This window comes from Cyanistes caeruleus, chromosome 2 (genome assembly GCF_971803275.1).
Source record: "Cyanistes caeruleus chromosome 2, bCyaCae1.hap1.1, whole genome shotgun sequence".
Classification (NCBI taxonomy): domain Eukaryota; kingdom Metazoa; phylum Chordata; class Aves; order Passeriformes; family Paridae; genus Cyanistes; species Cyanistes caeruleus.
In genome coordinates, this window is record NC_141702.1 from 108,696,194 (window position 1) to 108,821,375 (window position 125,182).

Consider the following 125,182-nt stretch of genomic DNA (forward strand, 5'->3'; position numbering starts at 1 on the left):
CACGTCTGGCGTTTGCCAGAGTCCACAGCAACTCACAAGGGAACAGTTGCCCAATTTTTGGAGAAAGAAAGAACATATTGAAGCCAACCCCTGTGTGAGCACATTGCCCTGACAAAAGAAACTGCCACAGGAATCCAGCAGCTCAAAACGGGTGCCAAGGCACCTTTTGCCCACCAAGGGAAAAAACCAAATGCATTTTCTCACCTCTAGGAAAGCACTACTCACTGCAGCTGGAGGAGCAAACACGACCTGTCATCTGCTTTACACGATTGTTTCCCTCAGTCACAGGCACTGCTGCTGGCTCAGGTGACACCGAGTCTGGAGGGTAATTCCAAGCTGCCACTAAAAATGATCAGAAATTGCCACTTCCCTCTTTAACAGCAGAGGTTCGTCCCTCGCAATTTGACTGTCAAAGCAGCACGTGCAGGGATGTATCCACCCCTGTCCCACTCTGTGCAAATAAAAAGACACACATGCATAAAAGAAGTGCTGCAAGGTGCTCCCCTGGGTACAGGAACAGTGCAGGAGCTTGGCAGGAACAGAGAGAGGAAAGGCAACAGTCTGGGAAAGGCAGCTGCAGGGCTGGGAGAGGAACAGGAATATCTGAGAGACGACTGCTAGCAAGGCTTTTTCAGCAAACAGCATCAAGAGCCAAGTTATACCTGCAAGGGTTGCAGCCATCTCAGAAAGATGACAGCATCTCTCCCCTGTATTTTAAGGCTTCAGGCTCCTGAGGCTGCTTCTTATCCTTCTTCCCAGGTCAACAAGAGGCAAAGAATTCAATGCATGACCTCACACTACTTCAGATGCAGAGCAGCAACTGCTCTTCGGTGATTTTTCAAATAAATCTGCACCTCTGTAGAACAGCAAGACCAATTGTCTCCCTGCTTTGTAGCCAGAGAAATTGCTCAGTCTGTGTAGTGGCTGGGTGTTCAAAAACTCATTAAATTAATGCCATGAAAACCAGTTTGAACCATCATCGTAATCTCACACCAAACCGGATGAAACTGCTGACACAATCCCAGACCTCAGCAATGAGCTCTCCCCAGGCTTCCCTGCATCTGGAAAAGTCAGACCAAAAGTTAGCACTCCAGTCACTTCCAGGGTAGTTCTCAGCCCAGAACGTGCACTGAGAGCCAATGCAAATTGTTGTGCTCTGCAAAGCCAGGCCACAGTTGTCACCAGCAGGGATCTGAAGCTCTCCAAGGACTGAGGGTCTCCTCAAGGCAGTGTCAGTGCAGCTGCCAGTGGGCAAGAACTCACCTCAGTCCCATTCCTGCCATTTCTGATTCCAGAACCACCTCAGCTCCGGCAGAGGAAGGAGACACAGAGCCACTTGGTGACTGCATTATATTTGAGGTGAACAGGCTCCAGCTGCAAGCTGGAACATGCAGAGACTAGTCCAGATCTGGCAGGCAGCATTCCCTGGATTTGTGAGCTTGATCCCTGGAGTCACCCAACCCTAACTGGAGCCTTCGACCACAACCCAAGGGGTAAACCCACTTTCCCATCAGGCTGGCTACCAGGTGCTCCTGATCACTAAAAGGGCAGTGAAATCATCAAAGGAAAATTAATTCCTTCAGTGTTTGCTTATGTCCCCTCTTTTATCTAATGCAGTTTTCTTCATAAAGAGCCTTTTAGATGAACAGTAACAGCAGACACCAAAAAGACAGCATTCAGTGCCAAGCTTTCTGAGGTGAGTGACCAAAGAGAACCTTGCATCTTTATTCAAGGCTAACAGTACATGGCCTCACCCCTCCTCAACAGCCTCGTTAGTTCCTTTTGAAACTTTGATAATCTTTGAATCCCTGGCACAGCTCAGTAATAAGCAGACAAGTTGTGGAATTGCTCCTGCCCCATAGGTACATTTCTGAACAAAAAGCTAAATTTGAACTAGCAAAAATAGCCACCCCGCCTGCTCACATGAAATCACACTACCTGTAACCCACTTTGCAAGCAGCACTGACATATGGAGACTTAACCTTGCCTGGTCTTCTCTTGCCTATATCCAGCAGCAGAGGGAGGGGGAAGTGTAGTGTAAAAGAGAAAAACAGTTCAAAAGATTAGTTTTAAAATCTTGTTAACTTGCACCCTTCTTCCTAGCGTTGAAGTGCATGAGAAAAAACTGAATCTTCTTTGCTGCAGACACACAAGACCCTTTCTGATGCACACAGAAGGTGCTGCCCAAAGCTGATCCATCACTCCTGGGTAACACACAAGCACCTTTAACCCTCAGACAGGCAAATCTGGCCACAGAGAACACCTCTATCAGCCTCCACCTGCAATACAAAAATAAAAGCAGCCTGTCCTCAGCACACCACAGACACACAGAACTGATGTACTGCATCCAGGAAGGAAAGAGCGGACACAAAGAACATAATGGGCACTGAGGGAAGCAGAGAAGTGGTCCCTCTTGCTGGTGGCAGCTCAGTGAGGAACTCCTCGGCTAAACAGACACCTAAAGAGCATGCAGGGTCAAAGGGAAAATAGAGAAATTCCTGGAAGAGATGATCTCTGATGGTTTTATGCCTGTTCTCTTGGTTACATGGACATGACATTGAGCCAGCAGCATCTTTGCTCGGACCACAGGGATCTCAGCACACACAGGAAGAGGCTGTCGGTACCAGCCATTCCAGTCTCTCACAGGAACTGCAACACCTAAAGCAGTCTGATCCAACATTTTTGGATACTTTGGTGGTTAAAACAATCAAAATTTCAAAAACATACACTGTTACTTTACAACAGATTCTTTTAATTAACACGCTTTTCCAGACCATGTATCAACTGTGCTGTTTGTACATGCAAATCTGTTTATGTCTTTGTAACCAGAATGCATTTTAATTTCAAGGCCAGAAAGGTGTTATGCAGTACCCCAATATCTAACAAGCCTTTACTGTTTCTGTTAAGCAGATCTAGCATGTCCTAGTCCTAGTCCTGGTCTGTGTACAAGCATTATCCAATGGAAAACTGAACATCACATCTCTTTTGGACTATTTGACCACTACAACACATTAATCCCTGACACAGGGCGATAGCACAGCTTTCACAGCAGCACTGTTGTCCCCAGCACACACCCACTGATGCAATCTGAACACAGCAAGAGTTTGCCTAACATCTTCAGCATGATTTTATTTCTATCAGCACCTGCGACAAACACCTTTTCCCGTTAGTCTTTCAACGCTGACAGTTTTAAATATAGGTAGTATTCTTCAGTTACAATTTAAAATGTTAAATTTCAAGGAGAAAATAAAATTGTACCAGCATGCTTTCAAACTGTCTCAAGGAGAGAACATCAGATAAAAATCAATGTATTCTTACTTTGTAGACAGCCTTCACTAATTATGACCAGCTTAAATAACTTCACCCCAGCCTCTGCTTACATTACAAAAGCACAACTCAGGCAGGAAGAGCAGGCTTGTAGTATATTTGACTCAAGCATTTCCATTCACATAGCAAACAAAAAAAAACCCCTCATACCCACCCACCTCACCCCCTCCTGAGCCCTGTGCAGGTACACACACAAAAAAAATTTCTGACAAACCACAGAAACTGATTGGAAGGGACCAAAGGTTATGGAGTCCAACCCTTAACCCAGCACTGCCGAGGGTGTACTGTCAATTCCTCCAGGGTGGTGATTCTGACACTTCTCCAGGTGGCCTGTTCCATGGTTTGACAACCCTTTTGGTGAAGAAATTTTTCCCAATTATCCAATCCAAAACTCCACTGGTGCAATTAGAGGCTGTTTCTTCTTGTCCTATCACTTATTATTTGGGAGAAGAGGCTGACCCTTTCCTGGCTACACCTCCTTCCAGGGAGTTGTAGAGTGATACCTGAGCCTCCTTTGGTCCAGGCTGAGCCCCCCAGCTGCTCCCCATCAGGCTTGTGCTCCAGACCCTTCCCCAGCTCCACTGCCCTTCTCTGGAGTCTCTCCAGCCCCTCAGTGTTTGCTGTGGTGAGGGGCCCAGAACTGGACACAGCACTCAAGGTAACTCAAGCACTGCCCAGTACAGGGGGACAGTCACTGCCCCAGTCCTGCTGGCCACACTCCTGCTCATACAGCCCACGTGCCATTGGCCTTCTTGGCCAGCTGGGCACACATAGATGATTTTTTCTAATGGAGCACTAACTTAGCATTAGTAAATCTTCAGTGAATTAATGTAATTTCATCAGACAAAAAGGAATGGTCTAGGACAAAGATTTTGTGTATGCATTGCTGCTTTCCAAGGCTCTAGAAGTTGTTTGACACCTCCACTGTTAGACTTTCTAGCACAATTCTAGTATTACACATTTTGTTTGTGCAGTCAGCAACTCTCAATATGAAAAACCATTTTATTGCAAACTTCTAAAAGGACAAAATGATCCCAACTAAAGCAGGAATCTGGCACATAATGTGCTCAGAATTTTTTACAAAATAATTACAATCTAAGAAAAAATGCCTACATAAATCAGTACAAGTATCATAAAGTATAAAAGCTACAAGACAAGAAAATTATAGTTCTTTCAATACAAAACATGCTTCAAGAGCTGTATCCTGTTCTTGCACATTTCATGATGTAACTTTCGTTCGGGAAATTATTTCATTCACAAAACTGTTCTTCTTTGCCAGCACATCATTTCTCAGCTGCTTCAACTTGACTTTGATGTCTTCCTCTGACATATCTGTCAGGGGCAATGCTTTCACTTGACAAAGAAAATCCTGAATTATCTTTTCACCTTCCTGAAATGGAGAGAAGGAAAAAACCCAGAAAAGATGTTTAGACTGCAAGCAGGAATTTTCCAAATTCCCTACAAAGTATTGCTCATCAGCAGAAACTCAGTGCAGGCAAAATTCATGGTTATGTTTGTGCTTGCTATCAAGTTCTGAACACCAGAACAAACCACTTATGCTGGTACCAGAAGTTCTTTTTCAATGCATGAGCAAAAAGCACCAGTTGATCAGCATAAATAGAGTATTTAACATTGTGATCTTCTGTAAGTGTTCCACATTTAATTCCAGTGTGCAGCCACATGAGGTGAGGACTGCCAGCAATAATAGCACCAGAATGGTCATATTTACCCAAACTAGTTACTTTTAGAAGGGACTGTCAATCAAAAGCAATGCTTCAATATGCAAAAGGGAAGGACAAATTGTAACCAAGCAACTGCAGAGTGGCCGTCACCAAGGAGAACAGATGATAATTAAGCTTTATGCATATGCTTTTACACAAACAGGCAAAGTGGAACTTCTAAACAATCTGACTTGAATAGCAAGAACAAACATTGCAATGAACAGTATTCAGAATCCCTGTATTGGAAACAATTAGTCCAGAATGCAGAAATTTGTCTAGTCCTCCACACTGTATAATTCTACTGAAAAGTTTACTTAGTTTTCCTCTTATCACTTAAGACTGATGCAGTAGTCTGATGCAGTGCAGAAGTTTCCAAAATGTAATAGCACCCTTTTCCCTCTACACATGATGTTAACCAAGGCAGACAAATTCTCTGGATGAGACATCTAAAGCTCTGCCATTCTATTGCCTAGAGGGTTTATAGAATATAATGTATTACTGAAACACTCAAGAATAAAACATGATACGTATTTGTCACAAATGTTTGCTATGTCAATTCCATTTACACCAACTGAGGACCATGCAGCCAGGTCCAACTAAAAATTCCTTCACCATGATGCCTGACAGAGAAAAGGTAATAGTGGAGCAACTGAGGTTAAATGGAGGGAAAGCCCTCTGGTAGTAGAGAGCAGAACAAACCAGAGATTGCTCATTTAAAGCATCAGATCCACTTACTGAGCCAGGAACAACAAATGCAGTTGACCTCTGAAACTGAAAATAAAGTAACAGGTAACAGCCTCTGTCCAGAGGAAAGGCTTTTTAAATGTAGGAAGTGTTTTGGATGTGGACTAACACTTCAAGGCTTCCATACACTGGAGTAGTAGGGAGGTTGCCAGAAGGAGATAAATGTGGTACAAGGCTGTGGAGTTTCAGGCTGGGACACAGAACTGCTCTGGAAGCAGGTTTGTAGGCACACAGTAAGGAAGACCCAGACACTGACAACCAATGCAAGCCACAAAGCAGCAACACATGGATTTCCCAGGAGGCTGCCACAGATGCCACTGTCAGGACTCAATCCAGCAACAAACAAGATGACACAGGACACTCTGTAAAAGCTTCCTACAGCCTTTGTTTTCCTTTACACTACCTGCTAATGAAACTTCTTTAAAGAAACTTTGCTTTATGGCACCTGTTAATCAGACATTCCAGGCACTGACTGCCGTGTTCTTTGACATGATCAGCTTCTGAGATGTGACAGCTCTGATGGGACACGGAAGGGCACAAAGGAGAAGGCTGGGCATTCAGCTTTTCTCTGGTCTGAACAGATGTGTTCACACTGGGCTCAAAGAACTCGGCACCAATGAATGCTCAAGTAAGGGGAGCAAAACCAGGTGTGACCCAACTGCAGAGCCAAGAATATTCTACACAATGGTAACAAAAGCTGTATCCTAAATCTATGTTTTCAGACAAAATTCTTGCCTACATTAACTTGAAATTAATCTAAATCAAACCCACTACCCCTGAACATCTCTTCAGCTCCTAATGAACATCATAGCCAAGCCATTTTGTTATGGAAAAATACATTACAGGCAATTATCCTCGAGCTTTGGGGGAATCTGAATCCTTACAGGATTTTGTTTCAGCTATTCAAATTTTAAGAATTATTTCTGATAGCAAACCTCTCTTTCTCTGTATGATTTCTTGGCTGGTGGTTCTCCTTCAGATTCCTTGGACTTGCCAATATTTTGAAACTCCTCCAGCTCCAATGCCTTCTCTCTTGCACTTTCAATCACATGTTTTGGGAAAGCTGCCAACTCTGCTACATGTATTCCAAAACTCTGGTCACAAACACCTGGATGGAGAGAAAAAAACCCAACAGTTAAGAATTCTCAGAATATAATATGGTTACATAGAGTTTATATGGACATGCTTGTACAAGTTCTCTGTGCGTGACATTATTTTGTTCTCCTCAACACTTTCTGATTCACCTTTTCTACTAGAAATGCTAACACAGAATAAAGAATATGCTCTTATTTAATTAAGCTCTATTAGAGCAGTAATTGCAGAGCTCCAAAGTGCTTCAAGGAGAAATGGAAAACTCTTCAGGCAGAGAGAATTTCCCCCTAGTACTTGAATGAAATTGAACAACGATTTTTATTAAAGTGTTTCAGCACAGTCTGCAGAATATAATAATTTACATGTTTTTAATAGGTATCCCTGACATTTACTCAATACCTATATAAATACATATATGTGTATTTATACATAAATATTAAATATGTTGTTTTATCAATCATCCCTCTCCTCCTTTGCATCTGTACCACATAATTCCACAGTCTCCAGGAGACATCTTATTAATTAATATAAAATCTTTCAACTGTAACTTCACACTTACTTCAATTAATACAGTGTTTATAACATGTTTGAGAAAAGTCCTCATAATTGCTTGGAATACGTAAATTATACACAGTTACATAAAACAATTTTCACTGCAGTATCAAAAGCCCTCTGATAAAATCTATCAACTCTTATTTGTTTACATTATCATAATTCCATTTGTCTTCCCACAGATACTACTACATCCTTTTAATTCTGGTCTCCAGCAAGGAGTTAAGAATAAATTAATTACACTTGCAAAATGAGTTTGTTTTTTTAAACTAATCATCTATTAAATACTGGGTAACCAAAGAATAGGTGAAGGAAGACTTATCATTTCGACTTTTTCTGTTTAATTAACCCTGTAATCTCTCTGATTTCTTAAAGGAAATTAACACATTTAAGCAGAAATTAGTCTTCTTGATTTTGTATTAAAAAGACAGACCTCCCCAGACCCAGAGCTAACTCAGTTCTCAGCTCAGAGACTCCTGAGCAGAGGCCTGAAGAACAGCACTTCATGTGTCTTCTTTTCTGGTGACGTTGTCACTTTTGAACCACAAAGTCATGGTTGAAAACACTGTAGAAAAGCTCCATGTCATGCTTTTCATGTTTATTTATACATTTCAAATTACATCAAACCTGTTACTTGTTTCAAAACACAGCTGTATCTGAGCTGCCTATACACACATCCTTGATGGAGCAATGTAACTCCAATATCATTCCAAAAGGGAAAGAGCACAACACTAAATGCAAAAACTTAGGTGGAAGATGGATATCTGACTGGAGACCAGATATTTAAAGATGAAGATTTCATGGTGTTGTATTTCCTCTGACAGAGGTTTAAGCAAATACATAAAAAATATTGTGTCTCCATGCTCAATAACACTTCCAAGAAAATGGACGGAACAAAAAGACATTCCATGTACAAGGAAAAGATGTGTATGACTAAAAATGGCAAAATTAATTGAAGGAAAATACTAAACTGGGCTTCTACAGTTTTTATCATGGCCAGAATGGCTGAATTAATACAGATTTTAAAAACAAAAGGAACGGGTTGAAGAAAGAGAACTCACACAACTGTCTAAGGGATTTTAGGGGGTTTTGTTGTACAAACTGCTGTTCCAAAGGATGTAGAAGATAGGAGGTTTTAATATAGTGTATATTGATTCCCTCCTCAACCAACTTGCTGAAAACAAAGCACCTAAAGATGGCTTGTTTGCAGATCCTGTACATCACCATTTCTTGCTGCACCCTTGGTTTCCATGTACACTTCCAGCAGTTTATGACTATTTCTCTTCAGGTCCAATGCTACACTAAATCACCTTCAAAGCACCAATTTGAGCAATGCATTCAGAGGTCTATGAAGCTTCACTTTGCAGAAGGACCTCAACATGTGCTGGAGAAGATGGGAAACAGCAAACTAGGAAAGAACCACAGACACCACCTCTCCACTGGGACCGGCTGGGAACCAGGGCCACCACAATTCAGGGTAATATTCAAGCAAAAACTGGGCATTCCCTGGGAAAGTGCACCCACAGAACCCATTTCTAAGGAATAAAGGTCCCAAAAGACAAGGACAAAGAGTTTAAAGGTACAGGGCTGTGGCAGACAGAGCTAATCCACCCAGCTTTGAGCAGACTCTCAGCAAAGCCAGAGGAGAGCAGTACTTCTGCTCATGTGATTCCCCTTGCTCAGAGCAGTCTCCCAGGCTTTACGGGAAAGTACCCAAAACCTAACTGCAAGGTTATAGCAGAGGGCAACACAAAATTAGAAGTGGTCATACAAATAATCTAAGGGCAAGAAATGAAGTGATTTCATGGATTTAAAACCAGAAGAAATGAGTAAGAAATAGTCAGTTAGTAATGTCATAGCAGTAAAACCAGCAAGGTTATCAGATCCAGGAGAGCCAGAGTGTTCTACAGTAACCCTTTTCTACCCATTTGAGTGTTATCTAACTCATTCCTCCACTGTGGAACTCAGAAGAGAAAAATTAAGAAGTACACAGAGTAAGAAGGAGTGTTCTGCCCACATTTTAAATCAAAATCTCAGCCCAGAGGTTGCCAACCAGATTGAAATGCTCTACTGAGAACAATTCAAAATCTCTGTAGAGTTCACAACTAAATTAGAATGCCATAAATGGGCACACCTTGCAAGCCACAGTTACAGCTCTGCTTTATTTTGCAATAAATACAGGCTCTTGCTGAAGGGAGCAAAAACAAATGATGAGGGATATAGAGAAGGAGGAGGAATAGATGAAATTTATGCCTAATTAAAAATTGTTTAATACTGAAAGGAATAACTGGATCTACTAAAAGACTTTAATTAAATACATCTAACTGATCTTATACTAACAAAACAGGCTACTTGTTGTTTCATTACGATGCCATTTGCAAAAAATTACCCAAATGTTTTTTCCTTCATCAAACTACTGTATAAATTAGGCAACATAAGACTAAGTCTTATTACAATGAAATAGACATTAAAAACTGTCAGCGCCTAAAAGGTGCATTTGTTTCTTTTAAAAGAATAATTTAAGAAATAAAAGTCTCTTCTATCAGCACATTAAAGTGTCTGTTTTAGGAAAACAGAAAATAACCTTCTGCAACCCTTCTCTCTGTTTTTAAAAAAGAAAAAGGGAGCAACTCAAAAGCATCAACTTGAGTGGCAGAAATAACCTAGAAAGCTTAAGAAACAATTGTCAGTATCATGACCTACTGTGCTCACACATGGACAGAGCTCCTGTCACACACACTATGGACAGAGAACAGTATATATATATATATATTATAAACACCAAGCTTGGAGTATTGACACTGGGTGAGGGTTTTCTTCCATTAAGATTTTTATTTTCTCTCTCAGGGCAAAATGAAGTTGAGACACGGCCTTACCTTCCTTGACACGATAAAGCATTGTCAGTGTGTCATCACTGGTCAGAGCAGTGACATGGAGGTTATTTACTGTTGGTACTTGCTCAGCAAGAGCTGTGAGCTCATGGAAGTGTGTAGCAAACATGGCAAACCCACAGATTTTGCTGGCAATGTATTCTGAGATAGCCCATGCTAAGCCAAAGCCATCGTAGGTAGAAGTTCCTCTTCCCAGCTCATCAATGATTATCAGGGAGTTTTCAGTTGCTGTCCTAAAAATGCAAGAACATTTGTTAATTGTTTGATAGCAGCATGAACTCTGGATACTGGAGTATCACAAGTTATGCCGTGGATGCAGAGCATGGAAGAGGCAAAAGACCCTTCTTATTTACAAATATAGTGCAGACACAGCATTGCACAGATAATTCTAAATTAGGTTCTTTATCCCATTTAGACTTTGGCCTCCTGGTAGCAACTCTGTATTGACCACTGGAATAAACAGAAGGCTACTTCAAGAACTTATGTACCAGCTAAAAAGAACTTGAGATTCTCCACTAAGACTCCCCACAAAAAAAGAAAAATCTTAAATGCATCTCTCTCAGAGCACCTCCTTTCTCATCAACCCCAACCAACACAATCAAACAAAAGCACAAGACTTGCCTGAGGATTGAAGCAGTCTCCAGCATTTCAGCCATGAAAGTAGACACTCCTTTCAGCTGGCTGTCTCCTGCTCCCACCCGAGCCAGGATACAATCCACAATGGTTATTTCTGCAGACTCACACGGCACAAAACACCCAATTTGGGCCATAAGAACAATCACCCCTGTCTGTCGGATGTATGTGGATTTTCCCCCCATGTTAGGGCCTAAAGAAGAAATTTTCCAAAAATTACTTTTGAAAGCATCATCCTTTTACAATTCAACAGTTCTTTTAAAGGAGAACAGGCTCTAAATTAAAACAAAGAGGGTTTAAACTTATTACTCTCTTGCCAGAAAAGAGCAGCAAACTTGTCTAACGGGTGCAACAAGTGGCTCCAGGGCTAACAAGGCTTGCTTGTTTGTCTTACTGAATGCTCTGTTTTCAAAGGAAAGGTGATTAGAGAACATTAGGGGCCTTTTTAAGTTTTGGAACTTTTCAAAAGTATAAGCAGTCATCTAAAACACATGTTCATACCTAAAACTAATAAGCTTTAAATTAAAAATCATCAGTATTTATTTCAGCTTAAGAATTGTAATAATTTGGTTTCACCTCAAACAACTATTAAAATTTCTCTGCAAAAATGTAACCATACAAGCTAATATGTGACTCAGAATCAGAAAACCCAGATATTAAGTAGTTAATTGTAACTGAAGTACAAAAGAAATAAAAAGTATTATCCAGAAAACTGATCATGAAAACCAATCTTATGCTTCTGCCAACCAGAAAAAGAAGTATGTTACCATGCATTTATTCAGATTTTCAGTTTTTCTTTTTATGTTAGAAGTGCTCATTAATCATTCCCTAATTTCAGATCTTTGCTACTCAGAACGTATGTCAAGGACATCTGGATGGAAATTAAGATTCAATTAAATCTATAAACACTAAAAATGTTTTCGTGTGTAGTAAAATTATCTTAATTACACCAGAGAAAAGGGTAAAAAATGGTACAGTCATTGAAACATGTTTTGCATTTAAAATCAACTTTAATACTTCACAAAGAAAACACTAACAAAGAGGCTGCTTAAAATCTTGCCTACAGTACAAGTGATGCCTAGTAGAATTTTCTAGATCACTTTAGAAGAGCCAAGCTTTTCAGCTCCTGAGGTTGCCTGGCTTGTGGAGTTGCATTCACTGAGGCCTTACGTTAAGGAAGGACTAATTTATTTTCTTCTACTGTCCTAGCAGCCTCTCTTTTCTTCACAAATGACTCTGATTATTTTGAAAATTATTTGATTATTTGAAAGTAGTGATCACCTTCTCCAAACAGTGCACTACAACTAAAACCACAATAACCAAGTCCACTACTATTAAGTTTGGATGATGAGAAATATGCCTGTATGTACAGAAACATGTAGAATATCCACAGTCGAAGGTAACATTTCACATGAACATTGTGGACACTTTTTAAAAAAATATAACCAATAATAGCAATAAATAATGGTTTAGAAAGACCCTCCCTTCTTTTCCAGAGCTAAATCTTATTTCCCACGCAGAAAAATGTGTAACTCAGTAGCTGCTCAGTAGCTTGATGTAATTGTTTGGACAGAATTTTATTAGGTTGCTGATCTGTTTTGCTTGTTGTTGGTTTTCCTTTTTAAAAATACATCATTTCTTGAAATAGTCGAGGCATTTATAAATAACAAACGAAAAAGAGAACAGAAATATTTACCAGTAATAATGTGGAACATCTGCTTGCCCTTCTCAAATGTAATGTCATTGGGGATGAAGGCCACCTCGTCCTGCACTTCAATGCAGGGATGCCTGGCACCTTTCAGCACGATCCTGCCCTGTCCCTTCTCCAGGATGACGGGCCGGACGTAGGGCACCGGGGCTGCGTTCGACACGTGGGCAAAGCTGACAATGGCATCCAGCTGAGCTATCACATCATTCATCGTCTGCATGGGCTCTGCATAACCTGGTTTGCATTGAGGAGATACAAATTCAATACCATTAGCCATTCTGCTCTTGCTGAGAAGGTACCTTGAAGCCTATACTGAGTCCATCAAGTTAACTCATCTGCAGTAACAATTTCCTTCAAGATGCAAGGCACCTCCTGGGAGTGTCTAGGATGCAATCCTAAAGTTGTCATGCCTTGAATACCAAGGAGACTTCTTGAGACCAAGGAAAAGAGGAGGTTATTGGATATCTTCATGTTGAATATCTTCCCTCATCTGGAAATCCAGTAAGTTTCCTTCCTGAATAACACACTGCGTTCTGATGCTCATGCAAGCAAAGACACCAGAGACACAGCACAGACAGTTCAGACACAGCTGCCATCTATGTTTGTGTGAATGCTGGGTGGGAGAGGTCTGTCAGATATAGTGCCTGTGACACCAGGCTAGATGGCTCAGCATCCTCAGTACCAGCCTTTTAACTTTTGGTGTTTGGTTTTCTTCAGTGAAAGGGATGAGGGACTGGAGTCTATGGCCCGAATACCCCAGTGTCTCTTCTGCTTTTGGTGAAGGATAGTAAAAAATGACCTGGAAATAGGCATTCTTGGAGCAAAATACATGGAAATAACTTAGGAAACCAAGAATTTTTATTGCCATATAAAAGCAATGACTAACTTGATCTTATATCGCATACCAACGTTCTTAGACCTCAGGTCCCACTCCTTTGGTTGTCTGCTGTCCTTTACCTCTTCTGCTCTTTGGGTGAAGCCCAGAGTCAGGGAGGTAGGTGGAGGAGAGATGTGGCCTTTATTGTCTTATTTTTGTTCCTATTGTGGGATTAGCATTTGCACACACCTCATCACTGCACATCTGCAGCAATACCAGGAAAGGGTCTGGCAACAGAAGATAATTTATTTTTCAAACTTTCAACAGCTGTCTGAAAGCCACACTTCACTTTTCTACACTAATTCTTAGGACGATATTACAGATTGTCTCTGTAAAAGACCCTCAAAGAAACAGTAAGTCTGCCCAGCACTCCAGACTGTGACACACATCAACAGTGCCATATTCACCTGAAGCAATGTTAATGATCTCCTTAACAATTGCATCCTGAGCCTCTTCATACTCTTCCCTGTTCCTTATATATTCATCATTGATGGCGCTCAGTTTGCTGTGAACAAAACAAGAGTATTTAGAAGCTGTGATGTTCTGCCTTCACCAACAAGGCCAAACTTTTGGCCTCCTCATCTGAGTCAACAACAAGTGTCCCCACCTGTTTTACCAGCAAGGTTCAGCACAAAGACCACAAAACACCTGACCTACAATTCATCCACACCAAGACAGCCTCAAGATTAATTCCAAGTTTAAGATCACCCATAAGGGCCAAACCAAAAATTCTAGCATCAACACATGACTCTTAAAAACATCCATGTTTGTTATAGAGCTGCTATGTGGTAAGAACTAGCTCTTAAAACTGAATTTTAAGCAAATTTCTGGCTATTTTGCTACATTTTGCTGCTAAGCAACTGTGTAATTAGCCCAGAGTCCTACAACAGGCTTATCAGATCAGAAGGCATTGACTTCTTTCATTTAGCAAAAATCCAAGTTAATTACTGTCACTATGAACAGGTTCTGGTCTTCAAACTAAGGTAAGCTGAAATAAAGAGTTTAAACAAGTTTTTATTCTTCTCAAGCTTGTCTCCTAAACAAAGGACAAGTCTGCAAGACTGAATAAGAAACACACCCAAGTAGTGTGCCCACACTATAGGCAGAAGTCAGTCTTGTGCTTCTAGTACCACCTACAGAAGCAACTATAACTTAACGAAGCACAGAGAAGTCTTTTTTATTAGTGATGCATGGGCTGTTTCACTAAGGGAAAGTAACAGATGACACGGTACAGGTTCTAAGTACATCTTCTCAGTTACAGAAAAGCCTAACTTCATCATACATTTAGATTCACAACATATTTAGAACCAGAAAAAGCTGTTTTACATTTCAGGGATGTTTTTAAAAAATATCCCCTGAGTATATGTTAAAACAAAACGCAATTAAGGTTTACACTTTGTTCAATTAAGTAAATTGGTGAGAAATACACCAACATATTGGCTGGTGTGAACCAATATGTTTGCCCTCCTTTTCAAAGATAAGGACTTATATCTATGAAAGTGAGAGATTAACAGAAAGCAGTCACTACACCATCACACACAGTGGACAAGAAGCTGAACACAAGCTAGAAGTGTGCCCCTGAGGCAGAGAAGGCCAAGCCCAAGCTGGCTGCACTAGAGTGGACCCAGCATGTTGAAGGAAATCATTCTGCCCCTCTATTCAGCACTCCTGAGACAACATCTCTGGTTTTGGGTTCTGTCTTCCCAACACTGAACCTGGAGCAGATGGTCACCACAAAGGCACAGAGCTGGAGCACACAGCACACAAGGACAAGGCTGAGAGAGATGCCTGCCCAGGCTGAGAATCTGAGGTCAGCCTGGAGGCAACAGACTCTCCTTGGAGGTGCAGAGCAAAAGAAAGAGATCCGGAGATCCCAAGTTTCTGCCAGGAAAATTGTCATTAGATCTGATTAGAAGTGTCTTCATAAATAGTAATTAGGCACTGGAACTTGTGCCCCACGAGGCTCTGAAAGATACTTAAGAGTATGGGCACTAGGGAAAAGCCTTGGGCTACCCCACCTGAGCTTGAGATAAATCTAATTTCTAAGGTGCACCTGCTTCAAGTGAGGGATGAGAAGTAACCTTCAACCTAAGTTATTACCCAATTCTGCTCATGCAACTTTCTACTTCATTTACTCAGTGTAAAAACACTGAAGAAGAGAGAAACATCTGATGACTGATGCAGCCCTTGCTCCTGCTAAAATGCTCTAAGAGAGCTAAAATTCAACAAAAAAATACAGACTTTTCAGCTGATCTGTGTCAAAACTGCTGTCCAGACAAGTACACACTGAAACAGCCTCAATGCAATTAGTCTGAAGATTTCAATTTTTTAACAGCTCAATCAAAAGAGCCACAGAACTAAAGTTCAACACACAGGACTAACAGAAATTAGAGAGGATTTGGAACAAAGGGGGGAAAAAATGTAATCACCAACAAAATTCTGCATGTCATATTTGGTGATAAACATAAATAGCTTTTTCCCTACTGCAGCTTATGTCTGTATAAACACTCACAGTAAAAGCAATTATGATACTTGCTACAGCTAAAACAGAGAAATTAGCCCAAGTCAAAGGGCCAAATAGATAACAGTTGGCAACATAAATGGGGAATGCAGCTTTTAACATAAACTCTATGCCAGTCCTGCTCAATATTTCAATCTGTGAGCCAATTAAAAAGGTGACAATTTATAGGGAATCCAGATTATCAGCATAATTATAAAAGAATAATTCTATTACTTTCAGAACAGGCTTAAAAAACCTGACCATTATCATCTCATACCTGTTAGTAAATTTCACACCGTTCTTCTGTGTATCAATGATTCCATATTTTGAATTATTACGGAGAGCTTTTTCCTCCTTACAAGTTACTCTAAAGTGATGTCCAAACTGTGAATTTGTCTCAAGTTTGATACTTTTGCCAGCTTCCAAACCTTTCAGATAAAAAGAAAGAAAAAAGAAACCAGCTGTATTATCACAAATCCTGCTCACTAACCCTCAGCTCCCAAGATTTAGCCTCTCTTACATGACCTAATTGAGTAGACTTGCTTTGGTTCTGTACACGTATGAGAAATACCCAGACCAAACACAAATATATGGATTCATTCTCTGCTCTTAATTTAAAATGCTCTCAAACTGCATAGTCAAGTCAGGCTCACAATTATTGTATTGCTATGAATTCTCCAGCAAGGTGAAAAATGCAAGGACACTGCATTGCTGCTGTTAGCACAGCACCTGCACTCTTGTGATCCTTCTACTAACACATAGTTCTGCTACGAGATTTCTCATTCCATCCCTACACAATCTTGGTTTTCCTTCTCATCCAGGTATCATCTTTACACTAAAAAAAAATCAAGACAAAAAAAAAAAAAGTGACCTCTTGAAGGTATAACCCAAAGTAAGTTAAGTACAGCATTGCCAATTTTCTTTGTCATATTTACATTAAAATTTGGCGGCTTTTTCTTAAAGTTCTCTTTCAAAGCCCGATTCATCAACTGCACATGGAATTTTCTGCATAGGATAATCAACTCTTTAAATGTCTCGTTTTAAATGTCTCAGATTGCTAATTTGTGAATTACTTTTTGCAAGGAACATGAAAAGAAAACTGAATGGACACTCAGGATAAAGCACTGAGGGGGAAGAAAAAAGTCTCAGTGCAGGTCCTCAAAGAATGTAGAACAGAAGTAGACTTAACCACGAGTTTGATGAGCTATGGTTCTACAAAATGGATTCTGCAATATATATGATAATTTCTGAAATATTTTGGAATGCTGTTTTAAAAAATAAAAAAGGCTAAATTATAAACCAAAAATCCCTGTTTTCAACAGCTTGTACTGTGACAATCAAAGTCACCCCAACTCAATAATATAATAACACAAACATCTTTTGTATTATTATAAAAACTGAATTTAAAAAATATTAAAAAACCCCTCCTTTTTACCAGTTTTCATCACCTGATTGCAAAACATTTTACAAAGGAGACAAAAAGCAAAGGCAGTTCCAAACCCCACCTAGCTCTTTTGCTGCAGTCTTTAGTAAGGACTGCATTTTTTCTTCCAGCTCATTCATCTTCTCTCTTAATTCTGTTAAATTAGGATCAAAAGAAGCCTTGACAAGAAATTCATGATTTTCCACCTAGAGAAAAATAGCAAGAAAAAATTTTTATGAACATAGGCAATTAGAAAAAAAAAATCATCTCCCTGATCATACACAGCGAAATGAATTTACTTAATTCACTCAATTTTTTATATATATATATGTATATATATTATGTTGTCATGCTCTGTTGTTTGTGATAGTTGGGGTCTGGTTCAACTGCAAAACAAATATATCTCAAATACTTGTTTTCTCAGATAATATACTTCATACAAGCAAAATATACCAATTTAACAGACTCATTTCTGCTGAAATGGAGTTGTCTGCACATTTATTTGCAAACAAATAACCTAGCAGTAGGCAGGGCAAAAAAAGGAAGTCAGAGGGAATGAAATTGTCATGTACATAATCTGTCTGCTACCCTGGACTTCAGCAGCTAATCAAGACAGAGTGTAAAAGCATGGGGTGTTTCAAAATAGGAAGCCTTTGGAAACTGAAGTAATTTCTTTCCCAAAAGAGACTCTAGAGATTTAGAAAGAAATCCACATCGTATCACCAAAAATCCTACCAATTTCAACCCAGCTCTTGAGTTGAAGAGCAGATACAGTTCCTTCTAAGCTTAACATTCTCAGAGGCAAGGATGAAGCATGTTGTATTTCATCTTTTTTCTCCCTCTTCCCCGTGCTTCCACTGCCAGGTGGCTATGTACCAAAAGCACCACCAAACTTTGAAGTTGCCCTGACTTGAGGAGGAGGTTGGAGTAGATGGTTTTTCAAAGGCCCCTTATGATTCTGTGATAAATAGGAATGGAAGTGACAGTTTCTCAACTTTTATTACAGCTAGGTAAATGAATAACCATATCCCACGCTTTTTGAACTTAGATGTTTCTTTTTATATTAGAATGGATTATTGACATAATTTAGTTGCTATGACAACCTATCCTTCAATTGCACTCAGAATAGAACTGCGTATTTTATTTGAACTCACTCAGAATCCAAGAGGAATTTCAAGTCAAAGTTCAAATTCTAATATTCATAGGGACAAAATTTATTCTTCTGGTAAAACCAGTGCTGGTTTATCTACAGACATTTTCCAGTACCTTCAAGGAGGGGTGGAGAAAAACCAAACCCAACATGCCAGATTCTATGGGATTTGACTAAAAATAACTGACTTGTTATTCTCTTTAGAAGGACAACAAAACATTTTTAAAGTAGAACCTGAAAAAAAATTTGAAGAGCTGGACTATGAAGGGTGAAGGCTTAAACAGCTGTTAGTTTTAAAGAAAACAGAGTCCCAGGGCATACAAACTGCATCAACAGATGGTCTGTAACTGGTATAAAGCTATAAATTTCTTCATTACCATATATCACAAATTACAGCAACATGTCAATCAAACAAGTCTTTCCATAAACAGTAAAATGCAGTTGATGGATGCACAACACAATACAAAGAAAGACAACACAGCGCTCCTGCCTTTGGAGAAAAGTATGCATGTTCAAAATTTTAAAGCCATTGCAGTTTTCACAAGTTCAACAAATGGCCCTTACTGCCATGTCTGGCACATGTTTAGGTAGTTCTCTTATTTCTACAGTCAGCTGACACCTTCACTCAGGATAAGCCTAATCTCTGGTTAATCAAAAAAAAAAGAAAGAAAATCCTAGAAGACTCCCCAAGTAATAAACATAACATGCCTACAATCTAGATTTGAGACATACCACTGTAACTTTAAAAATAGAATGAAGTAGAGAAATGACAAAATTACTTCTCCACTTTTAATACAGATGAGATCTTTAAAAATAGTTTCAGGTCCACAGCATCATTGTACCCAAAGCATCTTTTCATTGGCTATATAATTTCAGATGGTGGGTGAATATGCTGTTGAGTACCCTGATACACTAATAACAGCTAAATTACCACTAGCTATTTAATATAGATGATCAATTAAATTTAGTGCATATAGAGCAGATTGCAAAGCTCAGTAAGAAACTTTAATTGCTGAGTAAACCCCGCCCACACAACATTTCATACCTTTTCCAAGTCCAATGTTGTTTCTATCATCTCCAGAAACTTTGAGAAGTCAGAGCAGGTATCAGTAAGAGGTGTTATAAATACAGCCAACAACAACATCTGGTGAGCTCCTGTTAAGAACAAACAAGTAAAATTGTCATTCACAAACCCCCACAGATTTACCAGATTTCTCTAATCTAATCTAACTGCTTAGCTGGTTAATTTTTACAAAGATAGGCTATGACTGTTTCACTGAAACACACGTACCTTTTTCTAAAATTGGCACTATCCCATCTACACTCTGACTGAGCTTGTACCTGTTCTGTCATCTTTGTTCATAACTAGGGGCATTAATTCCCTTCTACTATGAGTAAAAGTACAAACAACGGTAAAAAAGCAAACCTGCTTTGGTCTGAATATTACCAATTCTTGCACATAAGAAGTTGACATTCCTTCTGAAAAAAATGTAGGTCTTATCATCCACACTCAGAGTTTTTAATTCTTTTAAATAAAACATTACCTAATACCAAGAATATTTGGTAATTAAAATATGGACATAGCAACTGAAGTGTATGCTGTCTGCTTTTGTTTTCCACAAAAAAAGACCAGATCTTATCAGTCACTTCTTTCCACTAGATAGGAAGGCATCAAAATTAACAGAGATACTCTGTAGCAGCAAGTCAAACTGCATAGAACACATACTGGCTGAAAGTCCATGGAACACCAAAAGCATTGAATACAATAGCAGTTCATATTGCCAAATTTGTGAAAGAAGTATTTTCTTCAGGTACACAGAAGCTACAAATAAGCACCTATATCCAGCAGCCAGCTGTGGAAAATGCATGTTTACATCTTTGCAGCCACTTCAAGCTATGATTTAATGACAGAAAGATTAGCATTATTTACTATATAATTTACAAAAAATGCCTCAAAATGAATGCAATACTATGACCTTATGCTCACTGAATTATGTACAGAATTATGTTGCTCGCCTCTAATGTTTACAGGCAAGGCTTTGCACGTGAACAGAGAAACACAGAATTAAGCTCTGGCTATTCCAGAACCTCTCAGTTTCTTACCAGACTAAGAAAAAAGTCCTAGCCTTTCCCAAGAAAAACTGCCATAGAAATTTATAGAACAATTGCCACAGAAATTTATAGAAGTTATACAGTGAGGACACGATTACCCAAGTGAATCTCTCCTCTGTCAGTTGAAGTAGAAAGAAAATGTTTGGTTTGATTTCTTTTTCTACTGTGCCTTTTTGCTTCCCCAATCCCCCAACGCCTTTAAAGTGAAAGCTCTAAACTAATATCTATTAAAGGAGAAAAAAATTACATATTTTGAGTAATTACTGAACTTGCAAAAACGGAGTCTTCTGCTGACTAAAAATCTTCAAAACCAAGAGATATAAAGATTATTAAGAATTTAATAAATTTTTAATAATAAATTTAAATAATAATTTAAAATAAAAAATAAAATTTTATAAAGTTTGCTTTCAATTCCAAATTTCTTTCTTGCTCACTTAGTATCTTGCGTTTTTTCCCTCCTGTAAGAAGACACACCTAAACCAACCTGTAAAATAAAAGCTGTCAGTGAAGAAGGAAGAGACTGAAGAGAAGAAAAAGTTCATGTCCATTCTTCCGAATGGGCTTAGTGGTTTCCAGTGCTCCAGCTAACAGAATACATAATGAAATGATCCTCAGAATTCTTGAATCAATGAAAAATGATTGTGCTTGGACTGAAAGTAGCAATTTTTATTTATTTTTTTGAAAGGAGTAAGTTGGGAAGTACCATGATGCCATTCCATTATTTAAGCTTGAAGGGTACATCTCAGACACCGGAGGAAGACATCACATCCAAAAGTTAGAATCTATTCATTTATCAAGTAAATAAAATACAAATGTATTTACATACAGGTTAAACTGATACACTTGAAAATATATTTGCACTTTTAACCAAACTTTAAACTCTGTATGCAGAACTTGAAGGAAGTAAAACAGTGGAGTCAGCAAATAATATCGATTTACAAAAGTTATATGCATACGCTTTTCTTAAAACACCTGGCGTTATGAGAATATGAGCAAGAAACACCACTGAAAAATTCTAAATCAAACTCCAACGTGTCTTGCACCTGTGTTCATAAGCTCCTAGGAAAGATGCATAGCAAAAAAATCCTCTTTTGCACCTACTCAACATTATTAGGATGAAAACTAACCACTGAGAAAGAGACTAACAGAGCTATGCACCATCAAAAGCAGAAATGCATATTGATCACAAAGCCTATCTGGGCCCAGGTGCAGTTTTTAATTTAAACCATAATTTACTGACTGAAGCACAGACAAGTGTTTATTACACAAGTTAAAGACTTGACTATTAATATGGTTTTAAAATGTTGTCTGACAATTAAAATAAAACACTAATCTTCAGACTTGAAACACACAGTTCATTTGGCAGCAAAATGACACTACTCTATCCAGGAAAATACACAAATCCCGATGACTAAGTGCACCAGTCATTTTGATAGTGCAATGGAAAGCAGGATAAAAGGAAAAGAACAATGGAAATTGGGATAAAATATAGTATAGGTTTACTATGGGCAGATAATATCCATATAGTGTAACATCTGTCTGAGATACCAAATGCCTGAGAGACAAAGGGGACTCTGCAGACCTAATTTGGGCTGTTCTAAAAGCATTCAGCATGGTGTCACAGGAGGTACCAAGGTGCAAGATCTATGGTTTATGCCATGACCAGAGTGCAGATAAAGAGGACATCACTCACTTGCAAAAGATGAGCAAGCTGAAAGGACATCAGTTCCTCCAGGGCTCACAGAGACATTTATCTTATTAAGATGTGTGAATTGAAATTAATGCACAAAAGTAGGCTGATTATAAATGTCACTAAAATACACAATATGGAAGATATCACTAGATTATATTGGAATAAGATAAATCATAAATAGATCAACACCTTGAAAACTGGGCTAATAGAAATGAAGTAAAATGTAACACTGAGTAAGATGACACGTTGATGGATAAATGTGTTTCCACTATGAGTAAGGGAATAATCAGTTGGATATGACAAAGGATGGGAAACAGCCAAGTTTGATAATAACACTGCTGTAACACACCAGTGCAACAGTCTGGGAAAGAACAGGGCTGAAACAAAAAGTCACTGTATACACTGTGGTAAAAATACACCTTAAACCCAGCACACAACTCCTGTATCCTGCATATTTACAGACTTAAAGACTGTTTGTTTGAGATAGGAAGGAAGATGCTTGAGCAGCTTCTTGAAAACAGAAATCTTGTAAGGACCCAAATTTCATGCCCCAGCAATCTGAGTAATGAACAACTGTTCCCTTTTGCCAGCTAGAGCAAAATGATTTGATGACTCAGAGTCCTTTCCCATCTTATGCAGACTTCTTATGGCTAAACCAGAAAAAAGTCATCTTCACTCATCACCCCCCTTCACAGGTTTCACCATCCATAAAAAAAAGTATTTCAGCAAAACAGTGCTTCATGCTGAGGGAAAGGCAGTCACAGCTGATAACTTTGTGGTTGTTCTGTATGTCCAGAGTTGCTCTAAATCCCCATAGCCATTCATAGGCAAGGGAGTTCGAAAACTGGCACATACTCAGAATTGTCAAAAATCTTTCTGATTTTCTGTCCCTTGATGAGTTAAAACATTCTGTACAGTCAGAAACAGAAGAATCACCACATCCAGTCTGAATTACTCATGTACATTGAAAATTACCAGACCATTCATATACTTTGAACAGGTGGTACAAGTACAAAGAAAAATAAAAATAACACTACATCTATTTTAAACTATCTTTAATATACTGCTGGTGATTGCCCTACTAAGTCCAACTGATTCATGTGCAGAACAAGAAGAACCTTTTGCAGTCTATTAACTTTTCCATATGGTGAGCTTAGCAGTTTGCCTTACACAGCTTGCTCCTCAAAACTCTAAAAATGGAATTGCTTTCCCACCCCAACGTTATGACAGAGGAACTCTGTTGATCCAAATGGCAACTAATATAAAAAGAAGTAAAGACAGGAAGCCAGCATTCTGAACTAACACCTCAGTATAGGATGGGAATCCAAGAGGCTCCATGTCAAGGCTAAAACAGGAAGAGTCTGTTTGGAAAAGCCAAATGGACATGACTGAGGCAGCTAAAAAAGTGGCACGGCTCTTTAAGAACAAAAACAAATGAAAAAGTTACATCTGTCAGTTCCTTCAGAGTTTCAGATCTTAAGTGCTCTTGGAAATAACGTAGCCAGTAAGCAAAAATTGATTTATTTTAAGATTAATATTGTAGAAGTTTCATTATTTGAAGTTGTAAAACTCTAATACAGAAAAGTATAAGACACTGGGTAGCTTTATGTTCTACTCAAATAGAGGAAAGATATTTTTGCAACCATACCATTTCAAACAACATTTGTTTTTAAGGTTTTGGTGCTTGCTTTACACAAAGGGAATTTCTAACAAATTAATGGGCTTCTACAAAAATGAGCTCTCTGGTAGGTTAGAACTGCTATTACTAAATTGAATCACCCCCTTGTTATGCTGATCTTATTCTGCATTTTTGTGGTAACACAGAAAAGGGAAAAAAAATAGCAGCTTTTGTACTTTCTAGACTTGATTGTCACAGCATTGTGCTTCCCACTAATGAGGACTGGAAGAAATCCTGTCATGTTACTTGCATCAAATACAGGAGCATTATGATTTTTTTAAAATACCACTTAAGTTACACCACTAATACTTAAACTGGGGGGATTTTGTGTTTAATTACAACCCAAAGTGGATGACAACACTGTTGTATGAATGGTATCTTCTTTGTAAGATGACAATACTCTCAGGAATTCCTAGAGACAAGTTTGTGTCAAAGATTCCCACACCATCACCCAACAGTTTAAGCACCCCAGCTATACACTAATTGGAACACGTTCTCCTGCAAAGATTTGTCTATGAATATTTTTATGTACCTGATTGGCATTTCAGAATTTCAGCTCATTTAAGATTCAAATGTGTTTAAGCTTTATTCCGGCAACAAAAGCACACGGGGAAAAAAAGTAATCTTTGGAAATCTACGCTCTATTTCTTTGCATCATCAGTATACTACAAAACATTGAGAATTAGATGGGGGTAGCATTACCTTCATGTTTTTCTAGTGCTTCTACAACATTAGGCAGTTGATTGATAGCCTGGTACATTCGGTAACAGTCTTGTAAGTTTGCTGCTTGTCTCTGAAATTTCTTTGCCAGCCGGTTGAGGTCTGGAAAGCGACGTAACAGATCTTCTTGAAGGCACTGACGTAGTTCTGGATCCATCACGAAAGCTTCAACCAAATTCAATCTACATAAGAAAATCACAGCCATAATTAGCATGATCTGTAATTCTTTTATGTCGCCAGTTATCTGATAGTTTCTATCTGTACTTTCTCTATGGCTGTATCCACTGGACAGCTTCCCTGGTGAAAAAAACCCAAAAGAAAACAGGACAACACATGAGCTGTGAAAGCAAGGAGATTTCACCTATGTCAAGCCTCTGTCACTTTGAACAGTCAGGGTTTCTAATGAACAGCACTGGAGTGTAATTGTTCCAAATGTAAATACCAACATCTATCCTGTCAGCAAAGCTGACTCAGAATTGACTTTGAGATTCTCTATCAAAAAAGTCTTCCAGTAGTCTATGGAAGAAGATGTTTTAAGTAGGAATAAAAACCCCACTGTTGGCAGGCACCTCTGTGCACTGACTACTCCAACCTCTGCTCAAAGCAGGGTCACAGCTACAGCAAACTGCCCAGGATGGTGTCCAGGCACATTCTGGGCATTCCCAAGGATGATCCCAGTGTCAACCCCTGGAACACAGCCCCAGTGACTGACCTCCATGGGCACTTTATGCCCCTGAGAGCCTGGCAGCTGGAGTTTTCAGTCCACCACACTGTACTGATCCAGTCCTTGCTTTGTGAGATGTAACAAGAGACAGTGACAGCTCAAGTCACAATAAGCAACATTTCCTGCTCTTCCCTTATCCAGCCATCTAGTTATTTATTGCAGAAAGGTATTGGGTTAGCCAGCCATAATTTTCCCTCTGTAAATCCATGTCAACTTTCTCCAAACTACTATTTGTCTCATTACAGGCATTGTGGGACTGCATTCTTATCAAAGAGGGTACTGTCTGCCAGCCTTGTCACCACAGACTCTCAGCTTGCCTTCCCTTGCTGTTGCTCTCTGACATTTTGGTTTGGTATTTTGCTGGGGTTTTTTCTGGATTTTTTTTTTTTTTTAAATTTTAGGTATGGGGGTTTTTTAATAGTGAAATACATCTCAATAAGAAGTGATGGAGCATTAAACTATTTCTCCACTAAAATGCAAGCAAATTTTCATACATTTCTTTGGGGTTTTTGCATCAGTTAATATCACCATCTCTACACATTTTGCATTTGCAGTTAAAAAAAGAAGTTGGATATTGTTAATTTTGGAACACCGGGGAGGTCAGTGTTCTTTGATCACACTTTCAGAATACCAAGGAAGAGCTCTGCCTCCTTCAGAGACCTCAACATATTACATACTGTACAGATTTCTGGTTAATAATATCTATCAATATCTTTGCTTGAGCAGAGAAGTTAATTTTATCTAGAGACATGCAAGCAAAGAAAGGACAGCTTTCACCACATTATTCCTGCTGGTTTGCTTACTGGCAGAAACATGCATTTGTTTCAATTACAGTAACATCTGCATTTGCAAACTGCATTGGAAATGACAATTTTTTGTTGTTCTGACAGCAGTAATCTCCACATTACACACTGCAGTGCTCTGCAGAGTGCCAGACACTGGCAACAGTACACAGGGGTTAACACAGTCCACTGCCTCAAGTAATTAGCAAAGACAGCCCAGAACCAAAGGCTTTGGCTAAAGCAGCACAAGAGGTAGAGAGCCCTGGACAGGTAGTGGCACATTTCTGTATATAAAAAAAATTCCAAAGGAATGTCTTTCTGTTTCAAAAAGTACTCTACCCCCACGTTCCAATGAATCCTCTGTATTATAACAAAAAGCAATGAAAAAAGATGAGAGAAGGATCCTACCTCTATGTTTATCCAGTCAACTACAGCTTTAATACATAAATTTAGAGACTGACATTACTGACATGTAAGGCTGCTTTACTTCCAAAAGAAACATTGAAATTCCAGCATGTACACAGAGCTTGTCAGAAGCAGATAGGGATATACTGAAGATACCTACTGCAATAACACAGAACAAGACTTGTATGAGAAACATCACAAAAGCCAAACAATTTTCCATTCTGATCCTTGTTGGTGTTTCTGAGCACGATTTCTAGCTTTCAGACTTCTGTCAAATTGTTTGGAGGAATAACAAGAATTACATGATCTTGTCACAGCAGATACACTGCCATTTTTGTTACAAATCCCTTCAAAGTTACCGAGCAGACCTCACTCAGGACTCACATCACAAACTTCTCTCAGAAGAGCCAGTGGCAACCTGTGACCAAATACAGCTTTTCAAGACCAGATATTGTCTAAATATTAAGGGAAACAAAGCAATGAGAACTGAACCAAACTAAAGACACCTGAAACAACTGCTTAACAGCCTCAATACGAGCTCACTAACCAGATGTCCTCCTTCCCCCCTAAGGGATTAGAGAAGGAACCAACTTGCCAACATGAACCTCCTCACAGGAACCAAGCAGCTCAGTCATTTTTAGTCCTGTAATCTGGAAACAATTCCTTTGGCAAAAACTAAACTGGATTTTCTGTCAGTTTCTCTATTTAGCATACCCATATATTCCTACTGTTACCTTCCTTGGCCTTTAGCAGTTGTAATCATGTCAAACACACAAGAGGTTATACTACCCTGATATTAAGTCCTCTCATTTCCCAGGCATTATGCAAGATTTGTAAACTTATTTATTATTTCTCCAGTATCAAAATACCACTACACCATCAACCCATAATAAGGAAACAGTTGCAAATACCTTCAAGTTTTATTATGACGAAAATTGCAAGAATTTCCTGTTTAAAACAACCTTCCTTCACTTAAAAAAATCACCAGGAAGAAAGCAAGATACGTTTGGAATGTTTATCCATTACCACAGTGAATTTTAATCCAGAAAAATCCTATCCCTGCCTGCAGCAGGAAACAAGAGTTTTCTGGGTTTGTCCAACATCCTTAAACTACTGACTACTCCATGATTTCAACTTTACATTTCAAGTAGAAAAACGACTTTTTTTCTTATTTTGATGACAAATTTCACACACACAAGAATGTGCAAAACTCAAGCTCACCATCAATATCAGATCCTATCTTGCCCTCTCATGGCTTATGTTTAAAGTCAGAGAACTTAGATTCTCTTCCAAGAGGTCCTCAGAAAAGCAATAATCCCAGCATATGGATATAAGCACAGAATCACTACTGAAAACTTAATAAATTTTGCACAGCTGCTCTAAGTCATTCAAGAACATCTCAAGCACTGCTTCTATAGTCTTCAGCTTATCTTTACCACGATCTAGATTTATTTTTTTCCTGCTTGTGCCTTTTGCACAAACCCTTCACTTTCATCCCACGACTCCCTCAGCTTGTTCAACAGCCTCTTGGATAAGACCTGTCAAAGGCGTTTTGAAAGCTCTAATTTATCTTTTTCCCCTCCTCTTTTGTCCACAATGACAAGTTCAAAGAGTTCTCAAATCAGCATGAACAATTTTCCTCTGCCAAAACCATGATAATTAGACTAACATTTCATGACCTCCCTGGTACTGTTCTATCGTCCCCCCTACATTTGCCAGCCACAAAAATACATCTGACAGGTTTGTGTTCATGCCACACTTTGCATAACGATTTCCTGTTGGTAAGAATACATACAAGGTTGCTGAACAGAAAGGTAATGCAACCATAAGCCATGAAAAATGCTTACAAGCAATAATGAAATCAAATGACAAGTTGTTTTTAATATAAGAAATAAAGGAAATACAAAAATAAACAATTTTTTAAAATCCAAGAAAGTGTAACCAAACAACAGCTGACAACACTAGAAAACTCATTTCTGCCACACAGCCAAAAGGAAAGGAAAATAGGGCAAAACTTTCCACCACAGATCTGAGGCAGCACAGTCAAGATAACAGAAACAATAAGTAGTGAAACCACACTAGAACATAAAGGAAATCTCTGTTTCAAGACAGTTATTTAAATTTGTAAATAAAACCACAAAACCAGCAAACAAGACAGCAGCTAATGCAACTGAAAATCAACACAAGCACTTTTCTTGAATTTGTAAACATTAACCACCTTTTATTCCTGCTATGCATAACCACGGCTGTTTACCAGCTTTGAATTCTGTGCATTAACAAGCATCACTAGCCTCAGTGTGCCTTGGGAGACAGAGAGAGGAAAAAACCCACTCACCTCCAAGTTTCTGTAGGATATTCTGGAATCCAACTCAAACATTCCATCTTTTGCCCAGTTTTACTGTTAATACGAGACATCTCTTGAACTACTGACAAAAGGGCAACGTACCACGCACACACAGAGAAAAAGACAACAAAAATCTGTTTTCAATCTAATATATGTCACTTTCCCAAGCCTCAACACACAGTTTCCATTCCACTGATGTTTTATATCACATTTGACATCAGAAAAGATTGCTTCTTCCCTTGCTATACCTATGCAGCATTTTTCATCACCATTTTAAGGTGCCTCAACACAGACATTGTCAGGAGGGTTTAATTATACTTCTAGGTCTTTACACAAATAATCAAAGTTTAAGTGAACAGGAAAACATTACCCATGCTAGATTTGTATATAGATTTTATGAAGAAAGAAAATAATTCAGTGTGCAGAAATAATAACTAAACTAACAGACTAAAATTAAATACCACAGTTAGAAGGAATAGAGTTTTTATAATGCCTAAACAGGATAGGCCAGCACAAAAAAGACAACAAAAGAAAAAAGAAACAAACAAAAAACCCACAAAACAAAAACATAAACCAAAAAAACCCACAAAAAACACCCCAAAACCAAAACAACTTTCTAAAAAGCCAGTGTGCAATAAGATTAGTTATAAAGCACCTAAAATTTTAATCTCTCCTCCACCAACATCCCACAAAACCCTGGACAGCTCTGCACCTCTCTGTGCATGCAGGAAAGAAAACACTCCCCTCAAGCACCTGTTCTCAGAAAAAGGACTCTGAGGGGTTCTTTTATCATTTCATGAAACTGGGATCCATATGTAATCACTAGTACATACTTAATGAGTAATATATATTTAGTTATTACTTTAGGGTAGTGACTTTAAATCCCAATTACTCATAGGTGTTTTCAGAAAAAAACTGTATTAACTAAAAATTCCACATAACACAAAGAAAAAAGTGTTAACACTGAAATAAATCAAGAATGCACTCTCTTACAGGAGAAGCTGACTTACTTTAAGACTTTAAAATCTGTAACTCCCCTGACTATCTAACAGCTGAGTCTTCTGAAGAGCACACATTTGTATTCTCTACCTGCTAAAGGATTTCTTTGACTGCAGATTAAGACAAACTTTCCAGTCCAAGTGTTCTACTTGGATTATGCAGAATTTTAATCAAGAAATACCACTTATAAAAGCAGCATATTAAGGACTGCTTTAAAATACACTGAGACTTTCATATCACCACAAGTTTCAGAATATGCACAGCTGTATCAGTTTAATTTCATGTTTTCTTTATACAAAGGAAAGTGGAAAAACAACTCATGTACCATTATTTTGTTTCCCTCGGGTTTCTTTCAAACTCAGATCTCTTCTTAATCCAATGTAGCCAAAGCAAATCCTCCCTGGATGTAGTTAACCTAGACATGTAAAATGATACCCACCACCTTAGCTGTTCTAATTGGGTTTTCTTTTTCACACAAGGCACACAGTATTTTAACACCCTGGAGGAAGCCCAGACTACAGCAAGTTTCTGTAGTTGATAAATACTGAGGTTTTGTTTTTTTTTTTCCCACCAGTAATAAGCAAGGCACTGACCTAAGTTCCCTTTATGAACTTCTCCTGGTGATCAAGTCGTTCCCTAGACAATCATCTCTCTCCCAAAAATCAGCCATAATCCAGTTCGCTGCCTCAGGTAAGCAGTAGAGACCTTAAATTTACAAAGCTCTTTTCATGCCAAAGAAGTTCTGTATGCTTTACAGCCTTTGAAGTATTAAGGCAGACAGATACATATTGGCACATGGGAGCCTAGATCAGAAATCTGAATCCTAATACTGAAAATTACTTCAGTAATTCAGCACACAGCAGCATAAAAATCACACTGACCATCCCAGGTCATTTTGCCTCAGACAATCAGAGCTGTTGCATACATTAATAAAAATAACATCCAAAATTTCTCAGACAAGAACAAAGAAGTAACAATGCAAAATAGCTAGGCAACCCATGCATGCTTTTGGAAGTGCTCAGTTATGCACAAAAGACTTTTTTTTATGAGACTGGAGCAGTCTTTGCAAACAATTAGAAATAAATGTAACACAAACCCTTAGGAATAAAGAACCAGCAGCTTTAGAGAGACTAATACCATTAAAAGCCATTTTATTTTAGTCATACATCATAGGCTCAGGATCACTGATCTCAATCCCCACTCAGCTTATGCTGGAGCCTTTGCACAGAAGTTGCTCTGGTTTCTGGCAGCAAGTCTCCAGCTGATGGCAACATTACCCAAGCCACAGGAATAGCCTTGGAAGGGGCTCCTCACAGGCACTGGTTCTCCCAGTACTCTGAAGACACTAAATTTGAATCCAGGTTTTTTGATTTGACCAGAATGTTGCTTTCTGGATGAACTGCACACATACTTTCTCCAGCACTTTCACATATGAGACAGAATATCCCAAGCAAGGGGTCAAAATATTACTGCTGCTTTAGTGAAATTGTACCGATTTGGCTATACAATAAATAGCACTCAGGGTCCAAAATCTTGTGTCTGATTATCACAAGCTGTTCACCTGAGCAAGCTCTTCTCCAACTCACCCAAATTGGTATGGACACACAAGAGCCCGTAATCCAGAAGCAGACAACCTAGGCAATTCCAAGACACTCAGGTGAGAGGCTTGTGCCCAGGTAGTCAAGACTTCTTCCTACTGTCTGTCAAAACAAGAGCAGCCTGCACCTCCATAGGGATTTCCCTCCATACTAAATGGCTCAAGATCTCTTTCCCACCTGCCCCTGCCCAAACATTGCAGCCTTGTCATTGTTTCCTCTTGCCATGTGAGCACAAAGTTGGTTTTGTTTCCTCAGTTAGCATGCTATGAATGTTTCTGTATTATCAAATTACTTCACAGCTTCCCTCCCTGGAAACCACTGCCACAACCTAAACACCCCCAAAAAGCTAAACTAAAATACAGCTACTTATAAAAAAAAAACTTTGAAGACAACAGTGAGAAAGTACAACAGTGTATATTCTTCCTCAATTCAGAATTTGAAGTGCATTACTGTTTTATGTGAGAGATGTGAAATTACAGGCTTTTAACAAATGAGAAGATCTTGTATAATACAGTAGATCAACAGAAACAGCAAACCAGGAACAAAACCCCAGGGGGATGCATTTCACAGTTCACCTGAAATGTCTGTGTTCTTACAAAGACAATGCTGTCACACCAGTAAGATTACAGCATTCCTTGGACTCCGATGATCTCTCCAGCTTCTTAAAAGATTTTGTAATCATTCACAGTTCTAGGCTCAAACAGAGTTTCGGAACTTCCCTCTGCCAAAACAAAAAAGTCAAGAGAGACCAAACATGCCCTGGCTCAGTGGTACAGTTGAAAAGCTGTCCTGCTCTTTACACAGACAAGCCACCAAGAATGAAAGAACAAAACCTGGCAGTCTGGGAAAGGCAGCTGTGGGTACCTCAGCCTGACACTGAGGGTGATGCTCCCAGTTGCAGCCCCCTCCTAAAGCACACATCTTCATTTGCTGTGGCTGTGTTTGCTCTTCACCTCTGCCTCCCCTGAGCTGCCTCACCCTGGGGTGGCCCTGCCAGCTGTGGGCAAGCCCAGATGTCCTGATGTTGGCCTAAACTGGTTAGGAAATTATGCCCTCAGTGCCACCAACGCTGCCAAGCTGGCAGAAAGCAGCACTGCCACCTCAAGTGTGAGACAGGGCTGCTACCCACTGCTCTTCTACCTGCCACACTCTCTCCCTCCAGTTTTAAATGAACTAATCCAAGGGATCTGCAGGCACATATCTGAACCCCTCAGAATGTATTTAGCACTAACAACTGGCTTTCACTCCATTATAACAGTGCAGCTCTTTGGAACCCGCTGCTATTGCCTTTTAATCTTAAATTTAACTTGAAGAGACCATGAATATCCTATTTTTCATAGCCCTGTTGAAGCATAATCCCTTGTAATACGGAGTCCAAGGTTTGAAGAGTAGCTTTAGACCCTAGGAGAGCCACAGAAATCAAACTGCATACACTTTACAGAGCCCTGGGTACAGAATGTGCTACTAAAGCAGCTGGACAGATCAGGCTGCCTGCTGTTAAACCTGTAATATTAAGCAATATAAGAGAAAGCCACATTCAAATATCAGTCTGATGCCTTTTCTAGCTTTCTTAATTAGTCCCTAAACCATCCTACCATGATAACAATAATGGATATTTCTAACTTCATGACAGTCCATTAACAGATATATTTTGTAATTCAAATAAATGCAGTCTTCCAAATAAACACACTCTTCTATATCAGTTATATTTATGTAACATAATATTAATATGGATCAGGAAAGCAATGGATTCTTTACCCCCTTACATGAATTTATGAATAACACTATTGGAATATTAAGTCAAAGGTCAGAGTGCAAATTAAAGCCCAGGGATTCTAGCAGGGGTACCAGGCACAAAGTAACTATTTTTCATAAAAATCAAGCAAAGATTTGAAAGCTGTCTGTATTGACTATGAGGTAAGCTAAAATCAGAATAAAAAACGACACAGGATTACCAGGAAAAGTAGTCAAAATTCCATTGGGGTTTTTTTCCTCTCAAGATACTATTTTTGCACAAGGGCTTATGAACTTTCCAGCCTCAGCAGATCAAGCAAAGTAAAGAAGAAAGCAGCAGAAAAATAAAATATTTGGTCTTAATTCTTGTCAACAAAGTACCGCTTGATGCAATTTAGACTTTGCTGCTGAAGCACACTGCTGCAACAGCAGTGTTTTTAGCTCCTGAGGGAAGGGAGGGCATGGCATCATGCTGCAGAACATGCAAATAAAACAGCTCCACACCAGCAGAGCTCTGCTTGGCCTCCTCTAGCCAGAACTAACACTAGAGGAAGTGCAGGACTGTGAGGCAGGCACACAAACTCCCTACAATGAAAAGAGAAGAAAAGGAATCATCTTTCCTTCATTTCCAAGGCAAGGCTGGCAGCACTCCTCATGGAACCTCCCCCCTTCCCAAGAGCTGCAGGATGTGAGCTGTGTCCCAGAGGGTACAGAGGGGGTCTGCAGGAGCATTTCTGCAGGCAGGAGGGGAGCAGAGCTTGCCAGGGCTCCCACTGTTTCTCTCCAGGGAAGACCCAAAGTCACCTGTGCCCTGCAGCAGGGACACAGAGACACCTCCCTCTCACCACCTCCTGGTGAGGGCTCACCTCACAGCAGACACTACTCCACATTCCCATGGCACACCAGTCTACAAAACTCAGATCCTGATAACATCAGAACATTTAAAACAAGGTGCATTGCTCCTGACTAGATTCTAAAGAAACTTTCATACACCTGTTCATCCAAACTACACAATCACCCCAGTCACAGTTCAAACCAGAACCAGGTTTTATTTCCCATTCCTCAGCCTGGGTGTATTACATACAGTAACAGTCACTATCCAAGTGACAGATAAGGAAAATAAACCATTACTTCCCTTTCCCAAAAGCTGTATTTCCCAAGTAAGAACAAAGTACTTTTTAATTATTACCAAGAACTGCCACTCAGACTAAGTTTTATGTAACAGCACTGTTCAGATTCGATTCCCCTCTCCTCCTCTTTCACAGTTAAGGAGTAACGAAATTATTGCCCTTAATGAATTAAACAGCTCTACAGTAGAGGAACTGGCATAAAAGGGGGAAAATCTCACCTTATAGTAACATACTACTTCACAGAATGATAAATAGTTTTCCCAACTTTTAAACGTGCATGTTTATAGAAGAAAAAATAACAGTATCTACTAGCAAAGCTAAATTTTGAATATTTGACACAGCAAATCCTTTCCCATCTCAAACCCCATTGCAATCTTGCTGGACTAAGCAGTCTTTTACCCTCAGGGAACTGTACAGACAAAAGTCATATGAGGATAGCTCATAAAACAAGAAATACTTCCCAAAATCTTTATCAGAGACATATTTTTTTGTCTTCCCAATGTTTATTTCCATGCATATAGTCTTTTTCATAAAATTTTCATCGTCTGTTTTCTGTAGGAGCTAAAAATACTCAAATAGCATCTTCACATCAAATCTGTCAGGAAAGCAGCAGGTTTACTGAGCAATGGTAGTGCACAGCTCCATTTCACAGATTGACTATTCCAATCCAAGGATAGGCAGATATCCATTCTATCCTCCTGTAGCAAGTCTGGCAATCTAATTCACAACATAAATCAACTGGCATCATCTCTAAAACAGTCAAAGTACCAAAAGAAAGCAAACTCAAATCAGATTACTACATCTGAACAAATCTTGGCTTCTGGTATTTGTTGACCTGCACTTAGGGTATTTGTGATAATAGCAGCCCATGGACCAGCTACAGAGGAGCAAAAGGATTAATTTTTGATTACAACTTTCCTCACTTTTTCATGGACTAGTTTTCATCAGGTGAACAAGCCAAATCAAACTGACTGTTAGCTGTAAGAAAGAAAAAAAAAAAAAGGAAGTAGGAGGTATGGAGTGCCCCTTTTGGCAACTGCTGAGTTTTTCTGGATTATTTGCTATCCAACATGATGCCCTTGATTGTCTAACCGTGATACACTCCCCACCAAAAGATGAACAAGGCAGCTACAGGAGCACCAGTGCCAATCACAAGGGAGCAGGTGGCAGTCAGCAGTCAGGGCAGCATGACTGAACCTTTTGATTTAAAGTGGTTACAGACAGTGCGAGCCATCCATGAAACAACTCAGGGCCACAGGCTGCTACATGGTGCACAAGAGTCAAAAACAAATTAAAAACTTTCACAATAAATCCTGAAAACCAACGAAACTCTACATACAGAACAGTGTGAGCAAATGACAAGAACGTGAAGGCAAAGAGATCCTAATTTGAATAAAGACAAAAATAACATAGTATTTAGGCTTCAGGACAAAACAACAACTATCAATCTCTTAAGAATTCCTAATAAACTTTCACTTTTTATATGGTAACAAAGAACAATGAAGAGGATGGAGCAAGAACTCACACAGTCGTGGGCACCCTCATTAACCCCACATAGTGAAACTGCTCCACCCAAAACCTTCCAGAGAAACCCAAGATAGAAAGCAGCAGAGGCTGTTTCCCAGCTTAATGCCTTAAACCATGGAGGTTTTCTGCCAGTCTTGCTTTTTAATTAAATATGGCATTTTGGGATCCAGTGATAAAACTGTATTACTGCATGGTCTTCAAAGACTAGAGTCATCTGAGGAAAGGTATTTTCATTATTACTTTTTTGTGCCTTATTCCTTACAACTTTCCATACATTATTAAAATTAAGAGGCTACACTTATTACAATACTCCATCAACATTAATACCCTTTTAAATTGCTAACCTGCACATTTCTTTAATCTTGTGCAAACTAAGAGCATACTGAACAAGTTCTATTTCTTAGCCGTTGAAAAACAAATATTTCTTCATTTGCATTCATTCCATACAGAAGAAACTCAAAACTGTATGTCAACAAAACATTAAAAGACTCCTACAATCCTCATACATGATAAATTAAATTAAATTACAAGTCAAGACAAAATTTTCTTGCCAAGAGCTTCCATTGCAGTGTCCTAACATGCCACCTTTCTAAAGTTTTTTGGACATAAATTAAAACAAAGCAGAAACAATAATGTGGTCACTGTTCTTTCACAGAGAATACACTGTATTTCTGTATCCAGGGTTCAAAACAGAGACTACCAAGGACATTGTTACAAACCTGAGAGCTTTGCACCTCTGCACAGTAAGTTTCCATACAGTCCTGAATACTTAAACACAGATTCTAAGCAAAATTTAACTACAGCAGTAAGTGCCATCCACCTCATTTTGGCAGGATAAGAGCCAAAGAACAGTATGGCAGCTACAGATTCACATTTCCCTAAATAAATAACAGTTTCATTGTGTCTTACAAGTCTGAAAATCAATCTGACATTTGAATCAAATTTTAGTTTAATTTTCATTTCTATTGAGCCTCAAAATTCAGACACAAAAGAAATGACTAAAAGCTTAATCTTTCTATTTATTTTGTACCAAGTGAGGAGTTGTCAGGAAGAAGTGGGTGAGCTGGAAGTACCAACTAGGAGATACTATGACTACCTGCCCCAGTGCTGCACCACTCTATGCCACCTATGATTTACAGATTCTGTAAATCTGTAAATCAATCACCTATGATTTACAGATCTGCAACACTGATTGCTGATCCCTGACCCAGAAGACAATGAACATCTGGGAAACATGCAGAATACAAACACCAACAATGTCTTTCTCACACCTAAAGGTGTCATGAAAGGACTCTTTTTTTTGCAAGACAACAATCTAAGCCTTTGAATAGATTTTGAGTGCTTGGGATTCTGATGGCAATTCTTTCCTAGAGACATGGCCTGTGTGATGTATGCTTGACTAGTAGAGTTCTTGTTTAATGTCTCTAGACAGCACTCAATATCAACCTCAGTTTTACAAACCCAAATGAAAACAGAGGTAAATTAGTAGTTTGAAAACAGTAAACATAAGAGAAGATGGTTAAAGAAGAAGCTTTGAGAGCTTCAAGCTCCAAACGTTTCTTTAGGGAACTTAGTAATGGTAACTGTTAGAATGACAAAGGTGACATTTTTCTAGCATTTCTGGAGGCTTACTGGAAGCCAACACCATTTTCGTGTCACTGGAATGACAACTTCTTTCATGGGAAATATTTTTTGCATCATGATCTCCATGACAATAAGAAATCACATTTCTGTCTTCAAATCTGTTCAGATTCAATCTCTGTTTCAGAAGCTTCCCTACAGGCATTAGGAGCACTTCCAGTGCCTAAAATGCATTTTAAAGAGGTCATTTAGACAAATCTCCAAGCTGATCACATCTTCCCCTCCCTTAATGAGGACACAGGCCACCACACACCACTAATTCAGCTGCCTGGAATCAGACTGTAGCTGTGGAGAGGTCCTGACATGTACTCAGAAAAGCACTGAAGGTCTTTGCAGAGCTGCTAACCAGAATGACAAAAGCAACAAAGCCTATCTGCAATGCTTTGCATGGACAGCTGCAGGTTAGAAAAGAACACAAAAGTAGTGAAAACCTACTGCAGAACAATTGACACTGGAACTGCAGGCCTCTGTTTACAGCCCTTGCTCAAAACAAGGCTAACTTCAGTCAAAACCAGAGATCCCTCCAACTCTCTGAGCACACATTCCAGAGTTCAGCTATCCTCATACCTCACACAAGGTGATCCAAGAGAGCCAAAGCCTTTGATTATGTTTCTTCTTTTTGTCTCAAGGCAACAAGTTAGGGTTGAGTCTTCTTCATTTTTTAAACAAACTGCTACTTTAATAATCACGATGCATGAAAACATTCTACAAGCTTGGAAGTTTTATCCTTCTAGCAATTTATTCACCTCGAGCTTCCCAAATCTATTACTCCCTGACTCTGGCAGAGACAGGATTTGTTTCTACAGTGTGGCCTCCATGCAGCATGATATTTAGAAACACAGGAGGAAAGCTCAAAACAGGCTTGGATCAGAGCAAATGATGTTTGAGTACAGCTTTTAACTCCTCTGAGACCCCTGCATCTCTTCCACCATGGGACACTGGCACATAAGAGGTTCAACCACAGTATACATAAAAGACTAAAAAGGTGAGCTGGAATCTTTTATTTATGGTGTGTATAAATGTCAGATAGAGTTGGTACCAAATACAGAAAAAAAAAATTAAATATATTCAGCATGAACTCTCTTCTCAGGACATAACATAACAGAACAAACACTGTTTTACACTGTGCCACATTTCTCAGACTTTCCAGCACCTGAAGAATGAACATGACATACTGAAGCTGCCTGCTGTATTGCAGTCAATTTGGTTATGCAATTAATATTTGCACATGCTGGCTCTGTGACTACATTTTCATTTTAAATATGCTGACTATGAGACAAGGAGCAAGAACCTCATGTACTCGCCTTCTGAACATACCACATAGGAGAAGTAGGACTGTATTGTGCATAGTTATGACTGATAATTATTTTTTTAATCAAGGAAAACCAGCTGGATACTGGCAGAACCCCAAGTCTTACAAGACAGGCAGCTGTCAGGAGCCACTGCTTTCTCAGTTCTCATCAGGAGCCGCTCCTGACAGTAAACATCATTTTATCTAAAATATGTGTACCATGTACTTTAATCTGTGCTGTTACTGTATCAATAGTTAATATGGACTGCAGATGCAACTCTGTGTTCCACTTATCCATACATACAGGTTAGCAACACACAGCAGATTACAAACTACTGAAAGAAGCAGTAGATTAGAAGTAGTAGTAGTAGTAGTAGTAGTAGTAAAGACTAGTAGAAGATTCCTTTATCTCCAAAAGATGACTTGCACCACCTGCAGGTCTTAGCAGAGGACTACAAATGTCTAACTGGTGAAAAAAAAGGTAAAACTTTCAGACACCAATTTTATGCTACTGGGACAACAGTTAAGTCAAATACCTCCTGTATAAGCAAAACAAGAGGCTTCCTTCAAAAGAGCCGCTGAACATCAGTCCAGCTTGGGCAGTTCTGCTTGGTTTGAGGAGTTTTGCACTAGTTAGCGTTAAATGGGGTCCTTCAACATGGCACACTTCAAGCTAAGAAACAATCAGTAGCTCCCCTCAGCAACAAAGGAGTCATAAAGGAACAACAGTCCAGGCATTTCCTTCTCAAACCACCCTATGTTCTAAACTGTGGTTTTCAGTTCCTAAAACAGACACAATATTAAGTGGAAACTTTATAAACAGAAAATAACTTGGCAACTGCCTATCTTCCAAAAGACATTTGAATCTGTCAGTACATCTCACCAGCCCCACTAACAGCTTCTCTTACCATACTTCTTCCTTGGGATTAAAAAAAGAACAGTCCTACATCCTTTGAAAAACATGAAGTTTGTCAGGACAAAGCTTACAAGTAAATTACATTGCTTTTATCTCAGAGAATTGAATTCATCCAAGTAAGTACTTGAAAGCAAGATGCATTTAGACAATACAGCAGAATAAAGTGAAAGGGTGTCTCTATGGTATTTCAGTGCCCATTAGTAGAGGTTAAAGCAAAGTACTTTTAACAAATTACAGCCCCAAGGACTCTGCAGCTGGAAAAGATACAGGAGGTTATCAGTGGACTTCTTTCAAATTCATAACACTTGGATATACTGACCTTTACAAGCTTCATTAAGAGCTTAACTCCATTTAATTACTCCCCACCTCCTTTAAATATACCTTTTCCTACATGCAGCCAACATTAGCCACACAGAATCACAACCCAAGACACAGAGGTGATGGTAACTACAAAACAGGTCAAGTTAAATTTTCTGCCTACAACTCAATCCCAGTTTTATAAAGAAAACACTGTCTCTTCCAAACTTGGAAGATTTCTGATGTGCAGTAATAAGCAAATGTATCACACAAAAGTTAAAATTTCTAATGTTTACTTTGACATGAGAAAATTACAAGATCAGAGTTCTAACTTTCAAAATTTTAAAAACAACACAATCACAAAATTTGATTTGGCTCAAATCTTAGGATCCAAAACTGATAGACACAAATGATCTCAGGTACTCAGTCAAGATCTAGCAATTAAAGCTTTTGTAAGACATGCAAGAATAAGATACAGCATTCAATAAACCTGGGAACAAATATTTCAGTGTCACATGAACAACATTTCTAAGTGGGCTCTAAGTGATCAAGTTACTACACACTATTCTGCAAATGATTAGGAAAAGTAGAAAAACTTGTTGAAGAGAAGCAGAATAATTCAGTCTCTAGAAATCTGGAGAGAAAACTATCATCCTGGTTTTTGGCTGGGGTAGAGTTCATTTTTTCTCAGTAGTTGGTACAGTGCTCTGTTTCGGATTTTGTTTCTCCTCCCCATTCTACCAGGGAGGTGAAGAGGCAACTCTGCTTAGCTGCCAGCTGGACTTAAACCACAACAAGTGCTCTTTGCATAACTTATTTAAATATCAGTGTGTCCAAGCCAAGATTTCTTTTTTTGGTAGTAGGGATCTATCCCCAACAGCATATACAGACATATCTGCAATGCCTTATCTGAAATATGAGCCTTAGAGAATCTATCAAAGTTAAATTCAATTTTCCAGCCTCTTCTGCTTTGTCAAGATACACTTTAATATACATTTTGTAATGCATTAACCTGCTGACTACTAGAGTTGCATGGAATTTTGTTTTAGATCATAAGACTACAGCTATATTTGGAGTGTTTTAAAAAATGCATAACTTGTATTTGCACAGTGAACATACTCAAGACAACCAAACACAGGAGGAACACGGCCTTTGCAGTTTTCCTTTCTAAGGACGGAGAATTATCTGTGCATTCCCAGCAGAGACTTAAGAAGTCTGTAAGGCTTCTTATCAACTGATACTGTTATCTACTGGCAGAGCAGCCACACAGTGACGGAGGGCAGGATCAAAGAGCAAGAAAGAAAAAGCCCCCACAATATCTAGGCATGATTAGAGTGAACTACTGTAACCCAAAGTAGCTTTCTTCTAGAAACAGGAAGATGTCATTACTGCTTAATTGTCTGGTGTTCTTTTTTTTTAACTGGTAAACTTGAAGTGATATCAAAATATTATTAAACAGACTGAGCACCTGCATATGAACAACAGTCAGTAAGAGGCTGCTGCACTACCTAAGCCTGTAGCACGGCATCATTCAGATCATCTAAACATATTGTACCTCCTCTTTACAATGAATAATTGTAAAAAGCATTTAACAGTAACCTGTCAATTTGCACCTCAAGGAAAAATATATTCTGCTCTAACTGTACTGCATTACAGGGCAGCACACAAAAGACTCCAACCACTACTGTTTCTCAGTTGTAGCATTTTGTGCTTGAAAAGAATGAGACTGATATAAAATAGTTACTAATGTATTTAGTAACATCATATTGTTACCTTTCTTCAATTCTGGTCTTGTCCATAAGTGGTTGTTTGATCCACTGATTAACTAGTCTTTGTCCTTGAGGGGTTCTGCATTTATTCAGTAAACCAGCTAGAGACTGTGCAGTATTTGCATTTTCCACAGAACTCTGGAAAGAAAAAACCAAAACATATATAGGAACAAAAGGAGGGAAGAAAATAGTTAGTGAAGTTTACTGGCACACACTGAATGACACACAGCTATTTAGGAACAGGACATGCATTTTTTCCACTAAACTTGGCACCCACCAAACATGGTAAATGAAACAGTGCAGCATTAAAGTACTTACACTCGGGTCCTGGAACATGGCAAGCAAAGAACAGGTCTGTCTATTTTGGAACCAATTCTGACTGAACAGCAAAGTTAAAAGTGCACCTAATCATGGGGCAGTTTGCACTCAGAGTAGCAGAAGTGGAAATACATCTACAAAGTCTGCTAGTTTGTTCTTCTGAAGGTCAGTAATAGGGGTCCTGTCCACAAAAAAAGCAGCAAGAAACAGGACTTGAGCTCAAGGGGTTTAGTTCGAGAACTCTAGGGGCTGCTGGAGGGGAACGACACAACAGAATCAGGCAATGGGGTAGAAGAGTTACTTGAATTCTCTCAAGCTTCCCCAGATCGTCTCTACCGTGCTATAAACACCTCTAAACTTAGCTCTGTTCAAATTATAGTTTATTACCTGTAATTCAGGTTTAATATTAGCTGGACTCCAGACAGCTTTTTGGGCATTTTTGTTGCGGTTTGGTTTGGTTTTCGCACAAACAGCTATGAAGCAAAAACTTTGGCTAATACTGAACAAACAAGTTTGTTTCAACTCTTGACTTTGAAATTAAAATTTCAACCCTCTCTGCACAAGAAAAGCTGCAATTAAAACAGCATGCAAGCATTCAACCAGAAGCAGGTCTGGATGCTCCTGTAAGTAGAACTAGAATCACAACAACAGGAAATGAATCCTGTGAGAAGGAATACTGCCACATTCAGCCCCTGGAATATCTAATATCTAAAGTGTACGGGCCTATTTTCAGTGCCCAGGACAGTATTACACCCTAAAACTTCTTCATGTAAGAAAGTATCACTACTTCAGCACATCCAATGTTCAAGGCACAGTACATTCCATGTAACCAACTGCATCTGTTGCACTGTAAGAACTTTACCTACACACCTCACAGAGCAACTCAAATTACAAAATAGTTTCACTTTGCTTTACTGCTGTCCAAAAACCTCCACACACACATCCTACCACGCAGGCAGTTGCCTGCTACATAGAAAAGCCTTTGTTCCAAGCTCACAACAGCCCCTGAAGACAAAGCAGTGTATTTCCTATCACAAAACACCTAACACCTGCAAGGACTTGTAAAGAAATGTAAATGAAATAGAACTTCCTAGAACACCCTCCATTAAAGCTTGAGAAGAATTGTAATTTTTGCTTCATTCTCTAGAGAGGTGCTCAGTGGCAGGAAATTAAAAAAAAAATTTAAAAATTCAGAACTCTCTTCAGGGCTAACCAGCTCAGATGCTGAATATATGCTCTGTTTTCCTGCAGAAATTCCTCCAGAGTAAACAGAGGCCATAATCTGTGATTTCTTCCTATAAATCTGAAATGCAAGCAGATTAGGTCCAATCAAAGATCATTAAGCAAGCAGAAAAACACACTTGGTGGGACATATGAAGGAGTCTATCAACCTGTCTGGATTTGTAGAAAATGTGTGTAAAAAGGGTAAAAATGGTATCAAAATGTGACAGCTAGCACGACATGGTGCTTTCATAATGTACTCAAGTACTGTTCCCTGTACTGTACCCTGTTCGCTGCCAGCCCTCCCTTGCTGACACCACTGGCATTGCTCCTGCCATGTGTTACACGTTCCACTAACACCATCTAACTCAGGTTTGTACTCTTTTCCCAATAACAACACTACTGTGGCCACTTCCTACCTCTTTGATGATCTTCTCTCCCCTTCCTCATTTAAAATAAACTAACAAGAAACAAAAATTAAAAAGGCAGCTAGAGTATCTAAATGTTTAAAACACACATAGCAGGGGAGTAGCTGAGAACAAAGCTAAAATGCAGAAGTTGCCATTAATCAGGATCTAGGGAATTGCAATTGGACAGTCAGGCTCATTATCAAGCAGCTAAATAATTAAGTACATCATAAACCAATTTCTAACTCAAGTATGTGGTCCTTACCTGAAAAAGGTTGAGGGCTTGAACAGCTGCATTGTCTAGAACCATATATTGACTAAGATCAAAAGTAGTCAGTTCAAACTGTCCAAAATTAGACTCATCTGACAGCAACTCCAAAAACTTGATAACGGCTGACAGAGATGAAACAGCAACCTGAAGTTTTTTTTTAAAAAAACACATCACATTCTGGTTAGAAACATTACTGAATCCAAGAGGATTTGATAAATGCTCTTAGAAATTACAGCTGGGGAAGACTTTGAGCCATGTCAATTCTGGCAGGGCTATGAAGGACTCATCCTGTTTGACAAGACTTCATTTCCATAGGGACATTCTATGGCACTGCAGCATCTTTCTAGGCAGGTGCAAGAACAACACACGAGACATCTGCATAATCTGATAAATAACATGTCAAGTCGCACACCTTGCCAACTTTCCGGAGCTGTTATCAGGATGTTTCCAGCTCAGGAACACAAACAAGTTATACTGCAGATAAATGAGATATGCTAGATCATCTGAGGACATGGTTTCAGGGTTAGTTTTCAGCCAGAACAAGCATCTGATCTGACTCACTGCACGGCACTGCTGAGTGCCAGCACAAAAGAGAGGCAGTAGCATGACTGACTTGTTCAGCTGCCACACACTTCAAACAACTCTAATCTGTTATGAAATGACACATTAAGGGAGGATAATTCTGAACCTTACACCTGCAGTGAGCATCAACAGTGAAGGGCATTTTAAAACTTGTTTATCTCAACAAATTGCCTGTTGTTTGCAGTTAAGAATGAACATGCAGGCACTAAATCATATACTTAAGCCATAAGACAACACAAAAATATTATCATAAACATTACTCTGTTTTCAAATACCAATTTTCCTGTCATGCAAAATAACAAGAGTATTGTATTTCAGTCCTTAGGCTAGATAGATTATGCACAGAAGGCACCTCTTCTGCAATCTATTTGCTTACCAGAGCTTCTGCTTTAAAGAGGTAAGTGAATGGTTTCCTCCATTTCTTCCAGGACCCAGCTCTGACACACACCCAAGCTGAGCAGAACTGCTGAACACTTCAGCAAGAATGTACAGGAGGATCAGCTCACATCAGGTGCACACACCAGTCCACTTTTTAGAAAGAGAGGCACACTGAACATTGCTCACCTGCTTTTCCATCTCTGGCAGTGCTGCACTATTCATCTGCTCTCCTTTTTTGGATTTCAACAGGCGATTGAGATCCTGAACAATATCTTTTGTTGTGAAATCTGCCTTCTTCCTGTCTGTAATCAGGATTCCTCCTCTCTGAATGACCTGTTGTTCACAAACATACACAGTTATCAATTAATTTCAGTATTAACGAGGCAGATGTTGACCACATAGAAGCAAACTCTGAAGTGATATTTATTTACTTCTAGGCTGCAGAGAAAGGAATGACACACAAGATTTCAGAACTTTTGTTGCTTAAAGGGCAAATAAATCAATAAATAATACATTTTATATGCATAAATCAAAACTTCTTCGAATTAAGCTATTGGTCCTTTGTTCTTCCACAAATCAGAGCCTGGCTAAAAAAACAGAACTGAGCTTTTTAGAGGCTTTGTCTGTCAGCCACAGTGGTTTCCTCACTTGTCTGAGTTTTCCCATCTCTCCTGTAGTCTCTCCTCCTGGCAGCACACACTCCTTCGGGCCCAGTTGAACCAGTAGAGCTTCAAGGTTGGAGAACTGATCATTATCTGGGAACTCACAAACACTCAATTTTCTCAGCGTGGTGTCGACACAGCCCACTCCTACTACTCTCTGTCCATCAGCAGCAGACAGCTTAACCCCCACAACCCCGATGGCTGTGGACATATCATTGTTGGCAAAGAGAACTTCCTCAAACTGGGAAAGATTTCCTGGAGAACCCTATTTAGAAAAAGAAAAATACTTTTTAAAAGGAGTGTACACACACATTCTTTCTTTTAAAAACAACTGATAAAACTTAAGTACTGAACAGTTCATTCATATAAAATACACAGCTATTCTATTTTTTTAACCATTTGAATTTTACACATCACCTACATTGAGGAAAGCACTTTAGGTTTCCTTTACTTCCCTACCTATGGCAAAGACACAGAGCAAGCTCTTTCAGCCTTAGAGCAGTAGAAAATAAAGTGATATGTATAACAGCTATATAACCAACATATAACAATCAGGTGTGATTTTTCATCATCAGTCCCTTAAAATCCCAAAACTCTAAGCAGGAAAAAGCTGTAGGATTCTTTTCTTTCATCTCACAGCTATAAAAAAAGGTTGAAAATTTTACCTTGTAAGCTAAATACCAGTCATTTTCTTTGACAGATTTGCTCCCTGCTTTGTTCTTGTAAACTTCAACTCTGTAATGACGAACCAGAAGGAGGTCCCTCACAAAAGATTCAAAGTTCATTTTACTAAGCACAACACTCTCAAGCTTCTGAGTTCCTATGAAAAGGAAAAAAAAAAATAAAAGAAAATTATCAGATACCTGAATTTGTTCATAAAGCTTATTTTCTTATTTTCTGCAATCAAAATCCCCAAGCCTTCAGAAGACACTGCCTTAATATCTAGGAAGGAAACACTTAGAATCCATGAAACAACACAAACCCACAACATTCAACTGGTTAATACTAATGAAGAAAGCACACTCCCCCACCAAACAAAAACAATATTAAATTCCTAATTTCACTTAATCAGTATGGTAATATATACAAAGGGATATGTTCCTCTCACCCTTCCCCTCTCACAATATTCTTGACTTAGTTTACTAACTAATATTTCACACATTTTGATCTAATGAGCATTAGAATTCTGCTACAGGTTCTCCTTCTGGACAACATTTTTTCTTCCCTGGATAAGCAGCTTCTGTTGACAGGAAAGAGTGCGAACCTATTCACACTCACACAACATGTGTGCCAAGACATTTCCTTTTTATCATAACTTATCCAGTAAAAACAGCATATCATTAAAAAAAAAAAAAAAAAAATAACACTTTACATTAAAACCTTGCTGAGAAAGTACCTAATTGACAAATTTCTTGCTTCTGCTCCTGTATGTGCAAGCAGATGACGCAGCTGAATAAATTTAATTCCATGTAACTGCCCAGAGGAGCAATACCACTCCTACCTCCCCAACTCCAGCAGCAGCCTACTCACAGAATAAGGCAATTGCACTACTGAGCAAATTGGGATTTCAGGTGAGTACACTAAGCTTTCTGTCAAGTTGGGAAGTGGAACTAACTCAGACTGGTGTCAGACACATTGGAGTTAGATGAGACACCAAGCAAGCACAAGCAACAGCAAGTATCATATCCCTCTTTTAGCAGGATGCCCTAATCACATGTGAGGCTCTTCCTCCTTTTACATGAAAGATGTTAAACAACCATAAGATGTTCCATACCCATAAGAATGTATGGCTTTATTTTAAATAGGATTTTTTCCTCAAACATCTAGCATGTTTTTTTGAAGTAGGTAAAAATCCTAATTCTACATAATTATGTTCTCTTCCCCAGGGCAGAACTGTCCAAAACACAACTCTTCTTATTATTTCAGTTGAGAAAAGGTAATACACTAGCAGGGGGTGGGGAGCAGCTGAAGTTCATGTGTACTTTGAAGTTTCATGCTTTTAGTTGGATATGATAGGTAAGGCTTTAGAGGATTTAAAATTGGAGCTAGTAGCCACGTGATTAGACCTACAAAATAACTTCTAAATTGAATACAACAATAATACTGATGCATGTTTCTAGTCTGGAAGACACATCAAGCTTCAGGGAGAGCTGGGGTTTTTAATTTTTTTATTATTATTATTTTTTTTTTACAAATAAGCTCATCAGTCCCAATAGAAAGGAAAAAGCTTATAAGAATGTCATGCTCTTTCTAATGCTGTCGCTCAAACAAAAAAATATTTATTTCAAGAGATTTATCTGAGCCAGTAACTCAGCAAAACTGTGTTCCTCGTGATTAAGGCTAATCTAAACTAAGGTTTGTACCTTCCCACGAGATAATTTATCTTGATGAAGCTCTTACATCCCCCATCTACAAGCTCCACTACCTTATGCCAAGCGGTAAAAGAAAAGCAGCACGTGGGCGGGGACCGAAAAGAAAATCTTAGAAAACACACAGAAACATCTGAAAGTAAAGAACTTCATTCAGCGATTCCCGGCCTCACTGAAGCAGAGCGGACACGGGAACACGGACAGCTCCGAGCATCTCCCTTCCCGCATCCATGCGCCCCGGGAGGGACCCGCAGCACGGCCCGAGCCCAAGCCACCCACGGAATGCCGCTCTCAGCCCGACCCCTGTGACAGCCGCAGGCCTCGGCCTCGGCCTCAGGGGCTGCCGGGGCCTCCCGGGGGCTTCCCGGGCCCTGCACTGCCGACCCATGCGGGGCAGCTGCCACCACCACCACCACCATCTCCTTCCTTCGCTCCCCCCCGGCCACCCGGGGCCCGCCACAGCCGGGCCGCCGTCCCGGGCCCCCCCGCGCACGCCGCCACCCACCCGGTGCCCCCGCCAGCTGGCGGATGACGGCGCGGGTGCGGAAGAGATCGCGGGCGGCCAGCCGCGCGTCCGCGCCGTGCACCGTGTAGTAGTCGCCGCGCTCGAAGAAGCGCACGGTGGTGTCGGGCTTCTCGGGCAGCGAGAGCACGGCCCGCACGAAGCCCGCCTCGGCCCCCGCGCCCTCGGGCCACACGGCCTCCCGCGGCGGCTCCACCGCCATCTTGTGCTGCCTCTCCAGCTGCCGCCGCCGCCTCCCGCCAAGCACGCCACGCGCGCGCCAGCGGCGCCCAATCGCTGCGCGGTCCGCTCCGCGCGTCACGCCCGCCCCGCCCAGTCGCTGAGGGGCCCGCTCCGCGCGTCACGCCCGCCCCGCCCAGTCGCTGAGGGGCCCGCTCCGCGCGTCACGCCCGCCCCGCCCCTGAGCCGCCGCCTGGCGGGAGCGCGCAGGCCCGGCCCGCCCCGCGCGCCGCCGCCGCAGCTGCCATGGCAACGCCGGTGCCGCCTGGCCGGGGCTCCGCGCTGCCGTCATCTCGGAATTACAGAATGCATTGGGTTGGAAAACACCTCTGAGATCATCGAGTCCAACCTGCGACCGGACACCACCGTGCCGAACAGACCGTGGCACCGAGCGCCACGTGGAGCCCTTCCTTAAACACCTCCAGGGGCGGTGACTCCACCGCCTCCCTGGGCAGAACTCCTCCGAATGCCCAAGCTAGTGCTGGACAACCTGCGTGCCCCTGGCAGCCGTGCCGAGATGCTCACTGCCTGTACTCCAAGAGGAGGAGAGTGCTGGAGCAAGCCCGAGAGCAGGGCTGTCAGCCGGGTTAGTCACACCACCAGCGGCTGTGGGTGACAGGCGCTCCTCTCCTTACAGCAGAAATGCTGTCCAGAGACCCTCTGTGCTCCCTCCAGCGGAGAGAGAGCAGCTCTTGCCCTCTTTCCAGGAGATGCTTTAGGTTTTTGATTTTCATGCTCATTTCCTTGTACTGCCCTAAGCATTTTTCTTTTTTTTTTGTTTTGTTTGCCTGTTTTAGCTTGTACTGTAAAGGCACATAGGAATAGAAACAGTATAGGTGACAATCTTTCTTTTGGTGATTATTGTCTAAGAATGAGAAATGCCACGTTTCATCAGCTAAGTCAAGTCTTCTTGGAAACTTCTCTTACCTTACACAGCTTTTCATCTTTCCAGTCAGAAACCATTGTATCCCAATTCCCAATTCCCAATTCCCAAATTCTTATATCCCAATCCAGCTGCCTGCACACTATCACCTATGGACAAAACACGTCTTCTATTTTCGCATGCCTCACTATTTCTTGCATAAATGTTATGTTCTGGCTTGTGTACCTTGTACAGAACATTCCCTTGTTTGCCCACCATTGCTTTCTCTCTCATTTCTTCCCTGTATTAACTTCTCGAAACTCATCTCCCATCCTTCCTTTCTCCCTCCCTCCCGTCTGTTTCCAGCTAAGGAAAGCTTTTGGGACCTCTGTTTCTAGATTTTCTCACCTGCCTTCTCTCTTCTTTACAACTGGTGAATCAATGTGCTCATCTTTAGTATTTCTTGGTGTCAATAGTTGCTTTCCAAAAGGCCCTCAGATGCCCACTTAAGAACTACTTCAGGTTTCCACCCTAAACTAAAGTTTTACTGGGCCACCCTGATCTGACGGTGCCGCCGTGTTCTGCCCGTTCCACCCCAGGGGATGGTTTGGTGTCCCCACCTCTGCCCCATTCCTGCCTGGCATCACTCTTGGCTTCCCATCCACACTTCAGCCTTTCCCCCTACAAACCCCAGTGCTGTACTCCTGAAGAAACACGGCTTTTCTAGCATTTCTTCTGTAAATGTATTTGCTGAAGGATCACAGGTGGTTCTTGTGGTAGAGGAAGTCCAATCTGTCTTCATTTGACATAGGCAGGAAGGAGTAAAGCAGGCAGATCTCTAGAGCTTTGACAGCTTTGTAGTAGCCCAAAATCTTCCTCTGATCTCCACAACAATTGTAAAAATGACACTGCTCTGCTAAGCCAGATGTATTTATTTTCAGTACGAATAAGTGTACATTTCCTAACCTTCTTTTCAGAAGCAGCTGATCTAGTCTGGTGCTTCTCTCCACCAAAAGCGCTTGCTTGCAGCAATATTCAGATGGCAAATTCAGCCTGAACAACTGTCTTTTAGCAAGTACATTACCTTGGGATTGCACTCACAGTGTCAGGCAACCTTGCCAAGCATCGATAATACCAGGTCAGCCCAGAATACACGTTTTGAATAGCTGGGACAGCTTGTCTTTGTACACACCGATGGGTACAGATAAGGCAGGAGACAGGACAGGGAGAAAAGGAGTGTCCCATACAAACATCTGGAGACAGGGTGGACTCCAGGGACCTCATTGTCATCTTCAAAAGCGGTAAAATAATGTCTGCTAAGCTGTAATTGTTGCGTGCTTCAGCGTTTCCCTCTCTCTGCCCTGGGCTGGTTGCACCTCCTCGCCCAGCGCTTTGCTCAAGGCGGCTCCGCAGGCTCCCAGCCGCGGCCAGCCTCCCTCCGCTAACGCCCTGAGCGGGCTGACCACAGCTCTTGTGTTGTGGCATCCCCTGCACAGAACAGCTCAGCACTGAGCACCTTCCCTTGGAGCCATTGTTCTGGATGCCACTGTTCTCCCAGCGCCAGCAGGGACCGGCTGATCCTGGCAGGGCAGCTCTGAGTGGGGAGCATTTCCCTGTCGCCAGGCTGGCTTCTTGCGCTCTGCTCTAACACTCCCTGCTTTTTCCCTCGCCTACCAGCAGCGACGGGAATGAGACATCTGTAATTGTTCTGCCCTTGGCAGGTGGAAAACTGCTGCTAATCTACGCCTTAATTATTATTTTTTTTTTTGCCTTCTTAGGTGTAAGTAGTATATGGAGAAAAGTTACAGTAGGTTTTCAGATAGGAAAATGGCTGTCCTTTAACCACTTCACAGGGAAAAAGAGAAAAAATAAATTATTTTTCATCTGTGGTTAATTAGTATACAGCTATTATCTGTAGCAGCTTCAATGCTTTTCACCATGTCTGGATGTCACCAGAAAATCTGGTATCAGACTGATACGTATCTGTGTGTGCATACATGTTGTGCAGCAGAGACTTAACATTAACAGGATAAGAATATTTAGATAACGTAAGTTTGAAAACAGAAAATATGGCTGTTGCCTTCTAGAGAACCTTTTAACTCTCTTTTGTTTACTTTTTTCACTCATATTTGGCACAGCTATACTCTACTTGGCAGGCAAGTGTAAGAATTCTGCAGTGCATTTAGAGGATAGTAGAGAAAAAAAAAAATCACTTCTTACATGTGTGAGGTTTTCACTTATTATAAACTGGTCAGTGTTTCCTCTACCATCACACACCACCTCCTTTTTGTGCATGTCTGCCCCTGCCAGACTGCCTGCCCTGGGATGAACCTTTACCAGACTGCAGCTAGAATTCACTAACTAACACTTGTAAAGTTTGTAGCAGCAGAGCTGCTAGCACTTTTAGTTCCCTAGAATATTTTTCTGGCTACTTCATGTCATCCAAAGCGACTGTATTCTGGTGATCAAAGTTCAGCAGGCGAGGATATAAATAAACATGGTTCACAAACAGTGTCATTTCTCTTATCAAACTACTCTGCATGTTCAGGAGGGTAATGGGTACAGTACAGTCAACAGACCCCACAGATGCAGCACTGACCTTTCATTTTCTAGCTGTGGAAACTGTGCTTTGGCATTACTCAGGTCTTAGAAGAAAGATGTATAGACTTTATTGGTCATGCGTTCTCAAATATATTATTAGCATACCCTCTTCTAAAAAGTCTGTCATTGTCTTTACATAAGCATATATTTAATTTTACTCTGCAGTAATAATAATACATATTTGCCAGTGTAATAATTAATGAGGAAGTAACAGATTTGCACTTGCCTATACAAACACTATTTTCCCATCTTGTACATAAGCACTAAGATATGTATTATTACTAGGGTTTCTTGCAGTTTGTGTCTATCCCTCTCTGTAACACAAAAATCTCATTTATCCAGTCTCAATACATTTTCAATCTGCCCTTCATATGCTTTCTCAAAATTGACATTATGTGGAAAGAGAGGAAACGTGGTATCTCAACTTTGTGTAGGACTTCAGATTTAAAAATATGCTCCTTTACATACAGAAGTTAACGAATAAGGCAAATGGAAGTATCAAAATAATTACCTAGTTAAAAATTGATGCAGAAACTACTAGTCCTTTATTAAGTTCTATTAGTCTGTTTCTTTTACAGGAAACCCTCTTTTTAACTTTGCTGAATGTTTTCCAATTGTATTAAAAGTAGTATCCAAGTATCAAAATACCCAGCATTTAGTCCTGCTATTTTGTACCATGTTAATTTTCAGTAGCAATCATTTTTTGCCATATTCCTCTATAGGGGAGAAGAGCTATCAGGTGCATATGTGGAGAGTTGACAATCTGATAATGGCTTTTTTTTTTTCTTTGAATGTCATCACATTAGTCTCCTCTCAGTATAAAAATCTGTAAAACACAATAAGCTGCAGGACACTAATACACTAATTTCTCAGGTATTTTCCCCCTCACCCTTTTCCATTTCTCTGTAAATACACACTTTGATACAGCTGGACAAGTGTAGTGTTTAGTAAATAGAACAACACGAAGGCAAATATGTCAATAAAACTATTTAGAACAGGAAACTAATGATAAAACTATTACTGATCATTTTGAGAGCTGAGCAGCACCATGTTAGTACCATAGTAACTGAGTTTAGAAACAGTGCATTCCCTTCAGTTGTGGATTTAGTTAAACTCTGGGTGTTTTTTAAGAATTTCTATAAACTTTCTCATTTTCTGATCCCTCGACTAGTTTCAGGCAAATTTGACAAAGAAGATTGTAACACAGCACTAAGCTTCATATCTGACACAAAAAGCTCCACTACAAAGTAAAGTAAAAAAAAAAAACCAGAAAAGTGTCTGAACACTTCCCTGTAGTGTGGGAAAAGCAGGGAGAAGATGATGTTCAAACAAACCAATTGGGACAAGGTCCAGGCCACACAGCAGCTATGCACCAGCCTGTCCAGTCAAGTCTGCACACGTGCAGCTCCTGCCCAGCCACAGCACACAACACCTCTTTCCATCCCACAGGTGAAATGGGGAGGGGAAGAGGAGGGAAAACAATGGCATTGGAATATTGGGAAGAAATGGCAAGGATTACCATATTGCAGCCATTTAAGGAAGTAGAGGAGATGGAAGCACTGGGGAAGACAACACGCACAACTCAGCACAAGACCAGCTTACTGAAAACTTGGCTTTATTTGGTTAACAGCTTACAGAATTGTACAAAATTCATCACACCTCAGCAGATCGCCTGCATACCTAGGGAGAAAGGGAATGGCCCAGATCAGCAGAGGGAGAGCCTGCCCTGCAGAAGTTATCACTGACAAAGCTGCCTGAAAAGGCTGCAAAATGTTCCAGTAAATTCCCTACTTCAGGATTTTTGTGCAACACCCAACACAGCAATGCCCGCCTCTGAGGTACCACCCTGTTGGAGGGCAGAAGGGATACTAATGAGCTGTGACAGTGGAGGTGACACCACCACAGTCCAGCAACTTCCCTGTGTATCTAGCAGGCACACTGATGGGCCACGCTTCACATTTAACTTCATGAACAGTACATAGAATATCTTCGCACTAGTTTGTCCTACTTTTCTTGTTTTAGCCAGGGTGGGTCAAAACACACACCACATTAGTAAGAAGGTTTGTCATTCAGTTCCTTATCTTGCATCTCATTATTTCTTTGGCAACAGGAGTTACAGCATTTCCTTTATAAATCAGATATGCTGAAGGGATTGCTTGCCAACATCCATGGCACAGGTTACTGACAGCCAAAGCAAGCCCTCATGTCCAGGGAAGGGTCTGGGAGGCTGAGAGCCTGTGGAAGTTTGGTCAGCATCTGTGGCAGAGAACAGGAATAAAAGCAGAAACAGCTCCTTGCTGTGCAACAGCTTTGCCACAGACAAACTCACAGCAGTGGGGTAAATTGCTCTCACCCAGCTCCTCCACCATCAGATGCCAGGCCTCCCCACCCCTAACCCTGCATCAGAGATGTCCTGGGTTAGAGGCTTATTTTAAAAACTTACATAGCATTGGAAAGATCAGTCTATGCATACCTGAAATGACTGCTTTCTCAGCCTGTTGATTCTTTATACAACAATCTGTATATTACCATTTTACTCTTGTTGAGTACTTTTCACAGCTTTAAGAAAAAAATCATGCTGTTGAGATACTAGATGGCTGATAAAAATTTCTAATTGGAGTTCTAGAATATTTTCAACTATGCTGAGGTTCCTTGCTTTAAGGAATCAAATTACAAATTTGTAAGCATGATAATTCAGCAGACTATCATTTCATAATGGAAGAATTAGAAGCCTGTTTCAAAGTTTTATTAATTCAAGTCATAAAAAAGTTACAGAAACTTCAAATATGTACAAACTGTCATAAAAACGCTGTGTTCAGTTATACAGGAGACAGTCTCGTTACAACATGGCTACAAAATCATTACTTTCAATAAAACTCAAAAAGGCAAAATAACCATTTAGGTATGTATGCTCCAAAACCCTAGTAACAGCAGTTGTCAACTCATTTCACCATCATAAAAAAAAAAAAAAAAACTAAATCAGGGAGCAATAGTTAAGTTTTACTTGAGTAAGTTAAATGGGGCATTTAACTCTCAAAAAATAGTAAAAGTAGTTGAATGGTTACCAGTCGTGGTTGTTAAGAGTTTTAACATTCAGTAAGTGAGCACAATTACCTCCCTTTCAGGAGGAAAGCTTTAAGAGTTAAGATTCATGCCGCCAATGTTTTTTGTTGTCTTCTGGCTTCTCTTCAGTTGATTTAGTTAAGCATTCAGTCCTCTATGCATTTCATTCATTTCCTTCACCTGGAGGGGAGGAGGTAGAGGGAGATCAACACCTAAACTTTAAGACCCAATAAATCATTGGGATTTAACCCAGATTTCAGTCCAGATTTTCATTAGCAAATGGATTTGATGCAACACTAACAGAACCAACCATGACAAACCTACCAGATTAAAAAAAAAAAAAAGCAAAAGCACTAATTTGGGTACATGCAGGAAGCAGACAATACTATTTAGCTACAACATTGTTTGGATTCCTTCACAAAAGGCTCCACACTTGGTGTGAAGTATCATTTGCTATTCTATTGGAAAGCAGCTCCTCAATGGAAACTGCAAGATTCATGCAAATACCTCAGTGAAGAGTTTGTCACAGAACAAGACTATCAGCACTTCCTGTGGATTGCACAGCCCTTTGCTATACATATGTAAAATAGAATTTGCAGTAAAACCGAACCCCACCTCCTCAGCCCTGGGAAAAGCAGCAGATCACCAGCTACCTTTGAAACTAGTGCAAAACTACACAGAGGTGAAAACTAGCTACAGAATTTGAATATTTTCAGTCTCCTTGAACACATCTGAAACACCCAAAGAGAGCTTTTAACCTACAGCAAACTTTAGGATTTTCTGGATTCTGGTTAACCTCCACCCCACATATGTACCACAAACAGAAATAATTACCTCAGCTTTCACGTACTTCCCTTTCCTCCTCCTTGTGAGGACCTGTAAGAGAAAGACACAGTATTTTTTGAAGTCTTGATATACAAAGTAACTTCATCTGTTTTTGACTTGAAAAACACAAACTCAAAGCTGTCCATTCCCCATCCTTCCGAAGTGAGGTAGGTAGATACAAAAGAGGTTGTTTGTCATTCTTAACTGCTTTAAACCAGGAAGCACTTTGTTCACCTCTGTGAATTGTTCCCAGTACTTGTTTTCCGGGTGACACCCTTCAGTTGTAACCTGAAACAGTGACAGTGTGCCCATCACCAATTCCCCACCTCCAAAGCCTGAAGAAGCAAGCCAATTTACAAAGGAAGACTTTCCATCAGAGTCCAAACTCTGAATGTCCAAAACATGTATGCTGTTGCTTCCCAAATTGTACCAGCACTGTTCTGCTTGCCAGCTTTGCTAGAACTTACCAGAACAACAATTGCAGTCACTATTGCTATTACTATCACTACAATGACAGCAATAAGGCCGGGAGTCAGAGACTTCATAGAAAACTCTGGTGCTATCTCATCAACATAGTAGACCACTGTCTTCTCAAGCTTCACCGGTTCGTTGTCGATACTGACGTTTAGCCCCACGCTATTATGAAAGATGGATTGACCTTTTACCTAAAACAGATAGGAAAAGAGAGACTTGCTAGTTCACATTGTAGCAGGCACTTAGCTTGTCACAAGAATAATTCACCTTGCTTCAGCCAGACTCCCGAGTGCAAAGCAAGACACCCACCCAGCCTCTGGCAGACAGACTTAGACTGACACAAGTGACACTCACATCTTTTTCAAAGTAGTAGGCCACATCAGCTATATCCACATCTTCAGGCGATTTTTCTAAGGAATTTTGCTTCAAATCAATAGTAATGTAAGGCTTTTCATACTGCAATAAAAATATAGTCTGGTATTAAGAAGGAGGTACTTTAAATCCAACTATCAAATATTCACAAAAACATTATGATCCAGTTTATGAACTTGCATACTAGATCAAGGTTATGGTTTTTGAACTCAAGCCAACTGTTTACAGTAGGATTCAAATTCCACTTTTTAAGTGAAGCAAAGGAGTTGTCTACAGACTAAGGAGAGCAGTATAGTTTCTCAGCATTTCTGTTCAGATACAGTTATTTGCTAACTTCTCACTGTTTTGAGAGCTTCTACTAGAACTCTTGCTGTACTGCATTAGTCAAATTAGAGTTTTCATAGTTACTCACAACAAAATAAATTTCTGATACTTTACTAAACATTATGTGACTCTTACCAGAACATTGGTTATGTATTGGCCTTTCAGCAGATAACGACTGGTGATGGTCTCATTGAAAAACCTACAAGGATATGAAAGCCGTAGCTGTTAAAAACAGTATTATTTCACACAGATCATCTGAGAAGTAGAGAAGACCAGCGTAAGTTTTCTTCTGCAGTCTCTGTGGTGGGTGAACCTCAGCTAGCAGCTAAATCTTCAACTAGTCTCTCACTCACTTCCCCCTAACAGGATTAGGAAAAGAATCAAAGGGCAAAAGCAAGGGAAAAAAAACCCCTAACTGTCATCAGTTAAAATAAAGAGTCTGGTAAGTGAAAGGGCTGGGTGGGGGAAATATAAAACCTCAAGTGATCAGTCATCACTGGCAGATCAATGTCCAGCCAACCTCTGAGCAATAGCTACTTGGGAGAAGACTTTCCCCCAGATTTATTGCTGAACACGTCATTGCACAGTATAGGCTACCTGTTCTATTAATTCAGGTCATCCCTGCCCCCTTCCCAGCCTCTTGCCCATCTCCACCCTACTCACACTGGGGCAGCACAGTGAGAGTCTGAGAAGGCCTTGACATTATTTAATTGCTGTTCAGTAGCAGCTAAAACACTAGGGAATTAATCAACACCATTTTGGTCACTGGCCTAAAATGCAGCACCACACCAACTGCTACTGAGAAAATTAACTCTGCCCAAACTAAACCCACTCTCTTCATACTAGAGTTCAATTAACTCCTAACAGTGAAGATGCACTTACTGTAAAATAAACACCTGTGTTAGACAAAAGAGTTTCACCAGTTTGAAGAGTTCAGAAGAGCTAGAGGGCAGCAGCTTTTGTTCTGGAAGAGAGGTGATCTGATAGCTACAAGTAGGGTTTTGTTTTAACAAAATTAAAAAAAAAAAGGGCTAAACTCTCATTTTCCTCTTGCTGCTTCTTTGCAGTCCTGCCATTTTTGTCAATTTGCGTTTCTAACAATTTCCCCCATTACCTTCCATTTCTTTTAGTATATTGATTTGGGGGAGGGAACTAGCAATCAATTTTAAATGGAAGGGAACCTCTTTAGCAGTTAATTTGTTTCCAATACAAATTAAAGCAGTTCTATGGAGAATCTGTAGCCTGAAACGTCTTACAAACGAGTTCACAGGTCTTACAACGCCTTTAGCAACTGATCAGAAATACACTAGATATCTAGTAGGACATGCATACACTACCATGACATGTTACTATCATCACTTACTTCCTTAAAGATTCAGCATTCAGAGGAGTATCTCTCTCAGCATGTTTCATCTCAATGATGATCCACCTGAAGTACAATGAATATTCTTGAAGTTCACAGATATAAAACATACCAAAAAAATCTAACCCCAGGCTAAAAAATCAGAACAATGAGACAAAAACCAAAGCAAAGCCTCTTCCAAGCCCATTCAAAGTATCCTTATTTCTGTAGAAGAATACCCAGCAGTAACCCAAATGTTGATTGCTCCATCTTCATTCATCCCCAGTGCATCACTCACACAAGGCAGAGCCTTATACAGGAATGTTTTCATGTCACAGCACACCCTGTTGAAAGACTTACGTCGTTCTGACTAATTGATTGCACTTCAAGTCTGTATCATGTTTGTCAGTTCTTCTAACTCCAGCTGTATTCACACACCAACAGGTGGTTCCATTGCACTGCTTCGCTTTGAAAGCGCCACTATTTTCACACTCGGGATCATAAAGGCCATCAGTATCTTCAAATGCATCTTTTGGCTTCTCACGACGACCAGATTTTGAGCCCATCACTTCTGCTTTCATCAGCAGGCATTTTGAAGTCACTAAAGATAACCAGAAAGTCGCGTTATGCATCACCAGACCACACATGTCCAAAACAGAGCTCCGAGTCAGTACAAACACAAGGTTACATCAGCAGCAACCAGATTCCAAGCCATTACACAGAACAGCAGATGTCTAACGTGTAGGTAGTACATAAAATTAATACAATAGGGGTATGTCAGCCTCTCAAGGCAAAAGCCTAACAAGTCCAACCTTAGGACTTAAGAGCTTCCATTTCTCACAGCTAGAGGCTTGTTCCCAGCTTAGCTGAGCTTGAGCCCAGAGCGAAATCATGTCACGAGGCTCTTTCCCCTTTAGATTTGTAGGAAAGGTGAGGATATGTGCTTGCAAGGAAGCTAAACATTCATCTTCAAGAAATTCTTGCCACTGGAGAACAGATATTGAGGAGGAGGCGTGACCCTACATCGGTACAAGCAGGGAAACCTTAAACGCTTATCTTCCGAGGCCAGTTGACCTTGTAGACAAGGAAGAAGAGCTCCTTCCTCGCCCCCATTATTTGCTGGGAACTAATCCGTCATTCTCACATATTCCCCGGCTCTCTGCGGGTACATCTCCGTGCCACCCACCGGCCGTGCCCTTTTACTCACGGGTACTGCAGTCCACGGCGGCGCCGGAGCCGATGGCGTCGCAGCGACATTGACCACTTTCCATCCTGCAGTTGGTGACACGCTTGTTCTTCTGGCAGACACACGCTGTAAGGGAAACACAGCCGTGAGCCAGGCACCGGGGGGCACCGGGGACAGGGAGCCGGGCACCGGGGGGCACCAACACCCGCGCTCCGCCTCCGGTCAGGATGGACAAAGCCGCCCCTCTCCGGCCGGGCGTGGCGTGCCCGCAGCCGCCGCTTCCCCCCCGCCACCGCCCCCGTTCCCTTCCCGAACGGGACGAGGGCTCCCCGCGCAGCCCTGGGGGTCCCCTCGAGGCGCGGACAAAGGCGCGATTGGGGCCGGCCGCTCCTGCCCGCTCCGAGCCCAAGGCGGAGGGGTGTGGGGGAATGGTCTCGCCATCTGGCGGCTCAGGGCGCCCAGCAGAGCGGCCCCACGGAGAGCGGGGGGCGGGAAGGGGTCCCGGGGAGGGGGAGCTCGGTCGGGAGCGGGGCGGCCAGAGGGGTGCGGGCACTCACAGTTCTGGGCAGCGGCGGAGGCGCAGAGCAGCAGCAGCAGGAGCGCAGCCCCGCAGAGCGGCTTCATGGCTGGGGCGGGCGGTGGGGCGCGGAGAGGCCGGGGGAAAGTCCTCGGGGACGCGGGCAGAGAGGGAGCGGTGCGTGCGCGGCGGCGGCGGCGGAGCGGTGTGAGCCGCCCGACAGGTTCCGCAGGTGGTGGCGGCCGCGCCGCGCCCTCCCGGCTCCGGTTACACCTGGGACGCGCGGGGGGAGCGGCGGCAGCTCCTCCCCCGGGCCCGCCGGGCGCGCTCTTAAACCACCGCCGCCCCCTCCTCCCCCCGCACCTGGGCGAAACTGGCTGGGGAAGGGCGGGACCCGCTCCCGGCCCGGCCCCGACAGCGCCTGTGCCGCGGAACGGGGAGGGGGAGCGGCGGTGCGAGGGGCGTCCCGAGGCGCGGCCGTGCCCGCTCCTTACCTGGGCTCTGAAACCGCCCCGCCTGGGCGGAGGGGCGGCGGGCTGGGGCCGCGGCGGGGAGCCGGGGGCCAGCTGCCCCCGCCGTGGAGGGGAAAGTGTTAGTCACCGCCGGGAGCTCCCGGGAGTGTTTGCCCCGTGACACACGGGCAGGGGGAGCAGGGCCCCCGTCCCTCCCGGCTCGGGGCTTCCCGCGCCCGCCGCCGACCTTCGGAGCCCCGGGGCAGTCCCGAGGTCTCTGCCCTGGCCTGGGATCCCCGGGCTCTTCCCTGGGGACAGGCGGAGAATGTTTTCACTCTGCTCTTGGCGAGCTGGGAGCAAGCAGGGAATACTCACACTTCATAGTGAGCTTTGTTCCCATCCGTGTGAGCTACGTGCTTGACATAAATTCTGATAATTCCTCAGTAAACTGAAAAACAGAACGCTGTGTAGAATGAACACTTTTGTAAGGATCTTTACTGATCATGTGTTTTGTTTTTGGTTTCGGTTCCTTTCCAGAATACATAGTAGATGTCTCTACCTCAGGGTTACTCTGAAGATTCGCTCCTGGCGCTACAGTATCCTCATTTCCTCGCTCAGGAAAAAGTAATCCTGAGTGCTTTGTCTCTGAGAAGCGCAGCTTTGTGGGAACCTACAAAATGGGAGGTAGTGCCAGAGCCCCGCCAGGTTGCCGAGGAGGAAACACGGGAAAGCCGGCTGCAGGTTTTAAGATGGCTTTCCAAAATGGCCAAAATGGAAGACAAAAGATAGGTATGGTACACCGGAAATGCTTGATGAACCTTGAGTTTATTTATTCAGATAAAAAATCTGCATAGATCTTTCTAAAAGATATATTAGCACCCTAGAAAAGCAAGATATTTTAGTACAGGATAAGACCAGAATGACATTCTGTTCAAAGACTTGAAGCTTATTCTTACCAGTTTGCTGTACAATAAAAACATGTTCCTGCTTTTGTACTTGCAGACGTCAGTAAGTGAAACTGAAAATTTGTTATGTTTGAAGGGAAGTTGAAGTTGAACTATCATAGTGTTTCTGTCTCTGTGCACAGCTGTGTTTGTGTTGTACCTGGTTCTTACCTCTATGTTGTTTTTGTCTCTAGTGCCCTGCTGCTGACTCAGATGGGTCCAAGTTAAAGGACTGCTCCTTGGATTTGCTCGTGGTACAGCCACAATCAGTTTTGCAGCATTTTTCTTGATTCTTTTTGTGGTTTTTGCACAGTTTCTGGTTGATAAGTATATTCTTCTGATACACTTGTCAGAGACTCAGAAGGAAAGCCTGGCCTAGCAGTATGAAAACTTGAGAAGACTAAAGTCTCAGATATGGATTTCTTGCATCACTTTCATCAAGTGATGGCATTTTCCAGGAAGATGACTAGGAGCAATAAGCTCAAAAATGCCTGTCTTCCTATAAACCTCTTATTCCATGTTAAAGTACTGGTTGGTTCGAGATGAGAGGAGCTCTCTTGTCATTATCAAATTGCCAAGCTGACCTACGTAAGCCTTGATAATGACCAATAAATTTTATGATGGGCTTTTGCCTTTATTTATTTTAATGTGTACATGTTGAAGAACAGAACAGGCTGTGTACATCTAGTTCTCTTTCTTCTCCTGATCCATGTTCTGGGTAGGTAAACCCCTGTGCCTAGTTTTACAAATCCAAGCAGTCTTGAAATCTTGGAGTGACTGCTACTGGAAGTTGCCCTGCTTCTTTCTACAACCAACTTCAAATACCACATAGATATCTTGTCAAAAAATAGCTATAACCTTTAGTATCTAGGGGCTGAATTGTCTTAGGGTATTTGTGTGGACTAGAGCCTCTCACAGTGTGTTTTGGCACTGTCGTGTTGTGACATGTAGCAAAATGTGAGTAAGTGCCTGTAGAAAATACTGTGATAACTCTGCTACAAACACAGGTGCATCATGCTGCTTTTTTGTGGTGTAGCATTTAATTTGGCTCCAGTTTGCAGGGCTTAAAAAGGACCTCGCTACCTGTGATCTCAACAGATTTCTAAATGTGAAGAAATTCTTGTTTAAGTGTTGCTCATTGTTTTTGAAGGAGAGGTGCTTTACTTGAGGTCGTTCACCAGTAAGGCAGTGGAAATGAGGGACCATTCACAGCAGAGTTAATCTTGCCCTCTTTCCAGGTTATTTTGAGGGCGGCTTCTCAGTAGAATCAAAGCCAGTGGAGCAGACATGAGGCTAAACAGTTACAAGGGCCTGAGTGTTGAAGTTTATTACACAGGTACCTTGGTGTCTGGGGGGTTGGAAGTGTCATTTCTGTACTTTTTGTGGTGCTTGTGCCCCTTTGTGCTGAAATACATGATGTATTCAATACCTATTTTATGTTAAAATTCCTCAGCATACAGCTCTATAGGTAAAGCCTTGCACATTGGTTATAAACAGCATAATTTTATCAACGGTTGGAGATACCCCCTCTTATCAAACAGCTGACTGCTGATTAGGCAGTGCAGTGTAGGCTAGTTGTGGTTTACTCTTATTAAGGCATAATTACAGCTCAGACAAATTGTAATTTAAATGCTACGAGTGCATTACTGGCACTACTATATAGCAAAAGGAAAAAAAAGTTTTGGTCACCAAATTCTAAATTAAGGAAGTATGTAAGCTTACTTTAGGAAAACTCACGTGATCTGTATTTTTCTACTTTTGCTCTGTAATTTACATTGGATTCAGAACTATTTGTAGAATAAAGTATTATTTCACTAAAATACTCGAGGCATTGACTCCAGGGGGAAATTTTCTATTGACTTGAGTGAATTGTGAATCAGATCCAAGGAGGTAAATCCAGCTCTTTCTGAAGCCAGTAAGAATTAGCGTGATATTGGGATATGATGTCAGGTCATTTACAGGTCTTCACTAGGAATTAGGTAAGTGGGCTTTGTGAAACTCCCAAGGGACAGAATCAGCTTTCAGGGAAAGTCGCAAGGATGTCTGAGTCACTCCCGAAGTATCAGGAAATGATGCGAGGTGGGGCTGTGACATGCACTGTGGTCAGCAGATCAGAGAGATGAGTGAAGAGAGCGTGATCAATGCCACCGGGGTATTTGGCAATCTCTGTCTAACTGGGATTCTTCAGAGGCTGCAAGCCTGATTGGTTTTGGGTGTACCCTCCTAAAGATAACCAGTCTCATCCCTAGAAAATAGGTCATGTATGATACCAAATTGTGAAGCGTAGTCTTATTAGTCTTTTTCTAACAAAATTAATAACTTTTGAAAATTCATAACTTTTAACAGGTTAAGGCTGACAAAAATAGAAACAACCAGAGACACTGATGCTCAAAAGTGCCAGCAGGTATTTTGGACAGCAGACATAGCTACATATATCATTATATTATAGACTTGCTCAGGATCTTTTTATTAGGTCAGCTTCAGAATGTTTGCATTCAACTTTTTTTGACAGGCTTCATTATCTGCATTGAATGAAACCTTAAAAGAACTGTAGGAAGAGGACAATATAGAGAAATTGTGTGCAGTACCTTGTCCACTATGTGTTTCTGAAGATTCCATGTTGTCACAAATTGACACATGCTGCTGCTCAAAGGACTGATAAAACTGGTGTTTCTGTGTATTTTATTTTTCCTGCCTGTTTGAAAACCACCAGAAAACAGGTAAGTCTTGTTACACTGATTTGAATAATGAGAGCATTTGGAGTCCTGGAGAACTAAAATGTCTTGGCAGGCAAGAGGTGGTCAAGTATAGAGCCAATAAAAAAAAATAAATGAGCAGTCATGCCTTTATGCTAGACTAACTACTGCCAAACACTGTAAAAAACCAAGAAAACCAAAAACAAAAAACAAAAACCAGAATAAAAAGCTATTTTACACATTTGGGTCTTTTTGATCTGTTTCTAGATCATGACTTATTTTTTTCTTAATAATAACATAGTGTTTGTGCATTTTGACAAAACTATCACGCACACTGAAGATGGAAATTAGTTCAGAGGCAGTGGCAACCCCCACAAACCTGTCCTTGGCTTCAGAAGCCCACAACTTGGGTCTCTAACAGGTTGGAGACCTTTGAAAGTAAGAGTAGCTACGAAGAGGCACAGAGCTGTTGGTTCATAGTTTCATAAAACTAGACAGGGTGTAGCCACAGGAGAGAAATGCTCATGCAATTAATGTATGTTCTATTTGTGTCTTTGAGGATTATAGAAACCAACCTGTCTGATATGTTGTGGCATCCTCACCTCTCTGCCAGGGCTTAGTCTTACCTTCAGAGGGTGGGGTCAGTAACAGGTTTGTCACCCTCATCTTTACACACCTGAAAATGCATCTCCATGGCTCTAATGCTGATAGCATTTTTAGAACATCTATTGTCAGCATTCAAAGCTGCTTAAAATAAACAGCATTAGATGTAAAGACTGTAATAACTCCTCATCCAGACTACTGCCTTCAAACTTCATACTGTGCCTAATCCCTCAAATTTGTAGCATTTGGAAGGGCTCATAAGAAAACATGAGATCACAAGCTGTAGTAAAAGAAGCTCTGTTTACATTAAAATTGTTTCAGTTTTGGCATCCAAGATATTCCCCGCCCCCTTTAGCCATTCTCTGTGAAAGCAGATACAGACGGAACTTAGTCAAAACACTTGTTGAAAACTGTTTGAGAGAGCCCTAAGTTGTTTTTAACATGCTTTTTATCGTGTGACAACATCTCTGGGCTGTAGGCAGAATTGAAGCAGATGGTTATACAGACAGAGAGTTGTCCTGTCTCTCAGTGTGGTGTTATCAGAAGGCACATAGACAAAACCTGCCACTGAATTTGCTTGTGCTGGACTTGTGCAGTTGCTATGGGGCTGTGAGGGTGTGGATTTGCAGTTTGTCAGGTAACCGCCTGTAGCAACCCGCGGACACGGCTGTACCTGGCAGCGAGCAGAAGCCATGTATTCCTCAGCACAAACAGGGTCACAGCATGCACACAGCACGCAGTTTCCAGGGAGCAGTTACCATGCTGTAAATCCCCACCCACTCTTGCTTCACTCTAATTTGTGTGCACAGTCATACCCCAAGCAAAGGTGAATAAATACACCCATGAGCTGGGCAGAAAAATCTCATCCCACAAACACCGACACAGGGGACAGCAGAGTGGGGTTCAAAGAGATGGGCATGCCATTAGTGTTTTTGCTTTTTTTGTCCCTCGCTGAAATAAATTGCTTTTGTGTTGTGATTGCTTTCACAGTTCATGAATTTCCCTTATTTCAGTTAACCATAGCTATTACCAAAGTTCATCTCTTTCTCTTTGCACTTTAATTTACAGCTCTTGTACTAGTCATTTTATTGCTTCAACCTCTGAGAGACAGAACTTTTACAACTTGTGATTACTGAACTTAGTGAAACAAAAAAGCTTTTTGACCTGTTGTGGAGTAATTACAGACTCCATTGCGTCTTGGGAGGGGCATTCAATGTTTAACAAACTCTGGCAATTCTAATTTAACTGTGTGTAGCCTGGACCATTGGATGGGAGTTAAAAAAAGTAAATCCTGGACTTTTTCCAGGTCACATTTTAACTTGTCTGGTTTTAGTCTCTAAAGGGTTGTCCTTGAAGTTCTGCCTTCCCACTACTGAACTTGATGCTGCTCCTTTCCAAGCAGTACAAGAGCATGTGAGCCAAATGATTTGCATATGAAAACAATTTCCTCTTGCTTCAGAAATTATAGCTACACTACTTTGGATTAAGCCTTTCATGGGGTGAGTCTTTTGAGTGCCATGCCATGCAAATATGGCTCTTGACAACAGAAAAATTGTCCTAATTACCACTATTGTTTCATATTATAGGAGCTGTAGTTATGGACAAAGACTCAATTGTGTTCAATAGTATAAAAACAGAGAATAAATAGATACCGTGCTTGAAAGAGTTTGTGACCTGAATTATGTGACCAGTAAACTTTGAAACTGGAAAACAAGGTGAGAAAAGTTGGTGAAATTTACACATTTTGCCCAATTATAGAATCATAAGCCAACTAGCTTAAAGTTTGAAGGCTCCCACTTATCCTTTAACCACTCAAACAGCCACTGTTTAGGAAACTTGCCTTCAGGAAATAATTAGGATGTTATTTTGAAAGCACCACTGATTTCTACTTTCGATGTCTTTAGATAATAATATAAGATATATTTCCTGGATGTTATAAATTTGTATTGTGATATTGGCTTTCGCAGATGAATATTATATATTAAATACTTTTTAGCTATGCTAACAAGTCTTAAGTTTAAAAGAATTTCCTAGGTACAAGGCAAGGAAACTCCAGAGGGCAAGGACACTGGGGCCCAAGCTGTTATCAGAACAATAGAGCCCAAACTGTTATCAGCGGAAGATATGAAGACCAGCTGCCCTCAGGGGAAGGATGAGGGGCCCAGGCTGTTATCAACAAGTGACCATCTGCAGCAAAAAGGAAACCAAACTCCAAAATAATGCTGACCAGCAGAAAATAACATGATCCAAGAAGGTGGAACCAGGGAGGGGACATGCTTGAATATGCATTAACCTCTCACAGCAAAGATGGGATAAAAAGGACACTCCTGAGATACCAGGTGTGTTCCTGGTAACCCACCAGGGCACCCGGCCGTTTTAACCCTTTGCTTTATTTCTTTTGTCTCCTAATTGTCTTTTGTTTATATTAAATTATTTTTATAATTTATTAAGTGAATCTCGTTTTTAAGAATTTTTGGGGGCTCGTCCGGGATAAGCACCTCACCTCTAGGACCACCGGAGATCCAGAACGGGGAAACAGGCGCGCCCCTGCTGAGTTCAGCAGATCCCATTCTGTTTCTCCTAGCGTGGACCAAGCGGCTGCAGGTCAAAAACCCGAGGACAAGAAGGAGAGGAATAAAGCAAAGGAAAGGGAAAAAAAGGCTCCATAAACCCGCGGTATTTTTGCTCCATAATTCTTGTGCACGAAGACCCAAAGAAGAAGACGGATTGTAAGTAATCTTTGGGGGAGCGGGAAGCGGGGGTTGCAAGATACCCCCGGGGTTACTGGGACTGGGTCTCAGGGGAGGGGTGAGCCCCTCGGGAAAGGGAGCCCAAGGTTTTCCTGGCACAATCCACTGGGAAAACAGAGTAAAATGTGGATTCTCAAAGACTTTGTCAAGTTGAGGATTAAATCCAAGAAATTTGGATTTAAAACTGCCAAATTGAGGAATAATCCAAGAAACTTGGGATATTTGACATATTACAGCGCCCATGGGCGGATATTAACAAGGGAAGTAAAGAGCACCTTATTGTCTTGCTGTGACTGGATGGAGTTGAATGAACAGATGTGAGAATGCGTAAATAGGTGTGATTGTTGCATTGAAGTTTGTGGGGTTGTTTTTTGGAATTGTGTTGTTAAAGAGGAAAGGTTTTCGATGCTGTGCTGGAGTAACAGTGAACACGGGTCAGTGCTTCCACAGGGACTGGATCATGGTGGGGACACATGGAGGGATTCGCTTCCTCCCTGTGAGCTCCTGTCTTGGAGCCCATGGGGGGGGCAAACCAGAACTGGGGCTTGTAGCCCAGGAGCCGCAGGGGTGTTGTATCAAATCTGTTCTCAGCGGGATAGCAGCTCTGGTCTCAGAGCAAAGCCAAAGTTATCTTTAGTGGTGATGGTCCCTCCGTGTCTTTCCTCCCCCCTGGGCAACAAGAGCTGCTTGCGGGGGAGGGGTCGCTTTGGTGAGATGGTATGTGATTCAGCGTTTGAAGTTGTTTGGTTTTTTTGGTTTTTTGGTTTTTTTTAGAAGTTTCTTTGCCCCACTGTAGCGGGCGGTGAAAGGTTTTCCTGGGAGATGGTGTTCCCAGGGCTACTCCCTGCCGAGCTATTGGGACGGAGGGGCGGGTCAGCCTCAGGAGTGCAAGGGAACTCCTGGAGCTCCGGCCGGTGGTGGGTCGGGCCGAACCCTGATAAGATCAGGGCACGGAGGGTGCCCTGAGGGGATGAGTTCAGCTCATCCCTTTTGAGTAAAGTGAGGGCAGGGGCCTTCTAAGTCTTGGTGCCCCTGGATTGTTTAAACTTATTTGGAGGTCTCAAGCCGCAGAGCTGTGTTTAGGCGGCTGCAGGCTGGATTGAACCACAGATGCTGGTTCGGGTTCCCTGCTCCAGGCACAGGGGGATCGGAGGAGCTCTCAGTGACTCCTGGAACCTCCTGAAGCTGTGCAACAGGCCGGGAACATGCCCAGTGGTGAGAGAGAGCTGGGTGAGTCCCTCTGGGACCCAGGTTTTCTATGCCGGGGTCTTAGGAGACCCCGCACATTAAGTTCTGTGATTTCAGGAGTAAGGACTGGTGTCAAAACTGTCTCAGAGAGCTTTTTCTTAGCCAGATGTGTGAGCGAGATATGGAGCAGTACTGGCGTATGGTATCAGCTCCAAACCAAGGGAGCTGCAAGTTGCAAGCCTTTGTTTTTATCGGGTTCTGAGAGAATTCCGTGTATGATGGTGCTGTGGTCTTCTGCAGCAATAAGTTGTGTCGGTGCTTAAAATTTGAGATTTCAGGAAGAGTATGCATCCTGGGAGAAAATGGAAAAGAAGTGAGCTCTGTTTGTTTTTTTCTTGAGTGACTGCAATATTTATTTTGTAGAGAAACAAACCCATTTCTTAGTATGCCTTCCAATTTCTTTACTTTAGTGAATATCGTAGAATTTTGTGGTTGATTATAATTTTAAAGGCAAGTTACAGTAATTTGCATAGTAGTCACTTCTTGAGGTGAAAACTTATCAGGTTGTCAATAAGTGTTAGAGCTGTTAACCCTAATGTTTGTGTTCTGTGCTGATGGGCACAGCCCATGGTTCTTAACAACAGAACCTGGTGCCAGCCTAAAAGCAAAATCCTGTGGATTGTTGTAAATCTTTTTACTGCTGCTGAAAATTATTTTGTCTCTTTTCACAATATGAAATGCTGATCATCTCTCTGATGATTTCTAAAACGGAGTTATTGTGATGGTGTGTTTAGCTGAAGATCAGGCTCAGAACTGCCATGATTTCTTGTTCTTTTGAATTTGCCAAGTGCACACGTCTCTAGGAGTGCTTGTGTTGTTTTGCAGCTGTGCTTATTACAGAAGCAGAAGTGGACCCAGTTAAAAGATTAGAATTAAGATAGTTGGTGTTTTGAATTGAGAAAAGAATTGTGGAGACTCTAAACTTGGTCTATTTTAATAAGTACATGTGTTATTTTGGAGATGAGTCTTATTTTGTGAAAGAAGAGTTCGAAAAATAATTGTAAGACTGGTTCTTGCTATAGATTGTTCATAGTATATAAGCTGCAAGTACTGTTGAAACATAAAGGTATTGTCAGAAACTTGTCAATGTATCTAAATGCCTGTAAGAATAAAAGACCTGACCTATCTTGTCATGAGAAAAGTTACACTAGAGATTATTCACATTAAGCAGCTGTGTGAGGATAGACTGCTTTGTACCTGTAGAAGAAAACTTAGAGAAGAATGATGTCTGTGTCTTCATTTCTAGCTTGACTGAAGATCTGTTCAAGGCAGAAGAAATAGAAATTGCAAGTTTGTTTTAGTTGGTAAAAGGAGCTAGCTAGCTGACTGGTCTCTGTGTCTGGCGCCTTTGATGGCTTTGGGGAGCGTCCCCAAAAGGAGGTGTTGGAATTTGTTGTTGATTCTGAAGCAAAGTAATTTGTGTAGTGGAGATTCTGGAGGGATCTGGTGTAAAGAGTGGCGAGATAATAGTGGCAAAGAGAAAGAGAGAGGTTTGCGTCTCTTTTCATTAAAGTTGTAAAGATTTTTAGAAAGAGAGCGAGAAGTGTCTTGTTGGCTTCGAAGAGTGAGCACTGGCTTGTGGGGAGAAAAACTTTCAAGCGCGATTAGAGATGAGAATTGTGCCCGAAATAGGAGATGTTAGGAGCATCTGGAGCGCTGGTTTAAGAGTTGCTAGGTTTAGGTGTTGTTTTATTGCTTTTATGTAAAGCGGCTGTAGCAGGACCCGGTCCCTGTGAGTGGTGAACAGCAGGGCCCGGTGTGGCGGCTCCCGGTCCTCTCCCACCCGATGTGAAGGGTGGCAGAGCGCGGTTCGTGAGTGGCGCTGCTGGAGCGGGACCCGCCGTGTCTGTGCCGGGGTCCCGAGGGGTGCGGGGTTGCTGGCTGTGCTCGCCGGCCTGGCAGCGGGTGCTGGGTGAGGTTTGGTCACTGGGGAGTGAGCTGGCCCAGCAGAGGAGCCACAGACCAGAGCACTGTGGACTCCGGGCTCTGCCCCTCGGCAGTGGTGGGAGCTGAGTGTGTTTGAAAATGCCAGTCCTGTGTGTGAAGGGACGGCAGAGCAGGGAAAGAGGAGACACGGGCTTTGCCCCAGGGTCAGCACGCAAGTGACTGGCAAGGACGCAAGTGGGCCCCTGCAGAGCGAGCGGCTGAAACAGCCTGCTCAGCCCAGAGCTGCGGCAGCAGGGGTGCGGGAGAGAGATAGCCTGAAAAACTGCTGTCAATGGGAAAGGAACGGAACAAAGGCCGAGAAACAGACCGGTGGATGAGACCAAAGCAAAAGTAATCTTGCTCGTTAGGTTCTGAAAACCTCATCAAGGAGTTTAAATTTCTTGAAATAGGATCTTTTTTTCTCTCTTATTTTTTTCTTTTCTTTCTTTTACTCTTGTTAAAAGGAAGGGGTTTGTTCTAAGAAACCGATAAAAGAAGTTTGTGAAGCTAAACAAATAAATAGTAACCAAAAGGTAAAAAAGGTAATGAATGTAATTTATTTGAAGTCAAAACTAACCTAGCCTTTCTTGTTTAACTAATTTGAACACGCAGAAAGAGATTGGCTCCTATGTTAACTGATAAATTTCGCTGATGGAAAATTTTGATGTGACGTTTTCATTCTCCCTGTGTTATTAAGAAATTGTTTTCAGGTACTACTGATAATTAAGGCAGAGAAGCTGCAATCTGGACCAAAGAGTGAAGTTGGATTCACACCAGTAAGATCAAAAGAGCTGAGGACTGGACTGTAATACCCAAACTGAGTGATACCAAATGTACTCTTGAGCAGAGACCGGCGGTAATGAACTGATCCAAGGAATGAGCTAAGAATCACACCTAACTGAGAAGTAAGACCAAGCCTGTATCAGTAGTTTCAAGTCCTGCCTGGATAAGTTCTGGGACACTTTGATATCCACCTTGGGGAGGAAAACTCCCACTCCAAACAGGAGGACTGGGGCTGTTTTGGTTGGGAAATCCTCGTATATTTTTACTTTTGCCTGTGATTTGTATAAAGGAGGGGGGAGAACCACAACTTCCATCAGTGCCACATCATATATATTGTCTAAATCATCCCAATACGGGGCATGCTATCTGGATTAAATATAAGTGTTTAAATTAGAGAGTAATAGGTATTGTAGTCCAAAGTTAAGCCTCTCATTGCAGGAAGTGTGAGGTGTCAAATCTATTAAGAATAACTTAAATGATAACTTTTTTTTACAGATGGGAAATTACTAGTGCGTGTTGAGTGGGAAGTACCTGAGGAACGGTGGGAAACTGCTGTTAAAAGGTGTCAAAAGAAATTTGCTTGGAAATTACAAAAGAGGAAGTGACAAGGAAATAGGGGGCAAGACCAGACTGACCACTACAACTCGCCACCGAGAAGAATATAAACACCTGCTGTGAGCTGCAACCTCATAGGCAGGATTGGTGGGGGTGTAAGCCATACTGGACCCCTATTATTCCTTCTTCTGTCACTTATCCTTTTCCCTTTTGGGACACCAGTAAAGCCATGTTACAAATGCTATCAAAAGCTTTACATGGAATGACACCGGGGTTTCTTTCTTATTACCCACACCAGTATCGATAATCACTGCTATAACCCATCCAAATTAAGTACCTGTATGCATAAAGGGAAAATATTAGACTACAGAAAATCTAGGAACAAGTAGTAACAGATTAGAAAACAACTGCCCAAAAAGGAGAAAAAGATGGATTTTCTTCACAGTTGTTGCCAGGAGAAATAACCAAGATTTGGTAAGAGAGCAAATGGTAAGTGAAAAGATAAAGCCAACACAGTAACCTAGACCTGTATTAACCTCACGTCAGGACATGTAAGCAAAGCTCAAACAGCAATTAAATGGAGAAAACTTCTTCATGAAGTGAGAAATACTCCTAGTAAAAAGTATAAAGCTGGTAATAAAACTTGTACATAGTAAGTTCCAGAGAAACCAACTCGGTATTAGACCCCAAGGAAAGTAAAAGAAAAAAATTGTGTACATAGTAATAGAACCAGATTCTTCCAGTGTAATAGTACAGAGAAAAATCCTTACTCTGGAAATAGCCAAATTTTGAGGAAATATAAATCAACAGAAAAATGACTATTAGAAAGCACCAGAGGTCTTATTTTGGGATATGTGAGAAAAGGGCATACCCAAAGCTCCCTTCGCAATGGAAGGGGAATTGTACTCTGAGAATGATTCAGCTAGGATTTTTTCTTTTTGTCAGGACAAGACAGAAATTAGTTGGGGGTGTTGGTTTTTGAGGTCCTAAAAAGAAATAAAAGGGAATAGTTTGAGTACCTCAAAAATGGGGAGATGAGAAATAGCCCCTGAACACATATTAGAAACATTCTTGGGCACAAGATGGAAGTTGGAGATATCGAACCCCAATTTTTGCATTATGAAACTCCAAGTTGTTGTAGAAATCATAACCAGTGAAACAGCTGGAGCTATAGAATTAATAGCCAGTCAGTGATGAAAGCCAGTGGCAATATATCAAAATAAGCTGGCTTTAGACTATTTATTGGCTAAAAGAAGGGGTGTTCTGTGAGAAAATTAATACATAAGATTGTTGTTTTCAATGACAATAAAAATGCCGTTCTAGATATCGCCAAAGAAATCAGAAAAATGGCCCATGTGCCAGTCCAAAAATGAAAACCAGTAATGACCACTAACTGGTGGGATAATATATTGGGGATAGAGTAGTAGAAGAAGCTAAGTTTCTTCTCCTTGTAGCAGTGCTACAGCTGGTTTAATATTTCTTCCTTGTTTAATCCCCTGTTTAATTTGGCTAATCACCAAAGTAGTGCAAGGCATGCAAATAGTAGTAATGCCTACAGACTCAAAATTGGCTACATCTAGAATGGCACAAAAAATCATGGTATTAGGAAAACAAAATAATGTGAAAGATCTATTGGAAAAAGCTAAACTGATTTGTGAGAAAAATGAACGAGTGCTAGAAGCTAGAATACAAGAATTATTGCTCAAGCCAAATGATTTATAAAAAAAGAAGAGGAGGGGTTTGTTATAAATTTGTATTGTGATATTGGCTTTCGCAGATGAATATTATATATTAAATACTTTTTAGCTATGCTAACAAGTCTTAAGTTTAAAAGAATTTCCTAGGTACAAGGCAAGGAAACTCCAGAGGGCAAGGACACTGGGGCCCAAGCTGTTATCAGAACAATAGAGCCCAAACTGTTATCAGCGGAAGATATGAAGACCAGCTGCCCTCAGGGGAAGGATGAGGGGCCCAGGCTGTTATCAACAAGTGACCATCTGCAGCAAAAAGGAAACCAAACTCCAAAATAATGCTGACCAGCAGAAAATAACATGATCCAAGAAGGTGGAACCAGGGAGGGGACATGCTTGAATATGCATTAACCTCTCACAGCAAAGATGGGATAAAAAGGACACTCCTGAGATACCAGGTGTGTTCCTGGTAACCCACCAGGGCACCCGGCCGTTTTAACCCTTTGCTTTATTTCTTTTGTCTCCTAATTGTCTTTTGTTTATATTAAATTATTTTTATAATTTATTAAGTGAATCTCGTTTTTAAGACTGGATAATGGGTTCCTTGGATGTTATGTAGTTAGTATATTAATGTGTATGTAAACATTACATCAGTGAGGCAAAGCATTTGTGTTATTTGCCAGATGGAATAAAACACTTTTTAGCTAATGCCATTTTATAAAATTGATTTCTTAGGTCAATTTCTTGAAACTTTCTCTGTTCAGCTACATTTTCACCTGGAAGATTTTGGAAGTCTGGAGTTTGTTAGTTGTTTCTGAGAGGAAAGAGGAGTAAAGGGAAAAGTGGAAAGTTCCCATTTTCCAGTGTGAACGTAGGCAATCCAGTCCCTGTGTGCATGGGCAGCGCCCTGGGCACAGCTGTACACACCTGCTCCTTGCTCCTGCTCCTGCCTTTCAGGAAGCCTGCTGCTCTTGGCATCTGGAACAAATGGCTCCAGGGCCATGGAGGTAGAGAGGAGGTCCTTTTTATTAGGGCTCTTTGCACAATTCAGCATGAAGAAACAGCATGGGCACAACAGGGTAACAGATATAGCTATGGTTATTGAATACTTGCAAATCTAAAATGCAATCTTCAGTGGCTAAAAAAGACTTAAAATGTGGCAGATGATGTCAGAAGATTCAAAAAAGACTTAGAGGAAAACGCTGCAGATAATTTCCTTTCCCTTTAATGTAAAATATGCACGGCTAGTTTTGAGTTACTGATGTTGACAGATTTCATTCATCTTTTGTGACATGATGGTGAAGACCTAATGTAGTCTATCTCATCAGTTTATTTTTACAGAGAAACTGGAACTCTCCAGATCAGACTACCTTGTTTCATACAGCCAGCGCACAGGTGCCAATCCTTAAAAATAAATCTTAAAGGCTTCCCCTGCCTGTTTTGAATTAGTTAAGTTCATACAGGATATATGTCAGTCTATTTACAGTAGGAATGAACAAGTTCAAACTTATGCCCCAGGCACTTTATGGAGGTTTGTTGCTGCAGAGTGCTTGGCTGTTTTGAAGTATGCAGGAGCAGCATGTTTAAACATGCACTGTGTTTGCTGGCAGCCTCCACTTTCCTTTACCATTTGCTCTATTAGTCTAGTCGCTACACTTCTTGTTCACTGCATAATTTCCAAATAATTTTTTTTTTTCCTCCTAGCTCCTGAATTTCTCAGTACCTGAGAATAGCTACAGCTGTTTTGGGACTTAAATATTAGAAAACACTGCTGTATGCCTAGATGTTCTTTTCTAGTAAACAAAGCTGGAAACAATTTTCCTGCCCATTCATCCATCAGTGACATACACTTAAGTGGCACTGAGCCATTTTTAATTTTAATCATACCTTGTATCCTTGCTTACTACCCCCAATAGCAAACTAGTAAGCTGTGTTCAGTCTGTTATGCTTAGTCCTAGTCCAGGCACCATGATGCCCTAAAAATTTGTTTCACACAATTCATCTAAATCCTTTCTCTCTCTTCCCACATATAAAACAGGTTTCTGGTGACAGATGTGGGTTCAGGCAGTTCATCTGTTCCACTTTAGCTTACTTTAATTTACTTCTGTGACTTGCTACACCCTTTACTCTGAAAGAATTAACCTCACATCCAAAGTTTACTTTTTAGATGTTTCAGTTTCACTATGGGTCTTTAGCTCTCAATCCATGAGCCCTTCATTTAGAATGTATTTGATGGAGAGGCCAGGTTCCCCCAGCAGGGACAGCAGCCATCTCTACTGATGGGCAGAGAGACTTTTTTTTCCTATTTCCTAGGAAAGGCCTCTAACTGAAAAATACATATTTTATTGTGGATAATGATCCGTATTTAAAAGAATCAATGGTAGTTCTTTATGACTTTGTTTGAAAAGAAATACCAGATGTTTTACCTGTGGTATATTATCTTAGGCAAAACAAAGTTCACTGGAAAGGATAGCAGAAGCCAAAGGCATCTCAAAAATGCCAAAATCTGAAAAAAAAGGTATATATATATATATATCCTAAATATGATTTATAAAAATACTATCCCTGTGTTTTTCCTCAGTGATGCTTCCTAATCTGCCTGTTATACAACTCACTCACTGAAAAATTTTAAGTTCTTTTTTCATTTAAAGGTATCAAACTGCTCTGCAGCTGCCTTTTTGGACCATATTCTGGATAGCTATATAACTATATATATATCATATAATGGAGTTCCAGTGTATAAATGGAATTATTTTTTTCTTCCAGAAGTAAAATATTGTAAGGAATCCCAGGTTTTTCAAGCCCATGTCTTAGTAATTTTATTCATATAAATCTTATGTAAAATAGAAAAAAAATATACACAAATTTATGGATCTGTATATTAAAAATGTAATTTAAAACTTTAATTACACATAGAAATGAAGAGTGGTTAAACTGATTTAATGACCACCTACAGGAAGGGTTAGGAAAGAGGTACGACATGAAACCCCGTGTGTTAAGCTGGACAAACGCTGCATTGTCTCGGTTCAAGTCGCTGGTGGTGAAACAGCGCTCCCTGATGCCCAACAAGCGACTTGGAAGTCCAAAAGCTCCTCTCTTCCCGATATTCTTGAATGACTTGTTCAACAGCCTTCTGAAAATTGTGGTTAATAAAAAGCAAAGTTGACAACCAGTTAATTCCACTATCTCATTCAGAGGACTTAGAGTCAGGTAAAGTTCTGTTTCCTTGTTGGGTTCAGGGATCAGCCCTTCCATGTTGATGTTTTTCCTTAATGCTTCCAAGCTGAATCCTTGAGTCATCCCCATCTCAGTCCTACCTCAGGCTGCAGAGTCCTGCAAGGGAACAAAGGTAGAGTTGTAGACATTCTCACAGCTCTCTCTCTCTCTCTCACAAAAGTTCAATTTCCTTAAGAGTCTGATCCAATGTTGTGCAATGAGTCTGAATCAGAGCAGAAACCTGAGTCCTGGCAGGTTGAGGGGAGTACACTGGTGGAAGAGTCACAATACCTGTTCAATAACTTGATTGTGACAGATTTTTGAGTGAAAAAATAAAACTTTTAGTATTTTGTTGCAGAGCCACCAGCCCAAAAATTACATTAGAAGTGGGAGACCTACAGGAAACCCCGTGTGGATAAAGATTGACATTGTAAGTCACTTTTTATTGTAAAGGTGTAAAGAATAAGGAAGCATGCATGTCACAATTATCATTGCAGCTTCATGTTTTGCAATAGGGGAAAAAAAAGAAGATTTTTTTCTGGTCTTAAAGATTTAGATAGTTATATGGAAGTTTCTGTAACTTGCCATTCCTCTGTTTTTCACAGGTATCAAATGAACAGTAGTTAATTGATGAGTACTTTGAATTCCTTAGATTTCAATATGGAAAAAAGTGAACAATTAATGCAGGGTAACTCAGTGTGAATATGTGTCCAAGAAGACAGAACCTCGAAGAAACAGACTTTTGCCCTGCTGCTGTACTTGGTATTATCTCCACCCTGCTGCCAAGTTTCCTGATTTCAGCCTGTTCCATACAGAGATGTTGTTAGTTGGTACATTTACCACTTGGTATGTTTTTTTTATCTCTGTCCCTGATCAGAAACTTAGCATGATCTTTCCCTGAATATGCTCACTAACTCAGAGCATGTAAATAATTCAGCAAATTATTAATAGAAGATGAAGAAGGTGTAAAGAGGTCTCCTTATTACCATAACAAATAAGGCCAGTTACACTTTAATTGACCTGCACAGGGGGAAACAATGAAAACGGATGTATGTCTTGCCATCTTCCTAGGAGACATCTTTAGCTCTTAGAAGAAAAGGCAATAGTAAGATTTCACACAGAATCTTATCAGCAAAGTTTTTTTGGGTTTTTTTTTTTGTTGGTTTTTTTTTTTTTTTTCATTCTTGTTACATTTCAATAAACTGTCTTAGACTAATTGCATACTACTACTTGCATCAATTGCCTCTGTGGAAAGGTAGCAGCAGGGTATCCTGCACCTCTGTGTTTAATGATCTCTAGAGTCAGGTATCTCTCCTCCTTCGTGTCCCACGTCTCCTGGGGAGACATTCATCATCCTGGGGAGATGTTTCACTCATAGAACGATTTGGGTTTCAAGGGACCTTAAAGACCGTCTCGTTCCAACCCCCGGCCATGCGCAGGGACACCTTTCACTAGACCAGGTTACTCAGAGCTCCATCCGTCCTGGTCTTGAACACTTCCAGGGATGTTCCCTCATCAGGGATGAGGCATCCACAGCTGCTCTGGGAAATTTGTCACCACTCTCACACAAAAGAATTTCTGCCAAGCCCATTCCCCCTTATCCTGTCACTGCATCCCCTTATAAAAAGCCAGGGGCGGCAGCGACCAAGCAAGCAACAAACAAGCAGCTGAGAGACCCCAGTCAGGTTTGAGACCGGCTCACGACCGAGGCGAGCAGAAGCCGACACCGCCATGCCCGGCTGCCGCCGTGCCCCGCTCCCATTGGCTGCCGCGCCCTGGGCGGCAACGGGCGGGGCGGGAGGAGAGAGCGTTCCGCCGTTCGATTGGCCGAAGCGGGTGCCCCGCGCATGCTGATTGGCTGCGGGAGGCGCCACTCGAGGTGCGGAGGCGTGAGGGGGAGGCCGCTGAGGAAGGCGGGGAGGAGCGGGCGCGGGCGGCTTTGGGCTGTGGCGCCGGGAGCCAAAAGCACAGCCTCGCCTCAGGGGCCTTTCGCGTCCGTCCCCGGAGCTGGGGAGCCTCGCAGGCTGCTGTGAGCCAGCCTATCCCCGCCGAGAGACCTACTGAAGGCGTAAATACATTTAATCCCGCCAAAAATACCCTTCCTCACTCTCCATTTGGTATCCCCTTAATTTTGCGGTTACAAACACCCCAGGTCTGTTTCCTTGGTTGTGCCTTCAGGGTTTGTCCAGCTTGAGGGATAAGTTTAATTCCCAATGGCAACTTGGAGCTCAAGACTTGATTTTAATGTTACACGGCTCAATCACAATTCTGCTGCATTAATTCTATTAACATACCTTTTTAAAAAAGACACAGTCACAAATTGGAGGGGAAGAACATAGGTCTATTTTGATAGGTCTAAGTGTGTGGAGCTACAAAGACCTGACAAACAGCAACCTTTCCTGGAAAGGCTCTTTTCCCATTTTCCAAAGTTGATTGGAAAAAGCAAAATTGAAGGCTCCTTCTACTGGTTTAAAAAACAAAAACAAACAAAAAAAAGCCTTATAAAGTTTGAACTAAATAAAAGAACTCTAGGTGGCTGTCTTAGGGCATTAGACTTAGATCATCAGTACTGATAAAATTAATTTTCTATCATCTGACAAACAAGCTCTACTGAAACATTTCATGTGAACAAAAGAAATGTACTAGTGCTGAAACTGACTATTTTTGTAGTTAATTTCTTCTTATTTTTTTAACAGGAACCTTTGCTTAACGAAATGAAACACAATCTGGTGTGTCAGACACCTCCCACTGTCACTGTTCATGTAAAATCGAGTGCATCCAGATCACATCAGCAAAAAAAACTTACTAGACTAAAGCGACCTGCTTTTAAAGACCATCAAGAAAATTGTGAAAAAGGGGTTCCTAGTCAGAAATATAAATGTCCAAAGGGACCATGTCTAGTTATACAGCGTCAGGAAATGACATCTTTCTTTAAATTATTTGGTAGGTTAATAATGTGAGATATGAATGAATTGACTGAACAGAATGTTTTCAAAGCTCAGTAATGTTGAGAATGCTTTTTATATCTAAACTAATAGCAATTCTTTATCAAAACGTTTTGTTGTTATATTTTGGTATATAGATATTTAATGCTTAAGTTGAAAATACAAGGACTACCAAACTCATGAAAAGTATCTTTTTTAAAGTACAAATGAAATCAAGGTGCTTTCCTACTTTTTATTTTATGATAATTTTCCTTCCTGTTTTCTCTTATATTTCAACAAATACATGTAAAACAATGTGCATCTTGTATTACACACAACTTTAAAAAAGGGCTCCTTGTCTCTTAAATGTGTTATTTACTGTGGGAATAAACTTCTGAGGTGAGAAGTGGAACGGGAAGTTGATCTAAGGAGCTGGAACATCTTTATTTCTCTTTCATATGAAATTTTGTATTTATTTAATTTAGCAAAGACATTAAGTAATAGTGGAAGATTACAGCTGGGTTTTTACTTGACCCTTAAATACAGAAGTGAATGAGAGTTCGTTTGTGGTAGCTACTGTACATGGCCATGGATGATGAAGCACTGACCAAAAATAAGCAAGTACTGCCCTATAAAGGCTGCCATGTAATCAAGGTGCAGGATCTCAGCTGTCTGTAGGTCCTCTGAAATAATGGTGTGCTATCACCTGGAAGCATGTAACACAGGAAGAAATTATGCAAATAGAAAAAAATACTGGTTATTTTTCACTTTCACTTGCTGTTACTGAGAATGAATGTAATGCAGTCACCAGATTTTCCACCTTGCCTTTCTGGTAGAGCTGTTGTCTTTTGTGATGTAAGCTTTTTTCATATCTGACCTCTCCTCTGCCTCAATTCCTCTGTTCCCTACTGCTGGGTCTAGCTTTTTTTCTTTTATTTGGCTTAATGAAAGACCATCTGTTATTTATTTATAAATACCTTCTAACATAAACAGTTTTGATGTTTGAAATGCTACAGCTTTCTCTTGTTATAGATGATGATCTAATCCAAGACTTCCTTTGGATGGACTGTTGCTGTGAAATTGCAGATAAGGTAAGCATATTTCCTTCTTCTTTCCTTCCTTTCTTGAATGAGAAATCTGCCCTTAATTACTTGATACTTTAATGCAATACAGAACATCATCTTTTTCTAATAGTTTCACACGGCAGTTTCAAGAAACTTAATTCATGCTTTCCTCATTGTTGAAAACGATGAAAATATCTTGGTGTGAGACGTGTGAATCAATTTAGGAAATATTATGCCTAAATAACACATTGATACTTTATTTTACATTTTAAAACAGTATCTCTTGGCAATGACTTTCGTTTATTTCAAGAGAGCTAACTTCACACCAAGTGAGCATACCAGAATCAATTTCTTTGTGGCTCTGTAAGTACTTTAAAATTATCTAGTTTTATTAGGAAAAACTTTGCATTATTTCTTTATGACACTGATAATTATGTGATGAGACTTCCTTGAGGGAAGTATCTAAACCTGATCTAGGGGATGGCACCCCTAGGGGATGGCAGAGGGGGCTGGGACTAGGTGTTCTTTAAAGTCCCTTCCAATCCAAACCATTCTGTGGTTCTATGGCAATCTACATACAGTACATAAATAGTGCAAATTCACCATTCCTTCTGTGATGGAACCAAGCTTGAGCAGCAGACAGGGGTTGCTTGCATTGGTGTAATGATACAGAGAGTGGCATTCTGCCTACCAAACTGAATCTGGGAGCTTTTTAAAGCTTTACAAGAAATATATGCAGGACACAGCAACATATATGTGGCTCACAGGTGCTTGTATAAAACCTTATTTCATATCTCTGCCAGCCTTCAAGGCATTTGTATCAAAACATTTAACCCTGACAGGCATCTCAGGAGTAACTTGTTATTAAAATTTCTGTCAACATTATTTAAATCAACTGTAAAAACAGCTAGAGAATTTCTGAGAATTTTTTTTAACAATTATAAAATGCCTATATTATACTTTGAATCAACAATCCATCTTTACCTACCTGACCCTCTGTAATTTGGCTATACCTGCAGAGGATTCTGTGTTTTCTGTCACAATGTTATGGTGCTCTGGTCATCTTTTCCTGTAACATCACTTCTCAGATGCTCTGATTTGCACACTACTGCAGGGGCAAAGGTGGCTGCTCCTTCTCCTGTCACTGATACTGGGGGTGACACCCACAGAGCACAGAGGAGGGAGCCCTCTGACTCCAATGAAGGGGGAAAAGCCAGGCCAGAACAGTGAAAGGATTAGAAGGGGACAAAGGGTCTGGTGAGACTGGACTAGAGAGAATACTGGGGTCAGGAGCAAGTGAGAAAACTGGAGAGGAGACTAAAAGTCCTAATTTTTTCAAGTGTGTTTAGTAATAGGTGGATTCAGAGGAAGTAAACATTTTCATGTTGTCTGAGAAGACAACCCAAAACCAAAAGTAACAGATCTGTCAACAAAGGGAAGAACAGAGACCTTAAAAAAAGTAATTTAAGTTTTTCATTTATAACTGAAGCTAGACCTGTATTTAGTTGTTTGCTCCTAATTTAATATGAGCAATGTAATTTTCCAAGCATAGCTAAAACCCTTAAAATATAAAAAGGTAAAGTTTAAGATTTCACAGGATAGTTTTAAGCCTTATTTAAAGAATCAAACAGAAACTGTTCATTTTAGTTCAAGGGTTTCTTGCCAGCTTGGAGAAATGTGTCAGAATGTGTTAGATAAAAACTCTAGGGTAAAATAATTTTTATAAAAGCTTAGGCTTTTTTACCCAAAGGATGCCTATGGAACTAATTAAGAAAATACTGTGTTCCAGAGAGAAGGCTGTATTTTGTTAGTGTTTTTTCCTCACAATACTAGGAAAAAAGAACCACTGCAATATGTCTGTTATTTTATGTTAGAAATCATTATAGTATAGTAGTTTAAGACTGTAAATATTATTCAAACATAAACATATATATATATATTTGAAGGTATCTGGCAAACACAGTTGAAGAAGACAATGAAGAAGCAAAGTATGACATTTTCCCATGGGCTTTGGGCAAAGCCTGGAGAAAGCTCTTCCCTGATTTCTTAAATTTAAGAGATCAGCTGTGGAGTAGAATTGACTACAGGGCTATTGTAAGCAGACGCTGCTGTGAAGAGGTAGGGAGGGAGATTTCATATTGTAGATGCCGAAATCACGACAATTAACACCAGCTAGCATTTTAGCTCTGTACAGTTTCTTCCCTAAAGTAACCAGACAATCCATGGGAAAGCAAAGATGCTGTTAAAATGTAATGGTCCATTTATCCTCCATGATATTTTTTCCTTCTCCATTTGAAATACATTGTTTGAAATTGTTTTTTAAGTAAACTAAAAATTTTCTATTGCATTACTATAAAAAGTGAAGTTTCTATTGGCCAGAATCTGCTTCATGGAAGTATTTTTTTTTATTTTAAACCTATGTTCCTTTGTTTCACTTCATGTACTTTAGAAATAATTTTGTGTGCTTAACAATTTATAAGGAAAACATATATTCCTCACTTTTCAGGTGAAGTGTTTACCTGGAAAAACCCTTGTCATGCTTTAAGTACATAGTGTTTACTTCCAGATGGTGGAAAAGATTTACTCTATAGGCCCATTTCTGGGGATGGGATTAGATGCTATGGGAAAAGGACAAGGAACAAGGCAAGTGCAGGATGCTTTTCCTTGCACCCCCTTCCCGCTTCCCACTGTCATTATTTCAGTGATGATGAACTCTGTCAGTTGATGTTCAGTCACTGGCTGAAGACGTCACCTTGTGTCCAACATGTTTGTGATGACTCCTGTGAACTGGGAGTTGGAGATGTTTCCACACCTGACTGGTATCGGGATTACTTACTCCTGCCTAAGGGAGCAAGCTTTGCAATGGGACAATCTGAGACAGATAAGAGCTGATGCCCATGTCAGCTACATGAATTCCCTGCCACACACTTACTGGATCTCTTGTTTTTAGCCATATGTTTTCCCGTTATTTTTACTCTTCCTGATCCCATGGCTGTTCCCACAGGTGATGGCCATTGCTCCAACACATTACATCTGGCAGCGAGAGCGCTCTGAGCACCACAGTGGAGCTCTGAGGAATTACAACAATGAAGTGCAGCTGCCCCGAGGACCCAGTGCTACTCCTACAGATTGCCAGCTCTGCGGTAAGAAAGGCAGATTTGTACGACTCGGATTATCATCCTCCTCCTCATCTACTGACACCTTGGAGATGATGGAATTACATTCATCCCAAAAATTGAAGGACACCTTTTCAAATGAAAAAATGCTCATCGACTCTCCTTCTAACAGAGCGCAAGGTATGGTTTAATGTTGTGAATAATTTTCCATTAGTTTAGGCAATGAGGGGCCATATTTGCCCTTCAGAGTGCTGAAGGGACAGCTGTCTCTCCCTCTCACACATGCAGGTACCTTGGCAGAACTGTGTTTTTACCCTCACAGATTCATTTTCATTTTCACATATTGTATCTTGACTTCCTGGAAGTACCAATTGCTTTACATTGAGTCTCTTCATATTACTTTCATCTGCTACTACTAGATTTTGGATTGCATTCCAGTTGATTTAGGCATTTATTACTACTCTTCCATTATAAATGAAATTGAGAGTCCTGATTAAATACTTATGATTTGCTGGAACAATAAAAATAGTGGTGTGTATAGAGTGCAACCAGGCAACCTGCAGCATGAGTGCTGGAAGGGGACCAAAGCTCTGCCTGTTAACAACTGTTTTGATTTTGAAATAAGCTTTATCAAGTGAACACATTCACTAAATTTCAGTATCTCTTAAAGGTATGCTTTAAGAACTTTGTTCTTACAAAAACCTATAGTCACCAGTTGGAAGCCAGCAAGTATACATTTCAAAAGGCAGCCTTTGATCCCTTATTTTCTTACTAAAATTTTTTTCTCCTTATTTCTGGTAGACTGTCAGAGCCAGTCCAGCAAAAGGCAACCATGGAGCACCCTGAATCAAGATAAATCCATGGACTGGTTTACATGCAATGGAGAATGAAATGCACCTGGTAAGACAGAAAGAGATACTGTGATCTGCAGAACAGTCTGGGGGGCTGCATCACAACACCAGATGTGAGGATTCACTTCAAATTTTTCCCTTTACATAGTGGGAAAAGAGCATTTCAAACTTGTTGTGAGGTAGAAATCAGAGAACTCATTACTTAGGAGTTACACAGCTTGCAAAATGTAGCATCTGCTTTATGTTTTATTTTATTCTGATACAATACACAAATTAGAAGCTATGGAGGCAGCAGCATCAAGAAAGCAGTGGTCGAAACTTTCTCAGCTTGGTAAGGAATGCTAATTAAAAAACAAAAGTTACTACTTTAGTATTTCATTACACAACAATTATTTTATTATTATACGTTTTATTGTTTTATTATATAGGTACATAACAAATGCTAGTACAAAAAAAAAAAACAAAAACAAACCACAAAAAAACCCACCAAAACCAAAAACAACAATAAAAAAATAGGTTTCTTTGAAATAAAAATACCCCTAAACATTTGTCTTACCTGAATGAGCTTCCTGACAGTGGGATGGTCGGGCAATGTAAGGCACAGAGTAGTTTGTTTCACCAGCATCACTGAGTGATTCTGTGACAAGGACATTTTTTTTTTTACTTCATTCCCACAAGTTTAAGACCTACATGCAGACTACAGTAGACAAGGTGCATGTAATATTTTTCCCTGACATGTTTTCTTTTTTTTGTTGTCACCTATCATTATATTCAGTACTCTTTGCTCTAGTATGCATTTTGCAGATCTGTATACTGTATATTTATTTACACCTGTCATATAAATATATAGCATAATTTTTGGATTTGCCAGAACAGCTTAATTTTAAAACAGATCACACTGGCCACCATTTCTCCTAAGTCCATCAGGGTCCTCTAAAGCAGCTATAAGATGACTATAAAGAACTGAATTGTCTTAAAAACCAAAAATTTGAAAACTGTAGTAGAAGAGCAGTCATTCTTTTTTGCAAATTGAAATTTATTTTCTATTTAGCCCAGATTTTAAATACAATATTTAAACTTAAATAACTATTAATAGTCTTTTTTAAACCTGATAAGGTGTATGCTGTCTAAAACCTTGCCTATTCTCAGCTGACCTAAGAAAAAACAGTCTTCTCCTACCCTGGATTATCAAAGTGCAGTAATAGAGTATCTCATCAGCAGTAAAGTTCTTACCATTGTATTTGCTTTCTTTAAGAACTGCTTGATCCTGAATGTGGATTTCTTCGTATTCATTTTGAGGTGATTCTTCAATATTTTCTTGAGTTTCCACCATTTGGCTTGATTTATAATGCTTGAGTTTAGCAGGGAGTACTGACCAGCTTCTGTGAGTTACCTCAATTATCCTTTCACACAAAAAAGGAAGTTTGCAGCTCCGTATTCTGTCTAAAAGCTCAATGACCTGTGTGATACTTTTGAAGAAATACAAACAAAAAGTAGTATTTTGAAAACTCAAATCACAAAATCTCTGCTCTACTGACTTTGGCACATTCTTTACCTTTGAAGTTACACAGGTCCTTCAGTTTTAGGGTAAAGGAGCAACCTGACTATTGCATTGGAGAACAGTGCGGTTACTTTGAGGATGCCGTAAGCCCAAACTTCACTGACCAGAATGAGAACACTCCCCAGGTAGATACTGAAGGATTTGGCCAATTGTAATTTATATTGAGTACAGCTCCCAAAGAAAGTTACATGGGGAAAAAACCCCAACTTTGTTAACCATTTCATTAATGCTGGGTGTGTATTTCAGAAGATGCTTGGTTTTGTGCCAAGGCCAGGTAACGCCTGCATAAAGGTGCCAGAAAGAAACACTTACTTTGCTAAGTACACAGCACACACCCCACCTTGTTTCAGGCTTGGGTGTACAACAGGCAGAGCACACTGAGGGTTCAGCATATCCAAAACTACCTGCAAGAAAAAAATATATTAATGTTTACTGGGAAAACATATGTACATCTATCAGTGTAATACACAACATTGGGAAGAAAGAAAAGGTTATGGAAAAGAGATACATACAACCACTTTTATTGCTGCCTCTCAAAACCTGAGGTGCACACTTACGCAAAATGAAGCCCCCTCTACTTCCAAATGAATTTCTGTTGAAACAGCAACTAGCATTTGACCAACTAAATAGGTCTGTAGGAAGTTAAGCCTCCCAGGCTTAATTAAATCCCATAATCCTGACAGTAATAAAAAAATTTAGACGACTACATTTACTAACACATTTGAATACCTATTTCTCAAATGTGGAAAAAAAAAAAAAAGAAGATTGTTCAAATGCATAAAAAGAGCACATTATTGTTACAATGTCTAACTTGTCAGTTTCAAAATTAAAAAAACTTCTGTCTTTGGCAATTTATCCATCTTCTGCTAGGAAGCTATTCCGATTGTAGAACAATGGGATATACAATATCTGATCCCTTCTGCACGACTGTTACTTAAAATGTTTTTTGCAATGGTATTTTTATGCTATGTATTATATTCCTTTGCTTGTACCAATTTAAAAATTGGTATTTGTTTAAGCATTTGGTAAATAAGTAGTTCTAAGTAGTTTGTCAGCTTGACAGGGAAGAGTGACTACCATGAAACCGTTTTCCCCAGCATGACTCCTTTTTTTAGGAACTCTAGATACAAAGAAGCAGAACAGGCTAGCAAGACACAGCATATTCAAAATTACACAGTAGTTACATTGTGCATTCTATAGAGCTGATAGCAAAGTGGTCACACAGTTACGTATTTAATAAGGTTTTGTGTTCTTCTAAAATTTAATGCTGGAAATATGTACCTCATAAAATTATCAGTTTCTCAAAATGAGTTGGTCTTCGCTTACAAGGCAGGAGTGATTAATTGTAGCACTTCTATAGTACAGTTTTATCAGTGTTTCATTTGACAACCTGTAACTGAAACCTTGAAAACACTTGTATCTGACAAAAAATTACAATGTTTCTTTCACTGATGAGGAAGTGGATTATTATTTCTCATGTTACACTTGATATGGGAATCCTGTTGTGAGTGTGAGCACAAGAGGTTTCCATTTATGGAGAAAAGACGTGTCAAATGGGGGAGTTGTTTGGATTCACTCACTGCATCAAGTGTTACAGATTTCATATCTGCAGCAGCTGTTGAAATGTCTTTAAGAATGAACTCCACGTTATCTGGCCATTCGTCCACGTGTCCTATTTCCCACGCAGAACGCCAGCGCCTGTAATTCTTCTTAGCTAAACTATGATGATCATCTCTGATTTCATAACTTAGAACACGTCCTTTGGGCCCAACTGAAAACAAACAGAAGACACTCCACTCACCATTTTACACTGCTGTTTTAAAGACCTGGGAAAGACAAAACAAAACAAAAGCAAAACCCAGTCTATAACATAAGTACACCTTTCCATCTCCACTTTAGGAAATTATATCATATGAAACAATCATCGACAATCTATGTTTCCTTTAAATTTAAAACAAACATATGCAGAAAAAGTACCGTGTTAGTATCCTTCTGCTAGAGCATCCAGAGGTACCAGCTGAGAATGCTGCACCAGTGCTCACGGCTCACAGGCTAAGGAAACCTGCTCACTGACCTCAGCCCCACAGACAAGTTTTCCAGCGTACTCTTTGATTTACCCATGTTTGTGTAATTTTCCTGTTACTGTCTGCAACAGTAATAAATTATTAAGTCTAAATTTACTATTCTGAAATTTACCATGAGTCCAATATACAATGTTTCTCAAAAAGGAAACATTTCCAGGCTGTGCAGGCAGACAGCAGTGCACTGCCGTATTATTCCGTATTTGTATTACTCCAATTTTTCAAGCCTATTCCACCGCTCACTCCTGTCTCCCTGCTGCTTTGGAATGGCTGCAGGGAGCTTTCAGAAAGCAGCAGCTCCCTGGGTGAGTTCTGTACCTTTCTAAGCCATTTCACTTTGCAGTTACCAGGCTCCTTCCCTCACCTATGTGATCCCACTGTGAATCCATTCTCAGACCAGTGAGTAAAAGAAGGGATGAATTTCCGAACTGTCGCTCCATGATCCTGCATAAGAAAAAGGCTAGAACCAGCTTGTAAGAAACTGAAGGTTTCAGCATGTTGCCTTTGATCACCTGAATCAGTTGCAGAGTCACAGTGCCAACTCCTTGTTACTTCAGATTATCAGTTTAGAAACATCAGAAAAATAAAATTCTTCACACTGGGGGTGTCAGTCATACCCTCACTCATTCAAAGTAATTCCTTCTTTTTGAAATTGCTTTTTTTTAAAATAACAACATGGTGAAATAGCTAAGCAAAACTTAATTATTGTGGAGCTACAGTATGTCAAGTTTGCAGACATCATATTTTCCAGTTCTCAAAGATTTTAAAGTCATGGTAAATACCACTCTCTTAACTTTATCCTGTTTCATGTCAGTAGTTTCTGGGAATGATTAAAGAAAGAATGGAAAAGAAAATATCAAATTAATAACAAGAAATGAGTGAAATCTGTTAAATCAACAAGAATTTTGGAAATTAAATAATTCTGTGGACATTGGTAATGTGTCCACTAGATCTGAATTCCAGCATTTACCCACATAGCAGCTGTTTTCCTTGTTGGGTATCGCTGGTGTGTATTTAATGGTGGCAAAATCAGCCTCCATTTGGAAACAGCAAATCAAATCTATTTATTTCTGTCTCAGCACCAAAGTATGTTCAGCTGTGACTAAAAGTGGATGTATTTGGTGCCCATTTTAAATTCAATAAATTTGAAAATAGCAATGCAATTTCAAAGCTTTTTCCCACTCCTCAAAATAGAGCTGATCTGGCATGCAACAACTGCATTCTTCCCCTGGATAGGGTTAACAGCCTGGTAATGCCAATGATTTTACCAACTTGGCCCATTTACAGCTGAATTAAAGTGTTGGACAAGATTGAAAAATGAGAAGAATAATTGGCAAGTTCAGGTGTGCTTATATAAAACAGTGGAATACCTAAGGCAGAAAAATCAGTTGCTGTATTTAGTGAGAGCTAACTTTTGCCTTAGCCAGTTACAGGTATTCCATCTCTGGGTTTTGGATCTGCCTGTAGGGCAAGGTGAGGAAAGCTAATGACTCTTACTTTCCCTCTCTCTAAATGAAAAGAGAAGCACTGATATTTATCTTCTGTTTGGTCAGCTTCTAGCTCCTACAGCAGCAATGGTTGCTTTGAGGATAATCCCATGTTAGTTTCAAAATCCCAATGGAATGAAAAACCCTAAACGCTAGTTTATTCCAGAAGAATGATCAGAAGAAACCAAGCAATAGCAATAGTAGGAGGTAGGAGAGAGGGAGCACAGGTACAACTGCTGACCTTGAAATTTGGGCCCAAAATATCAAGACCAGCTGCAGTTGAGACATCTTAAGGCATGGCTGAAACGAAGCTTTCTGTGAGGCCTTCAGTAACCACTTACACTACAGCCCTCTAAGCACAGTCAGAATGGTTTGAAGTCTGTGCTGATGTAACTCTCTCTCAAGTCAACGAACTACACATAAACGTGTGAACTGCAGTAAAGCTTTTATGAGCTGAGTAGTAAGGACCATAAGAGAGCCATAAGCATCTAGAAAAAAAAAAAAAAAACAACAAAAAACCCTCCAAGTTGTGGTAAAGAAATAAATTCTGTGTTGTCTAAAGCCAGTTTCTCACCTGCTCTTGACAGAAACAAGCTCATTGCACCCGACCCGCTACCACTTTCCAACACGGTGTCTCCTGGGTGGATATCCATCATCATTAATATAGCGCTTATATCCTGCAAGCGAGAAAAACGCGGCACATTACTATTTGCGAAAAATTAAAGGTGAGAGTCGGCCAGCGACCTCCCAGCCCCGGCCGATACCTTGGGGTAGGCGATGGTGGGTCCCCGCGGCATGAGCAGCACGTATTCGTCCAGCGAGGGCCGCCTCAGCAGCAGCCGCGCCCCGCTCGACGCGAGCAGCACCTGCCCAGGCAGCTGCCCGATGATGTCGCGGTGGGGCAGGACACCGCCGGGGCTGCTCAGCACCGCCTCCGCCGCCAGCCGGCACAGCAGCTTCAGCGTCGTGTTGTGCTTCCTCCGCACCACCGCCAGCGCCAGCTCCCCGGCGCGGAAAGGGCCGGAACGGGGACACACCGCCTCAACCCGCGCTTGACAGGAGGCGGCCGCCGCCACCTCCTCCTTCTTCTCCTCCTCGGGGGGAGCCTGAGGCGGCGGCACTACCGCCGCTGCGCACCGCGCCACCGCCGCCGCTTCCTCGGGCGGCAGCAGCCGCCTCAGCCGCTCCAGCGGCGACAGTGAAGTCTCCCATGCCCGCCTCCGAGGCTTCCCGTCGGCAGGAAAAGAAGATGAGGAGGAGGAGCAGGAGGATGAGGAGGAGGAGGCGGCCGCCCGCCGCAGCGCGCGCCAGGCTCTCATGGAGCGGCCGGAGGCGGGAAAAGGGGGCGCGGCTCACGTTCGCGACTATCGCCACGCGCGCCTGCGCCGCCCGCCCCGATGACGCCACACGACGTCATCGGGGCTGGCGGCGCAGGCGCGCGTGGCGAGCACGCGGGCGGTGCATGCGCCGCGCGGGGCGGGCCGGGCAGAGCCGAGGGGAGCGCGCGCCATGGCGGCCCCTCCGTGCGCCTTCTCCCCCCGCGGGTGCCGCTTGTTCGCTTCGTGCGGGCCCGATGGGCGGCTGCGCGTGTGGGACACGGCCGGCAGCCGCCTGCAGCACGAGTACGTGCCCTCCGCCCACCTCAGCGCCGCCTGCACATGCCTGGCCTGGGCCCCGGCGGGGGCGCGGCAGCCCCCCAGCAAGGTGCGTAAGGGGAGGGAGTGGGGACGCCGGGAGGACACGCGTGAGGGGTGGGATGGGGATGGGGATGGCGGCGCCCCGAGCAGTCCTGACGCGTGGCCGCGGCCCGCTCGGCTTCACCCCGCCCTCCCGGCGCCATGTGGCCGGGCGGGCCGGGGAGCAGAGGCGCGGTGAGCGGGGTGAGGGTCCCGTGGGCTCCGCGGGGTTCGGGCACCGTCCCGTCCCATCTCCCTGTGGCCCCAGGGTTTGGGGTATGCCCACGTGTGTCGCGCCTCGGGATGGGGGGGGCGCGGGGGGAGCCGCTCCCCGTCCCAGGATTGCGCTGCTGAAGGTAAATTTCACGTGTCGGTGGGGGAGGCGGCTCTGGAGGCTTTGTATTGTGTTTTTTTAAAACAAAAATTCGGCAGAAGCACTGACTGTTAAAAACCATTTGTCTCTCATTATCTGCGTGGAAGAAGCTTTCCTTGAAGGAGCGAGGTATGTTACTTGATGGCACGTCTTGCCGTAATTGAAAAGGTGATGCTACAGAGCAGGTCAGCTGCTGGGCACCCGCTTAGTTCACCTTCCGATAAAGGTAGTACCTCTCCACACTTCCTTACCCTTGGAAGTACTCCCATGCAAGCTGCTACACTGTGATTCATCTTCCTGGGTCCAAGAATCTTGCAAGGTGTTCAGTAGTGCTACTCACAGCATTCACCAGGAGCGCTTGGATGTTCTCCACCTTGATCAAGTTTTAGCTAACATCAGCTCAGGTGAACACCATACCTGAAAATATCTAGAATATATACTGGAGTACCTTTTGGTCCTCTTCATGCTGAAGTAATTCTTTAGCTGGAACATACCATTTCCTGAGAAAAAAGAGTGCAAGACCTGAATAAAGTATGTGAAAACCACCCCCTTTATCATAAGAAATAAGGAGTGCTTTTTAAAGGGGGTCTTGGTATATCAGCAATTCTGTGTATTTGAGCTGCTGTTAAGGCTGTTTCAAAATGCTTAAAGCACAGATTATCAACCTGAAGGAGGCCAACATTGTTTTGCTCAGTTGAACAGCTTAGTCCCTGAACTTTGAAAACTCACAGGACATGCAAAGAATGAGGTAGAAAGAGTCAGTTTTAGATGGCCTAAACATGTTCCTTTGTCATGTAACTTTGAAGTAAAAAGGATCTGTTCATGAGTTGCAAAGCTGTATAGGTTCTTTGCTCTTGAATTCACTGAAACTGCCATATGGAAATGGGCTTGATCTGTCCTGTGTGAAATAAAATTAAAGTAGACATTAGATGCACTGCACTGCTGTGGTACTGTAAGTGAAGCACAGGAAGTTTCTGAGGGGCTTTAAAATTTTTTTTTAATATAACCTTTTTTAAAGACACACTCCTAAGCCCCACAGGTCTTTGAATTTAACCTGGTTTGAGGTTATATGAAAATAACCATAGCTACCTCTCAGTGCTTTCTAGTTATTCCAGTAGTTTGAATCCCGTCCCCTGCTTGAAGGCTAGTCTGTTTTAAAATGGAGCTGGGAAACATACTGTTTCTTGCAGTAATTGTCCCATAAAGCCTTTATAGACTGAGTTGTAGAACTAAAATTGTGATGGTTATGCCAAAAATACTTCATTAAATGTGTTTTTTCTGGTGTTATTTAGTCTTTTTGTTCCTGGAGAGTTGACATCTCTCTAGGCAGTTCTAGTATCTGGTGTTCAGGGTAGAACTCTGCTAGTAGGTAACTATAAATGATGTTTGGCCAAATTGCACTTAAACTCAGTATGTTTTGGACTGGTGCCATGTTAATGGAGGCCATGTGTTACAGGGGAATATTAAAAATCACATTTTGAACTGCAGACTCTGCAATTGCTGATGCAGGGGGGTGGCTTTACTGGGATGCTCCCTGCCCACGTGCTTCCAGTGAAGTATTCATCACCTCAAGCTCCACGAGGTGCCTTGTGCAAGAGTGGACCTCCAACATTCAAAACACCTTCTTCCACTTTCTTCCTAACAAGCTGCAACTGCGCTGTCACCGCCAACTGTGAAGACCTTTAGGTTTCTCCCCATTCCAGTGTTCTAAGTGCTTTTTTTCATATGTGAGCAGCAGATTTCTGTTTAGAAAGTCTCAGTGGCTTATCAAGTCAAGGAAGAACATTATGGGAAAATGTATGCACAGTTCCTTTTCAAACGATGTCTTTTAACCATCTCTACTAATTAAAATGTGCTTTTTCAGGCAAAGTTGAAGAATTTCTAAATAAGCTTGAGTTTCCATAAATCTGCAAAATAAATCAAATGACAAGGAATCTGATACTTAGCCTGTCCTGCCCATGACAACAGAGTGATCTTCTGTTTAAGTCCCTGATCCACAAGTGAATCCCACATGGATATTAAGTGCAGTTGTTATTCTCTCTGGGTACTAATCTAATGTAGGGTAGGGATGTTAGTTTTGGTTTTTTTTAAGTTCTTAGAGTTTTTTTCAAATAATCTCAAACATTAACAGGTGTCTGAATTTGCCACTGGCATTTCTTGAGGCAGAACTTTCTGACAAAATGTTCCACTCATATTGCTGATAAGGCATGGGCAGTAAAGAAATGCACATTGAAACAAATCTGGAGAAACCTTTACTGCCCCTTGCTTTCTCTTGACCTTGGAAATAACTGTATTTGTGAGAATTCTGTTGTGCCTTTGAGTTATTCCAAGGAAATTTGCAATAGCAAACTGAAATATAGGGTGAAAAAAAATTTAGTTGAAAGATTTATTCAGGGGAAGAAAATAAAGTATGTTTTTAAGTTTGCTTTTGCTTTGCATCAGGGGTGTGTGGGGTAGCTAGTAAAACTGTTTAAAGAGGTCATAAAGTACCAGAAAACACATGAGTTGTACTTGCATTTCCATTCTGTGGCCTTTGTCTTTGCATGTCAGAGAGCAGTTTCACTTAATTTCTTAATTATTAAAATATAATACTAAATTAATAAAAATAAATTCAATTAATTCTTAATTAATTGCCATTAGTTTATCAGCATCTGGTTTTTTTTAATATTTTATAAATACTTTTATTTCCCAGGAAAGATAAAGCCTACTTTTTTGCCTACTTGCAAAAAGCCCTAATTGTAATCTCTTTTCTCAAGAGTCTGCTTTTGATGTAAAAGTTAGCTTTACAGCAATTTTGTTATTTCTTAGCCTAAACTAAAACACTATTCTTTGCAGAAGATGCTATCTCTGTTAAATACAGAGCAACAGAAAATCCTGCTTCAAAGAGACGAAGTATTTGTCCTTCACTATCAAACTTCTAGTTGTGGTGAAAACTGCCACATCCTGATTGTCATATTCCTGGACCTGAGTAGAAATTACTTGTGTTCACTGTGTCATGTCTGTTGTAAAGCAGATCAGCTACACTACATGGAACTTGAACAAAGTTGGTTTCTCACATTTTATTTGTCTCCTTGAGCTTCTTCAGGGTGCTTGTCAGTGCAAATAGATCTGTTGTATGGAGGAAGCATTAACATGAGTGTAATTTTTAAATCGGAGAGAATGCTTTTTACATCATGTTTATGATGTAACAAATGTAAGGAGACTTACCAAGGTCCAATTTAAAAATTATTCAGTGGCATTAGTGATTTTTTTTCACATCCTTGAGCAAGTTTTTTATTTTTGCTTTTTTTTGTGTGTGTGCAATTAGTGATTAATCCAATGAGAATGAATATGATGACTTCTGCCCTCTTTTTTTTTAGTTTCACGTGTTTAAGCACCAGTTTTATTCCTTCTCCCCTTCATAGTGATCTGCATTCTCAAGTTTATGGTTAAGGGAGACAAAGTGAAATCCCTCCTTGAGGTGGCTGATGGCACTTGCAGAGCAAGAGAGTGAAGACTTATGAATTACCTGATCGTATGAGGACCCCCTGGTGCAGACAGCAGGACTTGGGCAGAGCCCTTTCCTTTGAATCCCTGTCACTTCCCTCTGTGGAATGGGGTAGTACTTTCTTAAGATGCATTATGAATGCTTCAGATTTGCAAGACTCTTGATTACCTTTTGAGAAAAAATAAACTGATCAATCAAGTGTTTCCATTTTGTGGATGAAGTATTCTAAACATGTTAATCTTCTGCCTCTGGGGCAGGAAACTTGTGCAAAACTTAAATGTGTTTTTTTTCCACATGCATATGATTGGGATGGTAGCAAAATGGCCTCCACCAGGTGTTTCCAAGTGACTCATAGCAAGTTTGTTACCCTGTACGCGGTGGTACAAGATGAGTTTCTAGGTACACTTCAGTGTTCATTTTGTGTCTTAGCGGTGTTTGTGATGGCTATCTGGGTCTCAAACTTCTCTTAAGGTTTTTCTTCCCTCTGCTTTAACACTGAGATTAGCCAGTCAGACTGATTAATTTCATGATTTCTCTCTTGGTTTTCCAGGATGGCCCCCAGAGGAAAAAACGGAAGTCTGAAGTTGGAGAAGTGGACAAGCAGTTAGATATCTTGGCTATTGGTACAGCAGTTGGTAGCATTTTGTTGTACAGCACAGTAAAAGGAGAATTACAGAGCAAGCTAGTAAGTAATGCACTCTTTATCACATGCTACCAAATACTGACTGTTTCAGTCAGTTTAGGCTGAAAAATCTTGGTTTCTAAGTTAGTGCAAAATTCCAATACCGTCCATGGATTTTCTACTTTACATTAAAAATAACAGTAATGATGAAAATCCTCACTGGACAGTTAAATCCTTGATGGGACTGTCATACCCTCAGTTCCTGCATGGCATTGTGGGAGGGAAGGGCAGAGAACTCATCAACGCTTGGACAGTTGTCACACTGATGGACTCTGCTGTAAATTTACCTCCCTTGTGGAAGCTCTTGTGCTCCCTCAGCACATGATTTTTTTTGAATGATACAGTATCTTTAATTTTGCCTTTCCAAGCTCCCAAGCACCTCTGTTTTAGTTGTGGGTTACATAACAAGCAAAATAAATCCATATGAGTGGCTGTGAAATACTTTTGAGATACCTGGGTGTACTTTTGCTTCTAAACTCAAAGTTATTGGTAGGGTGATAAACACATGAATTTAGAGAAAGCAGTAATTTCCAGGAATTATGATGTATGTAAGTGACAGTAACTAACAAATATCAACTCTATTGTATGGTAAAACTATGCTTGAAAAGTGTAGTTGTTTTAAAATACTCTTTTTCCATAGAAGACAGCAGGTTTTATGAACACTTTGTTTTTTTACATAAAGGTTGAATTAAAAGATTATTCCTGTTAAAATAATACATACTTTAAGCTATTTTTACTGAACAGATTATTACAATGTAGTTTGTCTTGCTTAAAGCTCATTTGCAGCAGTACCTTTGGGAGTAATCTGAGCAGGTTGTTGCAATCCAAATAGTGAAATAGGCTCCATTAAATATTTTCATAAATACATTAAGGTTATATTTAGAGTTGCAGAGATTTTGGTTGTTAAGAGAAGTGATACTGCTTAAAGGGTCTTCTAGTCTGATAATAGTGTGCTCCTGAATGGTGATACAAAGGGAAGACTACTCACCTCTGAGTGCCCTTAAGGAAGGAGGCACTTAGGTGACACCTGTGGCTATTCTGCTTTGATCAGATTTCATACAGTTCACCTTGTTGGGCTGTGTGTATAAAAATAGCAGGCAAGACAATTTTTTTTTCCTTAATTTTGAAGTGCTAGAAAAATCGTCAAAACATAGAATATCAATATCCTCAGTTGGAAGGGATCATCACAGCCCAGCTCCTCTCTGGTGGCATCCCACCCTGAAACTGAAGGAAGCATGCAGGTGTGTAGATGCTTGTGGTCAAAAAGGAATGATAAAAGGCACAGGCTCCACAAAATCTACAAAATTTTATCAGTAAATTATACACTTGGCATGGAAATTGGTGTCTTCTAATATAAATGCATAGCAGTGGATTTTGAAGAAGGGGTAGGGCAAAAGAGAGAGAAAGAAAGGAATGAAGAAAGAAGAGTCACCAGTCCTGGCTCCAGCATCAAACAAACTGATGGGGTGTCCAGTGTCTTGGGGCATTCATCACTCAAGCTTTGTGGGAGCACCTTTTTATAGACACCTGGAGCAAAGTTACCATGTGTCTTTTTTAACATGTGCAGTTTGTTCTAGACCTTTCTGAAAATGGACTGGAGGGCTTTATGGGGGAGATCTTGGGCGGTCTTGATCCCCCCCTTCTGGGGGGTACCTTTTGTCAACAGTACATGCCCACTTCTTGAGTCTTTTCTGCCCCTGTGTTGTGCTGATCACCTGGAGGCAGAACAAGGGTGGACCAGGGAAGTGGTGTCCTACCTTCACATGGCCCCTCCTCCAGCTACATCCTGTTCTTTCTCATACTGTGTTCTTACCAACAGTCCTTGGTTGGTTCCATGGCTGTCTGGCTATCAAGTGTTTGAGACACACATGTTAAACTATCTTCTAGGCTTCTGCATGGCACAGGACAGTCCCAGGAATCACACCATGTGCCTGAGAGCATGGTCCAAATGCTTCTTGAACTCGGGCAGGCTTGGGGCTGTGACTGCTTCCTTGGGGAAGTTGTGCCCTGTGGATATTATTTTCACAATATCCACCCTAACTCTCTCTCTCCCAGCACTTCTTCCCAATTCTTGCCATTCCCTTTGGTTCTGTCACTTTCCACAGGAGAAATCAGTGCCTGTCCCTCTGCTTCCCTGTGTGAGGAAGCTGTAGACAACGTCTCCTCTTCTCTAGGCTGTGTAAGCCAAGCCAAAATACTTATATGTATGTACCAAAATATGAAACATCTTTAATTTATATAGCTGTCATATATGTTCTTTAAAACCACACACACTCTTCAAGATGCCAGTGATTGGAATTTAGTTCTTGAAAGAGCACCTTGTTCACATTGTTGGTGTGGGGAAGACTCAGTCGTCAAGACTACTCCAGTGAGTTGCCCCTCTGTTATCTTCTGTAGGACGGTGGTCACGACAGTAGAGTAAACTGTGTGAGATGGCATCAAGACAACTCCTGCTTGTATAGCTGTTCAGACGATAAACACATCGTGGAATGGAGCACACAGACCTGCAAAGTAAAGTGGTGAGTGTAGTGCTGCTTTTTGCTTGCTTTTTTTTACACTTGCTTTTGTGTATTTTCTTTCTTGCAGGTTTTGGAAATGCTGCATTCTGCTTTCCAGGCTTCATGCCCACAAAGTGACTGTTGGCTGTTATTTTTCTGAGGTTGGAAGTGGTTTTAAGGGATGAAAGCATGATTGTCATAGTTGGGTATCTTCCTCTGTGTATTGGAAAGGCTACATGAAATTGTTCTGAGAGGGGTTTGGATCCCTCCATGCCAGCTTCTAGAGAGACTGAAATACTAAAAGACCCACTAAATTCTAAATCTAGAAAAATCTAAATTGTAGAAAAAAGTCCTTGAGCAGATACTGGATGATCTCATTCCAGTAAGCCCTGCTGTTTGCACTCAGCTTTTCTCAAAAGGCCTTGCTGTGATGATAACCCACTTGGTTTCACTTGCTGCTGATGTGCAGTGGGGACACTTCCACTTGGCTGTCTGAGCAGGCTGCTACTGTTAAAAGTACTGTTGAGCAAAATTGAGCTTAGTGCAGAGTAGCAAAACATCTGCTGTAGGCATTTTTTTTTGCAATAGAGTCAAATTGTTTTTAAACTTTAAAGAAGAAACCAGGTTTTCTGTTAACAATCTTCATTACCTTTCTTCAATAAAAGCCTACTGTATGATGGCTGATTGATTCTTCTCTTGACATTGTTCCTTTTTCTGTGACATTTCCCACTGTTGCACTCTTGGTTTTATTAAGGTTGGCATGAGCACTGCAGGCAGCCCATCATCAGTAGCCTCTTTGGTGTCCCTAGGAAAGAGATGCCTCCTTAGGCTGTATTATGTTGAGACCCTGTGTAAAGTAGCAGAAGGTGCTAAATCTCCCTCTAGCCTTCTCTATTAGAACTGAACATACAAAGTTCCCTAACTTTTCCCTCTTCCATTACGTGCTGTGGTCCTGAAGGTGCCTTCATGGCCCTCCGCTGGATTTACTCCGCCATGTCAGTGACTTTGTTGTCCTGTTCCACTGAAGGCAGTGCTTGGGTGAAGTTTCAAGAGTTGCACAGAGCCCAGGAGTCCCATTCCTTGACCTGCTGACAGCACTTTGGGTAATGCAGATCATAGACAGCTCACCTCATTGTCACAAGGATTCCCTGCTTGCTTGTGCTAAGCTTTACTGTGAGGACTGCAAGTCCCTTTTCTGCAAAGCTACTTTCTAGTTATTTGTCCCCAACCTGTACCAGAGTTTTTCCATCTCACCTGCAGGATTTTACATTTTCCTCTTCAGCTTTGAGATTCTGACAGCCTGTTTCTTCTCAGGCCTGCTGAGATGCCCCTGAACAGCAGCCCTGTCCTCCAGGATATCAACTGCTCTCCCTAATTTGGGATTGAATGTGAAGTTGTTATCTGTGCATTCTTTCCTGTTTTGAGATTATTAATGAAGACTAGGGCAGTTATGGAGGATATTAAATAGTATTGGGATGTCCTTAGAGGGAGTTACACCAGTGACCAGTGACTGGCCAGTGGCCGTCAGCTGGACTTCATACCAGTGATCACAACTGTTTGAACTCAGCGGTGCAGCCAGATTTTACTCTCCCTAGAGACCATCCATTCAGACTATATAGCTGTAATTTGGCTGCAAGGATACTATAACAGACCTTGTCAGAAGCATTGCTGAAGTCAACTTAAATGTGTCTCCCCTCATCAACCAAGGCAATCTTATTAAGGCAGTCAGGTTGGTTAAACACAATTTGTTATTTGTAATTCTATGCTGGATGTGCTCAGAATCTTTTTTACGTCAAAAAATGGTTTAAATTCTTAGTCATGACCTTGTCTTTGGACGAGAATACAAAATCTTGTCGTATTCTCTGTAAAGTGCAATGTTGTTTTTCAGGTTTGAGGGCTGTAAAATATTCAGCTTCTATCAAAAATGATCCTTGTTTTAGAAAATAGAAGAGGTGTTGCTTGGGCATGTGAAAGTTATTTGGAAGTATTTCCAGAAAGGCTGTTTACAGTCAAACTGTGGTGTGTTGCAGGGTACTTCCTATCTGTAAAGGATTTGTGTTAGTGCTTTCCTTGCAATTTTTATTCCTGTAAGAACCACATAAGTATCAATAAAGCACATTCAGGCTTTTCATGATGGCATCTTTTTTTATTTTATTTTTTTTATTTAAAGTACTGCTTTGAACTGTAGACCGTTAAGGTGAAGCTTACGATTGTCAGTGACATTCACAGACTTGGGAGGAGGGCCAGTAGCTGAATTGGCTTTGAAACTCAGAATTTTAGTGTTGAGAAGGCCTTTTTGAATGGCTTGGTAAATAGAGAAGTCTTGAAAATGGTATGGCTCTTCTTGCCCTATTTTCAGAAGTAGAAAACTTTGAGAGGAATTCAGAATAAACAAGTATTTAAAAAGAAGTCAACAGTTCACTATTGAATAGCTTCATATTTTTGAGTCGTGGTTTTCTTGTAAACTAATTTGAAGGCAAAGTCCAGAAGCAGAATAGTTTTGACCTCTTGACTACTTAAATCATTGGTTTTTAAATTTTGCCTTAAATTTTCCATCACGGTGGTTTTGAGATTATCCTGATGAATACTGTTTTTTCTATTTCTCCATCTTTCTCCTTTTGTACAAAAACTTTCCATCCAAATTCTAGTAAGTGGAAAGGCGACAATAGCAGTGTCACCTGTCTATGCATCAGTCCAGATGGAAAAATGCTGCTGTCAGCCGGTAGAACTATAAAACTGTGGGACTTGGAGACCAAAGAAGTCTACAGAGTAAGTAATTCTGTACCTCTGTTAAACTAGATGCAAAAAAATACCCTTCTTGATTGGTGACACTACCTATCTATTGTTTCCTGATCAGACATCTAAAACATTTCACTATGTGTGAGGATACAATTAGCAGTTTTGGGATTGCTGGATGTTTTTTGCTGTGATGGTACCCTAAACTGTGGTTTCCATTTGCTGAGAATTGAATGAGGACATTAAATTTTTGTTTCTGAGCATGCTGCCAGCATCCTTTCTCAAGGCTGTAGGAGAAAGATGGATGCTGTTCTTTTTAATTGGGTCCCTGTCTGATACCCTTCTGTCAGGAGAACTCAGTTCACCACCGTATCAGTTACTGCTGGCATGGGTTTTAATATGAGTCCCTCCACAAAGCCTTCAAGTTTCCTTTCTAAACTTCATGTAACTGGTGGCATTATCAGTTTTGCTGTTGAAACAGTTGGAAGGCATAGGAGCAACTCCTTATTGTTCCCTGAGCAGGGCTCAGACATTGAGCAAATGGCCATGCTTTAGCTGATCCGTGAATGCTGCCGTGTTCTCTTGCCTGCTAGCAGACAGGACAGGGATAGTCTCTGAATCTCCTGTCAGGTGAGTGTGTACACATGTGCTGTTACTGCGGGCTTGCTGGCACATGGCAGCTACCATGTATGTCTGCATTCTATAGTGACCAAAACCACTATGTGCAAAAGTAGATTGAAGAGCCAATTTTTGGGGGGTGGCCTTGGGGGTGGTGTGTTGCCCAGATTCAGTGTCAGCAAACATGTCCATTGTTAAAGTTGAGAATGATCTAGTTCCATTGGAAAGGTTGAGGTGTAAAATTGGGGGGGCAGAGGGGAGTGCTTTGTGACAGTAACAGCAGTACTGGTGGATGTGATTTCTTTTGCATGGATTTAGCCCCTGTGAATTTGCCTTTGATTCCCCATTTAAGTTTTAAATGTTACTAAGTATCTGGCAGGTTAGAAAAAACCTCCTTGATGTACAGAAATGCAAGGAAAGTGATCACTAGTTAAAAACCACTGAGCTGTCCTTGTTGACTTAGTAACGCTTGAATCTTCCTAATGTTCTTTGTTAACTAATGTTTTGATTTTTGCCATATGACTGCTTATGACAATCATGGAAAGATCTTGTTTCTTCTCTTAGCATTTCACAGGCCATGCTACATCAGTGTCATCATTAATGTTTACCACAGTGAAACCTATGAATGAAAGTAAACCCTTTGATGGAATTACAGGACTTTATTTCTTGTCTGGAGCCATACACGACCGATTATTGAGTGTGTGGTATGTAAGCTTTTCATAATTTGTGACTGTGATCAGTTTGTGCATAGACTCATCAAGTGATTGTGATTAGACAAGGTAAAGCAGAAGGGGCACTCTGGAAAAATGCAGTGATGATCTCTTTAATGGTGGTTTCGACTCACTGATTGTTGAGTGAAGACGAGATTTTCCTTGGCTGTGTCTGAGCATGCTTCCAGTTGCCATTTGTATCACTAGTGTGTGCCAGAACATAGTGTGTAATAAACTTCCTTGTTCCTTGCACTTCTTCTAAGGTTTATTCAAAGTTTTCTTGCTCAGTTGCACCTGGGAGTTACTTTGCTCTTGGAAGTCAAAACATTTTCCAAGCTGAAATTTCTGACTAAAATGTCAGTGTGGTGCTTTTGGATATGGTAGATACCAGCACATTTACTAGTGATTTATAGGCTTTATAATGCTTGTCTGGTGCAGAGGATGCTTTTCGTACTGTGGTAAATAATTTGTACTTTTTGTGTCTTCCAGGCAGATCAGATCAGATAGGAAAGAAAAGAATGCTGTGATGTTTTTCACAGTAACAGATGAACCAACTTTTGTTGACCTGACTGTATCAGAAGTCAAAGAAGAGGTAGGAGCAATAGTTTATAAACAAATATGTTCAATAATTGTCACTTAACACATCAGTTTCCTTTGAAGGGTGTAAAGAAAGAGGCTTGGTTTGCATTTGGGTTCTGTTATGCAGAGATGAGATCCAAATGCCAAATCATGGGTGTAAGGTTATGTATATTACAGGTGCATTTATAGAGCTGGTAGTTTGAAATGCTCCTTTTCAAAGCTACTGAGTGCGAACTCGGTGGGTTTTTTCAGAAATTTTGTTCGTGATGGTGGAAATGTCAGTTGCTTCCTATTTAGAGCAAGTTAGTAGTCAAAATGGTTGTTAGAACTTGGCAGCAAAGAAAAACACAAAATGATTTCTAAAAATCTGGTTTGGGTATGGTCCTGGTTTTTTCTGATTTCAAGTGTTTCTGGCAGTATAACTTCATTTAGAAGTAAGTAGCCGTGAATGAGTTAAAGTAGCAGTGTACATTTGCCAAGTCTCTCAGTTTTAGCAAGCACAAGTCTTTCGAAGTAGTTGCCTTGTGAAAAATGTGTGAATGTGAAACATGTTCACAAACTGTTCCCATAATTATTTAAAACATTTTTCTCCTGCTGCCTTTAAATTCCATTTCTCAGAGCAGTATTTCATGCTATATTTTTCTAATATTTCCAGTTCTCTCTTCCTGCATGTATTGGAGAGTATTCTGTAATGTACCCCGTCATTTAGTTTCTCAGAGGAGTCATCTCAGTTTGTTTCCTCACGCATATTCACAGCATCAGCACCTTTGCAGAGCTTTGCCTCCAGACATGGGCCTGCTACTGTGCAAATAATTTAACTCAGGATATATTACTAGTGACACACTATAGTTGAGAGTTATCATATTAGTCTTCTAACACTTGTACTGCATGTTCCTGAGTGATTGCATCTTGGATCTTCCTTTCAGACTTAGTGTAATGTTCTTGAATACTGAAAAAATTCAAATTGTAGCCATACAACTGTTTCTTGATGTCCTGAACTTCCAAGAGGGTTTTTCTTTGATCTAATGAAACTCTCTTACTGTGCCTTCTTGCAGCCTGTGAAGTTAGCAGTTGTGTGCAGAGATGGGCAGTTGCATTTATTTGAACATATCTTGAATGGGTAAGTTAGGGTTCATCTTGAGGGTGTCTTTGGGAAAGGTCTGGGGTTACTGCAAGGCAAAGCTCAGTTTTGTTATGCTGTTGCCTTTTAGCTCTTGTATATTCTCATGAACAAGGTTCCAGCTGCCTCTTTGTCTTGGGTTACTGGGCACATTTTTGAAGAACTCACTTGCTGGGGAGTGTGTTGCACTTTGGTATCACATGTGGCTTTAACCCAGGTTTTGTCTGTCTGTGCCTCATCTTAGCCATCCATAAAAAGTGTAAAATCGCTGAGTTTGCTGAGGACCTGCTAATGAAAGATGCTTAGATGTGCAAGATATTGAAGTGTTCAAGCTAAACATCTTGGAATTTTTTAATTTTTTTTTTTCCAGTTATTGCAAAAAACCCTTAACATCAAACTGTACTATTCAGATAGCAACACCTGGGAATGATGGAGACTCCACACCGAAACCTGTCCCTATTCTAGCAGCTGCATTTTGCACAGACAAACAGTCTCTGCTGCTGGTGTATGGAAACACCTTACAGCCCATCATAGAGAAAGTGGTATGTAAAACTTAACAGAGAGGGTTTGGATTCTGTAATATGGACCGCATGTTGCTTTCAGTTGAAGAAATTTTTAGGTTAATTATTTTTATTTTTACTGTTTTGAAATGATATAACAATACAAAACCTATTCCTTGCCCTTGTTTTGGGAGCTGTGACTGTTGCCCCAGAGCTGTTTGGAAAGGCGACTTGTATTCCATTTTTTCAGTTGGAGTACAGGTTGACGTCATTGCTGGCTGTTTCTTGCCATTTCAGCTGTTGCTGAATTAGGCCATTGAAACTGGTTTTAATACAGTTCCAGTTTACCTGTGTAAATGTCCTTGGAGAGTATAGACATCATGTAACAAAAGGCAGATATGCAAAGGAGCTGCTATTCTAGAGTGAAAAAAACCTAAATTCTAGTTTATACCATTTGAATTGAGTCTCATCTTTCAGTAACATAATGAATCATAGTATGAAATATAGTGTGTCATAGTGTGAATGTCAAATATATTAACTGGTTTTGTTCTTGTCCTAGTCTTTGAACACCAGTGAATCCCACATATGTTTGGTACGGGACATCCAGAAAGTGTTGTCACTTAAAACAGATGCTGCTCTAACAAAGGTGAGCTCTGCATGAAATGTGATTTTGTTGCTTCTCTTGTTTTACTTCAGAAATGAAGTAGGTAACATTCACTGGTCTCTTAAAATGAGATTGGATTTTTGGATGGACCTGTTCAGAGCTGCAGAGGTAGCTGTAGATGTCCATAGCACTCTAGCAGTTGTGGGTAGAGTTCTTCATGGCTGCTTTGTGTGCTGGCATGTTTGAGAGCACAAAGTGGCCCTCTTGTAACTCAGCAGGTCTGCTTCAGAGACAGGACTCATTGGTGGGGTTTTTCTGTATAAGATCAGCCCTTCCCTTAGAGTCTGTTGGTTTGTACAGCTTTTTTGACCCCGATAGTTTGAGGTGAATGTGGTGTGACTTTGTATTAGAGTCTAAATAAAATGTAGTGGAACCTTGAGGGGCAAGTCCTTTTTGCTCTTTCTTCATGTGTTCCTGCTCACAGGGACCTGGGAACGTGAGCTTGGCACTTGGATGGCAGCAGTGTCCATTGAGGCCACTTGGCACAGTGTCCTCTCTTGCAGGATCCCCTGGGTGTTTAGAGAGAGGATGTCAAGTTCTTAATCATTGTGCATATTCAAGGTCTTGAAGATACAAAATGCTTGGAGCATCAGTGAAGTGGGCAGACAACGCTGTTTTTCTGACCCTTTAGTTATCTACTGGATCTGGTGCTCTATCAGCCAGGCAGGGTTTTATGCTGATTCCCCAGTCCTAGAGCTGGTGGGTAGCAGGGCTGAACTGCAGGGACAGGTGCAGGGCCTCTGTGGCATGCAGTGATGATAGCCATCTTGGTTTCGCTTTTTGCTGAATTCCAGTGAAGACGCATTTCTCTTGGCTGTCTGAGCATGCCTTTTGTGGAGAAGGTCAGAGATGAGTGTGATGAGCAAAGTGGATTGTATTTTATTAACACTAGTGTTCTATTATAAAATTCTTGATACAGAAAATCAACTTTTTGGAAATTGGAAGTTGCTTTGCTCAGTGTAGTAGATTATACTTTTATCACTTCAGAGGTACTTAAAAAAACAGGCCTGGATAGAAGTGCTATGATTTAAAGCAGTGTTCTGGAAGTAGCAAAAAATGAGTTTTTGATACTCTGGAAGTGGCATACTGCCCTACATTCTCTGTGAGCCAGGGGAGCATTTGGTTGTTAAATACAAAATTCCATCTCCGTTGTGTTCATTGAAGATGATACCTTAGCTTGTTCAGTATAAACTAAGGTGTCTCTTTGTCACTGTGGTCACAGCCTAATTCAGACAACTGAGTTCTGTGTCTCAGCAATGTCTGAGCAATCCCTAGAAGAAAAGAGTCGGGATTGGAGTGAATAGTGACTACCTTTTGCTGTTACATTGTGCTGCTTTTCTTGGTCATTTCCTTTCAGTGGATGCTGAATTAATCTGCATGTGTGGTTTATGGAGCTGACTGTTAGCACAGGTGATATCTATTGCCAATAAACATTCAAATATTTGTTGTTGAATACAAACAGTTCTGTTAATGTTAAGGCAAAAGCTTGTAAGAAAGGTGGTTCACAGGTGATTCCAAAGAGACCACTGCTTTAGTTAATTGTGAAAATTAGCTCTTTGTTTCTTGAGGTTATTCATTCTCTTAAATATTTGTCTGATCTGCCTAATTATGTCAAGAAAGTGGGTTGTGTCAGGCTGGTGAGAGTCTCAGAATAAATTATATTTTAAATTGAAAGAAATCTCAAGATACTAGCAATTCATGTAAATGTGGTTATCTCTGTGTACTAGGTAAAGACACCTGTTGTGAACTCAGACACCAAAGTTCTAGTGCCTGGCATTCCAGGACATAGTACAGCTGTCAAAACTCCAGCCTCGGGAAAGGAGAAAAAGAAAAACAAGAGGAAACCAGGAGAGACAGAGGTAATGGGCTCCTTCTTTCAAACTCAGTGAGAATGAGGAAACTAGAATTATAAATCATTGCTATACCTTCTTTAGGTGAACTTGAATTTGCTTTGTTTGCTGTGGAAGAAAGGTTAATGATACCATGGTTCTGTATGAAAGAGACTTAACCCTGCTCAAAACATTTCCTTCATTCAAGCCCTCTGTGCCTTGCCCGTGGTTTTGCCAGGTTGTTGCACAACTTTGTCACACGCTTGTTGCTGCCTATGTCAAGATGAATTAGTGCTTTTCAGCCAAAACTTCATCTGCTTTGGTTTTCTCATGCTGTTTTCTGTCAGTGCATTTAAAAGAATACCCAAAATTTGTGTTCTTTTCCAGCAGAATTAGCAGGAATGCTCGAAGTTGGGTACTTGCTTTCAGCTGATATTTGTGAGAAAATGACACTGACGTAGCACTGCCCTTATTTCCCCTCTGCAGGAGAGCATTGAGGAGCGCCTTGGGGCATTGGATATTGATGTGAGCAAAGTCAAAACTCCAGGTGGCCTTCCCCAAACAGACAGCTTTGCCGTGCTGCTGGTTCAGGGCTTGGAAAGCAATGATGCAGAAATCTTAAATGTAAGTCTTGCAAGCTCAGTGTGTGCTGTTGGATCTGTTCACTGGGGCTGGTGGGAAGCCTTCCTGAAAGCCAGGAAGGCTTAACACAGTTCAGAACCCGTTCTTTCTCCCAGCTGCTTTTAGCTGATTTGCTGCTCAAGGCAGTGCTAGTCTGAATTATAGTAGTGGTGTTACTTTTCTCTTGTTACCTGCCTTGCTTTCTGAGTCAGTCCCTGAACTTTCAGACATTTTGTTTATGGTAAATTTGTTGTGTCACAGTTCAGATGTTTTACAAGTGATGCTACCAAGGCAACTATGTTCCCTTTAGCTTAGACTGGAGCATAATCTGTGCTTAGTCTCCTGAGGGTACATTTTTCAAGCAGGTACTGTTTGAAAAATGGATTGATGACAAGTTTCATTTGAAAAGCTTATCTTTGCATTTGGACTAGGAGGACACAATAGTGCTGGGGCAGGGAACTGTTAAGAATTTGATGCTGAATAGAAATTTCTTGTCAGAAATGACTGGTGAAAGGCATTTCTTTATGGAAGTCAAACAGAAAATATCAAGGGAGATTTTCATGTGCCTGCAATGCATCATTTCTAATATGGAGCAGGTGGGCTAGAGGCAATACTAGATTGCTTTAGATGAGTTTGAGTGTCTTTACTTTGTTAATTGTACCTGACTTAGAAAATTTTCTTTGCAAGTCTTTTGCTTGTTATCCTCAGTGTACAAAAGTAGTGGAGTAGGAATAGATTTACAGGCAGGAATTTCTGATTTTGCTGATTGCTCATACACCTGTTGAAGCTGAATTATTCTCTGATAATTTTTTTTTTTTTTCATTCTAACAGAAAGTGCTTAACACAAGGAAAGAAAATATAGTAAAGAACACAGTAGCCAGAATGCCTATACATGCTGTCATTCCACTGCTCCATGAGGTAAGAGAGCCTGCGCTTGTACTGTCATACAAGCCACGTGTGATTTGCCGGCTAGCTACTAAAATCCAGGATATGTTTGAAATTGGTTTGGTGCCACAAGAGGACTGAAATGTTTCTTAATTTATCCCAGATACACTTTTATCTTTTCTGGCTGAAGCATAGCCAAAGGACCAAGTGTCACTGTCAAAGCTAGGAAGAGCATTAGATTATGTATTACTATCTTAAATGATTGTGTGGGAAAAGAAAGGGAAGAGATGAGGCAAAAGCTTGTTTAGTCCAAGGCAAACAATCACCATTACATCTTCTTTTCAGCTACTAACATGGATGATAATTTGAAGCATCAGTAAGTCCATTTGCTGTATTTTATCTTCAAACCTCACAAAGTAGTAATTTTAAAATGGATTTGGCTTCTGAACGGCTTATGCAGTGATATTAAATATAACTCTATTTAGACAGAAATACTTTAATGGTTAGCCTTGACTGGACATTACTTTTTTAAACCAAACATTGGTTAGTAGCTCTTGTTATGTGAATGATATTCTATTACATAAATGAATGGTTCAATTTCTTTTGTATTTTAATGTGCTGACCACAAATGAAATCAAATTTTTTTATTGAATTTTAATTACCTGATTTTAATTGAATTATGCAGATGGCCTGGTGCTCAAAGTCTGGTCTTACAGCACCTCCTTAGGCTTATGTTAATGAGATGCTGTGTTTCTTCCCTGGGACCTTTGCTGGGGAATCTAAGTGCAAGTGTTTAGCTCTGTAATCCTAGTGGATGGTCAGACCTTTGTGTCTTCTCCTAAGCTCGTTGTGTGAAGTGGCCTTTACCTGATACTTCCTTCACTTATTTCCCCAACTTGTCCACCCTGTAACAACTGCTCTACTAAGCAGATAAACAGAGATGATAGAGGTTTCCTCCCACTTACTCTTGCCAGGTTTAAGTTTCAGTGGATATTTTGCATGTTAAGAGTTCCAGCTTTCTTGTAATACTGAAATCCAGGTTCTGCAAGTTACCAGCCTGTGTAGAGGGTGGTAGAGCCAGCATTGTAATTTTCTGGAACCTGGCAGTGGTTGAGCCTAGAAAACCTCAAATGCCTGGAAAACTTTCTGTCCCAGTATTGGGGCTGTCAGATGATCTCATGTTGGGGTTTTAAACTCATTGTATTTGTTACTTATTGCTGGGTTTTTTTTGTTGTTGTTCTTTTAGCTTACAAAGAGATTGCAGGGCAACCCATACAGGTAAGAGACAATTCAACTACAGTTCAATTCACCAAAAACTGTTCACGTGTGTGTTATGGTCCCTCCTCCCGTGTATGTGATAGATTTCCATTCTAACTGCAATTAAACTGCAGAATCTGGAGGTAATAACTCATCTCATTGAGAGTGGAAAGAGGAACTTAAAACACTTAAAACAGTGCTTTGTCAGGGTGGCTAAAGTGAAATTAAAAAGGGAAAAGGATACCTAAAATGAGTGTGTAACTCTCTGAATGTAACTGAAGGCCCCAGATGTCTACATTATGGATCTGATCAATAAATCAAATAACTCTCAGGCGTAGAGCTTGTTTAATTATCAAATGTATTTAGACATCTCTTAATGTGTAATAACAAAACCAGCTTCCCCTCCTCCATCTTATGGTTGCCATAAGGACAGCTTTGTTGAGGCTGTGCTGAGCTATGGGGGTTAGATTGGTTTGGGTTTGACTTGATTTTTTCTAAATATAAATTCCCTCATTGTAAGTAGAGAAGAAAGTAGCATGCTTTGATCTTTTATTCATTCAGACCATCCATAAAAAATTTCAGAAGCATACCCTGAGCTTGCCTAGTTTAGTCCCTCACTGAAATGTCTGTTCCTTTCCTAATGAATAACTTGCATACTTCATATAGGTAGCCAAACTTTACATTTCTGTCTGTTGAGAGCATTTATCTTGCCCTCTAATTAAAAAAGATCACTTTATATAGAACTATTTAGCATCTAGAATGTAAAACGTGTGTCTCTCAGCCAGTACCTCTTGGATATAATTTATTTCTCTTTTCTAGTGCCTCACTAATGGTTCGATGGCTGAAGTCTGTTTTTACCCTACATGCATCCTACCTTTCCACAGTAAGTATTTTTCACTCATGCCAATGCACTTAAATAAAAGTACATTTAAATGCTTAAATAAACGTATTTTCTTCAGGAATCCGTTTTCTGCTCTCTGCATATGGCAGTGCCCAAATCAATGTATAGAGAGCTATGCTTACACCACTTGAGCTGAACCTACTGCACATTGCTGATAAATTGTTGGCCTCAGTCATTCCTGACATAATTATAGGCATCCCAAAGTCCTACCAAGATAAGTTATGTCACACCTGTGAGAGGGAACAAAATTACTGCCAAGAGTAATCTAGCCTGTGTCACTAGATCTTACAGAACTGCTTTCTTTGTTCTTGTAATGCTCATATTGAGGCTGTCTTGGGCATGGCCAGATTTATAGGGTAAGGGCTGTGCCAAAGTTGGCAGGATAAGAAGGAATGCTGTAGCTTCTGGATTGAAGTCTAGTCTTGCCTTAAAAGTGATGGATACAGCACTCTTGGTGGGTTAAGGAAAAGATGTTTGGGCAGTGTCTGTCCTTTCTGCCATTAGTTACAGGATTGCTGAGCAGCAGAACTTGCACACGTTGCTGAGGCTGCATTCAGACATCAGTCTATGTTCAGTTCCCACTTACACAGGTGCTCCACCCCTGCATGTGGCAGAGACTGGAAAGGAAAAGGAGTCTAAGAACTGCCATGCTTTAAAAGTAGATGATACTTCTAAGCATGGCTAAGTGTTAATTGATCAGGCTAGAGGTGGTTCCTGTGAACCCTCAGCTCTCTCTTCTGCCTAGGATAATGTAAGCAAGCATTGCTTGCTCCAAACAAAACAAAAATAGTTTAAAAAACCAAAAACATTTGGGATGTGTTTGTTAACAGCTTCATTTTTCTTTCATTTGTCTCTTAAGTTGCCAGACCTTATTCCTCAGCTGGGAATGCTGTACCAGTTGATGGAGAGCAGAGTAAAAACTTTGCAAAAGCTTTCCCGTCTGCATGGAAGACTCTTCATTCTTGTCACCCAGGTGAGCTTCAACTATATAACATGGGATGTGTGGGGGTACTGTTTGCAGACTTTGCTTCCTCTTGGGATTGCATCTGATGTGATCTGTCCTGGGCACTTTAATGCAGCTGCTGTTCAGGGACAATGATAACACTCAGAGCAGGCCATTAATTGACTGTCCTGTCAGTCCCTGCTCACTGGGACTGATTTTTCCTGCCAGATATGTCTGCTCACCCAGAGTTTTAAAGAGGAATAAATAGCAGGCACTGGGACACTTTGGAATAGATGCCTCTCTGATTTTACCTTGCCATTTGTACTTTTCTGGCTGTTAAGCCAGCACTGTAAGTGAATTAATGTGTACTACCCTTAATGTAGATTTAATTTGAATTGTTAGGAGTTTTGTTGTCTTTCAAGGTTGAAATACATGGTTTAATCGTGCAAATTCCATTCAGGTTGCAGCATCACAAACAGTTCAGGATGTACCCGAGGTTAATCAGACTGCAAAGCTGGTCTATGAGGATGGTAAGTGTTGTATGCTAAGTGTAGCTCAGCTCTTGAATTCACATGACAGCCTACACTTGATGGCTGTTCATCATGCTCCTGTGCTTATCTACAAGCATACACTCTGCAGATAGAGGGGTTTTGTGAAATGTCCGTGGCAGGAAAATCAGTGGCGAATGATGTAGACATCTTGTAGTTAGTTACTCCTTCCTTGCCTTCCTTTTATCTCCTTTAATTCCCTCCCAGCCTTGCTGCACAAATGAAGAAATCAGCAAATTGGAAGTTTGGTGTGCTGCTTTTAACTTACCTGGCAACCTAAAATTTCTAGTGTTACCTGCCCTTGTGCTAAGGTAGATACAGTGAAGACACTGCTATGTTTGAGTCCGCAGGACATCAGTGTAGGGGACGTCCATGTGTGGGAGTGCATACTTCCAGTTTGGCTTTTTTCCTGCTGCTTCTTCACCCTGTGTATTGGTAATGGAAGTGACCTGGTCTTAACTGATGTTGGTTACCTCATCTCAAGGTAGAATCAGTTTTGGTATGGAAATAGCACAGCTTGAAGACTTGGCAGCACGTGGGACTGGATTTTGTTTGCACAACGATATTTTAAAGCCTGTTCCCCAGACTGAAAGATTGTTTTCTCTTTACAGACTCCTCGGAGGAGGAAGGCTCAGATGATGAGATGATTGCAGATAAAGACTCTGACGTAAGTGGAGTTGGACCAGATCTCCCATTTTCTTGTAGCAGAAATGGTGTGACTGACAAAGGTTCAAACATTTCTGTTTTATTTTTCCCCCAGGAAAACTGGGATGAAGATGAAGAAAAAGAGGAGCAATCTGATGAACAAGACATGACTGTTGAAAAGGAAATTAATGGTGATTCTGATTTGGAACCAGAAAATGAAAGTGAAGAAGAATAACAGCACGAAAGAGTAATTTAGTGGTTTGAACAAGTGGGCCACCAAGCTCTTTGATTCTGGATCCTGTTGCTGAAAGGTGCTGTATTTGCATATCAGGAGTGCAGAGCATTGCACAGCCTGTGTGCAGAGGCACCTGTGGGGCACTGCATTTCTGAATCCAGAATGTTTAACCGTGCCAGCCTTCTCTCGCCCTCCTTCCCTGCGCTTACTTAGAGAAACATTTCCTCCACCTCCTGGTCAGATTATGCCTGTCATGTGGACATGCATTTGTATCTCAAGTGAAATAAATCTGCCACCGCTGTTTGTGTGGGAAACTTGGTTCAGCTTTATATTGAATTTGTTTCAAATATTCAAGGATCAAAGACATCTGGTCTATACCTTCTTTCCATGCTTCGGTTAGCAATAGCAAGTGGGCATCCTTCTGATTTTTGTTTTTTAAAAAAGGAAACAGAAAAAAGAAAAAAAAAAAGATATTTTTGTAATATTTAAATTCTGTCCTGAAATTCTTTTCTCCCCCCCCCCCCCCTTTCATTGGCTTAGCCATACTTTGGCAATATGTAAATGCCGACTTGACTTAAAAATGGATTTTTCCTTTTTTTTTTAACAAATTTGAACTCAAGACTTTTATATGTACAAATCAATGACTTTTCTTGTGCTTTAAAAGGACATTAGAACTATCACTGGCTCCTAATTTTGTTTTAATGGAGGCTGTATATAAATTTAATGCTAACCCAGAGGACAGACCATGTTGAATTGGGTGGGGAGAGGGGAGTGACACAGGGGAAGGAGATGAATACTTGTGAATACATAGCACAGAGCTATACCTTTCTTATGGATTTTTAATCTCAGTGGCAGAACAAGGACAGCTATTTGCTCAGCTAATGGAAGCTGAAGTGGTGCAAACATGTTTTTAAGAGCAAAACAAGGTAAAGGTTTGAGCCATTCACCACTATAATGTACAATAATATATTTGTCTATAAATGGAGCTGTTGCAACTAAATACCACCCTCTTTGTAAAGTGAATAAATATACATCTCTTTTACCAAATACCTGTCCCGTGGTGTTTGTTGAGAGAGACCTTGGGTAGCTTCAGGTGGTGGTTAAAGATGAAATGCTGCTTGTAGAAAGCGGATTTCTAGTGGAGGAGCAAAGCTCAGTTGTTACAGACTTCTTGTCTGCCTCTCTTTTAGTCGTCTCCATTGGTGTGTCCATAGCTTGGCTTGCACTGGGGGTTGCAGCACTGCCTGGAAGTGCAGGGAATCGTGTCATGGACAAAGCTGGAAGAGGTGTTCTTGGGTTTGAAGAGCTGGAGGTAGAAGGGCAGCAGGTGGAGGCTTTCACAGCCTTCAGAGGGTTTTAACTGACAGTAAATCAGTCTTACTACTGTATAAAGCTGGGCTTTATTTTCAGTTCTGAGATTCTGTGAAAATAAGTGCCGACACTTGTACATTGTCTGTACTCAAGCCACCAAATGAGGCTGAACTGATGTGTCAGTTTTTAAGGCAATCATCTTGTCACTGCATGCAGGCAGGCTTTGGGAAGCAGAAGCCCTGGACTGGGGTGAAAACAAGCAGAGTATCCTGTTTGCACTGTTGGGGTGTGGGGAATGGTGGCATCGGGAACTTGCCACCACTGCCCCTTGTTACCTGTAAGGTTGGCATAGCCTCTCTCTATCACTGCTAAGCACCAAAAACTGTTCCAGGAGTAGGGCTGGGAGAGAACATGCCAGCAGGAAGAGCAGGGGGATCTTAAGAGCATTTTGTTCATTCTTGATTCTCACAGACATGTAGACTCTGAATCTGTTTCAATGCTGGCCAGCTGGTGGCAGGGGGCGAGTTGTGGTCTCTTGCTTTGGGGTTAGTTCACCCTGTCCTCAGCCCTCAAGCAGCTGCTCTGTGTGACAATGTGGCTGTAGCAGCTGCAAACAGTTGGGCTCCTTGGTCAAATACTGTCCTCATCTGAGCTGCTAACTGACAATGCAGTGTACTTTCTAATCCTTAAAACTTTATCTGCAAAGCCAAGGTTTTAAGACAGTTGAGGACTAAACTGTGTGTCTCCTCCTTTGTCTAGGGAGGCTGGAAATGGGATATGTCCTCCCTTTTAAGCTAATCATGGTAGTTTGGGAGCAACGAAGAGAATGAGGACAGAACAGCTGCTCATTTGGAGCAGTGGAGGTTGGATGAGAATTTCTATGAAGTCCAGTGCAGACCTCTCCAGTTAAGTAGCCAAGAAATCAATAGGATGGAAACCCTCAGGTGTAACTTCTGGTTTTATCTGCCCAGCTATTACCGTGTCTCATTTATAGGTGTGTGTTTAATGTCTGTCCAGGCACCACTGCAGGGCCTCTGGGATTTTTGTTCGATGTGTTTCATGCGGTGGCCTTCCCAGCTACAGAAGTAAAGTGACTGTGGTAAGGAGCAATACCAGAGGTGGCCAGCGGGTGCCAGACCAGCTCCACAAAATTCCTTACATCCCCGGCCAGCAGGAACAACCTGTGACTCGCCTTTCAGGATGGCCTACGTGCATCGTTACTAAATGCACCCTGCTGTAAAGTGGGGCGGTTCACGTTCTTGCCCTTTGTTATGCTTCTGCTTCCAAAGGGACTTAGTACCTCACCAGCACTTGGGACAAGATGTGTTTGTTGCCTCTCTTCCTAAGTATTTCAGTGTTTGTGTGATTCTTTGATGTTTCATAGGGGAAAAAGAGCTGCCTGTGTGGGACATGCACCTGTGTCTGTTAAACACTGTGCAGTGTCAGAGTTATGGATGTTCTGCTTTTGGCCTCCCTCTGTGCTATGGTAAGTGATTTACTTGGTTTTTTTTTAAAAAACAACAAAACAAACACGTTTTTGGATTCATCCAAAATGACTTTTGCTAATGACTTCTCTGTCCCAAATCAAGTATCTCAATGACCTTGGTTAAATAGAAACAAACAAAAGCAAAATGTGCTGTTGGAGAGGAGGATGACACGGAAAGGGAGAAAATAAGGAAAAGTTTAGGATGCACAACTACTTCTTAAAGAATTCCTGATTCCTGGCAACATCAGCATGTAGATGTTTGAGAAATGCACCCAAAAACTATGGAGATGGCACACAGCCTGATAGCCAAGTTCTTGTTTGGGCTGTCTTGCAATGAAACATCAGCTTGGTACTGTATTCACCCTTCTTTGCATGGAAAAGAACTGCTTGGTGATAAGGAAGACTCACTTTCTGTACAGTCTCGCCCTTTGCCCCTTTTGCATCTGCATAAACCAAGATTAAGTCTTCTAGAAATTGATCTGTGGCCTTTGGGGTGTTGGTTCCCTGCTCCCTGGAAGGAGGGGACAGGAGAGAGAAGCTTAGTGTTTCCTCGCAGGAAAACTGGCATCACCAGGACTCTCTTCATGTCCAAATCAACAAAAATATTGAAAATCTTCCTGCTCACAGCTGATGAGACCATTTGTGACTCTCCAAAAAGGTGGTGTAGAGCTGAGCCAAATTGGAATGATCTTAAACAGACTGTCTGGTACAGGAATGGATGACCCTTTCAGCTGCTTCAAGTTAGAAGTTCCTGTCATCAAATCAAAGCTCCTGCCCTTAGTGAATCTGGCTTTCTGGAAAGGGGGCTAATAGTGAAGGTTGGCAGACTCTGCTTTTGCTGGAGCTGCGGTGTGATTTCTGTAATGCAAAAAATCCCATGGTGTGAACTCTGGAATTGCAGGAGGATGGGAAGTTGTAGTGATTGTTTCATCTGACTGCCAGAACATGTAAATTGGAAGGAGCTTGGGTCCCCTCCAAACCTGTGGTTCTCTGAAGCCTATGCTGTGTTCAGACTCCTCAAAGTAAGGTGTACAGCTGAAATGGAGTTTGTAGCTACAATTAAATATTTGGGAAAGGGGTACATTTCATGAAGGAAGCTAATAGGACGAAGGGAGGGCTGTTCTGGAAAATGTGAACTCTGGTGGATTCTTCAAGCTAAATTGCCTTTAAATAAAAGGAGTTTCAAAGTGAATGTTCTTGTTCTACAGTTCCCTGCTTCCAGTGAAATATGCTTATGGGGAAGATTTTCCCTTTCTCTGTAAATCAATTACTCTCCAAGGTAATTCCACAGAAGGTTCCCTTTGTAAGGCACTGAAACCTGTGCTTGCTTGTTGCTTAATGAAGGGGTCTGATAACCATTTTGGTGCTTCCAAGGGCTGTCTCATCCCCTTTCCCGGTTTCATAAATTGTCTTGGTTTGCCATTCTTTGCTCATTCAAGATGGTTTTTTAATGTGTAGTGCTGTGCATCTGCTCAGCACCCAGTATGCTTGTGAGTGCACAGGGGGATTTGGGCACGCATCCCTGGATCTTCCAAAGGTGCCTGCTGGAAGCATGATAAGCCAGCCTGAGGCATGGTGTGCTGAACATGTAAAAGTTAGGTATAATCAGCCTTTGCATTTCTGTACAATTAATGTCTGAGTAAAACAGCACTAGGTGGCACCCAGGTCCTTTTTGGTGCTTCCAAAATGTTGCCAGTAGGAAACTCCACTGCACATGCTGGTGGGACAATGAATGTCCTCTAGTGTCATGGGCAGGCCCATCCTTGTCTCCTCACCATGGGCCAGACCCACAGCCCTCACTGCTCTTTGTGGGTCATCTCCTTTTAGTCCCACCATCTTTTAGGAAAAGTTACTTTGGTGTTGGTGTAAGATGACTCTTAGCTCAGAAGTGGGGTATTTTGCTCCCCTGGAAGCTTGAAGTTTAAATGAGATTCAATTCAACTTAGAAATTATGTATTTGTGGAAAGACAAAATGTATTTTGAGCAGACTAATAGTTTCATGCACAGAAGAGAGGGGGGTGAAATGAATGATAAGGGAGGGGAAAACTGAAGAAATGTTGAAGGGTTTTGGCTCTTTTTATTGCAGAGAGGCTGAAGCATTTTAACAGAATTTAAGCTCACCTTTTCTTTAGAATTGTTTGGTTCTAAAGTGCCTTTAATATGTTAATTTTATCTCTTTTAGGTACTCACAAAAGAATCCCCAGTTTTGGGCATTATGTCAGTTTTGTCTCTTGGTGTTTTTGTTGCTGTAGTATTTGTTTTTAAATGCAAACCTGTTGAATTCATCCATCTTGAATTCAGACTTCAGCCTGAACATTTTGTTTCCCTCTCAGTCCTGGCCAGGAGAGCTGCTGAGGTTTGGTACAGTGGAGTGGAACAGCGGTGTGAGTGAAATCCTGCTCCAGAGCCACTCAGCAGATGTTCAGGAGTGCTCTGGGAAGGAGTGGTTTTCCCACGACTTATCAAAGTCCAGCATTTAAAGAGGGATGGATTGACAGCAGGGCTGCAACCCAAACTATTTTGAAAAGATGACCAAATTCCAGATTGCTTCTGTTATTCATCCAGTCTACAAAACACCTCAAATACCCGCCCAAAGAGGGAATATAAATTTTGGCGATTGGAAGAAATAAAATGGCTGTCAAGGCAGGTTTTTCTTCTTGTCTTTCAGTCTGCAGCTCCAAGGTGTTGATTGCTTTGCAGAATGGTGGAGGACATGCAGAAGACATAAATCTGCTGTAGTATTCCTGCTCCATCCATGCTGCCTGGGACCTGTTCCCAGGCCTTGGTGGGAAAGGATGCTGCAGTGTTCTGGAAATGTTGGAATGGCAGCAAAAAAAAATACAAACCTTCATGATCACTTTTTTAAGTAAGGCAGAGATAGTGTTTCTGGAGTTCAAGAGCACGCAGGGGCCATGAAGGATGCCATCCAGTCCTTGTGAGAAGATGGGGAATTGGAAGATAAATAAGTACACTCTGTGCTTCCCAACTTGTTTGTACAGTGTGTTTCTCTGGTGCAGGAAGCTTTGCTGGTGTGAGCAGAATCTCATCTTTCGTTGATTCCTTTTTTTAGGTGTACTTTCAGTTTTCATGGTTTCTAAAAACACTTCCCAAGAGCACCAAACTCTTACTCCTCTCAGCATAATTTTATTTGTCAGACCTGTTGGCTATCACCTCTCACCTGTCAGTCAAATAAACAGAACTGTTTCAAAAAAACAGCATTCAATGCTGATTTGTATGCTAGTGCTCTGTTATCTTGGCGAGAGGGAAGGTTTTCAGGTTTCACCTGCTCCAGTCTGAACTTTAACATTCTGCATTTCTATACTCTCAAAGGTTTAAAGGCTGATTTCATGGGGAACAATTCTAGCTTAGTATGTGAAGAGTAGAAAAGCTGACAGAGTGGGTGGGAGCTGTGTGTGTTTTTGCAAGAAATCTGCGTTCAATAGAGATGGTGGGGAAACAAAACTGAGCCACCGTGCAAGTTCAACTCTGTTGTGTGCCTCAAGGGAAGAACTCAAGTGCAGCCCTGTACTTTCCTTTCAGAAACAGCAATTCAGCTGCAAGCAACGAGAAGCCTTAGAACAGCTGCAGCTCTCTTCCCATGCTTTCCAGACCCTGCCAAAGGCAGCCTCCAGGAGTTATCAGAGTGTTTTATGCTGGTGTCTCTTGCCTTTGTATTGGAGCTATCTTGTAGCAACCAGAGTGGGCTGTGTGAAGTCTAGTCCCTTCCATGTTTCTCTTGGAACTACATGGAAATGCTTCATTGTTCATCTCTCTTGTCAATCCAGTGGAGCAATGTCATCCATGGTGGTTGACTCTGGCCAGCTACAAGCTGCCCACCCAGCTGCTCTCTTGCTCCTGCTCCTCCTCCTGCTCCTGCTCCTCCTCCTCCTCCTCCTCCTCCTCCTCAATGGGACAGCAGGGGAGGAAGATGGAAAAAAGCTCATGGGCTGAGGTAAAGAGACAGGGAGATCACATCCCAATTCCCTTTGGAAATGTGGCAGGACTGGCCCTGATGGGCATGGGCCTCTCCTTACAGAGGCCCTGCTGTGCCACCCACCTCTGCCCATGGAGGGTGGACCTGGTTGTGGAGCTGTGACTTTCAGCTGCCAGCACTGTGCAGGAAGCCTGAGCACGTATTTATAAATCAGCTTCTGGCTGAGGAGGGCTGGGCAAGCTGGGGTTCTGGTGCAGACTGCTGTGTGACCATGGTAGCCACTCCTATTCCTGTATTATTTATCACCCCAGGGCCTTTGAGAGCTTTGCAAAGCTTCCCAATCATCATCTGTATTTTCAGGGGGAGATAGTGCCCTGTCAGAAACTGAAGTTCACTTACTCAAAATCTGTGGCCTGCAGAGGTCCTAAACATTTTTTCCGGCCTTAAGATTTATATTTTTCTGCAGGCCAGGCAATGAATTGGCAGCAAAGCTGGCCCAGCTTCTGCAGACTTCCACTTTTCATGCCTTCTTTGGCTTTGTTCACTTTTGGACAGTGGAAGGGAATGTAGTAGGGAAACATGGTGTTTTCTGTCAGGTCAGTGAGCCAAACCACCGCAGGGTTTCATCAGCCAGCTCCAATGTTTTGCATGCTCACATCTGGAGGCTCTTTTATTGTCTTCCTCCCTGTAAGCACTACAGTTTGCTGCAGAGACAGACTCCTTTGCCTCTTTGTGACCTCCAGCTCGCCCAAGGCAAATGCTGCCAGCTGGCTGGTATTGACTGGAACATCAGCATTTTGTCATGTGCTGGGTGCTCTTGGCACCATGGTGTGGGGTTCTGAGCATCAGGGCAGATGCATGACTGCTCTGCAGGCATCAGCCCATGAACACTTAGGCTCCCTAGGGACTTCAGTGCCTCTGGAGTTAGGTGATACCTTGTAACCTGGGTGAATAGAGGCTTTAAATGTGTCAGGGATGCCTGACTGTCAGACCTAGGCCCTGAAAAAGACAGAGGTGCTAACTGCTGTAAAGAGCAGGGAACTGTTGTATTTTAAGGCTCCTAAAGCAGTAAGAACAATACTGGAGTGGAATAAATAGAAGAGTAATAAAATGGACAATCAGACTAGTCACTTTGGAGGATATGCTCATGCTTTTGCATGTCAGCCCTGTACCTCATGCTCTTGTTATTCATCATGAAACATTTCAATACAAAACTCACGTCTTGTGTTACATTTGAATGAAATTGCTTCAGATCATTGAGAATTCTGCTGTCAGAACAAGACAAAACCTTTTGGATGCTCACTTCCAAGTTGTCCTGGATTTCTGCAGGAAATCCTTTGTGAAAAGCTGCTGTAGTCAGAGTGTTTGGAGTTGGTTTTATGGCCTTTATGAAGGATGTGTGGAACAGTATGCAGGGCTCTCCTAGCAGAAAGTGCCTGGCCAGCAATCATATTTAGTAGTCCCCTGTGATGGCTTCACACAGCAACAACCCCAAGGCTGCTGAGAAGAAGGCCCAGAGGAAGACAAACCCAGTATTTCTGAGGAAAATTCCTTGACACCAAACCAACCTGAGTTGTCAAACAGCTGACCTGACGTTTCCAGCCATGGGCCAAAGGGGAAAGCTTTCAGTGTGTTTGGGCAAGGCCGGGTTATGCTCAAGGCAAAGGTGTGTCAGTGCACTTGGCTCCTTCTCTCCTCCTTGTGTCTGGCACACTCCGGAGCCCACAGCTCCTGCAGAAACCATCACAGCACTCAGCGGGAGCAACCTTGTGTCCAGTCCTCACAGGGAGCTGTGGTGTCCAGCACTCCACCTCACTGGAATGAGGAACTGTTGCAGCCCCTTTAGAAGGAGCTGAGGAGGTTTGGCCTTCAGATCAGCTCCTTCCCACCTCTTGATTTGCTGCCCTGGCCAAGCTGCTGCTTGTGGCAGCACTTGTTTCACAGCTGAGAGCCCTGCTCTGCTGGCGTGCAGCCATTGCAGGAGCTTTTGCTAGGGACATGGAGCCTTTCAGATCCTCCTAAGGAAAGCTCGGGGCAGAATTTGTCAAAAGAGCATTGCCTGGGTGATGCTTTTAACCTTGTCTTTTCTCTGTGCTCCTTGCCTCAAACAGTAAATATTTTAGGAAGCAAGTTTGCTGCTCCAGAAATTCCTCAAATCAGTCAGTTTGACAGTAGGGGAACAAAGATTTGGGATGTGTAATCTCACTTTAATTCATTGTACAGAAAGTTACAGGAACACTTCTTGTGAGCTGTGTGTATTACAGGAGCACTTCTTGTGATCTGTGTGTCTAACCTAAGTGACCTTGCCACCAAGAACTTAGAAAAGTGGGAAGCGATGGAATCAGTAGCACAAGGATCTGCACTGTGATTCTCCCGCAGGCCTGAGGTCCCTGATTTGATTTACTGGGTGCTAATGATCCTAAGAAGCTGAAAATTCCAGATAATTAATTTCTGTTTGATGAAACCAGCAGAAGGGTGACAAGGTGTTCAGTTCCTTCCTACTGAAACAGGGTCTGAAGCTGTTCAGGTGCAGTTGTGTCTGGTGTTCCTTCAGAAAGTAATTTTGTAACACCTTTTTTTCACACAGCAGTGGATGGCTGCCACTGGCTTCCTCTGTACCAAGAATGACCCCAGCTCGTTTTCCATGCTCCGACCAGCACAGGCAGAAGGTGAATCCTGCACATCCAGGGCTCCCCCAGACTGCAGGCATATTGCTTTGCCACGGTCATTCCAGCTGCAGGGGTTTCATTGCAAGCGAGAAAGGGGTACCTAGCTTTACTTTTGGTGTTTTCCATATCACTTAGCTGGCCTCCATTAGGTTCTGTGTGCTGAATTTCAGCAACTAAGCCTTTAGGCACCAAGAGGGGAGGTGCCATAAGTAATGCCCTTCCTGGTGCCACTGTACAACAGGCTAGTTTGGAGGTAGAACTGCCTGGGAGAGGGAAAAAACTGGAGGCATGTGGAAGCTGGCTTTGTGTTACAGGTAAGCCAATGGCAGAGGCAGCTACAGGATGCACTAATTTCTGGTATTTAACTTTCCCTTGGTCATTTTTAATACCTTAGGCAAGAGGGCATGGTCCTCCTCATTTAGGAGATGAACTTAACCAGCCAAGAATTGCCATTGAGATATTTCCTAGCTATTGTTCCTATGAAATGAGACCCAGGAAGACAGACCTGACTCCATGCTTTCTGTACGAGTCCCACTGGCAATGGGTCCCACAGAGAGCTCTGGCTGGAACACAGGAGAACGGGAGAGTTTATCGTCTTTGGAGAAAGGGGCAGGCAACTCGGGAGGACTCTAAGTGTCATGAGGTTATGCAGAGACAAAAATTCGAAGGGACAAAGCCCAAGTTTAATCTGGCTACAGCAGTGAAATCATAGAATCCCAGGATGATTTAGATTGGAAAGGGCTTGAAAGATCCTATACTTCCAAACCCCTGGATGTGGTTAGGGGCACCTTCCACTAGGCCAGGTTGCTCAGGACCCCATCCAAACTGGCCTTGAACGCTTCCAGGCTTGAGGTATCCACAGCTTCTCTGGGTAACCTGTTCTCAGTGCCTCACCAGCCTCACAGGAAAGAATTTGTTCCTAGAAACCTGCAAAAGAGAATAAAAATATTTCTGTAAATACATCAGCAACAAAAGGAGGGCTAAGGAGAATTTCTGTCTTCTATTGGATGTGTGGGGAAACATAGAACAAAGGATGAGGAAAAGACTGAAGTACTTAATGCCTTCTGTGTACCAGCCTTTAAAAGTAAGATCAGTTGTTCTTCAGGTACCCAGCTCTGTGAGCTGGAAGACAGGGCAAGGAGCAGAATGAAGCACCCCTGATCCAAAGGGAAATGCTTAGTAACTTGCTGTGCCACTTAGACACAAGATAGTCTATGGGTCCAGATGGGATCCACTCAGGAGTACTGAATGGCTGGTGGATGTGCTCATCAAGCCACTTTCAGTCATTGCTCATCAGTCTTGGTTAGCTGGGGAGGTCCCAGGTGTCTGGAAGACAGCAAGTAGGACACCCATCGACAAGAAGGGTCATAAGGAGGATCAGAGGAAAACTACAGGCTTGTCAGTATGAACCCAGTGACAGGGAAGGTTATGGAGCAGATCACCTTGAGTGCCATCCCACGGCACATGCAGGAAAACCTGGGCAGTGGTGCCAGCCCACAAGGTTTTATGGAAGGCAGGTCCTGCTTGGCCAAGCTGATCTCCCATGACAAGGTAACCCTCTCAGTGGATGAGGGAAAAGCTGAGGATATTGCCTGCTCAACTTTAGTAAAGCCTTTGACAACGTTTCCCATAGCATTCTCTTGGAGGAACTGTCTGCTCTTGGCTTGGACAAGTGCACTCGTACCTGGGTAAAAACAGTCAGTATGGGCAGGCCCAGGGAGTGGTGGAATTCAATGGAATTAAATCCAGCTGGTGCCTGGTGACAAGTGGTATTCTCCAGGGCTCAGCACTGGGGCCAGTTGTGTTCATATCTTTATCAGTGATGTGGAGGAG

General features: G+C 41.3%; 5 protein-coding genes, 1 long non-coding RNA gene and 3 other non-coding genes across 14 annotated transcripts; 6 read left to right on the top strand and 3 right to left on the bottom strand.

Moving 5' to 3' along the window:
* Positions 1-4,309: 4,309 nt before the first annotated feature.
* Positions 4,310-49,038, bottom strand: MSH2 (mutS homolog 2). Its single transcript, XM_086879029.1, has 16 exons — positions 48,692-49,038; positions 46,483-46,637; positions 45,804-46,082; positions 45,342-45,488; positions 44,190-44,339; positions 41,983-42,116; positions 24,804-25,003; positions 19,664-19,773; positions 17,551-17,674; positions 16,323-16,473; positions 13,953-14,050; positions 12,657-12,902; positions 10,949-11,153; positions 10,313-10,560; positions 6,728-6,900; positions 4,310-4,717 (listed from the first exon to the last, which is right to left on the bottom strand). The coding sequence occupies exons 1-16, from the start codon at positions 48,909-48,911 to the stop codon at positions 4,547-4,549; spliced, it is 2,811 nt and encodes a 936-aa protein (XP_086735155.1). The 5' UTR covers positions 48,912-49,038; the 3' UTR covers positions 4,310-4,546.
* A 4,951-nt stretch (positions 49,039-53,989) lies between these two features.
* On the bottom strand, positions 53,990-60,863 carry EPCAM (epithelial cell adhesion molecule). Its single transcript, XM_086879030.1, has 9 exons — positions 60,535-60,863; positions 59,999-60,103; positions 59,152-59,392; positions 58,813-58,878; positions 57,585-57,648; positions 57,108-57,209; positions 56,747-56,944; positions 56,289-56,330; positions 53,990-55,634 (listed from the first exon to the last, which is right to left on the bottom strand). The coding sequence occupies exons 1-9, from the start codon at positions 60,599-60,601 to the stop codon at positions 55,593-55,595; spliced, it is 927 nt and encodes a 308-aa protein (XP_086735156.1). The 5' UTR covers positions 60,602-60,863; the 3' UTR covers positions 53,990-55,592.
* Positions 60,854-63,712, top strand: LOC147655107 (uncharacterized). Its single transcript, XR_015283805.1, has 3 exons — positions 60,854-60,946; positions 61,484-61,735; positions 62,085-63,712. It is a non-coding gene; the product is annotated as an uncharacterized LOC147655107 (long non-coding RNA).
* Positions 63,713-79,233: 15,521 nt separating this feature from the next.
* SPDYA (speedy/RINGO cell cycle regulator family member A) lies at positions 79,234-88,326 on the top strand. 3 transcript variants are annotated; one of them, XM_023922955.2, is made up of 7 exons: positions 79,234-79,426; positions 80,055-80,301; positions 81,315-81,373; positions 81,624-81,709; positions 83,293-83,464; positions 84,351-84,642; positions 85,264-88,326. In XM_023922955.2, exons 2-7 carry the CDS (start codon positions 80,073-80,075, stop codon positions 85,350-85,352), a joined length of 927 nt encoding a protein of 308 aa, XP_023778723.2. In that variant the 5' UTR covers positions 79,234-79,426; positions 80,055-80,072; the 3' UTR covers positions 85,353-88,326. The 3 variants fall into 3 exon arrangements, with proteins under 3 accessions (XP_023778723.2, XP_023778724.2, XP_086735161.1); XM_023922956.2 differs by having other exon boundaries at positions 79,259-79,510; XM_086879035.1 differs by lacking the exons at positions 81,624-81,709; positions 83,293-83,464 and having other exon boundaries at positions 79,268-79,426.
* Positions 85,542-91,860, bottom strand: TRMT61B (tRNA methyltransferase 61B). 4 transcript variants are annotated; one of them, XM_086879033.1, is made up of 8 exons: positions 91,207-91,857; positions 91,017-91,119; positions 89,320-89,415; positions 88,455-88,645; positions 87,187-87,278; positions 86,547-86,782; positions 85,870-85,950; positions 85,542-85,654 (listed from the first exon to the last, which is right to left on the bottom strand). In XM_086879033.1, the coding sequence occupies exons 1-8, from the start codon at positions 91,759-91,761 to the stop codon at positions 85,611-85,613; spliced, it is 1,398 nt and encodes a 465-aa protein (XP_086735159.1). In that variant the 5' UTR covers positions 91,762-91,857; the 3' UTR covers positions 85,542-85,610. The 4 variants fall into 4 exon arrangements, with proteins under 4 accessions (XP_086735159.1, XP_023779086.2, XP_086735160.1 ...); XM_023923318.2 differs by lacking the exon at positions 89,320-89,415 and having other exon boundaries at positions 91,207-91,860; XM_086879032.1 differs by lacking the exons at positions 85,542-85,654; positions 85,870-85,950 and having other exon boundaries at positions 86,416-86,782.
* Positions 91,784-114,267, top strand: WDR43 (WD repeat domain 43). Its single transcript, XM_086879031.1, has 18 exons — positions 91,784-92,146; positions 96,529-96,663; positions 99,058-99,179; positions 101,807-101,927; positions 103,077-103,216; positions 103,712-103,814; positions 104,857-104,921; positions 105,292-105,463; positions 105,981-106,067; positions 107,813-107,944; positions 108,401-108,538; positions 109,367-109,453; positions 110,667-110,698; positions 111,497-111,560; positions 112,438-112,551; positions 112,982-113,051; positions 113,681-113,736; positions 113,830-114,267. The coding sequence occupies exons 1-18, from the start codon at positions 91,952-91,954 to the stop codon at positions 113,947-113,949; spliced, it is 1,953 nt and encodes a 650-aa protein (XP_086735157.1). The 5' UTR covers positions 91,784-91,951; the 3' UTR covers positions 113,950-114,267.
* Positions 99,581-99,658, top strand: LOC111926692 (small nucleolar RNA SNORD53/SNORD92). Its single transcript, XR_002863129.2, has one exon. It is a non-coding gene; the product is annotated as a small nucleolar RNA SNORD53/SNORD92 (small nucleolar RNA).
* LOC111926693 (small nucleolar RNA SNORD53/SNORD92) lies at positions 103,319-103,402 on the top strand. Its single transcript, XR_002863130.1, has one exon. It is a non-coding gene; the product is annotated as a small nucleolar RNA SNORD53/SNORD92 (small nucleolar RNA).
* Positions 106,833-106,911, top strand: LOC111926691 (small nucleolar RNA SNORD53/SNORD92). Its single transcript, XR_002863128.2, has one exon. It is a non-coding gene; the product is annotated as a small nucleolar RNA SNORD53/SNORD92 (small nucleolar RNA).
* Positions 114,268-125,182: the final 10,915 nt, after the last annotated feature.

Excerpts from the sequence above, each read along its gene's own strand:
- EPCAM (XM_086879030.1), bottom strand. The coding sequence starts at position 60,601 with ATGAAGCCGCTCTGCGGGGCTGCGCTCCTGCTGCTGCTGCTCTGCGCC. Across the intron at positions 57,210-57,584 it reads AATACATAACCAATGTTCTG|TATGAAAAGCCTTACATTAC; the intron begins GTAAGAGTCACA and ends TTTTTATTGCAG. Across the intron at positions 56,331-56,746 it reads TGACTGCAATTGTTGTTCTG|GTCCTCACAAGGAGGAGGAA; the intron begins GTAAGTTCTAGC and ends TTTCTCTTACAG.
- MSH2 (XM_086879029.1), bottom strand. The coding sequence starts at position 48,911 with ATGGCGGTGGAGCCGCCGCGGGAGGCCGTGTGGCCCGAGGGCGCGGGG. Across the intron at positions 46,083-46,482 it reads ACTGGTATTTAGCTTACAAG|GGTTCTCCAGGAAATCTTTC; the intron begins GTAAAATTTTCA and ends TTTTCTAAATAG. Across the intron at positions 45,489-45,803 it reads AGATGGGAAAACTCAGACAA|GTCATTCAGAGAGGAGGAAT; the intron begins GTGAGGAAACCA and ends TGTGAACAACAG.
- WDR43 (XM_086879031.1), top strand. The coding sequence starts at position 91,952 with ATGGCGGCCCCTCCGTGCGCCTTCTCCCCCCGCGGGTGCCGCTTGTTC. Across the intron at positions 101,928-103,076 it reads AGACCAAAGAAGTCTACAGA|CATTTCACAGGCCATGCTAC; the intron begins GTAAGTAATTCT and ends TTCTTCTCTTAG. Across the intron at positions 105,464-105,980 it reads AGCCCATCATAGAGAAAGTG|TCTTTGAACACCAGTGAATC; the intron begins GTATGTAAAACT and ends TTCTTGTCCTAG.
- SPDYA (XM_023922955.2), top strand. The coding sequence starts at position 80,073 with ATGAAACACAATCTGGTGTGTCAGACACCTCCCACTGTCACTGTTCAT. Across the intron at positions 81,374-81,623 it reads GCTGTGAAATTGCAGATAAG|TATCTCTTGGCAATGACTTT; the intron begins GTAAGCATATTT and ends ATTTTAAAACAG. Across the intron at positions 84,643-85,263 it reads TCCTTCTAACAGAGCGCAAG|ACTGTCAGAGCCAGTCCAGC; the intron begins GTATGGTTTAAT and ends TATTTCTGGTAG.
- TRMT61B (XM_086879032.1), bottom strand. The coding sequence starts at position 91,761 with ATGAGAGCCTGGCGCGCGCTGCGGCGGGCGGCCGCCTCCTCCTCCTCA. Across the intron at positions 88,646-89,319 it reads TTCACAGTGGGATCACATAG|TTGGGCCCAAAGGACGTGTT; the intron begins GTGAGGGAAGGA and ends GTTTGTTTTCAG. Across the intron at positions 86,783-87,186 it reads TGTGCTGTGTACTTAGCAAA|TATCACACAGGTCATTGAGC; the intron begins GTAAGTGTTTCT and ends TTTCTTCAAAAG.